Raw genomic sequence first — 109,552 nt, 5'->3', positions numbered from 1 at the left:
CCAATTTTGTTGATGTTGAGATTTTAAACCTTGTTATGGTTTTTGGCTTTCTTTAAAAGAAATGATTGGTCAAAGTTGAAGTGATGGCTTACTTTCTAAGTTTGAGAATCTAAATACGTAAGTGATTCAACGTAGATCTCACATAACTTCAAGTTTGATAGTAATTATCATCGCTTTTTTTTAGATCGATTACTCATTCCACAATTATTATGTACTAAAAAAATGTTCAATTTTTTAAAACTTTTCTTATAAGTTTTTTTAGTAACAATAAGTGTGAAAAGTGGATCGAATTTTTCATTTAAAAAAGAAAGTCATATCAATTATCGTTGAATTAAGCTCACTTTGACATTTCATTTATAAATAAACCGTAAAAAAATTATATGTAATGTGTAACAATTGATCCTTGCATTTGTTTAGTAATAAGATTTCTATACTTCATGATTATCATATACCTTGTTTCTAACCTATTTACTCTTTTTCTCAAAGAATTAAACTACGGTAAAAATGTAGATTCATAATTAAACGAAGGGAAACAAGAAGAAAAATGGTAGACAAGAGATAAAGACTAAATCTTAATTGCTATATTTAAGTCAATATGAAAGGCTCCTATCAAATGTAAACTTCAATGAAAGACACAATACATCATTGATAAGCTCTTTATATATCTATATATTTCAATCACAACTATGGGGTAATATATCTTTCAATTATTAGGTGTCTATCAACATAATAATTATGACATGAATTGTGGTTATTAATAAATTTCTATCATGAATAAGTACCCTACCGGCCTATGTTTCTATCATTCATTGTGATAAATTAATTCATTTATAACTAAGATATGAAATTTGTTTAGACCACTCTTAGTGCTTAAAATACATTTTTTAAAACATACAAAAACAATCTCTTTAATTATATTCCTATGTAAAACTTTTATAAAATTATAATGGCATCAGATGTGTAGATCAAATAATCTAAAGGGGTATGTAAACTATAAAATTAACAAAGTTAAAAAAAAAATAAAATTTTAGATTCTATTTACTAACTCTTTCGATTCTATCTAATAAATTACAATAATTGACACAAGTTTCTGGATTTTTCGATTGCAGATTTTATATAGTAATTGTTTTGTTAAATATATGAAGGGGAAAACAAATGTAAAAGAAATAAAACCAACTTTTTATGTGCAAATACACATAGAATTGTTATCAAGCAATAACTTATATATAAAAAACAATTAAACATTTAATGACATGTGATACAATAACGAAAAGAAGAAATGGATACTAAACTATGTATTAATGACATTTAATGATTAGTAGCAATATTATGCATTACGAACTATACATATACATGAAGTTACAATAAAATACATTACATGCATATTTGGTACAAACAAAAAATAAACTAACATATATTGTATTATTAACTACACTATATCACTTTTTCTAATGTATTTAATATATACACAATATTTTTTAACAAAAATAAAGAGTTGAAAAAAGAAAATCACCTTTATGGTAACGTGACCTCTTTCTTAATATTTATTTAACAATAATTGAAACCTTAATACAAAAACTTAAGCGAGGGACACAACCACACGACACGACGTAAAACAATGTACGATAGAATCAACATTTTATAAGAGGGTACAAATAATTTAAAGTATATTTTAGAATGAAAAAAAAATGTTTTTTCTTTATGAAAAAATATTCTAATTTTTAATGATGGAATATTAGAAAAGAAGAAACATAAAGTAGAGACAAGTAGGTACAATTTAAGAAATTAAAAAATGTCTGCTCTATGCATTGCACTCGACAAATATCCCATCTTCATGCTTTCAAAATAAACACTTGCAAAATTATATATACACAAAAATAACAAAGAAAATTATATATATAAAGTTCTACATATCTGTGACCTTTATTATTACATTTCACATGGTTTTTGTTATATTTCACCCCCAACCATTCTTCTCTTTTATCATTCAAATTGGACTTTTATATACTTGTATGTATTTCATAGGGCATCTTCATCTTGGTTCATTCCTACACCCTCTTGTCGTTACAAAAGATTTAATCGTTTAATTTTACTTTATTATATATGTTGTTATATACCGAAGTAAATAGTAAACGACTAACATTTAAATAAATCTTTGATAAATTAAAGTTTAATTTATCGATTAGATTATGGTGGTCGAATTGTTATAATGTCTTAAATATGTTATCTAATACTTTGAATAATAACTATACACCAAAATCTCAACTCTTTTATGTATGATATTGGATTTAGGGTTTAGAAGGATGTGATATATAAGCCCTTTAATTTTTTATTTATTTATTGAACTTAAATTCATTTTTTTTTCATATATATATTAGTGGTAGGTTTTTTTAATAAATTATTTTTTAGAAAAAAAGTAGTGGGATTTGCTGCACATCTAAGAAAACCCTAATATCTAAATCTACTAAAAATATATGTGTTGCATTTTTAATAAGAATATTCATTCCTTTAATATTAATATATATATGAAACATGTGAATCTACAACTAATTAGGTGTAGATTATTAAAAATTATTTTTCAATATAATCCAACAAGCTAAGGAAGAATATATTTTGTGAAAAAAAAAAGTGCTCTAATTATTGAAGAAATTATGAAGAAGAAAAGGAAGGAAATTGAGTTATTTCAATAAATGAATTGAACAAAAATCCGAAAAAGAAAAAGAAAAAGAAAAAGAAATCTCATATATTTTATTATTGTCTTAATATGTAATAATTTTTCACGTTTTTTCCTTTTGTTTCTATTTAGATTTAGTGGACAGTTTCCATAATATTAGTAATTTGATAGGGTAACCACTATATTGAAAATGACTATTAAATTTAACATAAATAATTAATAAGATTACAAGAAAATCAATTTCATTTACCATAAACTTTCATATTTTTTCTTTTATTAATCTTTTAAAACATTTAAATTTTAAAAAATTAAATTTGTTAATCTTTTCAAAATTGTAATATTTTAGTTGGATAATTTTAGCATTTTAATTAATCCCTATCTGACAAACATTATCAAATCAATTCCAAAAAGTCTTTATAGTTTATAAATAAACATAACTTAGTCTCTAATAAAATTTTCCATTATATGCATAAGAAACTCATTTTTAATTTTAATTTTCATGAAACTAAAATTGTCTTAAAATTAATAGGTTTAATTAAGGAAAAACTTTCACGAAAAGTTTAATATTAAAAATAGAAATGTTAAGTCTAAATACTAAAAATATAGTAAAGTAGAAGAAAATTATAGGAACTAAAAATAAAAGATTTCTTTATCACAAAATTTAACATGGAAATAGTAGTAATCAATATCTATAGGCTTTGATTGCAAATCAATTTGAAAAATAAGTCAATACAATAAACTGTTAAGATAGCTTAGCTTGATCTCCTCCATCCCCATAATTGTAGCATTCAAAAACTAAAAAATCAAAACAATAAATTTCTTTTTCTTTTTAAAATTATTTTTTCAATTCGAAAAATATGAATATAACGAAACAAAACTTTCAATTATAAAAAATAAATCCACATACAATGAATTTTATTTTCAATTATCAAACTAAGAAAAAAATTCTTTTCCCCATCCCAACCTAGTTTTAATTAAACAAAATCTTTGACTCAATATTATTTGTTATAAAAAAAAAATTATATATATATATATATATATATATATATATTATTTATTTATTTACTTATTGTATGTATGTATTGTTATATTATATTTTAGTATTCCAAAATTTCCAAACACCCAATCTGATGGCTGGATTGCTTTTGACTTTCGTTGCTTTAAAAAGGAAAATAAATTCAAATTCAAATTCAATTTAAATTTAAATTGAAGGTTTTTATTTTATTTTATTGGGATTTATTCAAATTGACGTTCGAGAAAAAAACGTATATTATCTTTGAAAAAATTAGATTAGATTTTTGGTTGACAAATACAACGTTATATATAAAAAATACAACCCAACCAAATTGGTTGTTTGTATTGTTTTCAAAAAAGAATTATTTTAAAAAATTGAGAGTTTTTTTTCACAAACAAATTATACCTTACATGGGGATAATAAAAATATTATTTTATTATCCATATTTTTAAAAAGAAAAGGAAATATTATGCTTAGGACAATTAGCTAACCACCCAAAAACGAAGAGGTCTTAGAAAATTGAACCCAAAACTTGTATTGCACAAATTGAAAGGAAAAATCTAAAGCACATGAAATTTGCCTATTGAGTATATTAATAAGAGACTCAACATGGTAATAATATTGGTCGCGTTAGAAATGACTACCAAAATGAATACCATACACCAAAATAATATAAAAGTATATTATCGAACAACAAAGTTGAAAATTTGAATCTACACGAGAAGGAATTATTCATTTAAAATGATTGTATTGAATAAATAAACTTGTGATAATTTAAAAAACATATCTCAAGTAAAAAATATTAAGAAAAGGATGTATGAGGCCATAACACAACATGGTGAGGTATTAATATATGCATGTATTTAAGATTTAAGAATATTCATTCCGGTTACGGATAGGTTTTGAAAGTCAAAAATACATAACATAATACAAATGAGAATAAAAGGCCAAAACTAAGCTTTAAAATTTTAATATAAAGTTCACTCATTCAACATAAAATATCTCAATTTTTTTTTCAACATTAATAAAAAGAAATATATATACATATTCACACAAATTCATTGTTTTTAGAAAAAAAGTTTTTTTTCAATTAAATTAATTAGGTCGTTAGAGATCTAACCGAAAGTATAATTGTAGGATTAGAAAATTATGTATTGACAAGAGAAAAAGAAAAATAAAAATTCTAATATATGCTTATTCTAATTAGTTCATATCTGAAAGAAAATAATTAATTAGCATGTGCTAAGGTTCGAAGTATATGAATAGTAAATATAAACCTATAATTTAATTAATACTAAGTTGAATTATTAATTGCGCCGTTATAATATGATTAGGCGAAAGTAGTTAATTAATTATGTGGTTAATTAAAGTGGGTTTTGGAAGTGAGTTTGATGAACTGAGTTTATAATAATTTTAAATTAAAGTTGAATTAGAATCTGAATCAATATATATACTGTTTGAAAAAGAATCTTTATTGAAATTTGGCCACCTCATACACTACAATGGATTTGCTGGTTTCAAGAGAGAGAGAAAAAAGAAGAACATTTAGGGAGAGAGAAAATTAAAGAAATTTGTAAACTTTTTTTTTTCCCTTTAGCATTTGGCATCATATGTGTAGTAGTAATATGATGATTGATTCACATAAACATCAACATCAATTATTTCTTCTCAATTCATTAAAAAAAATAGTTAATCATCAATTAAAGGTTTATTCCATTCTTTTTCATTAAATTTAAACCCTAAATTTTGAGGAAAGTATGAGTGGAAGGGTTCATATATGGGAACCACAAACTTAAGGAAGGAGTAGGGCCGAAAAGAAATGAATAAGTTTACATTATTTTGAAATGTGAGGTAGGTAATAATAAGAATTTGCACTTAAAAAAAATAAATTGCTTAACTTAGAAACATTTTCTCTCTACATTACTATATTAAAATTGAAAAATAATGATTAAAAAAATAAAAAAATAAAAGTAAAGTTTGGCAAAATGTCACCAAATCAAATATATTGTAATGTCCCATTTGATTTGAATGAGATGAGGAATTGATATCCCAATTTCTTTCAATAATTGACACTTTTTTCTTTCCTTTATCAAAAATCAATATCTCCAAATTTGCTATTCTTGGCCCCTCCTATTTATTCATTTTACTATTTTTGGCCCCGCATCTTTCTAAAATTCCACATTTACACCTTAATTAAATATTCATAATTTACACCACCATTTACAATAATAAAATTATAAATTATAATATTGATAATAATAATAATAATAATGTGCAAATATTCTTAAATTTCACCTTCGTCTTTCTTTGAATATTTTTTTTTTCCTTTCGGATTTTAACTTTTCAATTCGAAATTTGAAAAATTAGAAGAGAAAAAAAAGAAAATAATAATAAATTCAAAATTCAACCTCTGTGTAACGGAGACCGTTCCGTGAGAACGGGTTTAGGTAGCTTCGATTGCCGGAATGCTTTGATGGGACTCGGAAAATACCAGGTCTTAGCTTTCACCGGTGGCCGGACAATTCTCCCACCGGAATCCGCAACCGCAACCGATCTCGAGCGGATCATCAACTTCCGTCTCATAGCCTCTTCAACTTCCGCAACTTCCTTCGCTCTCCGTCTGAAATCAATTTCCACCGCGGCTTCCATTCTTCCACCGTCGTTCCTCTTCTTACTCTTCGACTTGAAAATCGACCAAAACGAGGACGTTCTAGCACTATTACCAGACGAGGAACAATCATCCCCAGAATCAGCAACAAATCGCGATCTTAGAAACGGAATCGCCGCGAGAGAGCGAGAACGACGGAAAGCCGGTTCACCGTCGATGAGATTGGAGAGACGGCCGACGGATCCGAGATCGGCAGAGGAGAAACGAGAGAAAGAAGAAGATGATGATGATGATGAAGAAGTGGTGGTAGTATTGGTTGTAGCGCAACAATTACAAGGGCGGACGTTGGCACAATCGGGACAGAGAGTGACGAGACGGTCACGGAGACAGAGAGGACAAATTCCGATCCTCCGCCGTTTAGAAGGGTGTTTTGGACATTTCCATAGATCATCTTCATCGCCATAGAACGCCATTCTTCTTTTGTGTGTGTGTGTTGTTAGTGAGAAAATTTCTTTCTTCCTTTCTTTGCAAAAACAAATGGCTATGCCTTTTTTTCACATAGCCTGAAACTTTATAAAGCTTCTACATGTTAGTGGGGACGTTTTAACTATGGTTACTTTTTAACTAACCCTCCTCCCTTTCCTTGGTTAACCGTTCCGCCTTCTTCTAATATTTCTCTCTTCCTTTCTCTTTCCATTTCAACTTCGCCCTTTTCATCTTTCTTGTTTCTAACTAAATTACTACTTAACCTTTTATTCCATAAACTAATTACTTCCTTTTTATTAATTAACCCTTCAATTGTTATTTAAACAAATATATTACTTCAAACTTTACCATTTAAGCTTTTCAAAAACTATATATAAAACACAAGTTATGTCAATATCACCCAATCAAGCTCGTTTCTTCTTAATCTATATTTATTATTTTACTGTAACGAGTTTGGATGGTCGAATGTACTCTTTTTTGTACCTACTTTGTCTTAGAAGGGAGTTTCTGGTTCTACTAGGTACGATCTTTTTAAATAATATGATATACAAACCTATAGATTGGGTTGTTCCCTATTTGGAAGAAGGATGTGACTTCTTAACAACAATCATTTCCATCTTCCCTTAATACTCTACACTCTTTGTGTTTTGCTATGAAGCTTGTGTCCTAAACATATATTTAAAAAAAAAAACGAGATTTTAATTACTTGGTTAGGTCGTAGTTTTATGGATTTCTTGTTCCCGTCAATTTAAACATGCTTAATTGAAATTATTTTAATACTATTTAACATAATCAAGTCGAACGAAATGTCATTTTTTCTTTTTCATTTTTGTACGTTTCTTAATTTTTAGCTTTTTGATTAAGTATTTAAACTCAAGCTTAAAAAACAAAACTAGAATTTGCAATTCATTAACAATTTTAGAAAATCTTAATTAACACACCATGTCATTATTTAATTAAGAAGAAACATTTTGAAATAAGAAATTATTCCACGAAAGAACTAAAATGTATTTTTTAAAAAAAATATATATATTTTTGGTTTCATTTGAGCAAAAGGAAGAAATAAAAAGATGTGATAATTCTAAAACAAATATAGACAAATTGATTAAAGTTGAAGTCTTAAAATAGTAATTGAATTTAATTTTTGATCATAGCCCTTTCCCCTATGCAATGTTTGCATCATTTACTTAAAAAGCTTTTAAATTTTTGTTTGCGTCCTTTTGTGATAAGTGTTTTAATGTTTGTTCATTTTTGGTCATTTAGAGTGATTGAAATGATAATAAGTTTCTAATATATATTCTCGTAAGTTTAAATTAAATTAAATTACCTTCAAATAAATTTTATGTTAAAAAAATTAATTAATGGTTTCTTTCACCCAAATGATTATAACTCATATTAATTTCTTCTTTTTAATTTTCAATAAACATAATTATCATTGTAAATTCTATATAATATGTGATTAGTTGGGAACAGCTAATTCAATTTATGCATTTCTATTTCAAAATTCCAAAATAATTAATCATTTAACTTATTCTTTTTTTTTTTTTTTTGTTATATTTTGGAAGTAATTTCATTTATTTGTATCCAAAACAAAATTTGAGAAGAGAATCTTAAGTGATGATAAAATTGGTAAGAAACTACGTCGTATGAGAGGGAAAAAGAAGATGAAAGTCGGAGAACTTAAAAATATTGAGCGTAAAAAGGGGATGGGACTCAGTTGTTGGGTCGTTGCATTCATTTACCAAACTTCCCTTATATCTCGGACCAATATTTATTTCTTTTCTTTGTTAATTAATTTCATTTTATCTTAAACCAATTTCTAATTACTAATTCTCCACTACCTATGTTTAATTTGTAGACATTATACGTGAATTATGGATTTTTTTGTGTTCATTAAAATTCCAAAACTTTGGTTTACTGTACTTCAAAAACAACCAAAAAAATACCTTGGAGTCCGAGGCCATGCTGGTTTAGCCTTGAAGGTCGAGTTTGAGGCAACTTCTTTTCCTTTTCAACACCCTCAATAATCAACCTTAAGTTCAGTTCAAACTTGTAATTTAGCCTAGATTAAATTAAAATAGAAGAAGAGCAGAAAATAAGATTAATATGAAGACATATAGTTAGAAAAATATGCTCTTCCTTTAAAGGTTAAATTTTATTAGTTTAACAATTGGAAAAAATTAGTATCTATCTATCTATGGTTGATTGAGAAAATTTGAAGAATAGTTAAAGATTTTGTAAGTATGTATGTGAGAAATAGTTGTTTTGGTGTCCATTTGTTCTAATTTAAGGGTGTATTTTAATTTATAAGAAAAAAGTATTCTCTAAGAAGTTAAAACTTAGTAATAAGAATAAGGAAAGAAAAAAAGCAAAATGGTGATGAAACGAACCATGAATGATTGAGTCGGATCGAAATTCTTCTATTGACATAATTTATTGTCAAACCCTTTCGTTTTCATTTATCCGTACGATTCCTTGAAGCAACGAATTAATGTGAAGACAATAAGAAAGAAACAAATCCAAGAGAAAAAGATTAAAAGAGAAGGAAAGAAAAGGGTAAGTTTTTGTTTGTTGGGATTGAAAATTTTTCAAAGTAAATCTACAAACATATAAAACCAAAAGTGTATCTGCAACAACTCATCATCATATCATCTCCTACTTTGATAATCAATATCTTAAAACAGACAACATTCTGATTTTCTACCTCATACACCTTTCCCTTCCATTTCTAGATCATAAATTACTGTTTTCTTAACTCTTTGTATAATGGGTGTAAAGAAACATTAGAATATTGGTTCGTACTTAGTGGGGATTTAACTTGAATTCATCCTCATGATGATTAGGGTTTGATATCGGTATTAAAAAGTACTGATTGGTAACATTCATAAATATTTATCCAAAAGTATCTTATACTTATTGAGGTATGTATGTCTCTATTAGAGATATTTTCATCAAAATGATAGAATAGAAATTGAGAAGACAATGATTGATGTGTGTGGACATTGAAAGGTATATAAACATGAGAGATCCTTTACAACATGTTTATGAAAATTGATAGAGCAAATATATATATACCCTAATGTTTGTGAGAAAATTAAAATTTCAGTTGAAATGAATGGTAAAAATAATAATGATTAATTTTTTACGTTGAAATTAAGTATTAATTTTTTTGTAGGGACTAAATTAGAAATAAAGCAATAGGTGTTTCTTTGGAAGTTTTAGTTTTAGTAAACTATTGAGACAAAGAAGAAGTCTTCAATGGGGGCCCAATACATACATATAAGATTCATATGTTATTAAGCCCAAAACTTCATTGGGTCCAAAATCTCTCTTTCCTCCGAAGGTTTTTGGAATTTGATTGAGATTGTGGTGAAAAAGAGAGAAGAAAAAAAGTATATTCAAAGAAAAAAAGTATATTCAAAGAACAATCTAATCTCTCTTTCTTATTTTTATGTTAATGCAAAAAAGTGTTAGGAAAGGCTTATTCCATTATCTCAAAACTCATTTTCATACAGATTTTTATTTCATTTTTCTAAACTAGAGGTGAAGTATGATCTAAAATTACTATTTTCCATGACATAACCGTTTCTTTCAATGTCTACCTCAATTAATGAATTTTTAGTTTTGTATATAATAAGACATTAAAATATTTGACATATACATTTTTTTCTTCACAAACCCTAGTAGACACATAACATATAATATTAAAACTTTTTTTTTATAACAATCGTGTAGATAGGAAGGATCGAACCATTCACACATCAAGAAGTGATATAGTATAACAATGAAAAGTTAGGGAAAAGAAGGAAGGAAGAAGAAGGGGAATTAAATAGGGTAATGGTTAGTTATAAATTTGTCCAAAACATAAAAGGAAATATCTCACATCTCACATTGTCACAATCCCATAGGATTTAAAAGAAGTGATTGTGGTTATGAAGTAAACTTAGAAGTACTTCTTTTGACAATGAAATTAGAGATTAGAAAAAAAAATGAAATTAAAATACACAAAAGTTTTGGTCTTTGGGACAACTTGTTTTGTCCTCTTGACCCTTCTAAAAGCCATTCTAATCCTCTCCTCACCCAACTTGCTTCTCCCCCACACATCCTTTTTGTCTTTTCTCTTAAATCCCCACTTTTTTTTTCCCTCTCATCATTATTATTATTATTTCATCCTAACTTCATAAATTTCAAATTAAATACCCGATAGCGTCACCTTTGCCTGTCATGAACACTTCTACGAGTAAAAATTGTCCTTACAAACCAATATGAGTCATTTTAACATGTTTGTCTTATGAGATCATCTAACATGAAATTCCTTCCTTCCAGCTAAACTGAGCATGCTTAGCTCTATAGTTCCTACGGTTGAGTTACAGAAGAAAAATGTGCACTTTGTTGGTATATATCAAGCTTTTTTTAATCTTTTCTTTTATGTCTCCTGCGGAATTTTTCTCATCTATATGTCATATTGATTCATTCGTAACTCTCTCGTAAACTCATGGTGTTACACTTTTAATTATTCGAATCAACTTTGAAGATATGAAAACACATATTATCATCTTTCAAAGTAGTTTACCATAAGATGAAAGTGATTATGTGTAAAAGTAATTTTAAAAAAGACAGAAACAAAATGACATGTTCTTAACTATTTGAATTACAAACATAAGAAATTACATGAAACCACAAAGAAAGAAAGAAGTTGTTTTGGAGTAGAATCTATTCATTATTTTATAAGATTTTAGTTTCATGAAAGTACTAAAAGTAAATTCATGTCACTTCACTTTCAAATTAATCACAATTTTGTTAGCCACTTTATTTTATTTTTCTTTTTTTAAAAGTAATTTTCATAATAATTCATATTGTTGATTATAAATAAGTGTTATATATATGTATATATATGTGAATGATTAAGAAGCATCTCATGTGTTGAGATGTTTATTTATAATTAATTAGATTTGACAAAAATATGTATTTTTTTTCTTCATTTTTGTTCATGGAAGATTCTTGCAATTTCAATCATCTTTAAATTAACTTAATTACCCTTTCTGCAAAATAAATAAATAAACTTAAATTTATTTTAATGATATTTGACTTTTGAAATTTTTTGCTTATAAAATATATTACTTCTACATATGAGTTTTTTTCTTTCTCCTTTTTCTACTTTTTCACTCTTACTTTCATTACACGAACTAAGTTTAATATATTTGAAGGAATTAATTTCTGTATTTAAATTAAAACTGTAATAAAATTGAAAAATTATAATACATGTTTAGTTCCTTTTTATCCCATCGATTAAATAATTGATATACTTTAACATATGGTATAATATAAAAATAAGAATAAAGATGGAAAGATTTGATCATAGGTAAAAAGATTGTAATCTTGAAAAAGTGAAACTAAATAAATAAAGTTTGATAACTTTAGAAATTGTACAATGTGGTTGGAACTTCTTGTCAACTTCAATTTTAACTTTTGATAGTGTGACAAGATAAGAGAAATTAGAAACACCAACCCAACCAATATTATCTCATCTCATATGTATATATATATATATGTGTGTGTGGACTTTGATTTGAAAAATGTGATAATGTTGCAAGAATGTGTGTTGGGACAATTTTATTTGTATCTTCTAATTATATTTTGTTTTATGCTTAGTTAAAAGATAATAATATTTGTTTTAATTAGATTATAATACATGTTTTTCATAAAGTTCATATTCACACACACGCAATCATTGCAATCTATCAGATTTAAGAAAATTTTAATTTGTATTGCGTTTGATTTTTATTTTACTATAAGTTGATAGAATATTAAACTTATCTTTATTTACGACGAGTGAGTGGACATTTTTTACTCTTTATCTTTTAGAATATAGAGAATTTGTTTAAAGTAGCAAAACTTTCAAAAGTATTTATAAATTTAATAAAAGTTTACTTTTAGAGATAGATAACTCAAATATTGACTGTAAATATTCTCAGGAGTTTTTTCTTTTTTTGTATTTAAAAACAACATTTTTAAAAATTACAAATTTTTAAAAGAAGAAAAAGCTAGTCTCTTTTAAGTATTATATCAACAACATATAAAAGTTTTATATGAAATTTACACTTTTGATTAATTGATATACAATGTGTTTCTTAATTAGACTTGTATTTAAACTTGTACATTAACTTAACAATACTCGTACTAACTAAAACGAAGATAATTGAACTGGCGTGGAGATTTTGGGAATATATAATAAAAAGGTGATGTGAGGATGAGGGGATGAGGGGATGAGGGGATGGGAGAAAGAAAGGGAGAAAAGGAAAATGGTGGAAGTGGTGGACCCAAACGAAAGGAAATGAGTGTGGAAAATGCAACAAAATGAAAGGAAACAAAGTGGGAGTTAGAGGTCAAGGCCGGTGTGCTATGGGCGTTGTCTTTCAATTCAAACCATTTCAACCCTTTCCCCCTTTGACTCACTCTCTCTTTTCCCCTCCCTTTTCTTTTAACTCTTTTCCTTTTCATCTTTCCTATCAAATTCCAATTCAATCTTTTACTAAATATTCATATCAATCTTTCATGTTTAACTGTAATCTTTTGAAACAAAACCCATAATCTACAATTAACATATTCTTTTCCAATAATTTACAATTTTTAATTCATATTCATCAACACAAGTAACTCTCTTCCATTCACTTCTACTATTTTCTTTCTTTATAAAAAAGAAAAAGGAAAAAAGGACTTAAGTCAATTCAATTTATGTTTCCCAACCAAAAAAAATTAAATAGTTTTTCTATTTTTCTAATAATAATAATAATAAAAAACCCTTTTCTATCTATATTCAAATTATAAAATTTTAGAAAAAATAGACCACAAACTAAATATTGCAATAAATACCTCAATAGGTCAAAATTGCACACTTCCCATGTAGATATTGACTTAGTGAACTCTTCTATAACACTTTCCTCATTACTTTATTTCATCAAACCAATATTTAGTTTAATTATATCATTTCCCTTTCCCTTTCCCTTTCTTTGTTTCTAAAATTTTTATTTTTCTTTCTCACAATTTATTTAATATATTTTCTTCTCAATCTTTGTTAAGAAATATTTATTTTCCTTAGTTTCCAAATTTATAATTAGTTTTTTTATCTATAATTTATAATTAGAATTTAGAATTTAATTACCACCGTTCGATAAAATTGTCAAAAATATATCTTTATAATAAGAATTATAATTGAAAAAAAAATTAGAGCTAAAATTTTCATTTTGTCAACTATTTTTTATTTTCGTTTTTAAACAATATTTTTAATAGTAAATAGTAAAACATTTTTCCAAATATTTTTTATATAAAAATAGTTTTTTTTATAATTTTTGCCTACTAATATATATATATATAGTGTGTGTGAAAACATATAGTATAATAAATTTGATAGGAAATAGGCATAATTATCCAAATAAAGAATTAAAAATTTCTTTTTCCTATCAACCAACTAATTTCAACATAAAAACACTTAGAGGTAATGAGTGTTAAGTGAATTATTTGTTTAGATATTTTTATTGAGAGTTTGCAAGTTGAAAGATACAATAGATAATGAATTTCAACATCCACATTACTACAATATATTCTTTTATTTTCTTTTTCCATTTTCTTCATTAAATACCCATTTCTAAAATTAATTAATTATTTAATATTTATGTGTGTGGTATATATTATTCATTACTATACCTTAAATATTAAGATAAAGAGAGAGAGAGAAAGACACCCATTGACTTTTCATACATTATATATATATGTATATAATTTAATATAGATATAATAATAGAGAGGGTTTTAAAAATAAATATTGCCTTCCCCACCTGAAAACAGAAAAATGGGTGAAATACTAAACCAAGGTTTGATCTTGTGTTTAATTAATTAGTCAACTCCAAAGGAAAACAAATTACTTTATAGAATATCTTTGGTTCTTTAAATACCCACAAGTTGCCTATTATTTTATGCTCTAATTACTATATGAATCTTTGTAATAATTCATGATCTCATCTCTTACTAATGTAAAGTATCAATACAAATTAAATTTCAAATTATTACTACCCCACTCCCTTACAAACCAACGGTAAGGAAATTATACATAACATACCTAAAATCTTCATCCTCAATCCCAATATTGAATTCTCATTCCTATCAATCAATAATTTGCTAAAAAATAATTGTAATTAAAATGTTTTATTTGAATCAATTAATAAAGTCTTTTACCTTTCATAATTTTTTTTCTACCATATAGTGAACAATATAAATTTATCGTCCTTTATGTCAATGTTGACATCAACATGACGACATCTATAAATGTTTATAGAAACTATGACATGTCTATGACAAATTAGCATAATGAATACAAGAACTAACAATATAGAAATAAATAAAGGAATAGATAAGCATTTTGAGTTAGTGTGAGATGCAATATAATTAAAAACAAAATATATATTTTTTTAATCCTTCGTTCCTTCGAACCGAATAAATAGAGTAATTTTTTTAAAAATAACAAAATATCATTGTCTATCAACTAAAAAAATATATAATAAATTTTAGCGTGACTCATGTAAAAGAGGGCAATAAAATATATAAATGCATAAATACATAACTCATTGCATGTTTCATCAATTCAAATTAAGTTATTAAAAAAGGTTCATAAATCATAAACCTTCAATAATGAAGTCCAAAGGATGATGCATTCTTTAAGCTTATCCATGATATATTTTTCTTAATAGAGAAAAAGATAACATTAAGGGTTTGTCTTGTAGTGACTTTTAATATGAAAAGATATTGTTCCTTGTGTCACAAATTAATTCACAAGATTAGGGAAGATAATGAAGCATTCAAATAATAATAATATAATTCCAATAATTAAAAAATTAGTTTAAATTAGAGGATTATGTTTTCCCCTAATTTAATAGAACAATGCCCAATTATTCCCTCCTATTTTATAACAATTAAATCAACAAATTTTCCCTATAAATTAAATACAATGATGTGATCTAATTATTGTTCCCTATTTTAGGGTTTGCCATTGAATCCATTCTCACAATAAGTTAGAAAAAAACCTCTTAACTTTGTGTCTTCTTCTTCTTTTTCCTTACCATCTATAACTACGTTGAAAAAGTCGATCATTCCGACCTATGATCTTTCATTTAAATAGAAAAGTGAATCTCTTTTGTCAACTTCAAAAAAAAAACTTAAATTAATAAGATAATTGTTAGTTGACCTCTAAAACTTTATAAAACGTTCAAGAATCTATTGAAATTCAAGTATTTTGTTAAATTTAACCAAAATAAATTTATTGTTTAATATATAGTTTTTTCTATATGCAAAAGTGAAATTACTTAAAAAAATAATTTTGAAAGATCAAACAACTCGAAGACAACATTTTAACTTTTACATATTAACAACACTAAATTTGACATTTTAAAACGCAACATATTATAGCAATTTTGTTATTTATTTCTCAATTGATCATGTGTCTAGAAAAATAAATTTATTTTGACGATTAAGTTTGATAAAATGTGAAATTTTTTGTTAAAGAAACAATAGTATAAATCTTAATTAAATTCAAAAAAATATATAATAATAACACTAAAATCATCAAAGCTTTAACTACAAAATGTGTATAAGAACTTTATTCTCTAGAAATCATGGTGATGAGAGAATTAGATTCATTTCCCAATACCCATTTAGAATACATTCCAATAATAGTGTGAGAATAGTGGAAATTATTATATTCAAAATTACAATAAAAGGTGGACACTAAAACTACTAATGTTTGCAATTTGATACAATTAAATAGAGGGATGAGCACTATAAATAATATATATATATATATAGTCTTCAAAATATTCATTCATCCACCACAAAATTAAACTATATATATGCACTAAGACTAATTAATATTTTATGATTAAATTGTGATTTAAAAGCAATACCATATAATAACAATTACACACTATATATTTGTTTTATTCTAAAATTTCTCTTTATATTATTTTGAATTTGAATATACAATTTTCAATTAAACCAAGCTTATTAAAACGTTTTGAATCCTCGATTAGTTAAATCATGTTAACTTGTAAAGCATATGCTAATTATATTATTCTTAGAATTCTTTTTTAGACTAAACAAATTTTGGTTGAAATTCAAAATTTTAAACAAAAATATTGTAATAAATTATAATCATTAGCATTAGCATGTAGATCATTAGCATTCTAAGACTATTTAATTAATCACAATAGTTACATATAAATTAAATCATATAAACTCAATTGGTCAATTATTGAAATGAGGAAAAAGAATTGCTAGGCTTGTCAATGGAATTTTGTATTTTTATTTTATTCCATTAGGCATTTGCTAAAATAAACAAAATCCAAACATGATATGAAATTTGTACCAACTTTATATAAATTTGCCCAAGCCTTTAGCCTACAACATATGTTATATATTTGGTTTAATTAGGTAGCTCAATTAAAGTTGTCATTCTTAAATTATTTTTATATTAAAAGTTTATGGTTAATTTTATTTTATAATATTTAATGCATTTTGTTTATATTGGTTCAACATTTTCTTATTAAAAGAAATTAGTTGTTCAAATACCTAAGTTGTAATTTATATTTTTTTTAGTAAAAGTATTTATGACTTAAGTCTTTGAGTTGTAAATTTGTTTAGTTCAAATAGTTTTAAGATTTAAAAAGATGTTCGTTTAGTTTTTATTTTATTATATGTATCTTTTATTTTGATTTAGTTTTAATTTCTTTATTTCAATAAATTTTAGATTTAGTCTCTACTGTTAGTTTGTTGTCGGTGTTTTTTTTTAAATTGTTTATCGGTGATATTTATTGATTTCATGCAAATTATTTTTAAATACAATCAAATAATCAAAATACTCATAAATATAACAAAATATCATCGTCTATCAATGATTGAAACTAGTAGACTCATATCATCTATCAATTATAGACATTAATAATTGTCTATTAGTTTCTATCACTATCTATCACATATAGACTATGATATTTTGTTATATTTGAAACTACTTTTAGCAATTTTGTCATTAAAAAAACTACCTCTTTTTAATTACAACGACGATAAAAAAGTAAATTTAAGATCTATTGAAAACATAAGTATTAAATTTGAACATTCCAAGCTATATAAACTAAAATTGAACAAACTCAAAGATAAGAAAACTCCTAATTTTAATAAGAAGAAGAACTTCATTGAAGAAATTAAACAAGATTACCCACCTATTCCAAGAGAGCATAGATAAACCAAACCACGGGTAAATGAGAAACCCTAACAACGTCAACAGAGTTGGAAGAAAAATGATCCACCAATTACTATGAAACATTGTAGAATTGGCTAAAGATGTGTGAATCCTATTTGTAGCATGCAAACACCAAACAAAAGACACTACCTGAGTCGACACAGTTAGGGCAACAATCTCCCCAACAAAACGTTCATATAAGTAATGGCACTAACAAAATCTAGACAATAGTCTTAACATATTTTGAGTTTGAACAATCCTAATACTTTAATCACGATCTTTTAAGTTATTTATAATAATAGTTTGATTACCTATTCGGTTTTTAATCACACTTAAACTTGAATTAGATGGAGAGTATAAATAGTAAAATTGAACAACCTACCAAATGTAAAAACTAAAATGCTATTTTAATATTTATTTTTAATGCAAAAGTCAAACCGTAAACCGTGAGGAGAAAAAGAAAAAAAAGAAGGCATAGTTAAATTTCATAGAAATTTTGTTTGCATTATCAAACAAAATTGTAAATTACCATGGAGGATGAATTTTAAAATAAAATAATATGTAAAGAATTATTTTTTTAAAAAAAGGGTTGATAGAGAGATGGTGTGCCCTAAGGCCCAAAAACAATGTGTTGGAAAAATAAAATATTATGATAAATCAGCATTATTAATTAATTTAAAAGGATGACAAAAGAATAGAGCATATTTTCTTTTTATTTAATTAAAATAAAGGGTGAAATTACGATTAAACCAAAGCAAAGGGGAAGACCGAAGACCTTGAAAACGAAAGCAAAGGCGTGAGGTTCCTTGAACCCAACGCATCACTTCTCAGCTTCCGCTTCGGACTTTGCTTCCGTATTTGCTTTGGATCTTCCTTCGTATGTCGACATTGTGCGGATAAGAACGACCTCTCTTCTCTCTCTCTCTCTTCTTTCTCTCTCTAACGCCATCTACCACTCTCTACAAGAACCCATTCTCTCCCTCATCGCCTCCACTCTTCTGAAACATTAATCTCTTTTCTCTCTCTCCTCTTTATTCTCTCTCTTCAACCAGCCAAATTACTCTCTCTGTCTCTCTTTCTGTTTCTTGTTTTGGATTGCTGTGATTAGACTGTGTTTTTTGTTTCTTGTTTTTGATTGATATTCAAACTGGCGATCGAAAACCACGATACTACTGTTCGTGAAATCAAGCCCAAGAGCAGAAGAATCATGGTATTGCGCTTTTCTACTCATTTTTCTTTTACTGTTTCACTTTCCCGCATTCTATTTTTGCTATTCTGGTATTGATTTTTCTTTGTTTTATATTCTGGGTTTTGTTTTTTTTGCGATTTTAATTTTGAATATTGCTTAATTTCAGACTTTCTCATCTGGCTTTTGAGTTTTTTGTGTTCAGTTTCCCGCATTCTGTTTTTCATTCACTGTTTCTCTATTTTTTTTCTCTGGGGTTGCTGATAACTTTGATTTTCTCATCAGGGTATTGGTATTGGTTTTTTTCTGTTTTCTCATTTGGGTTTTGGTTATTCATTTAATATTTCACTTGGTTATTGCCTATTTTGCTATTTTCTCATCTGGGTTTGCCTTATTGCTCCAGTTTTTCACTTGGCTATTGCTTATTTTGTGATTTTCTCATCTGGGTTTCCGTTTTCCTGATTTGACTTTCCGACATTCTCTGTTTCTTTCGTTTGGGTTTGGATTTAAGTTCGATTATCCCATCTGGGTATTCATTTTCTTCTGTTTTTTCATCTGTGTTTTGCTTGTTCTACCAATTTTTCACTTGGGTATTGCTTGTTTTTTTATTTATCATCTGGGTTTTGATTTTCTCCTTTGACTTTCCCACATTCTGTTTTTCCTTTTGGCCTTCGGCATGATTTTCCCCATCTGGGTATTGATTTTCTACTGTATTTTTCACTCGGATTTTGCTTTGTTTTTTAATCTCTCGATTGTTTTCATTTATTTTTTTTGACATTGCTCTTGATTTATTCTTTTTCTATAGGGTCCTGACGATGAAGACAATCGATGGCCGCCATGGCTAAAACCTCTACTAAGAGAAAGCTTCTTCGTTCAATGCAAACACCACATCGATTCTCACAAAAGCGAATGCAATATGTACTGTTTAGATTGTATGAACGGCGCTCTCTGTTCTCTTTGCCTCAACTTTCACAAAGACCATCGTGCTATTCAGGTCTTTAAAAAAATTCCCTTTCCCCTTTTCTTACTCGTCTAAATTCAAGCCCCTTTTCTTCTAATCAGAATTCCTTTTTATTCCTCACAGATTCGCAGGTCTTCTTACCATGATGTGATCAGAGTTTCTGAGATTCAAAAAGTTCTGGACATTTCTGGTGTCCAAACTTACATTATCAATAGCGCTAGAGTCGTGTTCTTGAACGAAAGACCTCAGCCTCGGCCCGGCAAAGGCGTTACCAATACTTGTGAAGTTTGTGAACGCAGTCTCCTCGATTCCTTCCGATTTTGCTCTCTTGGTTGCAAGGTACAATTCTGGAAAATTTAGAAGAAAACCCCATTTGAAATTCTCTTTCCTTTTCGTCTGTTTGGTTGCTGAGAAAATGGGTGGGAAAATGAAGGAAAATTCCAAATGGGAATTCGTGTCATCAATGTGTTTGATTGGTTGAAATTCAAACGAGTGGAATTGAACTTTTTATTTTTCTTCTTTTTCTTCCACTTGCTTTTCATAGAGTGGGTTCGTGGATTGTCACCATTAATAACAAGACTTTGAATTTCTTTTTCCTCTTACTCAACTTTCTCGGAAACTAAACAAGTCAGAGAAAAACAGAAGAAAAACAGAAAGATGTTATCTAACGCGTTCCCATTTGTCAATCCTCAACCGTTTTTAACTGTTAACTAATTTTAGATTGTTCAATTTCAATGCCACAGATCGTAGGAACCTCAAGGAGTTACCAGAAGAAGAGGGTTGCAATGGCTGCATCGGACTCGGAGGATTCTTATAGCAGCAGTAGCAACCATAGACGAAGCAAGAGCAACAACAGCAACAACAATAGCAATAAAATCCAAAGCTTTAGTCCTTCAACGCCACCCCCAACATCCGTCAACTACAGGACGGCGAAGCGGAGGAAGGGGATACCGCATCGAGCTCCAATGGGAGGTCTAGTTTTAGAATATTAGTACCTGCATTTTCACTTAAGTATATCATAAGGACCGCCCCCTCCCCTTGAAATGTAATGTAATTTCCACGTTGCTCCTTCCCCTCCTCCAATGCCTTGAGCTTTGTAAAAGAGGCCGGTGTTGGAGGTCTTACTTTTATTGGCTTTGTACATAGAAGAAGCATAGATGTGGGGTAAGCAAAACAATAATAAAATAATAATAATAGGGCAAATGTGAAAAATGTTGAACTTTAGAGGACTAAAAGGAAAAATAAGTTTGGTAGGTTTGAATAATTATATAAAAATAGGTTGGGGTTATAGTGAAAATTATACTAAGTTTTGGGTTGAAGTTGTAAATAGTGGCTTTTTTATGCTCCTTAGAAGTGGTGATGAAGATACAATGTAATGTACTCCTTCGAATAATGGAATTTGGAGAATGGTGTTTATATGTGAAATTAATATAATATTTATACATATATATATATGCTCTATTTATTATGTTTTTATTTTTTTATATCTTAACTATATCTTTTTAAATTGTAGTTTGATGTTTAAGATTTTACATTGAATATTGTGATTATAACTTGATATATGGTAATTAATTACAATCTTTATGATACTTCTGGTTCACAAACAAGAAATCTATGTAATGTCATATAATTAAGAGGATAATTATTAATCACTAATGGGTGATTAGATCAAAATTAGGAATTGATGGAAGTTTCTGATGGTTGAAAAATGATTAGTTTTGGTTTGAATTTTACAAATGTGATACTTTGACTTTTACAATGTTTGTTTTAATTGCTCCACCTAATATTTGAACAAGTCCATTTTTGTGATGCTCCTATCTATTATAATGTTAATATACAACACCAAATTTTGTAAAGTTTGAAAGAATGAAATAGATATTTCAAAGTACATCAAACTATGATCCAAACAAATAATTTTTTAAAGAAAAATTCATTAAAAATAACATATAGCAAAGAAGTCGGTTGTAATTTAAATTGAAAAAAAGAGAGGATGGGGGTTGAAGTTTGTAAAAAGGGAAAACGGGAGGGGGTGAAGTTGAAAAATTAAATTTCCGTTTAAGGAAGGGTTTGGGGTTTTGACTAAACCAACAATCCCAAGTGGCAAGTGGGAAGGGGTCCGCACGTGTGGTGGATGTGTAAAAGACACGTGGCGGCTCCACATTAGGTCTCTCTCCCCTTTAAACCTATGGATGGAATGATGATCGGATTCATACTTCCATTCCTTTCATATTCCCTTTTATTTATTTATTTTCCCAATTTAAACTTACTTTTTGTCCATAAAAAGATAAATAATTCCCACTTGCAATTTCCATTTCTTTTTTTCTTTCTACTAAATTATATATAAAATTATTAATCATCCTTGTTTAATCTTAAAAGAAGAAAAAAATTTAGTTCACTCGTGTTTCGTTCATCTTTTTGCATCTCATAAAATAAACGAAATAAGATTATTTAAAATTTTAAAGATTTCAATAAAATATTAAATAAATATTGAAATTTGACAAAGTTTACTAATGATTTGAAATGAAAATTGAAACCTAGGTTATTTTTCATAATTATCATATTTTATATTTTATTTTTACCTTCAAGTTTATATCTATTTTTTGTTTTTGATATTTATGAAAGTAATTAGAATTATTTTTTAAATAAATAGGTAAAGTATAGGTGAATGTTGTTTAGTCTTTTAGTCTCATTTTTAATAGTCAAAACAATTATTTTATTATGGAATAGGAAAATCAATTTTCTTTTGTATCTTTGTCACAAACAAGTTGTATCAACTTGACCAAACAAACACCATATTTCAAATCTAATTTATTTAATTCACTAAGATATGCAAATTCTTTTTATTTAATTTTGTATGATCTATTCAAGTTGGATTATCAATGTGTTTTGGCAAATGTTATGTAAAAAGAAAAATAGTGAATGAAATAAAATTTTCTCATTTAAATTATAATTTTATTATTTTAACCGGATCACATAATTTTTTTAAAAAAATACGAAGCTAACTTTGTTGAAAATGGAATCAAACTCTTACCTCGAATAGATAAGAGGATGTTTATTAGTATATAAGTGACGATAATTATCTCAATTGGTATTATGTCTTTTTGATGGTAACAATAGTTAAGTCATGAGGGTGAGTATTGAAAGTGGATAATATCATACTATTGCGAAAATATTAATTATAGAATCACTCGTGTCCTAACAAGTGATATCAAAGTTGGAACCCTAACTTTGCTATGTCAAGTAAAGATGTAAAAGTAGATATGTTGTGATTTGTGGTTGAACTCTGCCTATAAGAGTTAGACAGATGGATGAAGTCATTTATGTGACATTTTGTTCGAGTGACGAAAGATTGTTGAGAATGCAACTAAACTCTCACATCGATTAAATAAGAAGATGATCATAGGTTTATAAGTGAATACAACCATGATGATATATATTCAAAATGGACAATATCATACTATTATAGACAACTAAACATGATTTTTTTTCTCTCAATTTGAACGAGAACATGGGTCTTGAATTGTTCTAGAAAGAAATTGAGACAATTTACTTACTATATTTTGGAGGAGAATTCGTTTTAGACCTTTGAAATAGTTCGTTAATTTGGTCCTAAAATTTAAAATTTCTGTTGCTCTTTTTAATTTCAATTTTTTTCTTATATTAAAAGCTTTTAGCTTAAAGAAAGAAATGAGATGTTAGTAAATAATTTACCCAAAAAAAAAAAATTAATGCACTAACAAGTCAATACATCGATATCAAGATTTTAATTTTATAAAAATGTCAATATTGATAACGATATTTTAATTTTAATTTTATAAAATATTAATAAAATAATGAAACCAACGAGTTCTTAGACAATTATTTTAAATGATAAAACTGCTGAAAATATTTATAAATACAACAAATTGAACAATTTTCATTGTCAATTAATGTCGTTCATGATATTTTGTTATATTTTTAGATACATTGGATCATATTGCTTATATTTGCAAATAGTCTCGAAATATTTTTATATTTCGATGAATATTTTAGTTATTATTATAACTAAATGTATTATTTAAAAAATCATACCAAGAAAACTAAATTTTATCAACCACATTTTTATATAACTTTCTTTTTTCATCGTATATATATCTATTTAGTTATGTTCACTTTTGACTTACCTATACCATTTTCTAGGATTTAGAAATTTTGAATGTTTTATTTGTCAATCTTTCACTTTTATAGTTGTTGGAACTAAATTGTAGACTTCCTATCTTCTTTCCTAATTTAATTGAAATAAAACACATTTTAATGCAAATTAATTAAGATTGATCAATTTGATAATTACTTATTTTTCTCCCTAAAAATTAATAGTTTACAATATTGCTTTTAGGACCAAACTTCTTATGTAGCAATAATTATCATTTTAAGAAAATGATGAAATTATTGCCTCCATTCTTAAGTAAGTCTTTCTAAGACCAACTTACTCATCCATGGATCTATCATTTTACAAAACCGAACCAAAGTTTAATTGATTCGATATATATATTTTTTTTTGTTAGTTCAAACCCTTTTATCTTTTACTTGCTAGAAATAATAGAAAATTGTTTGTATAAAATAAATAAATTTTTGTCTTTTAATCTTATTATATGAAAATGTATTCATTTGAAACTAAGTATTTTAATATGGTAGTTTTATTGAAAAAATAAGTAGAAATAAATCATTATTATTATTACTATTATTTAATATATTTTATGAAAGATTTATTAAAAGTATATAAATTAAAATTAAACCACCTTTTAAACTATATAAATTAAAATAGTATTTTAACTTATAAAATTGGTTAATTATTCATGACAATTCTCTTCTATACATAACATAGAAAAATTTTAGGTGTTTTTCTTTTAATATACAATATATAGATATAGTAACATTATATAGTTTAAATTATACCTTTTAACCCTCCTTTAATTTGTCCTTTATTAAAAGATTTTGTGTTTTTTTGTCTTTCTCCCAATTTCAAACCCAAAATAAAATTTAATGTTGTAAAGTTGTAACAAAATTTCATTATTACTACTAATAATGGGACAAAACTTAATAGTAAAAAAATAAAAACAATAATAAAAGTACGAAGATACAATTTGACTTGAATTTTATTAATTTTTTTAAATATTTTCTTTAGGTTATATATTATAGGAGAGTTTTTAAAAAATAGTAAAAAAATTTGTGGTAATATAGAAATTGTAAAAATAACCAATTTTAAAGCAAATTACCATCTAATAGTACTAATTACTAGTCCTATTTTTTATATATTTTATATTTTAAAATTTTAATTAATTGGTGCCCTCTCAAGTCGAAACTCTATTTTTATAATTTGGAAATGAAGATTAGAGTAGAGAAGAAAATAATAAAGAATAATAAAGATGTCACATCTAGGATTTGATAAGTATGAAATCATAGAGACCACTCAAACGCCCTTCTAGTGGAGTAGATTTATATAAATAAAGCAACATCCATTTGTCTTCTGCCACGTGTCATCTCCAAGTCGGCATCCCCACAAAGAAGAAGAAGAAAAAAAGGAATAATTATTGCATCTAATAAGATATTTTTAAAATTCCACGTGATATTTGAGTGTCACACGCTACAAAGTTAATTATGATTATCTTTTCATTTTACACTTTAATTATATCACATCTTCACTAAACAAAAATTATACCTCCACCTTTTACCTCTCTTTTCTTCTTTCTTTTTTATATATAGAATAGTTTAGAGTTTTATATTTTAGATTATTAAAATAATGCTTCTGTATCGAAATCTTTATAAATATCATTTATTATCAAACTACGTAGATTAAAAACAAAATCGAAGTTGCTTTTCAAATGTAGGTGGGTATTTTCGAACAACACGTTGGACTTCAAAGAAGAAAGTAAATGGTTTCTCTTTATTTATATGCTTGAGTGAGCATATCAAGTATATTTGTGTACTATAAACCTCGACGTTAAAATTTGTTCCTCTATCGCACATATATATATATCAATAAAATCTATTACTATATATCTACCTAATTCCAATAGTTTTTTTTCTTAAATGTTACGTTAAAATTCTTACTTTTCAAATTTTATATGCGTGAGTAAGACGTGTTTTTTTCCTCCCTCATAGAATAAGTAAATATAAAGATACCTTAAGAATAGACACAATTTGCTCTCATTAATACTGTATGTAGCTTTAATAAATAATATTTTTTTCAATCTATTTTAATTAAGTTTTGTGTGTGCATGCATATGGGACATTTGCTAAGTTTGTTGCCACATTCATTCATTCAATATTTGCACTTAGAAGCATTTTTCTTTTAATTATTAAAAAGAATAAAACTGTTTATATGACAGTTTAAAAGTCTATGGTATTATTGGTTTTAGTTGGATGCCCATAATTCAACTTTGCATGCTACAAATGTCCTAATTTAATTAATTTCCATATATATCTTCTAAAATTCTACATATGAATATTAGTTGATGTTACCATTTCTAATATAAAAGCCCATGTTTATTTTCAAAAAAGAAACAATAACAATAACAATAATATTATTATAGATTCATATTTATTATCACCGTTGTGCTATTTTAAATGAATTTAAATATTTTATTGCATTTCATCGTTCATAAGAAAAATAAATGTTGAAATGGACACATAACTCTCTTGTCCTATTGTTATTATCTCTAAAATTAGTTTTATAATATTTCTAATATATATATTTATAAATTTTATAAATGTTGATAAAAAAAATACACCTAACAAAACAAAAATAGTATTAATTATCCAACCTGGCTAATTAATTATTCATAATCTAACCATTCAACCATTTTTAGAAAGTAAATACAAATTAATTTATCATCTAATGTGTCTCTTTACATTCACACAAATTTCAAACTATAATTAATATCTAAATCTACCTTGATTGAAATAAATTATAATCTTATTATTTTTTATTTTTTTTTCAAATTTAAATAATTACATTTTTTATCATACCACTGACTTTATATGGTTTACTTATCAATTAATTTTGAATTAGTTCACATTTGGTTTACCGTTAATTTTTCTATGATCGATTGGTATTTTTAATATCATTTTTTAAAACATATATGTTCATATATTGGTATTTGGTTACATACAAAATATTATTGAAAATAGATTAACTAAATTTTAAACTAAAATTAAAATAATATTTTAATCAAATATGTATAGTAAAATTGGTCATTCATCACAATCCTCCGTTTAAGAAACCAAAAAGTTCGTAACTAAGACTCATGTTTTTTTTAGTTTTAGTTTTTAAGAGTTATGATGGAAAATTTTAAAACTTCGAAAAGTCAAACTCCATTTTTAAAATCGCTATGTTTTCGTGTATATCACTATGTAGGCAAATAGTATAATTGTTGACGTCAAAATTCAAACAAGGAAAATATATCTAGCTTTTACGTGATACAAACAATGAATTTGTAAAAGTGGATTGACCTAGGATTTTTCAATATGATTGCAGAATCGCTTTAAAGTAATCATACAACTTACCATCCCCAGGGACGTGATGTCCTCTTTTCCATTTGGTTAAGATCAACCTCAACGTCCTTTATAAGCTCATTTTAGTCTTAGGGTGGTGTTTTGAGTTGAGGCATACATAGGACTCATGTCTCAGTTGTTTTGCTAAGCTCCCAGCTTTGACACCAAGCTACTTGAGATTTGACACGAATTAACCTCGTTTCATTTTGGGCTTAGGGTGCTAGCTAATTTTTAGTCGAGCTTCGTTATTTTCTCAATCTTGTTACCTCTATTCTTATTCTTCTATATCCATTATACCCTTCATTTGATCAAAATCACTCCTAACAAACTAAACCCTAAGAATGATCTTTTGGCTATATGTAATTAGCTTTAGAGCTTTCCTAAAATAACAAAAGCATGGTTTCTTTTTAGGATGAGTGGCATGAAAAAGCACTTTCCCTATAAGATGCTCAAAGAAAAAAAAAAGATGTTAGGCAGGTTGCATATATTTGAAAGAAGAATAAGACCTAAAATTGTAACTATATATATAATCTAATGTCATTTTCCCACACATATAACATAACTCCACATATACTTCTACACTTCATTCACCTTTGTACCCAACTAATTATTTTACCCAAATTCATCCATAATTTGATGTAGACTTCATTGTCTTTATATAATGCAGGTCATTTTCATAAAATTTTGTCATTTTACCCTTAAATAATAAATAAGTAAAAGTAATTTAAAACACCAAATTAAAAAACAAAATGGGGATGTGTCATGCTCTTTTATATATCTTTCTTTTAATTTTATATCATTCTATACTTAATTAAATATTAGTTTAGAGATAGATGATTATGCAAACTACTCTCATCAAATGTACATAAAGATTATTATAATTTTCAATATTTTTCATCTATCTTTTAGCAACTAATTAATTAATATACCCTAAAGTTTAGTTAAGATGAATAATAGATGGAACATATCAAAAATAAAAACATTCTTCTTCTGATGGGTTTTAATCTTCTTTTTCTTTTATCATATATATATATATATATATTAGTGGTTGAATGGATGCTTTCAAAAGATAGATTAGTTGCTTAATTTTTGTAACTAAATAGAATAAAGCTAAGTTGTTTATGCATATTCTTTTTTGGTGGTAGCTTAGTAGGAATACACAAAAAGAAATGAAAAAAATAAACCTTTTTGGGCAGGGAAAAGAGAGAGAGCTAGAGAGAGAGTTCCACTATCATTCTTTTATTTATTTTTATTTTTAAGGTCTCGAAAGAAAAAAAAAACTTTATATTATATTCTTAACTAAGGGCCTTTTATTTTCAAACCCATTTTGTTAAATGTCTTTTATTTCTGTATGCTAAATTTAATAATCAAATCACTAAATTGGGTTGTCACTCTAAAATGGAAAGTGGATCCTACCTTGGGGATATGGAAGGGAAAAAGAAAAGAGAAAAAAAGAGTAGCTTTTCCAATTATGTTTCTAAAATTTAATTGAAAGATGAATCAATAAAATTGCATGTCTTTTATTTATTTTCTTTTTCTACCATTTATGTCAAAGTTACAAAAATTAATTTTGTTTTCCTTTTATATCAATATATGTTATAATTTATATTGATTAAATGTAACTATAAAAAAGCTTAGCTCATCTTTACTTTTAAACTATATGGTTTCATTTTTTCAAAAAGATAAGTGATCGTCTCTCAACCGTTGTTTCAAAGAGATTTTATTACAAAATTTTCATGTTAAGAAAATTATTTTGAACAAAAGTTATGACTTGCAATCTCTATTTTTTCTTAAGAAAAATATAATCTTAACATTTTGTATGGAAAGAAATTAGATTAAAATGAAATTAAAGAAACTAATTACTCACAAATACATCCACATTAAATTTAAGGGTCCTTTTAAAAAATACAAAAATCTAATAATAATTTTTTTGAGAGTAAGAAGAGCTTTCTACGTATAAATGTTTTGAGAAAATCATATCAATTAGTGAATTATATATTGCATCGTACATAAATCATAAATTACTATTCTAAAGATCGATAATTTATTTTTCACTTTTTTGTCGTTGTTCAACTCATATTAAATGTAACATGAGTTACTTTTTTTCCTCTTCTAGACATAAATTCATATTAAGTTGATTTATTTTGTCAGAAAATAGTCAAAATAATTATTGAAGATATTATTTATTTGTTAATAATAACATGATCAAATGCTAGTGTTAACCTTACTGTTGTGAATCTTTTTTTTTTTTTTTTTATGTTCATTACATTTGAAGGAATCAAAAAATAAAATGTACAAAACCATTAAATAAATTAAAATTGAAAATATAGTGATCAAATAAATAAATTAAAAGTCCAAAATATAGGGATTAATAATTAAATTTTGGAGCCATCACGAACAAAAAAAAATTAAGACCTCAATTTAATATAATCATCCCAATGCTAATAGCTTAGTAGCTTTAATCATACTTTTTGGTGATTAATATTAGGCCATTAGGTTAAAACATTACCTTAATTTGCTAAAGATTGAGAGATAATTCCATTCCAAAATTTCTCTTTCTTTATATGTATTCATGAAAAAAGAAATATATACATATTTTCTCTTTTGTGTGATTGCCATAATTTGAAAAGCTACACACAAAAAATAGACCTAATCTATTTGATTTTGAGAAAAGAAATGTGAAGATATGAGACCAATTTTAATCATATACATATCTTCCTTTTAAAACAGAAACACAAATTAAATTTTCACTTTTTTTGACAAATGATAGTACAATTTATTGATTTCTTTTTTAAATGCTCTTTGCATCTCTTTTGTAAGATTTGTTCAATTTTTCTAAATTGTAATATTTCTCTTCTTCTCAATTTATTAATGGTGTGGAGTGAATTTAGGGGAAATCTTTTATAAAAAAAAATGTAATTTTCAATAAGCCACAAATATTTGTTGTTTTAAAGTAGCTTTTTTATGTAATGTAGGATATAAAAAAATTGGAAAATTTACTTTTTGTCTCTAAAATTTTTAAATTTGGATACTTCAATTTTTAAATTCAACTATTTTAAATGTTTTTCTTTTCATTAAATTTCGGTAATAATATAAAGCTGCAAAATATTTACTACCATTTCAAAAATGGAAAAAAGTATACTAATCCACCGTGAAAAATACCAAAAATGACATGTTCAATAGTTAACATATTCAACGATTAATTTGACAACTCTCATACGTAATATATTTGGCATACGATATTGGTAATTGGTAAGGATCGTTTAGAGTTGGCAACAATCCTTTTAGATTTTGCTACCAAATGTAAACTATTTTTTTTTTTTAAGATTCTTTGATTGCTACCAAAAGTAAATGGTTTTTATGATTGTTTAGATTTGACTGCCAAAAGTAAACTATTTTTTTCAAGATTCTTTGGTAGATAGATTTGGTCGTTTGGATTTGTGACCCGATCGTAGCCAAATCCATACGTATATTAAACCAAATTGAAAGGAAAAAGAAAATTTGCATAAAAGGAAAGAGGATTGAAAGGATGGATACACGTAAAATATTTTAACAAAAATGACCAGCTTCATGGAATGCTGTAAATATTTTGATGTTTTATTATATTTATAAAAATTAACCTAATATAAATGTAATTTAAAAAAAAATACTAAAATAAATATAAATAACAATATCAATTGAGTTATGCTCGAGTTGAATTTTCCTGTTATATGAAAAAGAATAGAAGGTAATTAAAAAGTTTATGATAAAATGTTATTGACAACTGGTCGGACATCCATGACAAGGAGACACATTCTATGGGCCATATGGGCTTTGGCCCAGTCCGACAATCTACTTTTTATGGGGCCCAATAATGATGGATTTGGATAAATATCATTCCTTTTTTCTCTCTCTCATTACTTTCAATATTTCCAATGTGTTTAATTTTTTTCTATAAAAGAAGAAAAATCCATTTTAGCACAAACCTATCTCAAAAATATCTCATAAATTAGATCAAATTGACTTCTCTTTTGCACATATCCCCCTATTTTAGTACCATATTCAAATAAAAATTTATTTTCTTTTGCCCCATTATGCAACACATAGGCAAATTGATTTTGTTTGTTCAACAAAAGAATAAAAATTAATTATGGATATTATTTTACAAAATTTATCTAATGTCAAGACTATCCTTCAAACTCATTAGAAATTAGTGGATGGATCATTGTAACTTGTAAGTGTAGAGAAGCAAACTATTCATAGGATTTTATTAAAGCAAACTTTTAAATTAGTGGATGGATCGTTGTAATTTGGTTGTTGTCTAACTTCAAATAAAATTAAGAAAATAATAATGTGACTTAATATTTGATAAACGTAGTTCTGGAAATTTTAGTCATTCTGAACTGGGCCCAATTCAAAATTTTAATGTAACCCCAAGCCCAAGTCATATATTTATGGGCTAAATTTGAGGCCGATTCAAAATTCTTTAGTTATCCCTAAGCCCAAGTCACACATGTTTACGGACTTTTAGTTTTGGGTGTAGAAGAGAAAAGACGACCGTCAACACAATTTCAAAATCAAAAGCATTGAATTTTAACGTCGGATTCCTATCCAGCTGAGAAATGCATTATAACTCCAAAATTAGCCTCCAAACCCAACTTGTATAACTTATTGAATAAGATATAAATTACTATTTTAAATATTGATGATTCAATTTAACAATTTTTTTTTTATAATCAAGAAATAATATATCTCATTTTCATTGATACTTTCACAAATCAAACGATCAATGTAAAGAAGTCAATATTAACAAAAACCCATCCTCGTTTCTAAAAAAATCAAAGGATTCAACATTAACGTGTCTATCGTAAACCTCAAAAGAAAGAAAGAAAGCAAACTAAATGAAATAAAGTAAAAGGTTAAGGGTTTGTGTGTGTGTTGATGTCTTGAGAGTGTTAGACATAACCTTGCTTGTGCCTTCGGAAAAGTTGCTCAGAATTGGCATTTTTCAAAGCAATGAAAGCCAACAAATACACAAAAATGAGACCCACAAATGAAACTAATAGAATTATGTCTGCATTTCTCCATTCTTCCTTTAGGTTTGCTAGTAGACCTGCTTTACATGAATCACATCCATAACATAGCTCCGTTTGCTCGTTGCTCCATTTCGAGCAATCCATACTCGCTCCGTTGCTAATTGGACTGATCCAGTACGTTGGGTTTACAAACGTGAAACCGCAATCTGTTGGTGGCTTGCAACACCCTGACTATTGAAAATATAAAGCATATGTTTGGAATGAACTTTAAAGTAGTTTGTGAAGTACAGAAGAAAGAAGTAATTTTTTAAGGTAAGCATGTGTTTGAAAGTGATTTTGAAATTGTTAAAATCAAATCAAAATCACTTTGAAACATGCTTTTTAGTCACGCAAAATAAATTTGATACTTGATTTTACACTTTTAATTGTGATATGCATAACATCAAAATTTAACTTTGAAATATTAAAATCAATCATTCCAAACATATCTTAATACTATTGATCATGAAGTAAAAAAGAATCTTAGGGAAAACTACTAACCTAAATTTTGTGGTAGATCTAAATTTTAATACAAAGGATTAAAAGGGGTTGCTTTCGTTTTCTTTTTTTCGACCGATTAGCTCAATCTTTCTTCCAACCTTTTTAACTATAATTTTCACATCTACTGGAGAAACGTTTAAATTCTTAATCAAAATCTAAAAATAAAAGCTATTTCTTTTAGATTTTTATACAACAAATTATTTGAATATTTTTCAAAATTTCAGTGCATTTTTTATAGATGTAGTGAGTGAAGAATTGTACCTGAAAAGGAGTGATGTGGGCATTGAAGAAATCTTGAGCAAATCTATAGTTTTGGTTCAACTCAGCACATGTAGTTGAAGAACTAAGGCAATTTCTAATTCTTTCCCATTTGTGAGAGCTTCTAACCCTTCTTTGGAGCCAAAGCGAGAACTCGTCAAGGTGATATTCCAAGTAAGCTCGGCTCGGTTCAGCGTGTCCAGATCCTCTCATCGTGACCGAAAACACAAAGATAATCAAGCTACCGAGTAGAATTATGAGAACAAGCATAGCAATAAGGTAGAACATTAGAAGCCACGAAACTCTCCAGAACGCTCCAATGAAACCTGCCAAAGCTACTAGAAAGATGACGATGCCAAGAATAATGACCGGCCATTGCAAAACCTGGACACAAGCATTGTCAGGTTCGGTTGCAAGCCAGATGCCTGCACCGATGACAGGAATCGAGAGAATCAAGGCAATGAAGTTGATGGCTGCAATGACATTGTTACTCAATGCCATGTTTTAAGAGGTTATTGTTTAAGTTGTTGGTGTGGTGAGAGAGAATTAGATTTATTGTGAAGGGAAGTTTTGTAGGGTTTTCATGTGGAAATGAAAGCCAAAGAAAGGAAGCAATCACAATGTCCTAAGCACTAACTTTAGTTATTTATTTAAAGAAGGTAAGAAAGAAAGAAAAAGAAAAGGGGAAACTTGTCCATATGGAAGGGGGAAAGAATATTGAATATGGGGAAAAAGTTGATACAATATGGAACCATTGTTAAGAGAATATAAACACAACATGTGTGTAAAAAGGCTTTAACAAATTATTAAAAGGATTAATCAAGCTTTGATGCTTTCACATTAATTTTTCTTTCTTTTTTTTTTTTTTTTTTTTTTTTTTTTATGTACTAAAGTTTTGCTTCTTCCAAGCTTCTTCCTTTTTCTTTTCTTTTTTATAAGAACAGTGTTTCAATTTCTTAATTTGTTTTAGTTGCTTCATCCATGAAATATGAAATGTATTTACACTCAAAAAAATCATTTTTAACTTTTAATGAGTCATAACCAACAAATTAGAAATTTAAAAGTGATTTTTTTAGTACAAATTGAAAGTGAAGGATTTGAACCTAAGACTTCAGGTACATACAAGTGCCGATTGAGTTAAACTTTTGTTGGCAAAATATAAAAATGATTATTTTAGATCAAATGTAAAGAAAAAATATGACAATTTTGACCCCATCTTCTGATAAATTTGTTTGATCTTAATTAAGAAACTTATAAGATGTATATGCTTACTCGGAATAAAAACTTTTAGAATATGTTTAATTTGCAAATTTAATAAACTCGCACTTAGATCTAGTGTTGAGAAGCCTAGATTGATTTACGGTTGATTCTGCTAAAGGATGTGTATGCAATGTAAAAAGTTTCGGGAACTAGATCTACAATGTAACTTAGTTTCATATATGAGCTATACATAACATATATATTTCGTATCAAATATAAATCAAACTTAGCTTCTTAACTTCAAGTTACATAAACGTAACGTAAGTACTCGACTTAAAACCCTCTTTTGTGGACACCGACGACATAAGATTTCCTCTATAGATCATTATAGATAAGTATGAAAACAAAGTAAGATGAAGAAGTTCAAAAATGCAATCTCATTTTCCATTAAATTGAACACATGTTCCATTTAGGTCAAGTCTCCTTTAGATGTAGGTCTCATCACCTACAGCATCATTTAAGTGCATTGCTTTTCATCTCGAAAGAAAAAGAAAAAAGAAAGAACAAAAGTGATTTGTCCGTAGATTAAAAAATTAAAATGTCATATTGTGATAATTGTTTTACTTTTTATTGTTGAAAATTTAGCTTGGTGTTCTTACGTGTTTCTCTATTTTCATTTTTAAAAAGTTAAGCTAATTTTCTTTGAAAAATTTAACATATTTTATTTCATTGTATAGATATAACACATTTCAGTGCATGTAATAATGTGTATCAAAGGTATACCAATAATTATACAAATAGCGTATCAAATAATATATACCAATAATGTATCAAAGATTCTGAGTGTCTCGAGCCATATTTTTTTTGACATTTCATAGATTTGATTTTTTCTCATTTTTGTGAAGATGATATGTTTGGAGTATGAACCTAATTTTTTCAAATCTCAAATTTTTATTGAAAGAAAAGTAGTTTGATTTTGAAATTTTTATAAGATTTTATGTATATTTGCAAGAAAAAAAAAGTATAAATTGATGGATTGTAGATAAAAAAGATTTAAAACAAAGAAAAAAAAAAGCTAAAATTATTAGCATATGATATCTTATTTTATATAATTTGAAAATTAGAAATAATATATATAAAAAGAACTAAAATATTTATTATTTAACATAATTTTTTTAAAAAAAGAAAACATATTTTCGTTACTTTATTTAATTTTGGTTAAAATATCCTTTTACGTATGGATTAAAAGAAAAAATGGAAAACATAAAATATCCATCGTCTTATCCACATTCTTCGACTTCGAAATCGCAACAATGGTGACGATCGAATCCCCACTTCCAATCATTTCTCCATACATTTCTTCTTCTTCCTCTTCTTCTGCCTCGAAATTATGCTTTAATAAACTTCCCTCCCCCATTAAGCTTCGAATTTCCTTCTCCTCCCCTCTCCTTTCCCTCAATCCCACAACCCCCATTTCCCCTACCTCTTTCAATTCATCGCGAAATCGCGGCGGCGGAGCCCGACTATGTTCTGCACTGCAAGAGGTCACTTTGGAGGAAGCTTCAGAGGAAAATCAGGATGTGAATCAGAAGAGGAAATTATATATCTTCAATTTACCTTGGTCTTTATCTGTTGTTGACATTAAGGAGCTCTTTGGACAATGCGGCACTGTCTCTGATGTTGAGGTTCTTCTTCTTCTTTTCTTCTTTCTTGTATATCAATTAGAAAATCTAAACGGTAATTTATACTTGTGTCAGCTACTAATTTTTCATTATTGAATCAAAATCATCCATGTTTTTTCAAATGCCTAACTATTAAAGTAGTTAACTCTTGTAGAGGCATAGACGATTATAAGTTTTATACATTATTGAAAGTTGAGATTTTAAATTTATACCACCCTTCACACCTAAACTTTAGGAGTATGAATTGAATGATGATCTAATGTATTTGTGTTGGAATGTGTGTTTGTACTTGTATAGATTATAAAGCAGAAAAATGGAAGAAGCAGGGGATTTGCCTTTGTGACTATGGCTTCACCAGATGAAGCTCAAGCTGCTATTCAGAAATTTGACTCTCAAGTAGGTTTTCTTCTACCTATTTCTGCTCACTTTCTGTTTGCTTATTTGTTCAAATGAATTTTTATTCTGTTCTATACTGGTATTCTACCAACTACATTCTTGATGTTCTGAAATTGTGCATTTTCAATTTCATTATCACTTTTAGTATGTATAAAACTACTTTGAGAGTCCTCAAAAGTTCTTTTCTTTTTGGATATTTGTAGGTTTTATAAGTCACTAGAGTTTGAACTCGTTCCTTTTACTTTCTTTTTTCACATGTTTCAATACTACTAAACCAATCTATTGTTATCCAAAAGCCCTTTTTGATCTTAGAGTTTATTGATGAGATTTATGTAGATGAGATTTATGTAGGGATGACTCAAATTTAGGTTTACTAATGTCCGATAACCTAAATTCTAAAAACAATGGAAATTAATATTTTGCTCAAGTCACAAAGCACTAGCCAACATTGAAATGCACATTCACGACCACGGGGCTTGCCCATTGCAAACTGATGCAACCGTGAACAAGTTCATGTTCGAGAATTACCAGACATGCATTTCAGTCATTCTGCTTTATGTCGGTTCTAAACATACATAAGAGAACTACTGCCTATTAAAACAGACATGTGTAGGTTCTTTTCATGGTAAGCATATAGTGTTAATATATTTGTGCAGGAAATATCAGGAAGAGTTATAAAGGTAGAGTTTGCAAAGAGATTGAAGAAACCTCCTCCACCAAAGCCTCCAGGTCCTCCTCCTGGAGAGACAGTGAATAAACTTTATGTATCAAATCTTGCATGGAAAGTGAGATCAAACAATCTCAGAGACTTCTTTTCTGAAAACTTTAACCCAATTGCAGCGAGGGTTGTCTTCGATAGTCCCGCTGGAAGATCTGCTGGTTATGGTTTTGTTTCTTTTGCTACTCGAGAGGAAGCTCAAACTGCACTTTCTTCTTTGGAGGGCAAGGTAATTTACTTCTTTACTTTCAATTTGATAACTATTTTGTTTTTAAAAATTAAGTCTATATAAACACACACTTCACCTCTAAAATTCTTGTTCCAGTAGTTTTCTCTTTCTAAAATGAAAACTTGAGATAATACTTCAAAACCCGAAAAATAACTCAAGTACTACGACAAATTTTCGCCCCTAATGCAAGTGGAATGTTCAATTTCTTTCCTTCCTAACAGATTTGAAATGCTTTACATTTTCCCTCTACAGGAATTGATGGGAAGACCCCTTCGCCTGAAATTCAGTGAAAGAAATGTCAATGAAGCAGAAACCCCAAAAGAAGACATTGTTGAAAGCCAACCTGAAGAATCATAGACCCACTCAGTTTCAACATCAGAATCATCCCTTGGTAGAAAACTCTGAACCAAGATTTTGCTTGAGAATTCCAACTGCCGCTTATGAGATTTGCTGGTGGTGTGATCTGTACATCTTTTACAGCTATTTTTGTAGTGTATTTGTAGTATCTTAACATTTTCTGTCATCTCAAGTTTTCTGAATCAAAGTCCTTATGGACTCTTTTGTTTTGTCTCAAAAAAGTTCATCTCTGTTCCAAAAAGTAGTTTACAAAATTGTCTGATGATACTTTGTTGTTTCAAACTTACATAGAAGAAACATGTCATACTATCACAATCTAACCTACCAAAACTTCAACCTAATGCCATTGAAATAGGCCAATCCCATTGCAATGGATAAAATAAATGCATAAACAAGTAAAATAAATAAAGCCGAGATGGATGATGTGGACAGGGTATCAACTGATAAGTTAACTAGTCCAGTGAGCAAGTTTGCCTGAAAGGAGAGAAAAAGGAGAATAAAAATTAAAAGGAAATGAGATGCATTTGCAAGACTGGTGAAAATACTAGAAGCGATGTTACCAGAAGAAATGCTGCCAATAAATTGCTGTTTAATGCTTCTTCAAGAGCTGAAGTTTCGTTCCCAGCGACATAACCAGAAAGCATTAATATTGCCAAAACCTGTAAATTAATATTGCTATATGTATCCTTTTTGTTTGTGTAAAAAGACTACAAGAGTTGCCATTTCGTAATCACAAACAAAAAATTTGAGGGTAATAACTGACTACCTAATGCACTGAATTCTCGAAAGTTTACTTTTTCCTTGATTTTTACACACAAGTTTCTATATGGCATAAAAGCTAAAAGGTAATAAAGAAGAAGAGGAAAGGTAGCTTAAGGGCGTATATGTCATTTACCCCAACAAAAATGGGCTAGTAAAGAAAAACAATGAACATGCAACAATAAATTTGTCTCTTTTAGCTAATTAAGGTAAGCGCCAAGGTCAAATGAATTCAATCTCCTTTCCTATACCATACCTAATAAAATGGATTTGGGGTTAGGCAAAATCTATGACCAAACAAAGTTCTTGTTTCAAAACGAGTTTTTTAGAGCTCCTTACAACTAACATTGATAATAAGAAATAACCAACTATATTTTAATCACTAACTAACATATCTTTCCACATCAATACCAGAATTACCTATAGCAGTGTCCATTTGGGGATAACGTGTCCCAAATTTTTCTCAGAATACAAAATTTTTCTATTAGTAAGAAAAATAAAAAGGAGGTCAAACCTGTAAATTTTGGGCCAGTACCAGAGTGACATATGCCAGGTTGCACTGCAAAAAGAGAATGGATTAACGCTTTATAAATGCCATCATAAATGTAAACAGGTGACTTAATAGAGATTTTTTTTTACCATTCTACGAGATACTCTCTCAACATAAGAATCCAGAAACAAGGTTGTCATCCTGACCCAGGCATTAAGATAAGTTTTATGAGTTTAGCTTCTGATCAAGCATTTTTTTCCACAAAAAGAAAAACCTTGCAGAGTTCAAGGTATTGAGTAATACCAAAAGAAAACAGCAAGAATCCAAACTATTATCCTTGCTCTTCTCTTGCTCTTTAGTGTAGCAGTTGAATTTTTTCCGAAGAATAGAGAGTTTCCCAACTGCACGCCAATAAGATAAATACTCCAATACCCTGCAAATGGAATGGATCAATGGCCGAATATAATGCGACAGCAAAGGATAAAAGTTTGTCCTATTCCAGGAAGAAAAGATGCACTCAAATTTACTTGATGCTCACCAAATATGCTAAAAAGTCCTTCCTTGTTTTGGCTGATTATATCAGAACCCCTCTGATTTGAAAGAAGATAAGTATTTAGCCCACCATATATCAACCAATACTGGTACCCTGGAGAACAAATTGCCTCATAAACTTTATCACAGATTGTGAAATTATGTGTGCCAATAAGATAAAAAGAGCCTGTTTAGGTTCACTAATATTTCAATTGCACTCAACAGTACCATTTTAAACACAATCCAAACTAGCCCATAATTGAATTATACCTACTAGAATTATTGAACCAAAAATTCCAGAATATTGTGGAGGAATATTAATGACAGTGGTAAGAATTGATACAGCAGAAAGTGTGAAAAAGAAATTCCAGTGCACTCCATATTCTCCTACATGAACCTACAAGCAGACCATCAAAAGATATGTTTCAAATAAAGTAATAATAATAATAAACTATGTGCATCATATGTCAACACAAAGTTTGTTTGCGGAGCAATAAATTTCATAGCTAACACATTTTGTGACCCCTTCACAACTAACATATTTCAATCGCATGGTGAAGGTGAAAGAAAAGGCCATAGTGAAATGGAAATAAATTAGCCAAATAAGATGTCCAGTTGCACAATATTAGCCTATGTCATGTGCTCCAATGATGTTGAATCGAGCATACCATGGTCTTCTAGTTACTATTCTGGAAATCTTTCCATAGTTTCAAAATATAGAAGCATAACTAATCAAATAAATTGTTCAATACATTTGACATTTATACATCAATGTCACAAAGAAACCAACAAACTTACCTGATAATCTACACCAGAAGTAGTTATCAGACGAATAAATCCTAGAACGAGAAGAGGAAAAACAGATTTTAATGCACCTTTCCATTGTCTGAAAAAAGAAAGAAAAACAACAAATTGTGAAATGGTTTTGCAGTTGAATTCCGCATAGTGCTAATCAAGTTACTGCAATAATTTAATATGAATTAAAGAACCAAAATAAGAAACTTGTTATAAAGAACACGTAAGTCAGTCAGACATGGGAGCTTAGATAATGTATAATGCATATAGTGGATGTTGAATAATACTAGGAAGCTTCTCCATATGGCCGTTCTTCCAAGTTCTAATTCACTTTATCTTGCATCCAAAATTAATCTAAACTGAATACCTTCAATGTAATGATTCAGTCAAAAAGTAATCGAGGATTCTTTCTTTTCTTTGTACATGCATGTCTTAGCATTATAAAAGGATTCATGTTTGACGTTTAATATTTGAGAAATTTATATTTTTCCAATCAGTGTTTCTAGATAGGGAACCATTTTCACTACCAGCACATTAAGCATTCTTTTACCTGTTAAAATCCGTAGGCCAACAGTCAGCATTTAATTATATTCATGCATTGCACGTCAACTTTTTGGTGATCGCCTCATACTAAATATTTCAAAGTTTTGTTAATATATTTTTTAGTTTTCTTTTTAGTTAGTATAATCACTCCAAAGTAGGAGGTTCATCAATAAGAATACAGGGTTAAGTTTCAAGCATATAACTGGATAGAGAACTCATAAAGCTCTTTCAAGAGTGATCTCCCCATGAATTAAAACTAAATACCCAGCAGGAAATGAAGATGTATATGCATACATATAAGATGGTAAGCAATTAATTACTCACGTGGATAAGACATTACGTGCCTGCCGAGAAACTAATGAATTTGCCAGCACAAATGAACCGACACCAAGATCCATCTGTAATATTCATGTTAATGAACATCAATTAAATGAGTATATCTATATACAATGAGTACTACCACTAATTAATAGAATAGGTATTCTTTATTGAAAAGGGTTAAAGAGATACATTAAACGATAAGTGGAAGAGTGATAGTAACAAGAACAAGAGCAAAAGTAAGATTAAATGGGTGGGGGCATGAAAGAATAAAGTGGCAATTAGATCGAGTAACCATACTCTTCAGTGCACTAGCAATTAGTTTGTAGAAGTAAAATTCCGCCACAAAGATTAGCAAATCCATACAACTTGAAAGATAAATAATGATATGATTATACAAAAAAAGTCTAGAAATATGAATTTTTAAGATAATAAAAATAAAACATAGGTTGCACATTGTAGATATCATAAAAGTTCTTACCAGACTTGTACCGTAAGTCTCTGTCTTAGCATATCTTCTAGGAAATATTCTGAAATCAACAGCTAATATACACAAGCATGTTGTGATCATCTGCAGTGACATTGTTAACCAAAGGAATACATTATATGATATGAGGACAAAGATAGCATATGAACAAAAGACGTGACACATAAACAATGGTTTAAGAAGCATACCACAACAACCCTAAAAGATGAAATATTTGCCCTTAGACTTTGGTTTCCTGCTTCCCATGTTGGAGAATGATTGAGCATTCTGTGTTGGGAGTAGAATGGCTTTTTGTCAGTGCGTGATGCAGAAGAGACTTGTTTGCCCAGCCGCAGCTCATGCAACATTTTATATACTATGAATTTACAATAAGAATTATTCCGCAGGAAAAAGTACAATATTTAATATGTACAGAAAATGTCTTACCCTTTGGCTGCAATCAATAATAATAACAGCAAGGTCAATAAAATCGCACATAAACATGACCAATCTGCTAGAACCTGTACATGAATAATTAAGGAAATGAAACCACCCGTCAATTAGTCCAGAAAACCAAATGAGCAAATTAAGTTAGTCTCAAACGAAAATAAATCAAATTTATCAAGATGGAACATCAATCATAACAAAACGAGACATTCATTGTAAAAGTGAAAAGGATAACAACTGGAAAATATAAAAGTGAAATAAAACATCTCTCTCATACGAACATATGCCTATTATACTAAATTTAGTCTCCCATTTTAAGTTACTTACCGTGAAAAACAAGAGAGTGGGAATCACAATAATAAGAAAATCTACAGCAATTGCAGCTAAGTACCGCTTCAAACTCTTTGTGCGTATAACTAGACCATCACTTTTCTTCAATGAAGCATTTGCAGCAGTATGATCTGCAAACAACGAGATTTAAGATTAACCACGTGATCAAGAATGGAAACAGAAGTCCGGAGACATTCATTTTATTATATTTCTAGAGGCTCTATCAACCTATTCGAGCCTTTACAAACAAGAGTGATAAGAAAGCAACAATATTAGATGATAATCACTCAGTTCAGACCCAACATTTTGATCACAGTGTCATCATAAGGCCAACCCATATCAAAACTTATCTCTCTCTCTATCTTCTCTCATTCAACCACGAAAGATAATGGGCAGAGGGAGGAATAAAAGAAACCGTCTTACACCGAAAATGTTCCAATGAAGTAAAAATCTAAAGCAAAGTAGAAGACACTCATGGCTGATTCATGGAGGGTGGTGGTGGCGGGAAGCATGAGCCCGTATTAGCTCAGGAGTGGAGAGTTAGAAAGTGCAACTCCCCTAACGCCAATCCAAAATTCAAATAAATTGGAACAAAAAGAAAAACCCATTAAGTGAGAAACATACCAACCACATTGGTGGAGCTGAATGAGTGCCGAAGAAGTACAAGAATCTACAAACTCAGAGAGAAGAACCCAAAAGTGAGAGAAGAACATCAAAATTAAATAAGACAGAAAGAAAAATGGAAGGGGATTACGGGTATAATAGCTGAAAGCGCTGCGATTTCGATCATAGAAGATCCAGTCAAGTTGCTAACAAATCTGAAGATGGAAAAAAAGAATAAGAAAGATTGAAATACAAAATTGAAGGAGGAAGAAACATCAAAGGAAATGGAATTACTCTTCTTTGAGAAGTTTATTGGGGTTGAGAGAATTTCGCACAGAAATATCCATAGCTCAGCACACCAAAACAACCAAAAACCAAATGTATTGTATTTCCCAATAGTTTATATATAATAATAATTTAGACTAATTTTATCGTGCAATAATTTTATTTGATCTTTTCAATTTTGTAATTGAGGGATACAAACTTAATCAAATTTTATTATATTTTGTAAATATTTTTAATCATTTAATTTTTTCAATAAATTTTTATTCCAAACTATCTATTTTTATTGAAAAAATAAAAAGTTCATTCTTCACATTTTTAAATAAAAAGGACTTTTACAAAATAAAACAAATAGCGAATTTTCACATAACTTTTTTAAAAAAATGAAAAAGTCTCGAAATAACAAAAATATCTCACAATTAATCAATCAAAAAAATAATCTTGTATATAGTCTAAATAATCTTATACTCAATTTAAACGATCACGTAACAATAATTTTGTAGAAAATCTAAACGATCTTATACCAAAACAAAATAATATATTAGTGATAGTGCTCAATTGTGGGATTGTGTTCAATCTCTATCTATTTAAGATAGACAACTAATCGTTTAGATATTGGTATATGATCGTTTAAATCTTGTATCAATATCATTTAGATCAAATCTTGTATAATATCATTTGGATGTTTCGAGAAATGAAGAAGAAAGAAGGAAATTGTGAGTAAGAAAATGAAGAAATTTATAAATATTTACGTAACACTCACAAGAAAAGAATGTGAATAAATTGGAAAATAATTTGTAGAAATTTGTTATCGGAAAAACAAAATTAATAATTACACGTAACCTTAAAATTAAATTTGATAAATGAGAGGAAGAAAGGCGGTGTGAATCCGAGACGGATTAGCCCTAGCCGGTAGCCAGCTCTCTAAATTTCATCATCATCATCTTCTTCTTCTTCTTCTTCTTCTTCTTCTTCTTCTTCTTCTTCTTCCTCAATCCATCCTCAAGAACTCTAATGGGGAACAACAAAATCACTGACCCCAAAAATCCCTCTGAAGAAACCCCCACTGTTGCTTCTACCTTCAGCGTTTTCGATACTCTCTTCGGTAGCGCCGGTGTTGAAAACCCCCCCGTTTCTATCTTCTCCACTGACAACCCTTTTCGTAGGAAAGCTTCAGATTCTGTTCCTCCTCCACCTGCTGAAATCAGTAGGAAGAAGGGCAAGGACAAAAGGGTTGGTATTGATTTGGATTCTACTGAAGGTGTTAAAACTTCGTCGGAGATTAAGAAATCTAAGAAGAAGGAGAAGAAGAAGTCTCTGGACCGCGAATTGGATAATGTAGATGATGATGGAGAAAGGGGTTTCGAATCGCAAGGGGGATTGAAGGATAGTAGTAAGAAGAAAGGTACTGTTTTGGGCTCTGAAACTTCAGAAAAGAGTCATGGTTTTGAAGGGAGTAAACTCGGTGAGAATGTTAAATTGATGAAAGAGAGGAAGAAGAGGAAGAGAGATGAACTTGAGAGAGAGTATGAAGCCAAAAAGTATGGTGTATCAGATGTAGCTGAAGATGAAGTAGAAGGTTCAGGGGGGAATGTTGTTGGGAAGAAGAGAAAAGCATTGGATGATCCTTCAGAGATGTTGGTTACAAAGGAAGGATTTGATGATGAAAGTAAGCTTTTGAGAACTGTGTTTGTTGGGAACTTGCCATTGAAAGTGAAGAAGAAAGCTTTAGCCAAGGAGTTTAGCCAATTTGGAGAGATAGATTCTGTTAGGATCCGGTCTGTACCAATTGACATTGCAAATGTAAGCATCTTTTCTTTTTCTTTATTTGCTCATTATATTGAATGTTCCAATCTCCAACATTAAGAATTTTGTACTCTTTCTATAATCAGAGCAAAAAACCAAGGAAGGGGGCAATCATTTCTAAGAAACTCAATGAAGCTGCGGACAGGTAATGCTTCTATATGATAATTTTGTTTAGAACTTAGACTGTTTGTGATGTAACCGTATACAACCAATGTTGTTCGATTGTTACTATATTGAATACATGCTCTTCACTTAATATCAAAATTAGGGGGTGTGTGTTATTTTGTGGGATATTTGGGAGTAAAGGAAAAACAGAGTGTTTAATGATGTGAAGAGGAACCTTGATGATTTTTGGTCCTTGGTCAGGTTCCATGTGTCCCTTTGGGTTTCAGTCTCGAGAACTTTTGGTAATTATCCTCTAGGTACCATATTACTTAGTTAGAAACCCTTTCTCCAAGAGGTTTTGAGAGCTGGTTTTTGTTGCTCTTGTATTCTTTCATTTTTTTCTCAATGAGAGCAGTTGTTTCTATATATATGTATATATCTATATTAGAGAGTGAGTGATAGAGTTCTTGGTTTTAGGATGATCAGGGTTAGTTCATTGTAGTCTTTTGCTACCTTAAGAGACCTTCATTTTAGGAAATGTTTACAGGAGATAATACCTGAATATGGTTGCTTTATTCTTATTAATACAATTTTTTATAGCATTCTTACTGATGTCGATATACTCTATGCAGTTCACATGCATACGTTGTTTTTAAAACAGAGGAATCAGCACAGGCTTCTTTGTCCCATAACATGGCTGTGGTATGATTTACTCCTTTCTTGTTACAATTTTGAAGTTGAAACTTCCATTTATTGATGATCATTACCTTTGTATTTTGAATTTAGTTTGCAGGAAATCATATACGAGTTGACAGAGCATGCCCACCCCATAAAAAGTTGAAAGTGGGAAATGGGCCAATCTATGATCCCAAGAGAACTGTTTTTGTGGGTAACCTTCCATTTGATGTAAAGGTAACCTTTTATCTCTCACTCAAGTTTTCTTCCCTTTTTCCTTGTGCAAAGTTATATCCTGTAAAGTTGGTTTAAGGTTTTATCCATCCATGCACTTTCAGGATGAAGAATTGTATCAATTATTTTGCGGAATTGACAATATGGGATCCAGTGTTGAGGCTGTTCGGGTCATTAGAGATCCCAAGGTGAACGTAGGGAAGGGCTTTGCGTATGTCTTCTTTAAAACAAGGGTATGATCAGATATTTTGACATTAATATTCATTCATTTATATAAATATTCTTCAGCATCAAGCAATCATGTCACTAGTTTCATAGTTTTGAACAGAGATCTTTAGCACTTTGGTGACCATGTCACTAGTAGATGAGATTGACGAGTCTATTGTTACGTTGAAAATGTCGATGATCTTTTAATTGATTAATCTTTCTCTCTATAATCGTATTAATTACTTTAGGTCTCGGCCGTTGCACTAATAACCGTGGGTTCTTAATAGAAATCTATTAACTTCTTTTTATTTACGTATCTACCCTTCTTGTTTCTGTTATTCTTAAAAGACAGCATGATTTACCATTGGTTTACATCTTTTATCTTGCAATATCTTACTGAGAATCATGGGTTGCTTGTATTTCCTTGATGTGCAGGAAGCAGCAAACTCTGTAGTTAATAATCAACTACTAGAGTTGCGTGGTCGGACGCTGAGGCTCTTTCATACCAAAACAAATCCAACATCCACTCCATTTAAGAAACGGAATAGACCACCTACAGAAGCTGATCGCACCCCAGCAAAGAAAAAGTATGTGGATTCAGGCTTAGGGACACCAGATAGCAGCAAGAGGGTAACACCAAAGGCAACCAATGTATCCTATCAGGGCTTGCGTGCGAGCAAAAGCGGTTCCCAGAAGAAGATCCATACTAAAGGCAGCAGTACGAAATGGCCGAAGTCACATTCAAACAGTAAAGAGAAGCCAATAGATCACAAGAAGAGAAGAGGACCAGAGAAGACAAGTGAAAGAAAGGGTAAGAGACCAGCAGTTGCCAACAGAAAGGCTGTGGCGATGGCAACGAAAAATGGCATTGCAACACCGAAACAGACCGGATTGAAGCGCAAGTCTGATAGCCGAAGTCCAGGGAGCTCTCACAGGAATAAGAGAGTCAAAAGGTTTAGATAGGAAACACTCGAGGAAACATAGATCATGTTGTGGAATGAACTGAATTCTTTAAATCTTCTCTGTATTATCTTATCTGGCTTATCAACTTAATTTTGAATCAAGGAAAAGTTAACACAAATCTTGTATTTGCATGCTTTTTTTCTTCTTTCCAAAAGGAAAATTGAAGCTCATAAAACTTTATTTTCATCTTGATTTGCTCACCTCCTACTCATCTTCTATATTTGCTGACCTTCTGAATTTTTCCCCTAATAATTTTCGAAGAAAAAGTGAACACTGTGTAAGATAATCATTAGAAAATTATGTAACGGAAAACTAAAAATGATGAAATGATTATCTATGCTGTCTAAAAGAACAAAAATAGTTGGCACTGTATTTTTTTTTTTCTCATCTTTGTTTTTGAAATTTATGTTTAAAAATAACGTTATTTTCATTTTCTAATTCACTATAAACCACACTTTTAATTACTCCTGTATCATATTTTACGCTTGTAAATTAGTTTTGAAAGATTGAAAACTCTTAAGTGGAGACTTGAGGGTAATGCCTCCATAATTTAATGTGTATTCATTTTATTTACGAGTTTGGACGTAGGATTTAGAAGGATGTGCTTATCCGAGAGACATTTCAAAATGTGTTATTTGATGCTTTTTGTCTTATAATAAATTCATCTCTCATTTTGTTTATGGACGTAGGTAGCACACCGTTGGTAAACCGATCTTTATTGTTAAGAACTTTTTGTGTTTTATTAACTTCATAACAACATAAATAATAACAAACGCATATTATAACAATAACAACCACATAACATGTCAACATGAACATAAGGTTAGATGTTCGATTTGTTATAGGGTTGTGATTATGCAAAATAGTTAAATGTGAAACCTTATCCTACAGATAGAAAAAAATAAATCAAATATTAAAATAATCAAAATGATTGTTTAAACTATTTCCTACAACTTTTTTGACAAATAATTCCTATATTGTTCTTACCAACCTTAGACTACTTTTTCCCTTTAGTTAATAACACCAATCTTATTTGTCAACATTATAAAACCTAAATATCAAACATTAAATATTTGGTTTCATTTAATTCAAAATTGAATTATAATAACTTAATTAGAATTTTATTTACATTCAAATTTATTGATTGGGCAAAAAGTACACCAAACATTACAACATTCCCCTTTTGTACCAAAAATTCAAAGATTGCATTTTGACCCTTTGCCAATTGTCACTTTCACTTTTCCTAAATTAAAATTTCCCAAAGTTTTTTAATTTAAATTATTTCAGCCATAGTTGACTGTTGTCATTGTTGCTTATGCAACTTTTGTGCTCCCTCAAAATCTGCCACGTGTCCTTAAGAATAAAAACTTTGGATCTGACTACCAACTTTTGAAATGATAATTGATTATTTATTAAATTAGACTCAAATTAGTATATCTGGTTGGTTTTAGGAGGTGAATATAAAATAAAATGATATTCTAAAATTTAAATTTGGCCTATCATGGCTTGAAATTTGTGTTTATTTGGTTTTTAATTTTCACAATTTTTACAATTCGTCAAATTATTTTACTCAGAGAAAACGTAAGTCGCCTTACAAGATTGAAACAAAATTGAAGCTTTGGAATTTCTATCCAACTATAGAATTAAAATTTAGGCCTAATGGATTAGTTTTCAAATTTTAAAATTATGAATGATATAGAAAATTGAAAGTTTATGACTTAATAAAATGAAACTTTAAGACCATGTAAACATATTTAAACTTTTACAAATTTTCAATTATCTATTTTTTTTTGTATATATAAAATGTTAAATTTGATGACATATTGCTCAAATATTATTTGGCTATCCACCAAATAAACCCAATTCTATCCAAATACAAGTTAGTCTTGTTTGTCAATATGGCTTAGGTGAATATGTTCAAGAGAGGAGAGTTGTTAGAAAAACAACTTTCAAATTCTTAGGTCTTGTACGTCGATACATCGTGTCAAGTACGAAAGGATATCACTTCCCTAGCATTAGAGCAATTGAGTATAATAAAGCTATGTCGCTAAAAGGAATCGAATAAGGTTTTTAGGAATCTAATTGCTTTCCTCTTTACATAGCAATTTACAATATATAAGGCCTCTCAAAGTTGTGAGTTTTCACTTCGTGTAAAGACAGTTAAACTATCAAATTCAATGTGTGGCTCGTCGTAGTTCTTTTAAAATGTCTCTTATTTTCGAGGTGGTTGTTTGATAGTTCTTAATGTTATCGTTATTTTAAAAGTTAATTTTTTTTTTGGGTAATAATTTGTAATTTAAGCATAGTATTAACTATTAATCATGATTAGCATATACTCGAAGTCGGTAATTTGTAATTTAAGCATAGTATTAACTATTAATGATGATTAGCATATACTCGAAGTCGGTTATTTTAACATTGCCTTTTTCATCATCTCCTTCCTCTAAGCCCTAGTTGAAGCTATATATACCCTCCCCTGCTCCATTTCAATCACTTCTACGCTTCACAAATTTTCATTTAACATTTCTTCTTCACTTCCTCCTTAATTCCTTCCACACCCAAACCCTAGATTTATAAGAAATTTCATACCTTTTCTGGGTTTTGATTCACGTTCTTTTCTATTGAATGTGAATCTTCATACCCCCACTTCTTCTCTTCTTGTTTTGATGAGCGTCGTGTTCTTTGTTTCTATTTCTTAAGTGTTTTTTGTTTGTTGGGTTTATCAATGGAAGGACGTAGATTTTGTATAGGTTATGCTTTGGCTCCCAAGAAACGTCATAGTTTCATTCAAGATTCGTTAGTGACTCTTGCGGCGTCTCGAGGGGTCGATCTTGTTCGAATTGACACTGACCGGCCTCTTCTTGATCAAGGCCCATTTGATTGTATTCTTCACAAGTTTTACGGCGAGGATTGGAGGAAGCAACTGATGGAATTCAGAGTTAAGAACCCTAATGCTTTCATTTTGGATTCACCCGATTCGATTGAGAGACTCCACAACCGGATTTCGATGCTTCAGGTTGTTTCCGAGTTGAAGATTGATAACCCTGATGAATCTTTTGGGATTCCTAAGCAGATTGTGATTTACGATAAGGAGACTTTGTTTGATCGCCAGGCTTGGGAGGGTTTGAAATTCCCTGTTATTGCTAAGCCATTAGTGGCTGATGGTAGTGCTAAATCTCACAAAATGGCTCTTGTATTCAACCATGATTGTTTGAATAAGCTTAAGCCTCCTATTGTCTTGCAGGAGTTTGTGAATCATGGGGGTGTTATCTTTAAGGTTTACGTTGTTGGGCAGTATGTGAAATGTGTGAAAAGGAAGTCTCTTCCTGACGAACCCGAAGCAAAACTGGGGAATGTAGATGGATTGTTGTCGTTTTCGCAGGTCTCAAATATGACCCCTCGTGAGAAAATTGATGATAAGCACTACATGATGCAGCTTGATGATACAGAGATGCCACCGTTGAGTTTTGTCACCGATATCGCAAGAGGGTTGCGACGCTCCATGAACTTGAATCTTTTCAACTTTGATGTGATTCGGGACTCGAAAATTGGGACTCGGTACCTTATAATTGACATTAACTACTTCCCTGGGTATGCCAAAATGCCAGGTTATGAGAAAGTTTTGACAGATTTCTTCTGTGATCTAGCACAGAAGAAAGAGGCATTGAACAATCCTGACAAGAAGAAGGATGTTGAAGACAAGATTGTTTTAGATTTGCAGAGTACTGATCAACAAACAAGAAAGATTGGTAATGATGAGATTGGTGGTGGGCAGTCAGTTGAAAGGGAAAAGAAAGGAACCCCTGTTCAAGATTGACCATTATTATGAAAGTTCTTCATAAGCCTGTTTGTGTTCTTGAATTTGCTCAAAATATCTGGGACGCTCTGCACTGAACTGAGTGAGTTCTACACCATTTCTTTTAGAGATAGCCATCATTTGTAGGTACAGAAATGAAAGAAAGGGGAAATTTTCCTTTCTTTCAATTAGTTTTTAACCTCATGACCAAATTACATTGTGTCCAGTGATATCATGTATATTCCATCCTTATGTTACCACTGGAAATAGTTCTCAATTACCCTAGTACTGATGAGATATATGGAGGTCAAATTGTATCTTGAGGCTTTATCTTTTCCTCTTTCTAGGATGTTTCTAGCTCATGGATTTTGAATCTTTTAGTGAATTCAATGATTTTTTTTCCAGAAAAATTTTATCATATCATCAGTGCTTTGTGTCTGGTGTGCTGTTGTAGTGGAAATGCATTGATCTTTAGGACAATGAGACACCATTTCCAAACTAATTGTAGAACCTGGTTTGAGATGATAACCTTATGTTCTGGATTCTGAATGACAAATTTCGACTTCTTTTATGATATACTGAGCATTTTGCTTCTGAGGCTGATTTTTTGGGAAGTTTAGAAATCAGGATGTCTTTTTTTCACTATGATTTCTTGCTCTAAAGATTTTCTTTTTGATCACGGTTTCTGTTTAGAACCAGAAATTTCATATGTTCCATGAGTATGCTGATTAGGAAGTGAGCTGCGATAGACAGAAGGAATCAATCTATAATAGTATAAGTTCTTTGATTTTCATTGGTTTAATTGGAAGGTTTAATTGCTTGGATGTTCTTCAAACAACTAACTGATGTGAGATTTGCCATTGTATTGTTTCCTTCAGTGGGAGGATTCTTGGCAATCTTATATGTGTATAATGGAAGGTTTTGTATTCTTTACCCAGATACGTTCTCGGCACGTTGTCGATCTTTTGAGTAACAATTGTAGGAAGGGAACTGTTGGGTTGGGTCAATTGATGATTATCATATACTTTGCATATTGTTTCCAATCAGATGAAAAGGACTTGGAGAATAAGAATAAATGCATAAGACCAATATCTTTATTTCTGTGGTTTTAAACCTGTTGCTGACAGAAATGGTTCGAATATTGTTTAGAAAATGTGAAAATGCTAAAATTCTTTAAGACTCGTTGGGAAGTCTTGTGATAAATGGTCGTTGGGTCCCTTGATTTAGGGTTTTGTATTTTTGGTTTCAATTATTATAAAAATAAAAAAAGTTCATAATTTCTTTTATTTTTTAAGAAAGCTTTAATGTTGTCATTTTAAATTTGTATTAAAATAATCTTAAATTTTGTTTTAACGATTGTGTAATTCAGTGCCACATAGTTTTTTAAATTCGATGATGGGTACATTTCAGGAAATTCCAAATTATAGAGTAAGATTGAATTTCTTGTAGAGTAGTTTTTGTGGGTTAAAATACCATTTTAGTTTCAATAATTTAATTTTAGCTCCTATATATTTAATGATTCAATTTAATTCTTTTAATTTTAATTAATCTTAAATTCAATTTCAAGTTAATATATTAATATCACTTAAACAGGCATATCATTGACAATTTTTCTTAATTTGATTAAATCACTATAGTAGAAAAACATAATATGTTGTCAAATTTGTAGTAAAAAATGATATGGATAACAAAAAGGGTTTTTAAGAATCAATAATAAACGAATAAGAGACTTTGAATAATCTACAATTTAACTTATTGAAAAGGGAATTACAATTGCATTTGACAATTCAAAGTACATAGGTCGGAATTGAACAAAATAGATGAATTAAAATGATACTTTAATTTTGTTTATTTTTATTTAAACCATGGAAGGTTTAGTGAACTATGAAAAATCTTCATTCCTTTCTTTGGTTGACAAATTATATTAGCTTGATTTTAACATACGGTTAAATTTGACAAGTTAATTTATCTTTTTTCTTTTTTTCGAATTCACTTTTTTTCGAATTCACTAAAGGGAGATTTCCTTAGAAAAGAAGATAATGACAAAAATGAATGTCCGATATCGACATAGAGAGTATTATATTTTATAACCAATATTGATATAAAAAAAACGTGTAAAAAAGAATTACATAAGATGGTCATTTGATCCCATCCATTTTGGTCTTAAGATTGATGTTTACAAGTAACTCGAATGTCAATAATCTAACAAATAGTGACTAAAATGTTTCCACAACCTAACAAGGTCGATATAATCGAAGGTCTATATGGATTAATCTTTTACGATTTAAAATTATCAAAACAGATCTTAATGTTGCGTGAAACCTACCCAATAAACTAATAAAATATATAGTAATAAAGAAAGGCAAATACAACTTGGTTACCATATTATAACAAAGGTAAGTTCAAGAAAGTCAACACAATCATAGTCCAAAATTACCATTTACTTTCTCCTAAGACATCGAAAACCGACGTGACAGAAATACCATTCGTTGGGGGTAGGTCTTGTCTGTCAGTTGGATTTTCTAACGAAGAACCAACCACCCAATAGTCAAATGTAAAAGCAAATTTAATGATCAGCTTTCAACATCGACCAACTGATAAATGACAAAATCACAGGAAGGCATCTGTTAAAAAGTTTGAATTGAGCTCCCTCTCTCATGAATCAAGCCCAACTCATAAGACTAGACTTATAACCAAAGAATTGAAACTAACCATTAGTTGTTGAGAATATAGCTCCATGGAAAAACTCGTTGGTCGAGTTGCAATAAACAAGAAAACATTACAGATTCAACACTCCACAAAAGTGAGATTTACCACTTCATATTGAAAAATCTATCTCAAACACAAAAACATATCCTTGTCAAAACTATTTGTTATGGCGTCAGAATTTTGACAACTTTTTTTCTATATGTTACATTTTAAAGCTCCATAAGAAAAATTCAGACGAGATTTATACTTATTTGTGTGGAACTCCGCTGTCAACTACATGAGACAACCAACGTAGTGAGCGCGGGGGTATATTCTTTGTAGCTGCGGCCATTGCACAAAGAATTGATCAGCCACGTATAACTTGTATAAAATTAATCCACTTAGTGATAATCTCTTCACTCTTGCAATGCTCTCCACATAAAAAATTGAAGACCATCTAATTCCTAGAACCTGCATTCAGATTCCACTCAGTGTTATCCTCTACAAACCATATGATCATGGAAATGAAAAGGCAAAAGAATGCATTTCAATGCACTATTGAACCTTGAATATGAATGCAATTAAGCATAATGGGATACAAGTACCAGGGCCATTGCATAGAATCTGCAACAAAACAAAACTGGTCAAAGAAAACACACACCACAATAGGTTCTCTAAAAGGAAAAGAGGTCATATAATTTTGGAGATCTATAGAAAGAATAAATACCACTTGAGGTCTAATTTTAATCATTAGCCAGAGTGCGTGCAATGTGGCAATTAAAGTTGTCCAAACAGAAGTGAAATACGATTGTCCTACTTCTCTACTTCTGTAGATCTGCATGAACTGTGCAATCTTGTCTACCTCAGCTTCATTCTGCAATAAGCGCCAATTCAAGAAAAAAATATAGCAGAACTTGTAAATTATATGAAATGAGAGAAAATGAAACAAAACATCCCGACATAAGTTAACGGTAATTGACATCACTTTTCTTAAGTTTTGGAGGTTTAAATATCTATAGCACATATTTGCTGTACTCAAAAGAGAGAGAGAAAGAAGTGATAACCATAATATTGCCGATGGCAACATCCATAGTATTCAGTTGACGTTTTGTGTTTTTTGTTTGATGACGATCTATAAGAGAATACAAGAAAAAAACATTGAATTGAAAGAAAAACAAAGAATTTTTAAAATTGCAGATCAACTGATTTATCTATCGTAGTTTCAGGTATGGTTTCCCGGAAGCTGAGAATAAGGGGAGATGGTAACTTATATAAAGAAAACAAACTAGCTCAAAGTGTTTCATAGTTGATGCTGTTTTCCCAGACCAAGTGTACGTACAATGCTGTCAGACTTTGAGCAGCCTAAGTTGAAGTTGAACTCAAGCAACAGAAGTCCAACTGAGTCCATTCAAGTTTGTGGACCCAATCTGCAAGAGAATTTACTTTGAATGGGCTATTACTGGTTATTTTGTATTCAACGTGTGCTTCTGACATGCAGTATTTTTCCCTAGTTGAGAAGATTTTGCCTCTGGGTCTAGTAGAAAATCCTTGTGTAAGCCACCGAAAGTCGTAAAAACTCCAAAATCACCTGAAGCTAACTTCGTAGCCATTATCATAAATCTTCTTAAACAAGCTGACTGATCCTTCAACTTAAGATTTCGAGGAACTGCTAGTCTAGAAACTTATTACCTAGCTAATAAATTCACACTCGTCCTATTCTACTTATTCTTTATTTCATAGCCACATATTCCTCTGGCCAAGGAGTGGTCCTAAATTAAACACAACTACCAAATATGCTTATTATTTTATTCGTGTAACTTGCTTTTAAGAGAAAAACACGTGGTTTGTGTGTGATTCATAGAATATCATCAATTCCTAGGTAGAGTGAACTCTACAGTCATTGAACAATTTTTTTCACCAGAATTTAAGTATAGTTCTCAAGGATCTATCTAACTCTTCCATCTGTTCATTTGTTAGTGATTGATAATATGATCTAGATTGAATTTGAAGCTAAGGTCCTACTATCCAGAATCCAAGTTATGGTTCTCAAGGATCAGTCAGTGTCTTCCATCTGTCCATTTTAGTGATTGATAATATGATCAAGATTGAAGTTCAGGTCCTACCTTCTTGGAACAAAGACAACACTTTTTGTGGAATTAATGAAAAGAGAAAGGTACAAACTTCTAAAGAAGTGAGAGAAAAAAAAAATGATTACAATGCATTAAAAAAAAACATAAAATGATCCCAAAGGAAATACGAGAGTATTACAATTCAAATTATTATCTTGTTGGTGAGAATCCGTCCAAACGATGAACACCAAAGTGATGCTTTGAGATGAGCTTACTCAGAACAGTCCGGCCACGAACAATATTTGTTGGAAAGGGCCATGAGAGACTTAGAATAGCACAATTTATTTTTCACTTACGCTTTCCATTTCTTATTACACTTACTTCATTGTTTTGTTGAATGCAACTTTGGTTTTAAGACTAGTGAATGGTCTTGATGTTTCTTTTTCTCCTTGAAGTTTAAAATGTGAGTTTCCTGTATTTTGATCGTTTTCAGATCCCAAGTAAAAAGGATTATTTCACAAAAAATTAGTTCAGTTCATTTCTACGTAAAGTTTAAATCCTATCAAGTCTTTGAAGTCTTTTAAGCATCCATGTAGTAGCAAAACTTTTTCTTTAACAAGATACAGAACTTTTAGTCGTTTTAGAAACAAGGTTGAGAATTCTCATTATCAACACCTAATGTATGTGCATTTTATCTCTTATCTCCTATCAGTGGTGGATTAAACTTTCGATCTTCATCTCAAGGAGATAATACTTTTATCCTCTGGTTAAAAACTAGATGATATGTTTATCCTTAAACAGGTAAATTCCCTCTGGCTTCGATCTATGTAAGTATGTTTCTAGAACAGTATCAAGCCTGTTCACACTCAAGACAGAACGAAATGAACAATGTGCAAAGCAAGAGCCAAACTTTTCTCTGTACTAGAGATAGGTTAAAACAGAGGTAAAACAAGGAATGAAGGAGGAGACAACTGTGCCATCTTATTTTGTCCTCGTATTCTTTCTTTATTATTTTTTAATTATATATATGTTAAGAAAATATTAATAATTTTTTTTAAAAGAAAATTAAGCTTTTAGAAGTTTCCCTCTAAATTGCTCCCATGGGTATCTAAGACTAAAATTATTCCTTATAAAAAAAATTGACTCCACCCATGGGTCTCGGTCACAAGCTTTATGTTTCTATCACATTGCTAAAATTTCAAGAATCATTTCCATTTTAGGGAACCGAGCTTCAGCCTCAATCAAGTTTCCACAACCCAAAACAACGCACGGACAAATATCCCTATGATCCTACCCAATACAGATTCTAGTTTATCATATGATTGGCAACCGAAACACCCTAGCCATACCATCCCCTCTCCTTTCCTCACTCAGACAAGAGAAGTTGGAAGACCTTGAAATCGTACCTTATCAGCCAGTTGGTTTTCATATGTACGAGCTTTTTGAAGACTCATGTTATCTGTAGCAGCAGCAATGTAGAATCTTGGAGAAAACAAGTCCTTCTGCAGCACAGACAACACATTGAGCATCTCCGCCGTGTGACCCCCTACATATCCACCAATCTCAGGACAATTACACAATTAAATCAACAAGTCAATAAAATGAATGGCTATCTGACCTGAGCCTAAAACAATGAGGGTACTGACAGGTCCCAGGCTTTTGTTTCGAAGAGGTCTACCACTCCAATATATAACGTAAAGAATACGGCTTAAAATCAAGCTAATACTGAGAATTACAGTAGCGATAGTAACACTAGAATCCATCAATAGAAGCAAACGCACAAATCCTGCCATAGAGAGAGAGACAGAGAAGATGATCAATAAAGTACAATAGAGATTAAAGAGGTTGTGCTCCCTTGGTTTTCTCCTATGCTATAATCTCACATAATCAATATTAGATTAAGAGTCTTCACGTAACCCCTCCAAACTTCAAAACAAATACAGAAAACATCAATACGACTCCTAGCACCTACTACTTGAAACACAAATAAAGTCAAAACTTATAGAAGAGAAGGGTCATGCAAAATCATTAATTCTACAAAGCATTTAAATTATTCAATGTCTAAGGACAACTCAAACCTCCAAACCAAGTTTAATAACTTCCAGATCAAACACAAGACATTTTTTTTTTTTTTTTGAAAAACATAAGGCATAATAGATAAAGAATGAAACTAGCCGTTTGTCCACAAACTAAAATAAACTATAATAAACAAGTCACCTAGTTTAATGGTATCTTTCGTCACACCTCATCTTCCTCATTATCAAAATGATAGAGGTCCTCGTGACCTCCAAAATCTATTGGAAGGGAGTTAGTACAAACGTTCTCAGTCAGTAGCTCCCGTATGAGGAGCCAACAAACAGTTTACAAGATACATCACAACAATGCTCCTCATATGCAATTTACTCATACACAACATCCATGGAAAACAAGTAACACATACAACATACACAAACTCATATATCTACGCACATCATGCTCACTGATCCTATAACTTGTTTTCTCTTAAAACACTACGGAGTTCATAAACTCTTACTAGCTCTTCGAGTCGCATCGACCTCTAACTATTTGTACCCTGGGCCTCAACACTTCCCTACAGAATTCAATGTTCAACCCTTGACCATTTTGACCTAAAAGCTCAAACTGTGCATTTCCCCTAGACCATGTTTACCCAGGGCGCACCTACGACTTAGAAACCTATTGGTCCTTCCCCAACTTCCTCACTACTTGCTTAGTTTCTTCTATAGACTCATCACATCGACCCTTGGTCATTTTTACCTAACGCCTCAATACTCCTTAAGCATGGTGGCATGTCACCGCTCGACCATTTTTACTCAATACCCTATTGATATTTACCTTACTTTCCTTTCTCATTAGCTCTAGGTCACCCAACTCTTTTCACTGATCAGGCTCACAATCTAAATCATGTTTTCTAGACATGTATTTATCCTAATAATCACATGAACATGCTCTTGACACAAAGACAATGCCTAACATCACAACATGCTTAAAAAAAACATCACTCAACATGCTTTAATCACATCAGACCACCTAAGCAATTTATAATGGCATTCAATTAACCATGTTTATCAAGCAAGTCACAGGAGCCATACAAATATACAACCAATAAGCAGACTCAACAAGTGAGAATTCCTTATTCTAATTGCTTCTAAATTAATCTGAAAGTTCCTGGATAAGAAAGATGTTTTCCAAATTTAGGCTCTAAACTAGAATACTTCAATCAAGAAAAGGATAAATAAGAGAGGATTACCAAATAATGGTATCCAAACACCTTAAACGATTTCAAGACTGATCAATCGACAAGTTTCCAAATATTAGAACCCAATTCACAGCACTTAAAACAAATCCAAAAGTGTCTCGAACGAACCGGTGCACTGATTCTCACCGAAAATGTTCGGTTATTCAGATCTGAGTACACAACCTGAGGTCGCTCAAAGTGTGAATTCGCCAAACTAAAGCAGAATGACTCGTTTGCGAGTGGTTGTCAACTAACACAAGGTGGTGTTCGCGCCGACGACAATCTGTCCGTTCGAGGATCCAGGTTGTAGCGTCGAGAGAATTGCACGCTGCTGCTTGGCTAGAACCGCCGGAGAATTCGACGTCGATCGTAAATGCACGCCGGAATCTCGTTGATGTCGCGCCCTTCGTTGGTTAGTCGCTGAAGTATTCTTTTCTTTTTTTTTAATTATGATCTCATAAATGTTATTTCTTTTTCAAAAATTTATATTCTATCTATTTAAATTTTAAATTAATAGTTGTATCTGTTTAAACAATTCAAAAATTAATCGTTGAATTTTATCAATTTAACTTTTAAAATAATTTTTATATAAATTGACTTTGTAATTTTATAGCAATATCAATTTAAATTTTTAATTATGATTTATTTAAATATACTTATAAAATTTCGAGTTTAAATTTTAAATTTTAATTTGACATAACAATTAATTTTAGATTTAAATTAATAAAATCTCTAAAAATTTAGATTTAAATTGATACAATAAATTTAAATCATTTAAATTGATACAATCAACCAAGTTTAGCTATTGATTTGAAATATATGTACATAAATTACATTTCATATATCTATCTAAAATCAATTTAAAATTAATATAAAGAGTGAATCGATATTTTTATTGTATAGTACAAAATTCACCAAACACAAACTTTAACAACATAGGTATAATATAGATAATATTTGTTATCTATATTATAACTAGATACAAGCACACATTTTGTAATTCTTAGGTAAAAGAACTTCATCATATAAGTTGAAAGGCATTAATTTCAAGCATTTGATTTAGGCCTGCTTGCCGAGTTCCCTTTAGGTTTTCCAAAAAAACTAGTATTAGGTTTTTCAAATTTTAACTAAAGAAATCAACTAAAAATTCACAAAATAATTCTTAACAAATTCAATATATCAATTATCTAAGATTTATTCAGACCTGATTCAAACAATGAAAATATGTTCGAGGCCAAGTTTTTCACCATCACGGGCCAAAATCGAAAAATCAACAAAATCTAGATTTGCATAATGGTAGATTATTTAGTGTCAATTAGACTATACTTCTGTAGTTGACAACTATCGAATTTCTAAGGAAAAATATGATAATTAGCCGTCTAACGAAAAATATGACTGATACAAGTTAAGTGTCAATTTTTATATCATTCCAAATTTACCGGGCATTTTCTCTCCTCTTTCTATTCTTTTAGACAAAAAGTTAACAAAAGTTTGTCTATGAGTAGTTTATTTTTAGAAGAACAATTTGGGATGGAGAATTCATGTAACCCAACGAATAACAATCAATATCTCGTTCAACAACAAGAAAAAGAACGAGGAAAAATCACTTTGATCCATAAAATTTACATCGACTCAACTGTCCAATTCCAAAACCAAGATATGAAACAAATGTCAAACCTTAGGGACTAAAAGATGTAATTTATCGTATTTCGTTCGGTTCATAAACAAAATGGGTGAGTAGAAACTGATGAAATGCATTACACAATTCCACCCAATATCAGTCAAAACTACATACATTAATGCAAGAACAGCAGAAATGTTTAGTTTTCTCCTAACTCAAATGGCCATGGACAGAAGAATTGCACCAATAGTAAAAACATCAAAATATTTGATCCTTTCATAGGCCCCTCAAACACCAAAAACAGAGACTTTTGAACACAGCTAACTTCATATACACAACAATAACAAAGGCCTTTTCAGGTTTTGAGGAGAGAATTGGGCAAGATTCCTACTTATTTACTCTCTGCAATTACCACTCTACGAGCCGTCGTCTGCGGAGCAGCTCTAGTGGCGTGCTCAGACGCGTGGGTAAGACCCTGTAACATTCTCAAGATTTCGTGTGTGTCTTCCAAGTAATACCTGGCCTTGCTCGGTTTCTGGCCAACGGTGCAACCGAACACTTCGGCACCTGGGGAAAGGCTGGCTTTTGCATTCATTATCACCTCGAACATGTCCTCATCTGACCTGTCGTCTCCAATGCACAGAACGAAATCGGGAAGCATTCCCTTCTCCTTCATTGTTTGCAAGAGATATTCTGCTACAATGCCCTTGTTTACACCCTGCCATTGTGTTACAAAAACCAGAAAAGAACCATCACGCCTAAGAAACAAATTTCTCATTCCATAGAATTCTACATCCATTAAACAATCTCATTCTCTCTTTTTTTTCCCGAACAACAACTTGCAGAATCAAACAATCCCGTCCCATAGCTCATCAATTTTGTATATTCTTCCCGTTTCATAATTGAATGCAAATGGTTTGAAATCTCAAAATAAGATCAGTCTCGTAGAAGATTTGATCTCAAACATTCTTTGGCCTACAACTCAAATTCTGAATATCAGCAAGTTTTTAATTGGATGATACATTTCCCAGTTACCTGACTTAACACGTTTGCTATCTCCTTTAACTTTTCATCATTTTGTGCTTTGATAAACAATAAAATTCAGGTGTTGCCATGGAACCCAATACATAAAAATTGTTAACCTCTCTTTCAGTTATGATATGAAATTGAAATTTTTATGATAAAAAGACTAACCTGAGGTTTGACTTCTACAATGTGTTGGCCACTCTTGACAGAAACGGGTTCATTGGCTAGAACACTTTCAAGGTGATCTAAAAGTTCCTTGGCCTGGCACGATCCGAAATCAGGATCCGCATAAAGATAGTTCCAAACAAGCGCACTCTCTTTTGTTTCAATTGTAGAGCCATCAGTTGTCTCAGTATACAATTGCATAACGGGTTCTGCAATCTGTTTCCAGTCAAAATCGGTCACAGCTACACATGTCTCCCAATCTGCATTTTGATTTGGCCTGAAACATATGTCATCAAAGTCACAAAACCTGATAAGATTGGATCAACCCGAAACTTTTACAAGTAACTCAATGAAAATTTACATTACAGCAGTTCAATAGCAAAGAAGATTCTCACTTTACACTCTTCCCACTTTGTGCAATATTATAAGGGCATATAAACAACATAGTAAAATCAAAGCACCATTGAGAATCTATAGTACAACAAATTGGAAGAAATAAGGATTAAGCGACAGCAATATTACCTAAGATAAAAACCATGTTCTGCAGCTAGTCCAAGCTTTTCGCATGGTGAAAACCATTCAGTCAAAGTTTTTCGGTCCTTCCCACTAACAAGGAACACAACATTTTTAGGATCTTTACACAAGTTGTTTAAGATTCCAAGGGCTTCTGAAGTTGGATTCATGCTAATTGATCCAGGAAGCGTCATGATACCATCATAATCTAACAAAATTGCTCGGTGGCCTGTTCTCTTATACACTGAAACAATATGATCAACTGAAAGCTTCCTAAAATCTGGATCCAGGGCAATAACCCGAAATCCTAAGCCAAAACCTATGCCCCAGCACCTCCTCATTGAATGGTCTCTACACGCCCTGCCCAGATCCTGCAGAAAGCTGCGTGCCCAATATGCCACATCATGTGTGCTAACATACCTATAATGCTTTTCATGTCGCAATTGCTTTTCTGCCTCGGGGATTACCAGTGCAGAATCCATTGCTTCGGTGACAGCTTCAATATTCCATGGGTTAACCCGAATAGCTCCACTGAGAGAAGGGGAACACCCAATAAACTCAGACAAGACTAACATGCTCTTCTTTGCAGTTGAAGGATTTAGCCCAAGAACATCGTCAAGCTTCTCATTGCCTTGTCGACATATAATATATTCGTAAGGTATAAGATTCATCCCATCTCTCACTGCAGTAACAAGGCAGCACTCAGCAATTGCGTAGTAAGCGATTCGCTCGTAAAACTGCAAGGGAGTGTTTATCAAAACAACAGGCTCGTATCCTGGCCTTCTGAATGTTGTGTTGATTCTATCCACTGTTGCAGTAGTTTCAGCCACAACCTCCTGTACATCTTTGCCTCTGCCTCTTGCAGGGTTCGCAATCTGTACTAACACAGCTTTACCCCATCTCTCAGGGTGTTGTCGGAGCAATTGTTCAAATGCCAAAAGTTTCAAGCTGATCCCCTTAAAAATGTCCATATCATCAACCCCAAGCAAAACAGTTTGACCCTTGAACCGGTCTTGCAGTTCTGCGACTTTAGATACAGTCTCAGGGAGATTCAAAACATTTTGGAGTTGGCCTATATGAATACCAACAGGAAGAATCTTAATACTCACGGTACGACCATAGTATTCAAGCCCGATGTAACCTCGCTTAGATTGGTAAGACAGACCAAGCATTCTGCTGCAGCAAGACAAAAAATGCCTAGCATAATCAAACGTATGGAAGCCAATAAGATCAGAGTTCAATAGTGCCCGAAGAAGTTCATCTCTAACGGGAAGTGTTCGATAAATCTCAGATGAAGGAAATGGACTGTGTAGGAAGAATCCAAGTTTCACTCTGTTAAACCTCTTCCTCAAAAATGTTGGCAAAACCATCAAATGGTAATCATGAACCCAAACAAAGTCATCATCAGGACTGATCACTTCCATAACTTTATCTGCAAATATCTTATTCACTGAAAGATACGCTTGCCAAAGAGACCGATCAAATCGGCCACCAAGATCCGGGGACAGAGGAAGCATATAGTGAAACAGTGGCCATAAATGTTGCTTGCAGAATCCATGATAAAATTTACTAAAAAGCTCCGGAGGAAGGAACGTCGGGACGCACTTGAATCGGTCCAAAAGAGTTTGTGCAACATCGTCTTGCTCCCTTGGATCAACCTCCTCTCTAAGACAACCAATATAAATCACTTCCACATCTTCTCCGAGCCCATCTTTAAGCTGTAAAAGAAGTGAATCCTCATCCATACTAAACTCCCAGTCTCCATTCTCGTCTCGATTCGCTCGAATAGGGAGCTGATTTCCAACAATGATCATCCGGTCTTGTGACACCGACGAAGGGGCATCCGAGCCAGTGCTGTTACAGCTATCATCATCAAGCTCAGACAAGACACCAGCCACAGTGGCCACTCTAGGAAGCCTCTTCCTCTCTCGGCCAAGGCCAAAAGTTGGGGAACAACCACCAGAAGCAAGCTCTAACAAGTTAGAATAAGACCTCGAAACCATAATAAGATCTCCTATAACACACCTCTCAAATAAACAGCAACAGCGACAAAAACTACAGAGACAAAAGATCAAGCTGCTTCAAACCTACACAACAAGCAGAACCAAAATAAGCCAACAGATTCAATCAAATATACACATCTCTCTTCCAGCTTTATAGACAACAAAGATCTAGTCTAACAAAAAAATATATATAAAAAATATCCAAAACAAAATTCCCGACATGATAAATGACTTCGAACTAATTTTGGAAACACCCCATCAGCTAAACCTGACCAAAGAAAAGCTAGCAATAATTGATTATTATTACCTCCAACCCGAAATCCGAAAATGGGTAGTTATAATTATGCAGTGAAATTGATCCAAGAGGCGAAACAAGTTCAAATGGGGCAAAAAATCACCTGACTGAGCTGAAACAGAACAGAAGAAAGAGAGATGAAAAAAACCCAGATGGTTGAATTTAGAGAGGGAGAAAGGGAAAGAAACTTTATAGTGGAGAAGAAGAGAAAACCCACCATTGAAAAGAGGGAGATTCCTTTGCTCTTCAACTCGTTTGATTTAGACGACAATGGGTTATGAAGAACTTTTTTTGGGTTTGCTTTTTTACCACTTTCAGAGCTCAACAATGGAAGATCTTCACTGTGAATTTCTTTTTTTCTTTTATTTTTTTGCTTTTCCTTTTTCTTTTCTTGTTTGTGTTGTTGCAGTGAAGAAGAATGAAGGATGATGGGTCTCGGTACAAAGAATTTGATTCCACATGTGGAGAGTGAGGTGATAGATTCTTATTTCTTACACGCGAGTGAGAGAGAGAGTGAGTAAAAAAAAATAATACACTTGGAAACCACAATTTCAGCTTCGGTCTTGCTCTATATTTTATTGCTTTTTCAACGCTTTCATTTCCATTCTTCCTTTTAGTCTTTCAAAGGTTTTCATATCAGTTCCATTGCAGATTTTCTTTCTAAAATTATATCAACTTTAAGCTTTAATTTTAAAAAGTATTTTTACAAAATTTCAAGTCTTCTTAGCTGCCGGTAATTATTCATGTCGAATCTAAATTGTGTTCTTGCCTGTCTGGACGAGTCTTTTATGTGTTTGACCTTTTATGCTTTTTCTTATATAGTTTCGATCTTTAAAATGATATGTGTGAAAGATATTTATATTGGTGTAATATTGAACTTACCCCACTTTGATGTTTAAGTTAGTGTATATAAAATATATAGTTCCGCTAAACATACATAAGTAAGATTATAGCTCTCATTTAGAGGCTTATATATTCTTTAACTTGAGAGGTCGATGTAATTTCACTTGTGATATCATTCCTTTAATACTTGTCTCCGGTTGCATGTAGTATTGATGGTGCTTAGGATTGCAGGAATCGAGGTTTGTTTAATTAACTTCAATGTAACATTGTTTCTTAACAGTGTCTATATATGGCTAGTATTTAATTTATACTTTACGAGGTGAACAATATAATTAATTTAAATAATCATTACTACTAGTTATTAAATATAAATATATCATTTCAACTCATTAAATTTTAATTAATACATTTGTGATTAATATTTTATATTATCAGCTATTTAATATAAATTTTCATTATTCTAACAAAAATGTGATAGAAAAATCTATTATATTAAACCGAAGAAAGCATTATTGGTTCACCATCTTCGACCCAACAAGAATGGATATGCCGAAGGAACTATGGTGGTTAGCCAATTTGTGAGTCACCCTCTTATAACTTAATTGAGACTTACAATATTTGATCTTGCACTAAAAGACGAACACTTTGGACGAACACTTTGAAGAGCGAAACCATAAACCCTAAACCAAAATATTGAAGAAAAAGAATATGAAATAAAAAAATTAACAACTTTTTTAATGCGTCCAGCTCCACTTAAACATTATTAAATACGAGGTTTTCAATCATTCTCAAGGTCACCAAGTATGCCATAACTTATCCTCCTTACGCTCATAAACAACTATGATCAATCATCTGCTCACAACCATCACACGTCTAAATCTATGAAATAACATTAATTATCTCATAATCTAAATGTGAACTATTACTTCTGATAAGTATAAGGTCTATATTACGTTGATGGATTTATATAGATATTTAAATAAATAGAAAATGATGTAAAAGTAAAATTTTGAAAGTTGTATTTATTAAAATTTTTAATTAATAATTGTACTATTTTTCTTTTAATTAAATCTAGACAACTAACTCGAATTTTAAAACAAAGTATGGTATAGTGATGTATGAAAATAGAATTATATAAGTTTAAAATTTGAATGAATACAATCATTAGTTTGATTTTTATTAACTAAATAAATTATTTTACTTTTTAAGCTTAAAAATCAATTCACTTTTTTAAGCTAACTAATGATTCGAGTAGTTGAGTAGTTCGTATTGAAAAAACAGGGTTAAATCTCAAAAATCCTTGTTGCTTTTTCGATGTTTCCTTACGTTAAACGAAACTACACCTTGTAAATATTGTGTACTCCATAAAATGTTATTGACATCTTTTGTAATTTTCAAAAGTCATGAGTACACTATTTGACTATTAAAATTTTAGTATTATTTGACACGAGATTGAAATTTAATATCTCACAACATATAAAATACAATTTTCAGATGTCCAATGAATTCATTGTTCTTTTTTTAAAAATAACTAATAGGTAATGAATTTATTAAACTCAAAATATTACTTTGTAATATACGTGATCTTTTACCTTGTTTAAACATAATTGTAACTACTTGAAGTGAGAAACAAAACAATATTTTCAGTCAAAATCAAACCCATATATAAACGATATAACTCAAAATGAATAATTATCCTAAGCAAAAAACACTATTTCATTGTTCAAATATATCTCTAGTGTTTTGGTTCACGTATGATTTATTAATGTCTCAACTCTCTCCATTACTTTTGTTTTTACAAAGAGGAGTCAAATTCAATATTAACCTCAATTAGGGTTTCTTAAATCAACAAATTTAGCACTTAAGATCTCCATCAAACCCAACATTCATTGGTGAACTAAAAGAAAACACAACAATGAATTGGTATTCTATCAGCGCGTGTTCTACACGCTCTAATGGAATATTAATATTGCAATCACTTAGGCAACAAAATTAAATTTTTATGTTTATCATCAATGCCCATGCTTGCTCTATTTGAATTCATTTAAACATATATTATATATATATAATGTTTGTTTTTCCTTATTTTAATTAGTTTAAAAATAACTTTTTCTTTTCTTTTAGTACTTGAAAATGGCAATTACTTACATGACATCATCCATTTTCTTAAACAATAGTTTTAGTGGGTTCTTGAAGTCATCATTATTTCAATGATGTCTTGTGCCATCTTAATCTATAATTTATTATATAATCTTGCTTCACAATGTTTGTGTTAAATAATTAAAGTTTATCCCAATTATTGGTTTTTTAATCTTACCTTCCCTTTCTTTTCATCCATTTATGGTACCTATGTAAAGTTAACTATTTGATAATAATATACAAAATTAAAGATCTTTCAACACTTTTAAAATGTTTGTTACATGAATAAAAATCGAGGTCTTGTCTAAACACCATCTATATGCTACTAATTTTTCTTAAAACTTTATAAAAAATAAATAAATCACTGTATTTTCTAAATTATAATTATACTATGAAAAAGATCATATATTCTTTGATATGTCTATTGCAATATAAAAAAAGTGCTATAAATATTTCATATGTTGACGTTTTCTTGGTTGAAAATGTGATTTGACTTTCTTTAGGCAATTTTGGAAAAAAGAAAAAGATTTTAAATATTCGTGTAAATGCGGTGAGTTACAGCCTCCAAATGGTCGCGTGAGATTAGAACCGTCAATGGATTAATCATTTGAGTTTCGTACGTATTTTAAATAGTGCGTTGGTTAAATTAGAAAGCCACGTGGCTAATGATGGGGGCGTAGGCTAGTACGACTCGGGTCCACGCAATCAACGATCAGCAAACATTTTTAAATGCCACGTTTCTCCACTACGACGCCATCTGTCTTCAACAGCATGCAATTTGTTTTCTTCGTTTTACTTCTTCAAAATTACCTTTTCACCCCTCGGTTTAGGGTTTAAATATAGTTTTTATACCCAATAATAATAATAATAACTAATACAATGATATCATTTGCTATGGTTGATAAATATTTTGTTAAGTTTTTTTCTATAATAAATAGTTTGTATTTTTGTTTATTATTTCTGAAAAACCCCTTCATTTTTTAATATAATTTAAAAAATATGACTATTTTATTCTATTCTATGATTATTTTTAAAATGTACATAAGGTAAAGATTAAAATATGAGTTAAAATAGTTAAAAGGATCATAATTGAGTTGATAAAAACTTTGAATTACTGATTTCGAGATCACATACTGTGGATTCCTACTCTACCTATTGTCATAAAAAATAAAAGAAACTCGTGTACCAACATTTAGAAAACACACGTATCAAAATTAACTTAGCAAAAACATTATTTAAACAAATACGTATAAAGAAAAAGAAAATATTCACGTAATATCACAGAGTTTTAAATTACATTACTAATAGAAGTTGATGACATTGATATATTTCTCAATATATTTTGCAAATATTTGTATTAATTTGGTAATTTAAATTATTGTTTATCGTTTTGTTTCATTATTTTCACTAAAAAAGAAAAAGGAAAAATATGAATCAAATAGTTCCAATAAACTGGAGCTCGAAGTTCAATGTGGATGGGCACGTGGGAGACCACCCAAAGGCTGTGAATTATTATTATTTTATCTTATTCAAGTCTATCAACATTATAGAAATTCGTGTTACATTAAATTATTAATGTTGCTTCTAATCTATGATTCAAAACGGTTTCCCCAAAAACCACAAACATATAATATTTCTCTACTACTTTTTAGCTTATATTCTTTATTTCACCTATTTTGTATTCATTTTCTTATATTATTTGTTAACCATCCTCATATTTTATAATAGTATACATTAGGCTACATTATTACTACTTTAATTAACCTGTTCTTAACAAAAAGTAAACACACACACATATATATATATATATATAGTTTTGGAGGTTATTTATGGAGATTCCAACAAAGAAAAAATTATTATTTTATTGATTGTATAGTAGGTGTTATATGATGTATAAGAACTCATTTGTAAGCTTATTCTCAAATAAGAGATGAATATTCATTTTGTAGATGGTGCAAAGATGATCTATTTATGGCAGTGTTTTAGTCTTTCAATACTTTAAAGGAAATGGAATTTTCTACTCTAAACGAAATGAACTTTTCTTGCCTGTGATTCTTGTGAACGATAAGGGCTCAATCGATCTCTTTATTACGAGTCTTTTAAATTAAAGTCTACTTCTTCTATTTGTAGAGTTATTTAGACTATGTATGGACTTGGACTTGGTTAGCTTGGCCAAATTTTCGAACTTTGATCAAGGGCTAACTTAGTTTTGAGTCTAATCACTACGTAATATAAACTTCTAGAAAACATCGTTGAAATGACACCCAAAGTAAACTATTTTAGATTTAAAAATTTATTGTAAAGGATAAAATTGTGGATAGATATTTTATCGACGTCTACGAAATTTTATATTTTATAAATATTTTAAATTATTATATTATATTTTAAAATGTTTCTTTAAATTTTAATAGATTTATACTAAGTTTCAAAATTAAACTTATGGTTGAAACTAATATTACTTTTTTTCTTTGTAAACAACAAATTTGGTACATTTTAACTCAATTCAACCATATAAAAAAATTATATGACTTTTTATTAAACACATACATACACATATATATACATAAGAATTTACTGCTGTGCTGATCTATTTTTTTAAAATTAGTTAAGCTTTTATTAATTTGAGTTAGTATTTAAATAAAATAATTACAAAATGGGTTTATTATTTTTATTTTGTATAGATGGAATTTGATCTATAGTCAAATGTCACTCAAACTTCCATTGATTTATAGTTGGCATATTTCAACTATATATTAAGAATAAATCAATGTATGGCCAATAGCTTATTGGAGAAAGAATAAGGTTGAAATTTGAACCTTTATGTGTGATTAGGTCAACCAATTTTCTTAAGCATATGTTTGATTGAATGACATCGAATCAAAAACTTTCTTTTACACACTTTTTCTATACATCTGAGTTTTTTTCACAATGAGCTACATTAATTTTTTTAACTCACAGCTTGATGCTACAACATTTTTTTTCACTGCTTCGTTGTAGTTACTCACATACATGTGAATAAGTCATAAACATAAATGTTTCTCAATTTGAGTCACATGCGTCTAAATATAGGCTAAGAGATCAAAATAAAAAAGGCTACACTATTATGTTGGTAACATGAACCATAAGAAAACACATTTATTGCTCTATATAGGTCCATGTGATATAATTGGATAATAACTAGAGGAGTACGAGCTATGTAATTTTACCAATAGTACATAGTTTAACTATATCTGGGTGTAAATATATTCGTTGAGGTTTAGCAAAATATTAGAAGTGCGTTTTGTCCTACACGTTAAAAAAGTTCAAGAAAGTGATGAACTCCAAACACTATAATATTATCTCATTAAGAATACTTTAAGCTCAAGTGTGCTAACTCTAGTTAAATTTTATTTTGAATTCTCGTTTAAGAGTGACATTAATGGGGTTTGAAGATTATAGTTTTGTAATTGAGACCTGAAAAAAATTATTTTATGTGATTATTGTAACAAATTTCTTTCTAGTAGGTTGTGGTTATTTTCGAAGTTTGGAAATTCTCTTGTATTTTTCTACGGTAGTGAAGTTTTTTCCTACATTATCATCAACTAAGACTAAGAGACTATAAGTTTAAATATCACGATCTTTATGTATATATATATTAATTCACCTACCATTTATATACATAATTAAGAAGTTCCCTCTTGTGGTGACATTGTTTTCCTTTTTGTCACTTCATATTGTGGTAAGCGTGTGATTTAATAATTGTGGTGTTCCCACTAATTAAATTAATACAAGTGATGGAAACATCATATCAACATTCAATATAAAATAAGTGTAACTATGTGGAGAGTGCTTTATGGTGCGTATGGGAATGATCAAAATAAAAAAGACACTGACTTATGAAGTTATGCGCTAAAACATCAGTTTACCATGAAATCTTTAACTAAAAATCAAAATCTCTAAATTATTATAACTAATTATCTTATTTAGGCATCTCACTTTAAAAATTCAAAAACTAAAACAAACACTTTTAAATATTTAGAAACCAAAATAGAATGAGATAATTTAAACCTTTTAAAAACATGTAGTAGAGTTAAAGCTTCTTACATCATACCACAAACAATAACATTCATGAGATTTATCTACTCCATTCCTAATTCAATCGATATATAAATAAACAGACCATTATGCTTGATTTTTTCTTTAAATTCTCACTAATGATAGAAACATCTCCTAGTTAGAGTATAACATAGAAAGTAATTTAAATTTTGTTCTTACCCTCAATAATTGATTATTAAAATATATGTAACCAAAGTTTGGAAATCTTGAAGAGCAAGAAAAAAGATATAAAGAAAATATGTTGGGCCCATGAATATGATGGATTTAAATTGATACATCAAATTAAACATTAAATAAAAACCCAACTCTTAATAAAGACAAAAGTGGCAACATCTTAAGTTCTAACATCAAATTGCAAGTTTCTATTAATGATGTAGGAATCTTGGTCCAACTTATCAATCAAATTAATTAAGAAAAAAAGAAAACCCAACTACCAAACCATTTGAATAGTAGGAGTATGTAAGAATTTTAATTTTTCTAAATAGTTATTTATTTAATTTGTTATCATTTATATTCTCTAAGACATTTTAAAATTGTAACGCATTTCTTTAATTCATTAATATGTGAGACAAATTTGACTTCTTAATTTAATACATTAGGTTTAGTAGGTCATAACAAAGCCCTTTAAAATAAAGCACTTTAAAATTAAGCAATGAAATAGTTTTAACTTTTAAGATTAGAAATTTTTTTTTTTAAAAAAAAAAAATTGACAAAGTGTTTAAATTATTTTCATGACTAAATTGATTACGTTTTTAAAAAATATGAATATTCGTCATTTTCAAAAAATAAAAATAAAAAGAAGAAAAATGTCCAGAAACATAGCTAATCATAATTGGGCTCAATTTGACAAAAATTGATCCGTGTTAGGCCCAATGTTTAGTTTCATCAGTGGGGTCTAATCTCAAAACTTAGGCCCATATTGATCGTGGGCCGAAAGCCCAATAATGGACGAAATACACTAAAGTACTAATTTATTTTGGTTTTTATGTAAAACAATTCCAATTGTTGGGTAGGGTGATTGCTCTAAGGAGTGTTTAGTGTTTAGTGATGAGTAGATGGATGAGTTTGTAACCTAATGTATTCAAAACTCATGTTTAAATAAATATTTTGGGCTCAGTGGTTATACAAAACTCATTTTATTTTGAACTATTTTCAATCAATTAATCATGAAGTATGATAATTTTTTGTTTTGTCTTCGATTACTCTGTGTTTTTTTTAACACTCTTCTAATTTAAGTAATTACGGTAACACTCTACTCCTCTGGTTATTTATTTACTTCTAGGAAACAAAAACGTATGCGTATATAATTTTGAGTATTAAGCATCGCCTCAAAATAAGAATGGATGGTCAAAACAATGACACGACGTCGTCGGAGGTCAACATTTTTCAAGACGGCGTCGTTTAATAGTTTGGATTTCCATTTAGGGCAAGTCGGTCAGCTTCGTCTTCGTTTCGGTGTCTAGTCCGTACGACCACTCTCATTTTCAGTCTCTCTGTAAAATCCTCCTTCAATCTCTCATCCGCCATTTCTTCTTCATTCTTCACCTCCAAAACCCTCATATTCTTCTCATTTCATCTTCAATTCGAACCCCTTTTACCTCCTGAACATGGGATTTCTCCGTTTCTCACATTTCCAAACCCTAATTTTCTGATTCTCTATTTTCTGTTTCAATTGTTTGTTATTTCTTTTTGTTCTTGTGTTTCTTGACCCTGAGATGGACGGGACTGCTAATGGCTGTGATTCTGGATTGGCTTCCGGGAGTGGAAACTCTCATCCGACGGTTCCGGCTCCTATTACTAATTCTAGCGCGCCTCCACCGTTTCTGAGTAAGACATATGATATGGTGGATGACCCGGCTACCGATGCGGTTGTGTCCTGGAGCCCTACCAATAATAGTTTTGTGGTTTGGAATCCGCCTGAGTTCGCTAGGGATCTTTTGCCCAAATACTTCAAGCATAATAACTTCTCCAGTTTCGTCAGGCAGCTCAACACTTATGTATGATATTCTGCTTACTTTTATTCCATATTTTGAAGTTTTATGTTGAATTAAGAATTATTTGATTTAGTTTGATCTTTGCAAATTGTTAGTGTTTGATGGAGTGCTAATGAGATTAAGATTGAAATTAATTATGGTTAATGGCCATCGGGTTGATGTTTCGTTAAAACGGTGGATGCTAGGAATCGATTGAATTCGTGGGATGGAATTGGTAGTCTGCGTTTTATGTTTTAGGTTGCTTTTTTTTAAGGTGCGTTTGTTTTGTCGTCTTGAATGTGTGGTCTTCTTTGTAAAATAATTTAATGTTTAGGGTGGGTGTTTTCTCTAGGGTTTTTGAGATGATTTTAGACTCTAGGTACATCAAGAGCTGTATATTAGAAGCATGGGCTTTTGGTAGAATTTGTGGGTTTGAGAATTCCGAGTGCTGGTGAATTCGCATAATATACTTGCATGTGTCAATGTAGGGGTCACTATTCTTGGGCAGTCCGTCATTCTTTTGATAGTTTTGTAATAGGCTTCATTGATTTGTTACTGTTGTGTGGATGACCGTTCCGCCCTTAGTTTTAGTACATGGGAAATACAGCAGTTGTCTTTGGTCATTTTTTTTCTAGAAATGGAAACAAGACTTCCATTGGAAACAATGAAAACAAGAAATGCATCAAAGGTAAGAGAAAATATTACAAATAGCTCAAACTTAATCATTCATGGAAAATAAGGCCAAGCAGAAGAACTCTAATTACTATGCACGGGCGGAAGTTTGCTTCTACCCATTGGGATAGTTTTTTTTGTAACACACTGGATGGGTTTTATCGTATATGTACTTTCATCCCATCGATGAAAGGATTATGTTTTCGATAAAGTTTTACTTCTATAGGGAATGGAGGCAGATCGACTCTTGTTCAATTTGTACCTTCTAATGTCCCATTGTAACAGTTATCTCTGATCAAATTACTTTCTAAGGTAGTTAGATGCTGAAACAGAATAGGGGAACGTTTCCATTGGGATGGACGAAGTAACCAATGGTAGTGGCAGAAATTGTGTTAGTTGGTATGAAGTTTTAAAAACAGGGGTCTTAGTAAAACTCGGCTTTTATTCCTTATGATGATAGTGAGCTAAATGGGGCTTATTTAAGGGGTGGAGTAAGTGGAGTATAATAACCTTATGAGTGTTTGAAGTTCTTGGATAGCTGTTGAGTGGTGGTTCAATCAAAATGTAGAAAATGCCAGTGAAGACAATCGTTCTCTCATCTCTTCTTTCCTCGGATGGTCACTTCAAGATGTTTCCTTAATAAAGATTTCGAAGTTCAAGGAGAGAGAGGGTGGATATGTTATTAAGAAGATATCCCTTCAACTCATATGTGGAAGAACGGACTGTCATCCCGACTGTTCATCTGTCTCTTATTGACTATCTTCGAAGCATCCCCTTGGAATCCTATGAGCAATTATTTTATGAAGATGGATTCCATTTTCTCTTTTATTTTCCTTTTGCTTCAAGTGTTTGGCTAGGAGTCTCCTTGGTTATCCAGTAATTTATTATTAATTTAACTTGATCTTTCAAACAAATTATTTGAAGAGTAGCAGAGCTCAGTTTTAGATTCTGTGCAGTAAAAATTCGCAAGAAAATGTAAATCACTCGAGGAATATGCGTTAAGCAAGGGTATGGGAGATTTGGATAGATAAAAGTTCTGTAAGAGTTTTGTAGCTACCATATTCTTTAAGGTCAACCTAAGATACAAAGGATGCTAGGAAGTGTAAGGTCAGCCTAAAGATACAAAGGATGATGGGGAGTCTATTCTTACTTTTCCTCACATTGGTACGAGTTCTATATTTACTATGTTTTTTCAACTTTAATTTTATTACTATATGTCTTCTTTTGCTCAGGCTAATTTGGTGGCCTTTTTAAAATTTCTCCTAAATATCAAGTGTAGAAGTTGACGCTCCAGTTCCTGTAGTGTAAATATATGTTCAGTTATCTGGTGATATTAAATGGGCTTTTCCTAGCATAATAGGGAATTTCATTTAAGGATGGAAAGTTTCTTAAATATTAGGTTCTTCTTCCACATGGTGAAATACTTAAGTTTTCTTTTTTAAAAATAAAGAAATAAAGGGAAACTGGATCTCATTGATAGCTACATTGGTCATGGTGCTACACTGCAACTACGAAAAGAAATGGAAAGATAACTCAAAGAAGAGGAAAGATAAAAAAAACACCAAATTCCAGCTCCTGACTAGGAATTTTGCAAGATTTTCCCTTGTCATCAACCAAGTCTCCTAGAAGAGAGCATGAGCCACGTTTTCCTTCTATAATTTCGTAGTTTGTTCTCTCAAATTGTATACCTCCTATAAGCAAACTTAAACTACCTCTTGGATCATTTCCCCATGAAGATGGAAGACCCTAAAAACGTTAAAAGTTCCACAGCAGATGGCGACGTTTCATTAATTTTGGTGCTTTATTTCTAAGTATGCTTACATAATAGACCAAGAGGAAACATTTTGCTGTGTTTGGCTTTCCAAATAAACCCATCAAGGGTAGTAGGAAGTGTAGCATCTCCCTCGATGAAATTGTAGAGCAACTTCACAGAGAAAGTATTAAATAAGAGCACTCATAGTTGCAGTTCCTTTCTGTGTAAATACGTGTCCAGTTATCTGTTTTCCTTTAATGTTCATTCTTTTTGCTTACCCACACGTTTCCAGTTTGATTCCTCCAATGTACTTGGTTGTTTATATTGTTTAACCAGGGATTCAGGAAAGTTGATCCAGACCGTTGGGAATTTGCTAACGAAGGCTTCTTAAGAGGTCAGAAACATCTGCTTAAGAGTATTACCCGGCGAAAACCTGTCCATGGGCAAAGTCAGCAACAACCACAGCAGTCTCACGGACAAAGTTCCTCAGTTGGAGCTTGTGTGGAAGTTGGTAAGTTTGGTTTGGAGGAAGAGGTTGAGAGGCTTAAAAGAGACAAAAATGTACTCATGCAGGAACTTGTGAGACTGAGGCAGCAGCAACAGACTACTGACAACCAGCTGCAAACTATGGTACAGCGTCTACAGGGGATGGAGCAGCGACAACAGCAGATGATGTCATTCCTTGCCAAGGCTGTGCAGAGCCCTGGCTTTTTGGCTCAGTTTGTGCAGCAGCAAAATGAAAGTACTAGACGCATAAGTGAGGCTAATAAAAAGCGAAGGCTAAAGCAGGATGGAATTGCCGAGTCTGATCATTCTCCTGTTCCAGATGGGCAAATTGTGAAGTATCAACCTCTCATGAATGAGGCAGCAAAAACAATGCTGAGGCAGATAATGAAAGTGGATACTTCACATTTGGAACCATCGAACCACAATACCGACAATTTTCTAATTCGTGATGGTTTGCAATCGCAGTGTGCAGCAATGGACAATGGGAACTCTTCCAGTTCTGTATCAGGCGTGACTCTTCAAGAGGTACCTCCAACCTCATCTTTTAATTCAGTTGCTTCTGGTGTTCCTCATGGCCCCTCAACAACCAAATCAGAAATCCAATCGTCACCTCAAGCTACAAATTCTGACAACATTTCAGCTTCTCCCTTTGCTCTTAACGCCGTGCGGGGTCCAGGGGCACGAGAAGCTTCTTCCTTATCAGTTTCTGAGACAGATGTAATAATGCCTGAGCTTTCCCATTTATCTGAAATGGTGTCTGAGAACATTCTTGATGTTCCTGAAGTGGATTATAGGGTGCCTGAGGCAGGAAATGGTGCATTTATAAGTCCGAATTTTTTGGATGCCAACGGAACTATTCCTATAGATATTGATAACATGTCCCCTGATGCTGACATCGATGCCTTGCTAGATAATTCCAACTTTTGGGATGATTTGCTTGTGCAAAGTCCATGTCAGGATGATGAGGTTGATTTTCTGGTTGGAGGAGGGTTACCAAAGACAAACGATATGCAACTGGCAGAAAATGCATGGGACAAATCTAAACATGTGGATAAACTTACAGAACAGATGGGCCTTCTCACTTCAGAAATTAAAAGGGTTTGAACTTGATCGTCAAATGTAAATTAGTTTCAAATGACCGATTAAGGTAAATTGGAAATGATGAATTCACTTTTAACTTCTGTATTCATAATAATAAGATCGTGCTCTTCAAATACCTCCTTTTTAGCTGCTTATTTCTACACATAGTCAGATGTCCATTCTTACAATATCCAACTTTTTCTTACCTTTATCCATATTTTAGCGATGGTTTCTCAACTTCCTTCTACAGGTTGCCCTTCAATGGTCGTGGAGAAAAGACTTTTGATGGATTAACACCCTCTTTCATATCTTTTGTCCACTTTACGAAGCTATTTGGCTAGAATATTGCGGTAAGGTCTGTAAATACTATAAGCAATGATGTTGACGGTTATCATATTGTCTTCAGATGAATTTTAGATTCTCTCAGCCTCTTGGATTGAAAGAGATGGAATTGAAAGTTATTGATATTACAGGGTTTTGTTACTTTGGAGGCAATAATATCAATTTCGGTTGGTGCCAATCCGTTTTAAGAGCTTTTCGAACAGGATGTTGATTCCCAGTTAATTGTTAGCATCGTACTAATGGTTGATTATAGCAAATGTTATTTTTAGTACATTTTGCCTTTGCATGTGTTCATTCACTTTGGATACCATGAAATATTGTTCAAGAGAGCGTTCTTATAATGATTGATGAGTCTTTTTACTAAAAATTCTAAAAGTCCTGCTAATTTGTTTAGTGTCGGACAAGCATTGCTAATTTGTTTAGTGTCGGACAAGCTTTCTGGAAAGTGCTTAGAAATTTTTGTTTTTGATCTTTTTGCTACGTCATGGTAGAGAAGTTGAGATCTTCACATATTGGGAAGATTTAAAGAAAACTATATATTTTTAATGTTCAAACTTAAATCTAAAATATGATAGATTTTGGACATTAATGCATGGTCACTTGATGTGTTTTCAGCAAATGTAGCAATTATACAGTGGTATGTTTGAAAATTAATAGGCCAATTACTAAAACTAGTAAACCAATCAAAATCAATTAAAAATATACTATATTTACAATTTTCAATAACTGTTTTTTTCTTCCTTTGCTTCTTGAGGAAGGAATTTGAACTCAAAATCTCCTATAAAAAAACAAACAGATAAGCTCGTGTTGACAATTTTCAATTATTATTAGTAAGCCCTTGAACTTACCTTTTAATTTGTTTACTTTCAAGCTAATATTTATTATGATATAATCGTTTTCATGTTAGAAAGATAACAATGTTTTTGGACAAAAACAGTCTTTTCTTTTTCTTTTTTTTTTTGCAAACGAAAATGCTAAAAGTTTTTTAGAGTATGTGAACTAAGATTTCGTTAAATAAATGTGAAGAGTAATTGCAATTCTGGTAATAGATAGCAATTTTAGAGTTATATATTTTTCAAAGAAAGAATTGCAACAAAGAATCTAATAAACTTTGAGAGGTGCGTCTACGCTTTGCTACATTCTATTTTTCGCATTAAGAAAAATTTGCAAATGCTTTCTAATTGAAATACTAACATTTTTAACCATCTAATGCTTAACCATCTAGCAATATTTTTATTTTAATGGACACGCAAAACCTATTAATGGCAATAGAACAATTAGAAACAAAGCTATGGAACAAATAAACCCACACACACATTCTTCATCCACCTTGGTTAAATAGACTAAATGAGGCTGATGATGGGTTTTTGTACCTTTGACTTTGATTATGAATTCATTTTTTTTCAAAGAAAAGAACATCCTGAAAAATCGAATGCCAAACCGATCTCAACCGTAGAGTGAGCAAGGGAGAGAGAGAAAGCTCGGTGTCTCTCCCTCACATTTTACTAGCCAAGATGGAAATGAGGTTAAAATGCTTTGTGTGCAACCGTATAGTAGAGAGGAGGAGAAGAAAAATAATTTTATCAATATAATTGAATAATTTAAAATAGGGAGAGAAAAAAATAAATAAAAAGAAGAAACAAGCACAGGTTGTACACACCCTTTCACACAAACAGAGGTTATAACATTTTCAAACGGAAGAGAGAAATGGTCGACCTGATAGAAGCGATGTGTATACTTCGAAGGCGGGTTCTCGACATAGTATACATAGAGCCCCTTCACAACCCCTTCCCTTTCCCTAGAAGGCAAGGATCTCAAGACACAATTGTAAAACTTTATCAAAAGAAACTAACAGGAGAGAGAATTGATGTTTGCTACAACAGCAGCAAGTTTCTTGAGTCAAGTCAATGCATACTTCTTTCTTTTTAAGCAACAACTATTATGATCACAATGAGGAGGATAATACCAAATATCACCAAAAGTAAGCAAGCCTGTCAATCAAATCAAAACCACAAAATTTTAGACAAGAGAATTCCCCTATGTTCGTTGTTTTTCTCTTCCTGTGATAAAAGTGAAACTAACTCAATCATGATTCAAAACTCCCCCTTCTTGATATTAAGGAGTTGATTATCATTTCGTTGGAAAGGTTTATGTTATGCTTATACTGTTGTAGGGTTCCTCTTGATTAAAGGGAAATTCTCTAACGTGATTGAGGTAGTTTCGAGTTGCACAGTGATATTAAAACCATGTTCCAAATGAAATGAGAAGAGAAGAAATTCAATATTCAATTCATGAGCATGAGATGGATGTTAGGTATGCAAGTTTTGCTTCGATAAATTAAACATAGCTTCAACCAACTTCTAAGAGCTCTAAATGTAATCGGAAGTGGTAATGGGTGTCACTCTCTTCTACCCTCCTATGAGTTTTTGCCCTCCTATCCTAATGCGAACATCAGAACTAAATGAAGACTTTGTACCGTCCGCTAATAGCCCAGGACTTGCAATACAGAGGCACTATAAAAAATAATAAGTATAATAAATTCCTGAAGAGTATAAGGAAACAGTAAGGACTCACCAGAGATGAATTCGATCTTTGTGTCTTTGAAGCTTTTACAAGCTGGGTTGTTCCCTGTGACGTTGCAGCATGTGCCCCCTCTATGTTGGATCCAATATCATCTACAACCGTGGTGATATATACATGAATAACTTGAGCTACACAAAGAATCTGCAACCTTACAAACTAAAGTAACTTACCAATCATGGCCCCCTGTTCATGAACTAGAACTGCAAGATCTTTAAAAATTTCATTCACTTCTCCAATTTGCTGCTGGATTTCATGAATGCCTTGCTCTCTTTCCTCAATTATTGCCTCATTGAAGGCTATTTCATTGTCCAACAGCAAGACCTCTTGCCTGCACACACCATATATCAGAATTAGAAGAAATTCGTGTACCTGGAAAATTGAAATCAAGTTGCTATGTAGGAAAGAGGGAGCAAATTTTAGATAAGTTGTATCTGGCATGGCAGAAAACATTATGCAGCACAGCACATCGCCAAATCCTAAGGAACCTAGGATTCACTATTTGTATTTGACAAGCAAGAAAAGGAAGCTAATAAAAAAAGAGAGTGGTGCCACGATAGTTTCACTCCCTTTTATTACTTGCTAAGAAGAAAAAGAAGCTAATAAGAAAAAAGAGTAGTGCCACGATAATTAGACTTCATTTTATCATTTGCTACTGGTGATTTATGCAGTACTTTGTTTTTTGCAACAAAGTAACACGGAGAAAAAACCCCTAATGGACAAGGGAAAATTAGCTCCTATAAGCAGTTCTTGGCACTATGTGCTTGTATGAAATCATGTTCTTGCATGCTGGGTCCAACTCCAACATCATTTCATCAGTACATAGTTAGAGTATTTGAAACCTATATTCAACAGCATAAACATTATACTTCCCGAAGTTCTTAATATCCCCCAACAAACAATCAGCTAGCAACAAAATGCAGAGAACAAACTGTTACCTCCTGGATTCCACAAGAAGGGCACGCTGTTCGAGATTCTTTTCTGAGCTTGCATCTGCCTCCCAAGCTGTGTAGCTGTATATAGGTTCCAACCAAAACCATAATGCACTTCAATGTTAATAATTATAATAAAGTATTCAAACCAAGGGAAATCAATATTCACAAGTAAATCTGTAATCAACAGATAACTTCGTGCAAATAACTTATAAGGAGCAACCCCACGTGTTTCTTTGGATGAATAGCTTACTCGTTTTCACATCCCTCCTCTTTTGATAAAATGAAATTACTCTTTCTTTATTCTCTTTTAAAGTACATGTTTATAATAAACCAGACATACCTAGAAGGTAGAACAGTTGGGGGAACAAAAGGTGAATATGCTGTTTCCCTCTCGGCTGCAAGTCGTTGAGCCTTCTGAAACTCTTTCAACACTGCTTGAAAATCTTTCGCAAGTTTAGCATCTGCAATTTTCTTGCTGGCCTGCAGAATTATTACATTTGAGAAAGTAGGAGAGGGATAAATTGTCAAGTTACTGATAGATATCTAATGCATTTCATGCCCTAACTCATATTTTCATACTCCGTCCTCATCAATTGGGGGTGGGGGATTCTGGATAGAGGAGTGTTAAGAAGAGTCTTACATTCACTTCAGCATGATGATCTATATCACTGGCTTGTTTAAGTTTAGCAGAGGTGTCTTTAACCAACTGTCCAATATGTAACCTCGTCTTGTGCCTGCAAGGGGGGGAGGACAAACAAAGGATTATTTTTTTTTTTATAGAGGAAACAAAATCAACACAGAAATTGAAGACAAATAAAATTATGATGCCTAAGATAATTGAAAGGCAAATCTAATTACTCAATAATGAGTAATAGTCATATAAAATCATATTTTATTTAAAAAAAAGTTATTTCCAACAGTTCTATGAAGTTAGAAGTTCATAATTATAAATCATTGCATGGACACAACCACCATCATTACAATTTTATAACAATGGCACACGAAAATAAAGAATGAAATTACCATGAGATCCTACGTATTTTGAAATTTCTTTATCTGCATTAAAAAATAAATATTGAAGGGAAAGATGGTTTTGTGTATGCTAGTGAACATATCACAATATCATATTAGAGAAAACAATGCTACAAACCATATAGAACCATACTTGTGTATATCATGTTAAAAGAGATAGAATGTTCGGAGTGAGGAGTCTAGCAGTTCCTTTTTTTTTTTTCTTTTTCTACAAGCCCTACTATTGCAAATTCCATTTATAGTTGTGCTGGCATGAAACTTGTAAAGCAACAATGAAGACAGTGATTAGTTCTTTTTTAAGTCCCTACAGCAACCGAGTGTGAGAAAACCTCTAAAGACCTTTCAAAGCCAAGTGGTATTTCCCCAAGAGTACACAAGAAGAAATCAAACAACTTCTTCCCTGGTTAAATTCTTAAGCAGAAAGCTAAGGTCTGAGGAGACTACTTCAAGGATGATTTGGCATAAAGAAACGAAAAAATATTCAAAGATATGTCCAATTGACCTTGGGGGCTAGAGAATTTGAGCCAATGCAGCTATAGCAATAATTAGGGTGGTTGAGATCGAGAGAAATAGTATGCCTTTTGTATGATGAAATACATAGCATTGAACAAAAATAACATTCATGATGTAGCTTTGAGACAGTTGTTCCTTATCTAATACCTACATCGTTATTCTCATCTCTTAACCCAAGAGGCTTCAAACCACTAGAAGAAACCTTCGTCAACATATGTACACACGCGTACATGAACCCATTAGACGAGGTCGTGGCCTAGCCTCATATGGTTTCTATTACCAAACGAGTGGACTGACAATATCTCAGATAGTTTCTGTTATCTTCCAATACTGCTCCCAACAAAACTGCAGAGAGACAAACACTTAGAGCTCTAGAAACTGGAACTGCATTGAAATGTAGGAATAGGATACCCTTCCCCCAAGGACAAGATGGCCCAGTCCAAACCATGTATATCTCCCATGCAGATCTTCTCGACGAACAGAAATTTCTCCTAGAGAATCCCTTCAGCAGAGGAAAAACAAACGCCGCGGATAACATACAAGACAAAACTATAAAGAAACGTAAAATTTGTACGGAAACAATCAACATGAAGCAAACCACATCATTGAACCCTCGTCAAAGAAAAAGAAGTTAAAAAATTTAACAAACAAATAAAAATTGACAAAATTCAATAATCCATTGAAAACGCGCATGGATGTCATCGACAAATCATACAATTCAGAAACCCTAACAACAGAAAACCAAAAAAAAAGAAACTCACAGCTTCTCGCGTAGCTCAGGCGTATCCTTTGGTGTACCTAAGGTATTAACAAGCCTTTGAAACGTAGCAACAGCAGTATTAATCTGAAATATACCGGAAGCAACAGCTTGCGTAGGATCTTGTTTGCCATTGATGAGGTCTCTCCTCGAAGAAGCAAAGGGGCGACCAGCCTCGATATCTTGAAAGCTCATGTCGCCGATATCCTAACCTTGTCTCCGAACAAATCGATTGAAAACAAAGCAAAATTCAAGAGAGAGAGAGAGAGAGAGAAAAAGAACAAAAGAGATTCTTCCCTGGAAAAGAGGATCGGGAAAGAAATGATGAAGGGGATCGTGTAGAGGAGGATCAGAGGAATCCTCAAATGGGGAAAAGTGGCGAATTAGGGCAATTCGAAGATTGGCCTTAGAGGGAATTCGCAATGAAAGAGGTAAAGGAATTCAACTTTTTAGAGAGAGGAAGAGGCCGACGATGGCGATGATGATGATGATGATGGAGGAGAGAGAAGTTGAATAATGATTTTCTTTTTTATCGAAGAGGTGGGAATGGGTTTTGTTATGATCTGTCGCGCCAACATGATGATGACCTGTACTTCTATACACGTGTGTGGCTCAGATTTGTCCGAAACCGAGAAGAAATCGCACATTTTATATTATTTCTTTTTGTTATTATAATCTTAGCTATTTAATAAAAAACTATATTATAATTCTTTACAATATAAACGTGAAGGATATATATATATTAGTTTCCGAAATTAACTTATGTCGTCCATAATTTACATAATTTTTCGATTCTTATTTATTGTATTAAAAATTTAAAAAAATCATCTAAAATATTAGAAGTTTATTTAAAGTTTTTTTTAAGATTAATTCGATAATTAAAAGAGTATGATAGATTGTTTGATTCTTCTTCTTCAATGGAGCTTATTCTTTACTCATCATCTTCTTCAATTAATTCTTACTCTTCTTATCCAGTACAAAGTTGCATTTCTTTTTAAAATGAGGAGAGAGAGAGAGCAAGGAGATTTTTTATCATAAAAAAGAGAATCAATATCGATGAAGAGGATACAAAGAGCAATAAGTGAGAAGAATTGTGATATCATATAAAGATGAATTAAGGAAGAAGAAGCAAGAAGCAATAGAAAAAATCCCGATTCCTATATCATATAAGTAATTTCATATGGTTTTGACGTAAGTAAAAGATAATATTTCATTTATTCTTAAAATCTTGAGTTAATTTTTATTTAGGTGTCAAGTAAACAAATCGTTACATACCAAAAAAATAAAAAGAACCATAAACATTTGAACGTAAATATGATTGATATTGGTAGAAGTTGTTTAAGGTTAAAAAAAGAATGAGTTGGTGAGTTGGTGGCAATCACCTCTCTTTCGTAATTTCTTCCAATAAAATTTTGAATCCCTTGGATTTACTTTCCTTATCTTTCATTTACTTTTTATTCAACTATATATTTTATGGTTAGTAAACATTGGATTCTACACAAACAATGATATGGGGTTTGGGGGGAGTATTTTGAATTCATTTCAATCATGTTTGTCTTACTAGTTTTAGACTTATATGACGATGCAACGATGTCAAGGTATCATAGGCCATAGCTATTTTTCATAATTTTTTGTTTTTCTTAATCTCTCGAGTCAACACATCGTGGTTGAATCTATTTGTTTGAAGGAGTTGAGTAAACGTCACATTTTTTCCATTTGCAACCAAGGCAATAGATCAATAGCAAAGTTCTTCCCTTTTATGCATTTCATACCCTAAGTTATTTATTGTTGCTTAATTAGTCTAATAATGCTTATAACAATAAACCAATTTGGTTATGGAATTTTCAAAATGTATTTTTTAGTGCCCATCTTTTAAAAACCAAATTTATAAAACTCTAAAAGTATTTTATGCTTCGTTTTTGAAAAATAATTATATAATATTTAAAATTTTAAAAAATAGTTTAGAGATGATATGAATTTTAGAAGCTACTCTCCTAATTGAAAATGATAGAATTATTTAAAATAAAAGTATGAAGCTATTTAAGTGGGTCCTTTAAAACTGTTTTTAGAAACTCATAGACCAAAAAGTTATATTTTGAAAACTCGAACACCAAATGAGTTTATTCTTATAAATTCATATACTAAAATTGTCTATTTTTAAAATTGAGTACCAAAAGAACCTAATCATCAAAATCTAGAGACCGAAAAATAATTTTCGCTATTAATAATTACAACAACAACCATAACTTATGTGTTACATTTGTAAGCTATATATATATATCCACACTAGCAATTTACTTTAAAATAGTAATGTGTTTACTAAGTCAGTTACTTAGGTCAATACATATAGTAATAACATTAATTTCATCCAACTTTAAATTCATGCCCGTTTTAGTTTGATAAATTCAATAATGATAACATAGGTTATAACCTTTTATTTTTGGCAACAATTTTATTAAATATCATTTAATCTTTTTATTTTTTTTTCAAATCTTAATTCTACCTCGTGTAGTTTGAACTATGTGGTCGACTCGAACATAAAACTCAATAATTAAACTATAAAAATACCCGTGATCATTTCAAAGGTTAGCAACTCAATTTGACCCTACAATTATAGAGCTCAAAACACGTTTGTCGTTGTAATCTCAAAAGATCTATTTTAGTCATTGTATTTTTTATTATTGTCTATTCATGTTCTTGCATTTGTCGACTTTGCAATATTTGATTAACGTGATATTACATTCAATAAAGGAGTTTTTGCAAAAGTAGCAAAAAAAAATATGATAAGAGAGTAAATGTCACAACATTTTCTAAATTTACAAAAATAGCAAATTTAAATGTGAGAACTCTCTTATAGTTCTATGATTACTGTCTGGTAGCCATCCGATAAGCATATGATTTTTGTCTGATATCACTAATTTTGACATATTCTCAATATACAAAAAAAAATTGGTGGTATGAACGGTTTTTTTCTAAATGTTTTTGTCATTTGATTCAATTTTTCTTTAATAAAACCGTAAAATATTGTCATAGCTTTGTATTTGAGTTTTTCGTATTGATGTTTATAGATATTACTACATTTAGAGAAGAAAAAAACGTCACTTGAAAAAGTATATACATGGAAACAAAATTATAATGAAAAAGAGAATTCACAAAATTAAGTTAAATATAAGAGAATCGTTAAAAGTGGCCAAGTTAACAAAACAAAATTATAGAATATAGTAAAACTTTAGATTTTATCATCGATAGACACTGTTAAACCTAACATATATATATATATATATCGATAGAAGTTTATCGATATCTATTCGTGTTTATTAGTGATAGAATCTAAATTTTGCTGAATTTTAAAATACCATTTAACTATTTAGTTTAAACGATAAAATTTATAAATTAAAAAAAAAAAACTTTTTAGCAACAAATTTACAACTTTAAAATAAGTTTAGCAACAAATATTCACATACACAAATAAGTGTTTTATATCGTTCTATTTGTTCGTCGTCGCTGAATATTTTATTTGTTATCCTAAAAGTATAAAAATATTTTAGAAAAAGAAAAGATTGGATACAAAATAGAATGTACACATAAAATAAACAGCAGAAAAAACGAGAGTAAGACAATTTGAATGATCCAAATCTCCTAAAAACAAAAAATTAAATGAGTTAAAAATAATAATTAAAATTGAATGAGTAGTCGGTTCATAGTTTGTATTATTCAAACCGACCTAATTTTATGATATGTGATAATATAAACTTAGCTATAAATAAAAAATAAATCAATTTAGACTCAAACATGATGAACTAAAAAAATCTATTTAAAGCTAAAAACAATATGTTTACATCTAAAAATTCTAACTTAATTCATAGCCTTCAAAAAGTGTTTAGACTTCTCTAAACGGTTTTAGTAACAATTTCGTTTTTTTATACCAAATTGTATTTTTTTAGAATCGACAAGTGAAATTATGATAATTAATTTCGTGTCACATCATATTTTCTAAATTTACAAATTTAGAAGTGATAATCCTTTAATAGTTCTATGAATACTGTCTGATAGTTATATGATAACCGTCTGATATCATTAATTTTATCATATTTGCAATATGCAAAAAATTAGTGTCATGAGCTGTTTTTTTCTAAATATTTTTATCATTTGATGCAATTTTCCATATAAAAAAAACAAGACTTTAAAAACTATATAGTTTTCAAACTCTAACCTAGGTTTTGAAAGTAAAGGTGTAATAGTTATAAAGATCTTATGGTTAAAATTATTAATTTTCTTCCAACTATAGTATGTAAATCTTCATGTTCGAGATACTTTTTTAGATAAACGTATGCATGATATTTAACATAAAACAACATTCACTTTAGTGAGAAAATAAAGAAAGAGATTGTTTGGAGTGAGGATTGTACAATACTATAATAACTATGTATCGTATTACTGTAAATATTATTTAAAAATCTTTAATTAGCTACTGTAAATATTATATAATACATTGTTTATTATTTGTTCTTAAATTAAAATAATCTACATCTCAAACATAAACTATTATAACTTAACTATAATAACTCACTCATCACTTCAAACATATTCTCTGTGTGATAGAGAAAATGAAGAAGGAAAATAAGAGAGTACCGAAGAAGATAGGAGCAGTTTTAGGTTATAAATTGGAGAAAGGTAATGGGAGAGGGAGAGATGATGAAATGGATACCAACGGTAAAGATATCGTTTAATTTACTTTTTAAAGGTGTAAGCTTTAATGCAACTTTTTGGTATTTAGAAGTATTTTTGTAATGAATCATTAACGGTTTATGTTTAAATAATAATTGATGGGTACTTTTGTAACATTAATTTTTTTTTTTTAAAAAATATTCTTTTAAAATAGGTTTAGAGATATTTTCGAAACAACTATTTCCGTCTAAAATTAACAACCAAAGTTTTTTTAACTATTCACGCAAGTGCAAGGATATTTTTAAAAACTTTTGAAAGTTTGAGAAACGTTTTACACCAATACAGAGTTCAAATGGATTTTTTTAGAATTTATATTAATAAGTATAGATGATCGTTTTTTTCTGTTGGATGTGAGAATCAAACCAAATTAACCTACATGAAATTATAATAGGGTCTAATTTTTCAATGAAAAATTCTCATGACACAAATAAATTGAAATTATTTACTAGACATAACAAAAATAAGTTAAATGGAGAAATATATTTTTGCAATTATGCTATAATTGAACTTTTTTTATTCTTTAGATTTGATTAGACATTAATAAGAATGGATTTGATATTTTTAAATTCTTAAAAAAGCTTACATTTTAAAATTTAATATATATATATTTATTTTTTAATGTAAACATTAAATATAAAATTACAACTCAAGAAAAGACTTGCAAAGGTTTAGATAAAATTTCACAGCTGAAATAGACAGAACCGTTAAATAGCCGCGTGGACCGTCACAGTTTCCGTCCAGAAGGCCGCCCCGTTATGGAAATTCCCACCGTCCCGTTAGCTCCGTTTCGAATCAACGCCGGATCTTTTACGCGGTTAATAGCGCGTGTAGTTCACGTTTATAGTACGAAATATATCGATACTATAAATATCCATCAAACCGGAGCCTTGTTTGTTCGTGCCACAGCGATTTTTCTCTCATCAGAGGCGACGAAGACTTGTCCGCACTGAGGGGGAAATCCTATATTCACAATCAATTTTTCCGTTCCTAATTTGTTTGGGTTTCAGTTTTCCGGGCGATCGTCGGTCGATTCCTTCCCCGTTCCGGCGATTTTATCTTCCTCATTTCCAGCGATGTCGGTTAGTACTTCCTCAATTTCCCTCTCTTTTCATCGTGTTTGAAGAAGATTGGGATTGTGGGTGTGGCAAATGGTTAGGGAAAATTTTCATTGGGTTAGATTTGGACCGGTATTCTTTAGTTTTTCATTGGGGTTATGGTGCAATGTGCGTGAAGAGATTAGATCTCTTGTGGTTTACTTTACCGTTTGACTTTCCTATTGGAGGGTTTTGTGTAATGTCAAGATTTTTCCCAATCAGTGTATCAAGAATAGAGATTGGTGTTTAAGCAAATGGGTCCATTTCTATGGTTCGATTAGTGAAATGTACTTTTGAGTTTGTGCGGCATTCATTCTAAATTAGGACCAGGAGCATCATTATCACGATTACAATTGCTGCTTGTTGATTTCCGTTGTTTCTTGGCTGCACCCCTGAAAGATTTCTTGATCGAAGTGCTTATTTTGTTCTGTATGCAGATTAAGACTGTCCAAGTCAGCAATGTCTCCCTGGGAGCGTCTGAACGAGATATCAAGGAGTTTTTTTCCTTTTCTGGTGACATTGAATATCTTGAAATGCAGAGGTATGTGTACTGATTTTAATTTCAGTTTATGATACATATTTTCTTCCTTCAATTTTAGGCTAACACTAGGTATTTGTTCTTGTGCAGTGAAACTGAACGGTCTCAAACTGCTTATGTAACATTTAAGGACGCGCAAGGGGCAGAGACTGCTGTTCTTTTGTCCGTAAGTTTGCTCTCTGGACAATGTCTCTACTTCATATTAAATATAAGTTTTATACCCGTTGGTATTTAAGGTTTAATTCTCAAAGATTCCATTATTAGTGAAGCTTTGTGTCAAATTTGAAACATGGTTTGCAATCTGGTTGTTCAATATTAGAAATGATAGTGTTCTTGGCTGTTGTTAGTTGGTCAAAGGGCATAACAAAGCCTTGTCCTTAAGGGAGGAGCTGATGCTTTAACCTCATTACTAGGAAGAGATCATTAAGGGCCATAATATCCCTTCTTCAATTTTCTTTAGTTTTACCTTACATCCATATCTTCTTCAATTTTCTTTAGTTTTGCCTTTCATCATTTCCACCTTCATAAAACTGCACTGATTTCAACTGATGAATGAATTATCAGAATGATTGTGCCAGCCCTAATATCTCTATTAGGTGAGTATTGTTGCCATTTTACAATCAAATAATGTATGATCGAGTGGGCATTTTGCCCCTCAATGAGTTAACTGATGTAAGGGATATGGCCTTTTGTTCAAACAGTAGGAGGTCAAATTTTGGTTTGATTTTTCATCTATTATTGGAGGGTTTAAGATATATTAGCTGGAAGTACATTCTGCATCAATCAGATTGCCCCTTTTCTCTTTCCTTGAGATGTATTTTATCTGATCATTTTTTTCGTACACATATAAACAGTTGTATATGTAACACATTAAATATCAAGAACGAGCAATACAAGTCACTTGAGCTAGTTAGATTAATGAAACTCAACTTCTTATCAGGGAGCAACTATAGTGGATCTTTCTGTCAACATTACTCTGTGTCCCGATTATGAGCTCCCTCCTGAAGCTACTGCACCACCTCCTGTAAGATTCTTGGAAGTATTATTTTTTGGCATGCTATGTTTGAACCTGTTTTGCACTTTATATGTTTTCTCTTAGTTGACGAGATCATCATCTTGATTGTTGTAGGCCCCTGGAACTAAGCCACCTGGTGCTGCTGAATCTGCCTTTCGGAAAGCAGAGGATGTGGTTAGCGGGATGCTAGCCAAGGGCTTTATCTTGGGCAAAGATGCACTCAACTCGGCTAAGGCATTTGATGAGAAACACCAGTTAACTTCCACGGCTTCTGCTAAAGTTGCTACATTTGATAAAAAAATTGGGTTCACCGAGAAAATTAGCGCTGGTACATCGTTGGTGAGCGACAAAGTTCGGGAAGTAGACCAGAAGTTTCAGGTTTCTGAGAAGACAAAATCTGCATTTGCAGTTGCAGAAGAAAAGGTTAGCAACGCTGGATCTGCCATTATGAAAAACCGATATGTAATGAGCGGGACTAGCTGGGTTGCTGATACTTTCAATAGGGTAGCCAAGGCAGCTGGAGAAGTTGGTCAGAAAACAAAAGAGAAAGTTGTGGTGACAGAAGAAGAACAGAAAAAGAAGACGGTTGAAGATTTTGCTAAGGTTCATCTCTCGGAATCCCCAAAAGCAGCATCGGCACCCCCTGAGGAGCCTCAACAACGTCCAAAACCCGAACCAGCTCAAGGTCTGATCCTCTGAATTGTTGTGATGTTTGTTGATATCTATGTGTCTGAAAGTTCTTGTAGCTGTAATGTGTACTTCCCCATCATCTCTGGCATGGTTATTATATGTTAGGGTGAAAATATAGAATAGATTTCTTCCTCAATTAGTGGTCAGACTTTATTGCATAAGATATCTTCATTTTTCATTATATAAAAACAGCAAAATTTTCCATGTTGAGAACAAATTCTGCTCTTTCTACAATGCTATATGTATCTATGCAGTTCTGGCTAGTCTTGCATTTCAGAGATTTATTTATTATGTGCTTTGAATGTTAGAGTATAAGGTTAGGTAAGTTGAATCTCCTTCAATCTCGATTTTAATAATGCATTGCCTCGAAAAAATATTTAAAATGTAGGACGACTTTACTTTTGTTAATCATAGCTTGTTTTTTTATTTTTACCTCGGGCCTTTTGTAAAGGTTTCAAAACTATAATCAGAGTAGATTTTTAAAATTGGTGTCACATATTGACTAAAAATCGGGATTAATGCACCATCACACTGTTCTAAGTCTCGGTTCCACCTTTATAGAAGATCTGATAATACAATTTTGTATATAAATGCATGAAGATATACTAATCGTAGGTTGATCAGTTTTAATGTTTATAACCTGAATATTGGTTATTATTGCATATTTAAAAATATATACTTTTGCTTTTTAGAACATCTGAAAAGGCTAGATGATAATACGAAAACAATTTTATGAATACTACTACTTATGAGTTTATTTGTTTTGATGTCCAAATCCATATTTTAAAAACCAATCTAAATTGTAAGAATTAAAGAATTCATTTTCAAAAGATAGATTTTGCTTTCCAAATCTGACTATAAGAATTGGGAGTATTTCTTTAGTAAAACAAAATTCATAGTAAGAAAAATACCGAGAAGGAAATGATCATACACTTAAATTATGAACCAAGGAAATGATTTAGGTTGTTTAATATAATAAAATTATAATTTATTTTGTTATATTTATAAAAAACAAAATTAATGGACAAAGTTATGACGTTGGCACAGACGCAAATATTTACTAATTAAATTAATAAAGGCAAAATATCAACGGCTGAGATTGATAAGGAGAAATGATCAGTGGCCAGAATAATTCTCCAACATCAATCGATGAGTTTAGCGGTAAAAAAATGGAGGACTTGGGGGAGACGAAAACAAGCGAAGAATCGGTTCTTCAAATGCCAAAGAACAGAGCAAATCGCAAGAAAGTTCGAGAGAGAGAAAAATGGTGCTGTGGGAAATCACTCTAGGAACCGCCTATTTCTTGGGTCTCAAGCGAACTTATCGTCTCGCCCTCAAGCTTCAACGTCGCATCATCAGCCCAAAGCTTCCCAAGATCCGTCAGTTTGTTCGCCGGTAATTTCATTTCCGATGATGAAATTGGAACTGAAAATGTGTTTTTATGTTGCGTAATTTTTTGATTTGGGTTTATTAGTTCGATACGAGATAACCCATGTTTTGGGTTTTGATTGATTTAGTTATTCTTCATGTTTGCATCAAAAAAATTGTTGAAAGAATCTTATTCTGTGTCATTAGCTTGAGAGAAGTGGAGAGGGTGACTTTAGGGCCGATTGAGATATGTAATTTGATTTCCCTTTTTGTTTTCTACTGGGTTCTTGGGCATTTTCACTTAGCAGGACAGAGGGGTTTTCTTCTTCCTCTCTATCGTTTTCATTCTCATTCTTATAATGATATTTCCCAGCATTTCTGTCGTCACTTTTATCTTCCAGCAATAGTTCATTCTTATGATGGTTGCACGCCAATATTTGTTTTTAGATCTTTTAGTTTTGGCATGAGCTGAAAATCCACCCGTTTTTGAAGCATGATTATGGCATTTGTCATGACTGTGATTATTGTTTGGAAGTTCATAATTATGAAGAACTGAAGTTTGTTCCAAAAATTCTAAAGCATGAAAGTAATTGTTCTAATGATTGCTGATAGGAACCTCAAGGGGGACACCTTAGCAGTAAGAACTTAGAAACCTTCTGAGGTCTAAAAGCCGAAAACCGTTCTTGTCTCTGATCTGGCTTTAAATGGCCAAAACCTCCCTGAGAATTAATTGGATGAACTATGAACATAATGCAAGAAATGCATGGTACGCCTGAACATTCCAATTATATTATAAATGAATAAGAATAAATGATTAGTAAAAGCCATGTTTATTGCCCTTTATGTTCGGCTAGAGAAAGAAAATCAAATCTCTCGTTTTCTTGTGTAACTTTCTTCTTGTAAATTTAGTATTAGATGGTAGATTGTCTTGTTGTGTTGGTTCAAAGGTGAATAGATAGACAACTCTTAACTTAGAACGGTTGCCACTCTCAATGTCCCGATTTCTTACTGACACAAGATTTTCCATATACACTAAATATGATATATTTCTTATTGATATGAGATTATCAATATTCATTAATTATGATATATTTCTTATTTTTACGATAGTTTCAATATCCATTAAATATGCTATGTTTCTTATTGATACCAATATTGTTATGTGAAATATTCTGCCTGTTGTGTTTTCTACTGCAGACGTACCCGTGATGTATTTGATGTAGCATTAAAAGTTCACCTGAACATACAGAAGAGAGACTTAGAAGTTGGTCGAAATCTTGGTAACTGGATTCTACGATTACTCGACCGATATAAACCATCAGCACAAATTCGTAAACAGGATGGTGAATCGATGGCAAACGCGAAAAAGCAGATTTCCAGTTCCTCCATTTTAAAAATGCCAGAGAGCTCCCAGACCTTGAAGAAGCCAAAATCTTCCAGACAATTATTTACCTCATCAACAAATATATGGCCTAAACAATTTCCTACAATTTCCATGATGATAAAGTCTTCAAACCCAGCCTCAAATATGATCCAGCATAGACATTTTGGAATTTTGACGCCCGCAGCACTGGGGCCGAAATATGTAAGAGGATGGCAAGGTGGGGTCATTAGGGATGATATAAGGCAATGGATGTTGCAAAACTAGAAACCAACTTGATTGTTCTCTCTACAAGATCTTAGGACATGGTGCCCAACTGAAAACTGAAGCTGTGGATAATTGAGTGTCTAGATTTGCTGTTCTGCTTCTTGACACTTGAAGCTTTGGCCGATAACTGGATCGCTTAGTTCATGTATAATGTCTTGATACAAAAAGAAAAATAATAGCATGAAACTAGAGAGTCGTTAGAGGTTGAATCAACTTAAGAAACATGTATGCTTTAAAAGTTGTGTACTTTTTGTCATCATTGAAAAATATAGAGAAGGATTTTTGGTTAAATTTTTTTATTCCCATAGTATGTCTATTCTCCAGAATTTGAGTCATCATATGTGCATGTTTTAGAGCTTCGAGAGGACTTATTTTTATTAAAAGAATACAATTCTATCCCTTCAAAGACAATTAAAATATCGATATTTTGAAACTCATTTCCTCGATCTTTCATGCATATCTAGGCCAAATTTGAAATGTCGATATTGATAAAAATATCACGGTCTTAATTTTAGAAAATGTAAATGTTAATATTTAAAAATATTAACTAAACATTTAATCCATTTCTTGAAAAGTTATAAAAACAAATAACACTAATAAATATTTTTCTTGTTTAATATTTTTTTTTATAATGTTTTGTCATTTTTTACAATAAAATTAAAATGATATTCCATTAAAATTAGAACAATAAGATAAAATAACAAGGACAGAAGCGTGATTTTGAAGGTCTAAGTCCAAAAATCTTTATTTTTCTCACATGGGTTAAAAATCAAATTTAGAATTCCAAGTTGGACCATTCTTCGGAAAAACCTTCCCAGAATTTTGCCTCATTCCTAAATCCTTCCAACGTTTTCAGCTTTGATTTTCGTAAATTGTTCGTTCCACCAATCTTTCAGAGTTCCGGCGACGACCAATCAGGTATGGACTCTACACCAAGCTATCGGTAACCGTGCAAAAGTTTCGACAGTCTTTGATCTTGGTTGTGATTTTTATTGCGCGATTTTTTTGATTCCATTGAAATATGAGCTCTATAATTATTGTTCTGTATGTATAGTAATTTATTCGAATTTATGAGATGGTATTGTGATTAGCTTGATCGATATTGGCTGCTTAAGAAGAATTGAACATTAGCTATCATATTCGTGAAAACTACAATAATGTGAGGATAAAGTACAAACCATTTGTTGGAAAATAAATTCAGGGGAAAAAATACTACAATGTTCAGGTAATGGTATGAAGATTGTTTGAGGTTGGATTGCTTCATGTCATTGTACTTACGCTATATGCATTTCTGGTTCTAGAATCTGTGCTTGTCTTTGAGACAAAGATGGTATTGACTGTTGGATACTTTTCCTTTATTATTTTGGCTAGATTTGATAGTCATTTGGTTTTTTGTTTTTTCAGCATTGGTCCTGTTTTCTTGCTATTTCTTTGCAATGATTTTCGTTATTCTTATGAAAATATTTAAATTCTTAACCAAATTTCAAAAGCAAAAACATTTTTGAAAGACCAGGTCCTTTATTATTTTGGAAACATTCATAAAGAGTATATAACGAAATGAAGGAACACACAAGTGGAATTGACAAGAACTTTGTAATCACGAACAAGTTTACGAAATGGTGACCAAAACCTAATATTCTAACCTAACCTTAAGTTTATAGTTCTACTTCGAAATTCCAATATCAAATTTTGAAGCAGTCTCTTTATATTTCTTACGTTTTGAAGTCTTCCTGAATACTAACTTGACAGTTCCAAAAGGACTGTTGCTACATTGCCCCTCAGTTCTAACCTTTTTTTAATAGGTTCCACTTCCGCCTCTTCTACCTTTTAAGGTTTTAAATTTGCCTTCTTCTTTGCAATATCCCCTTTCGAAGGCAGTAGTTCCTTCATTTTGCTCTTTCAGTTATAGAATTTTTCATATTTACAAAAATCAAAGCCCTCTTCATGTCTAAAACATAAAAATCGTTGCGGTGTATTTCTTTCAATACACTTGGGAATGGAACTGTAAGAATCAATGATAATCTAATCCGAACGTATGGTTCTGAATTGTTCACCTGGTGCTCCTCTTAGTTCATACAATAATGAACATTTTGATTGAAAACCCCACTTTAATTGAGAAAAATGTAACGATGCACAGGGGTAACATGAATCCTAGGCCGACCATGTCCATTCCTATTCTCCTAAATGAAAAAAAAAGGTGGAAAACAAAGAAGTTGAGTGATGTTAATGGAGGTGGATTTCTGGTTGATTATTTACATATACAGTCTATTAGCACCAGGATGCACATAGATCTATAATATCATTACGGATTATGTTGACCATAAATCGTTATCTTTCTTTGAAGGTCATAACAATCCCGCAATATATATTTACTAAAAGGGATAGCTCTATTAGCATCCATGCACAGAATCAAAATGAATTATGATTATTCATTCAACAATCTAGTTTATATGAGTGAGATAATGTATTCACTTGAATGATTTGACAAGATTAATCATCTACAAAAATGGGTGATTCTTCAGCTGCCCAACTTACCCTTAACCTATAGTAGGAGGGGCAGAAAGGGAATGGAGGGTAATCTGACACGAGTAAGGAGATGAAAGCAGGTAGTTGTTGTATGGCTAGAGTAGTGTCGGTGTTTCTCTGAATTGTGTGGCTAAGGCTTCGGGTTGGTGAGTGAAAGGTATCGAATCTTATTTACGAGAATGAGCAGTACAAACTCATTCCCTCGATACAATCTCTACATCAACTAAGAGCACGATCACAGGAGATCGTCTCCTCCTCAACCTCTCACTCTCTAGATGGTCTCCCCACTACTCCCCACTACTCCCCCTCCCCACCACCTCTCTTCTCTTAACAAACTATTTAAACTCTCAGTTACTCCTCACTTACTGTGGTCCTCATACATTAACATTCCCCTTTTTAGCCCTCGTATGGTACTGAAACACACTCGGGGGTCTAAAAGCGAGGTTCCCAGTTCTCTCGAAATAGTTGAAGAAGTTTGTTTGCTTTTTGGGTAGTTTCTTACAGTTTCGTTGCTTGTAATAGTTCGTTTTCCTACCATTATGAATACTTTTGTGTTGTTTAGCGTCATTGCTGGTTGTTGTTAGAGAGAGATTCCTAACAGGTGCATGGTATTCTCTAAATTAAGACTAGGTTTGGAACTTTGGAGTGTCTTTCTAAGTTCTAACATGCTAAAATTATACGTTGAGAAGTAATTTAATGTGCTTTGGTCGAGAAGTAACTTAAAGCATCTTTAAGAGTGTTGAACTAAATATCGAAATGATTTTTATGTTATTCACAGGAAATAATAGCCTCAAAATGGAGTTAGCAGACAAGACGGTTGGATTTTTGTTATCGCTAACGAGCTTGTCTATATTCACTTACTATACTTTCTGGGTTGTTATCCTGGTAAGTTCTTCTTCCATGTCTATAGATGCTCAACCCAAGTGTGATTCCATTTAGTGAACTTGATCATATTCATGATTTTTCTTTTTGAAAAGCTGATTATATTTCTGATTGATTAATATTATCTATTAGAGAAAAAGTATTCGTATAATTAAACATATCTTTAGACAAATTGCAAAAATCACTTTTTAATACGGTGATAGTTACAATTATATCATCGAACTTTCAATTGTAAAAGTTGAGCCCTCAAACTTATAGCGTTAAAATTGGACTTCATATAATAAAAATTGAACCCTTCAGCTTATACCATTATACAGTTGTTACAGTTCTACAATTATGTAAGTTTGAGTATACAATTTTATTACTTATATAAGTTTGAAAGCTCAACTTTTACAATTGTAAGTTTGAGAGTGTAATTCCAACACTACCATACCTATTCTACCATCATCCTATTTTTGAATTCTTGTAAGGGATATTTTCAAAAGTAGCAAAATATTGAAACTATTTACAAAATATAGCAAAATCTATTAAACTCTATATAGTCTATTTAAGTTTTTACTATATTTTATAAATAGTTTGAACGTAACAATTTCCTCTTGGTAATGTAATGATGAACAAAGTGAGTATTCTACAAATTTCCAAATTCACAAGGTGGTCCAAATTCACAAGGTGGAGTGAGAGTGTTAAGTATTGATATAATTGAATTGACCGTAACTCATTAGTTGCTTTAAGATTTTGGGTTGTTCGGTAATATAACATAACCAAATGTATTTTGTTTTGTTTAATGGCAGCCATTTGTAGATAGTGATCACTTCATCCACAACTATTTCTTACCACAGGAATACGCTATATTGATACCTGTATTTGCTGGTGTGGTACTTCTATGCTTATTAGGCATTTTTGTAGGAACTGTGATGCTCAAATCCAAAAAGAAGAAAGCATGAGTTTACTTTTTTTGGCAGTTCCTTTTTCTTTTTCTTTACTGTTTCAAAGCTCAGTAGCAAATCAAACCATCGACTTTTATGATGGTAACATATGACTTGTTCGCTAAGATTGTCTAGTGTGTCAAATGGTTGTTTGTTACCTTCTTAGCAAAGCTAGTTAGATTAAATATTATAATGTGGTTTAGTAGTTCTTAGCACAACTTCTTTTTTCTTTACCAAGTTTCTTCTTAGTTCTTACCAATATCTCCATGTTTTTCCAATGGATTTAATAGCACATTTTTAATAGGTAACAGTTGCAAATGTAACCGTGTTTTTAAAAAATGACAAATATAGCAAAATTTGTTTGAGTTTATCTATAGTTGATTGGCTATATTGTAAAAATTGGTTTATTATGATAGACCACAAGAGTCTATCAATAATAATGGTAGATTTTGTTATATTTGTAATTTTTTAATATGTTGCTATGCACTTCTATTATTATTTCTAAAAGAAAATTTACATAAAAAAATTTAGAAAAAAGCAATCTATTGTACTTTTTTTTTGCATATCGTAAATACTTAGATGATTATGTGACATGCATTCTATTATCCTAAATGCATTCTATTATCCTAAATTGTTTTGCTATTTTTGTAAATGTCTCTTTCTAAAATCGGTATTGATTGTAATTATCCCTTTGCTCTTAGAAACATTTAAATATTACATTTCTTTTAGAACTTTTCTACTTTTTTTTCTTTCAATTATAGGTTTATATTTTTATGTTAAAATGCTCGGCAATCTCTCTTTGAATTCTTTTTTTTTTCTGAGTATTCCTATTCGAATGGCTTAAAACTTAATACTTTTCTAGCTTAGAAAATGTGTAACCAATTCAATTCAAAATCTTAAATGTATGAGGGCAAAAGTCATGTTTTCCATCAAAATTTCCTTTTAATCTTATTTCCAAAAAAGATTTTTTTGTCAATGGAAGAGTTCACGAGTTAGAAAGTCAAACCAAACATAAAACATAAATCTCATAAACGAAACCATGATGAGTTGTCTCGTGAGATTAGTTGAGGTGTGCGGGAGTGGCTTCACTCATGGATATAAAAAAGTATAAAACATAAATATCAGATATACAAATTATTTAAATTGGATATGATATTCAAGTTATTTATCAACTAAAAGCATTACTTTTGCGCAATCTTAAACTACGCGATCATATTCAAGTTATTTCATTGACTAAAAAATGAAATTAAACAAGATCTCGATGGACAAAAGTTAAAACACGAAAGCATCAAACTACACACCATATCCAAAACTGGAATTGGAATTAAAATACTTCGCAAAAATCCCAGCAGTCTTTGGTTTGGACTTCCAACTTTATAAGCAAACAACCAAAATTTGAAACCCAACAACTTAAACTCGATCGTGTCTTTATCAAGCAGAGAAAAATAGGTATAGATTTGAAGACTAAATAGACATTCAAACTTAACCCCAAAAATACCATTTTCAGTTTCTTGACAAGATCTTTGTGTTGGTATATCATAATTTGCCATCCAGGTAACACCCCATTTGCTGTTTGTTTCCAGTCACTGCAAAACGATTTACAATCACACACCTTAGTTTCTCATGCTCAAATGGTTGCCAGAAGAAGTTTATATAACAACAATGTTGACATTTTTCAACTTGTGTTAATCAAATAAACCTTTGTTTCAATATATATTTCAAAAGTAATCTATGTAGTCAAGCATGCATCCGTAAATGACGACAGAGGTTAGTGATAAGAGGGATAACTAGACAGACCTATACTTTCTTTAACAAATCATAGAGGTGAACCCTTCAATCTACATATGATCATGTAACATCATTTAACAAAGAACAAAACAAACATGAATATTTGTGATTGTATAAGTGCATAGCGATGTTTCAAATAGTATAATCGAATTGGAGTAAATGTAGTGCTTGAAAGGGGCATGCTTTTGTCTATGGAGTGATGGGGGAAAAGAGAGAATGGGAAACCCTATGATGATCTTCCCCGAGATTGTCCATAACTCTTTGGTCGAGAGAATCTTAATGATCATCTTATTTCATTCACTAGAGAGAGAGATATGTGCACAAAAGTGATCTAAAGACAACAATGAACACTAAACTAAAGAAGAATTGTAAAAATCAAACAACAACAAAACAAAAACCTTTTACAATAGCAAAAAGAAAATACTACTAAACCCAAGACATTATTAGAGGTGTTTGGTCCACCAACTTCATAAGTCGGTGTTAAATAACTCAACTTCACTAACTTTAACTGTGTTCACTGTTGAATTTGACACATTTATTGAGAGATTCTCTCTTTCTCTCTCCATCCCTCCAATGTTTTATTCACTTCATACTAAACAACATACAACCTCAAAGTTTCCAACTCCAACAATATTAGCTTCATTAGAAGTCAAACTCAAAGCCTTGAACACTTCCAAGATGAGAAAGGGGTTTCAATAGAGAGTGACTTTTAGCCTGAAGTTTGAATCTTTTGAGTTTATATTCCCTACATTTTCTATTTTGATTATCAAGTTTATGTTGTATACATTTAATATGTAAAGAGTTCATGATTAATAAGTAAAGATATGGCTTTAAAAATCTAGTTTAGCATAATCTAACTTATGTATAACTCGCTAACATGAACAAATGTATACAGATATAGTACACAAAGCAAACATATGCATAGACTTTACAATCTCAATATTGTAAACAAAACCAATATGTGAACTAAAATTCCTACCATTCTCAATTGAAAGAAAAACTGCAGAAATTGTCCAATATAATGTGAGAAAGAGATAGAGAGAAAGATTGTTACCAGAAAAATCATCATGCCCAGGAATTATCAAATGCAGCAGAAGTAATTGCCTGAGAGAACTCTTGAAAATTGATTCTGCCATCGCCATCGGTATCGGCTTCCCTGATCATTCCGGTGAGTTCCTCCGCGGTGAGAGCATGGCCGAGTTTGGCCATCGAGTGAGCCAACTCGGCCGCAGTGATGAACCCATTCCCATCTCTATCGAACATTCTAAACAACTGCTTTAATTGCTCCTCCGTGTAAGGGCATTTAGCCGATACCAGCTCCGGCTCAACCAAAGCTACGAACTCTGAAAATTCAACTAATCCATTGCTGTTCGTATCTGCCTTCATTATCAAACTCTCAAGCTGATCCGGACTCGGCTTCAAACCAAGTGATCGTAAAAGCGATCCGAGTTCAAGTTGAGTCAAACTCCCGTCGTTGTTCCGATCAAACGACCGGAAGATTTCTCTCAACTCCGCAATTTGTTCGTCGTCTAACTTAATCGGTTGTTTGTTGCTCATGTTAATAAACAGAGCTCTAATTGCTTCAAAATTACTGTAAAACCTAAATCAACAATAATCTATCTCCAATTACAAATCTCTACCAAAACCCAAATAAGCAAAACCCACATTCCATTACCAAATCACCTCCAGCTCTTCTTCTTCAGTAGAATCCAAAATCAAATCCTTAAATTTTTCAATACTTTCCCCCCTTCGGATTCACCCAATCCACTCCACAAACAACAACAACACCAATACCTACAAAAACTCCAATCAATATTCTCCAAAACAAAAAAAAACAAAAAACAAATCGATCAAAACCAACTGAGAATTTTCTGAACAGCTTTTTGATCAGATCGAGATCGAGACCAAAATGATCCAAAACGTGCACCAATGTCGTCGTTCTTCCTCCTCGTTCGGTGGATCGACCGAATCACCCGTGAATATTCTAACTCACCCAAAAATCGGATCAATAAAGAATTTCCACAAGAACAACAAGAATCCAAAACGGAGGAAGTTTTCTATCGAATAAAATTTTCCGATTACTTCCAAAAACATTTTTAAAAAAAAAGTCAAATTTTCCTTTTCTTAATCTAATTTTTCTTTATCAAAATTTAATATAACTCTTTATTTAATAATAACAATAATAATTAAAAGATTAAATTTAAAATTATAAGTTTAATTTTGTTTGCATTTTCCTTCGCCGGAAAATTATTCCAAAATCCGATAGAAAAGGCGGGAATTTCGTGACAAATTCGCACGTCTTTTTTAAATGTCGACGTGTATTATTTTTCCGTTAGGAGTCTTTACTATCAACTACTTTTTGAATTCATTTAATTTTCTTCCCATCCTCTTTTCACCTAAAATCCTTACACCTTTTTTATTTACCCTTTCAACCTATAACTAAATCAAGTATGGACGTTAGTCTAATAGTGTCACCATTGAATCAACTATAGTTAATTTGATAGATGTTTAAGCTGACTTATTGTGAACGAGTGTAACAAATCTCTCATTGTCTTTTACTTGTTATGGCTTTTAGGTTAATCGATTTTGATTAGTCAATTCTATTTTTCGATCTATTGTGTTCATCCCTACGGGACTAAACTATGGTTGATTGAATTTTGTGGGATAAATGGTTATAAATTAAATTTTAAATTTTAAATTATTGCTTTTATGGAATACTTAGGAACATTTTTAAAAGCAACAAAATAAATTAAAATATTTATGAGCTATAGCAAAATTTTGGATTCTATTAAAAATAAAAAATTGATAGACTTCTATATATAACTATCAAAGTCACGAAAAGTTTTCGTTTGAAAATTTTGATATATGTTATAAATATTTATTGTTAATATTATTATTTCATGATAGTATATGAATTTGTGAGATGTTCAATTTGATTTTATTCAATATTTTTCTTAAAGATTTGAAATTGATAGGTGCTTTTTCTTTTCTTTTCAAGTCATGGGAACCGTTCAACATTAAATAATGTAAAATTGTTAACTTGATGAAATTGTTTTCAAGCCCTTTAGCTTATTATATTTACTTATTCAAAATGTTTATTATATTTGAATCTTCGATTAAAATTATGCAAATAAAATTACTACAACTTGTTTCAATTGGTTTAAAATATAAATACAGACGCTTCAATTTCATTTTTAAAAAAGCACTTGCATTGCATTGTTTTAGTCGAACACTTACATTGCTTACATTGCATATTCTAACTTTATGGTTAGATCAATTAAAATCCTAAACATTATCTTCCATATATATATACTTAATTAGAAGTTTTGTTATATTAGGAAAGAAAATTGAAAATCAAATAGGTATAGAATGAAAAATTAGTGAATGTAATTCAAAGCACAAAATTGATTCACTAATAAAAATTTACAATTTAATTCAATATATTTATTAGTTTTTAAAAAATTAATTAATACAATTACTAAAGTTTAGAGGTATAAAATGATATTTTCTCTAATTAAGAATATGTTTCTAGTATCATGACTAAGTTGCACACATCTTGTTTATTCTTACAAGACTTGTAAACCGTTTGTCCTCGCTACACTTAGTCGTAAAACAAATGGTAAAAGATAACCCTGATTAAGCTCTTTGTTATACATTTTGACCCTGAATTAGACCATTTTGATCAACCTAGGATGGTTAACCTAATTCGTTATTGAAGAAAAGGGAAACCATAGTAATAGGGTAGAATCATATATTTTGATGTAATAGAGTGGAAGAAGACCAGCAGCAGCCAAGTAGAAAAGTTGTTTAGCATTTTAGAAGAGAGTCGAACCTCCCGGAGTGTCGAACTGAGCTGTGTAATCCCGTTTCTTTCAAGCAATCGTAACATCGAGTTGGTTTTCTTTCTACGATGGCCATAGGCAGTCTTGACCAAAGTTCGGCATTTATAAAGACTCAGATAGACAAATGCAGGCATTGATCACATACACATTTATTCAGTATTTTCAATTTATCCCTCTCCTTTTTATTCCCCTTCACAAATTAGAAACTAGCAAGATACAAGACTAATTATGTAGATGCAAGATCAATATATTTTCTGTATCATACTCATCTACAAAATAGAAAGTGGCATTTCATGACTTGATATTAAAAAATATAAGCAATTACATGCCAAACTCGACGACAGAAAGTACCTGATTTTCACTGATCTAGTAGGGCGCTCCCTTCTTTAACAAGAACAAAAAGACCGCCATCGCCCCTCGATATTCGAAGATCTTCATCGAGGTATGTAATAAGTAGCCAGGACTTGTTACGATCACCTGGAATTGGTATCTTGAGTGGAGGCTGACCCGAAATGACCTGGAATAGACTTGCTACGGTTTGCTGTACCGGATCAAGAGTTTGTTGCACAGGGGATAAGTTAACTTTTTGTCCAAAAATATCAATATTTTCTGGAAGATCTAGCCTTGACTTTATCTCAGGAGGTTGCAGAATACCTTCTTTGAATTGAACCTGAACATAAATTCAAGGAGAACAAGGTCATAATCAACCCAAGAACTTACACGAAATCAAAATTCTACGTTCAAGTTCCATGTAAGACTTGGCAAGTGTATACTTATTGTATAAAGTTAAAAAATGTTTGAACCTGGCAAAAAAGAGATTGAACATGAATTTTAATTATTGCTATTTTTATAAATCCACACCCACCCTAAATCCTAGAGTCTAGAGACATCAAGAGTTTTCCTTATTGAGCTTACAATTCAAACATACGACTTTTGGTTAGATGTTACTTAGAGAATAAAGGCCTTAGCCAATAGGACAGCTCTTGGAGCATGACAATGCTCTTACTTCTTTAAGTTTTTTGGAAGAAGGATTTTCCATTTCTTATTCCTTTTATAGAATAACACTCTGAAATAACCATCTTGGATTCTCTTAGTGGTCCATAACAGTCATGGGTATAATAAAAGACTTGAGAGTAAACGGGTTCCATTCATGGGAGCCCCCTACCTAAAATTTAACGTCCTACAAGTTGCCTTAGCTCCAAATGTTGTAGGGTCAAAAGGCTGCCCTTTGAGATTAGTACAGATGCGTGTAATCTAGCCCGTATGCTCTCAAAAATGTCTGCTAGTTTTGAACATAATGAAATATGGTTCCGTCTCATGTTTTAGTGAATTTGTTATATTATTCATATAGGGGACAAATATTATAGGACTTTGTTGAACCACCAATTGACCCAAAAGTTTAGATGAAAATACAGAGGGAACACCTTTTAGTTTCTTTTCATTTCAAAAATGGAAGAAACACAAGGTAAGAAACATGCCTGTGCAATTAAGAACAGATATTAAAGACACGCGAAGAACATACATAATTCTGAAAAAGAGAGAAAATTTTGTGAAAAATAAAAGCACCTGTATCCTTGAAGGACTTCGAACTTCAAAAGCAGCAGATGCACTGAAAGAAAATGTAGTAAATGGGCTGGACAAAGTGGTGGAGTTCACAATGGTAAGCGTATTTGAGTCAATTTCTTGAGTAATCTTCTCCACTTTCACCAACGGCAATGCTCCTAATGCTAGAAGTGGCAGCAGCTCGGAGAATGCAGTATACCTAATCCATCACAAATCAAGCATGGGGTTGAGAAGCAACATTCAACAAGTCATTCAAATTTCAATGAACTCCATTAATTAGAAAGCAAGCACTCTCTCTCTCTCAATCTCAAATCTTAATATTCGCATCTGAAGCTAAGGACATACAGAATTCCTCTTCGAATATGCATACACTAAGCGCAAATCAAGAAATCAGATTATAGATGAAGAACGAGTTTAAAATTCCGTAACGAACTTACACTAGAATCCAGTTACCATCTAAAAGTCCAGAGGCCTCTACCGGCGCCGGAGTTGGATTCGCCGCCTCCAATTGGTTCACAATCTCCAAAATTTCAGCTCTTTCCTCCAACCCAGCCCTAAATCCAAACTCAGTCCCGTAAACCGTATCAACCAAACATCTCTTAAGCTCCAAAAGCTTATCACGATTATCCACATACTCCTCACTCTTTTCCTCAACCACAGAAGGTTTACCATTTCCTTCATCGCCACCCCACTCGTCATCTTCCTTCGGCGGATCGAAGTCCGAGAGTCTCGTCAACGTAGAGTCAGGTTCGGGTTCCGTTTCTTCGCCCCACTCATCGGTGATCTTCGGGCGAGAAGTGGTATCGTCTTCGTCGGTGGTAGATGGGTCATCGGAGAGAGAGGAGGTGAGGCGAAGGGAGGGGAATCTGAGAGCTCCAGATTCTTTGTGAGAGAGATTGAAGGAGAGAAATGATGGGCGGGAAATAGTGGGGAGAGAGGAGAAGAGTGGGAATTTAGGGTTTGTAGTGAAGAAGAGGGAACTCCGTGAAGAAGAAGAAGAAGAAGACAAGAGAGAAGCCATTCTTGTGAGCTTCAAAGTTCTGAGGTGTTCGAGTGAATCGCCATTTTTCTTTTTCTTTTTTCTAAATTAATCCACAGCCATAAATTTTAAAAATCAAAACTGTTTTTGTTTCAAAACACATTATCTATCTAATGATAACAATTTTATGGATGAAGAAAGTCTAATTTGTGCAACATTTAATATAATGTTGCAAAATTACCACTCGAGTTAAGCTTAACTTGAGAACACGTTAAATTTAGTTAACATAATGTATATTAGTTATATTACAATTGATTCCAATTCCTTTTAAGATTCCATTAACTTTTTACGATGTTATAGAAATATTGATGCTTTTTGTAAGAGAATGTCAAAGTTATTGACATCTAAGAATATTAAGTTCTCGGTTTAAAATGTCCATGGATATTTAGAAAAAAACACTTTAGAATCATTTTAGTAAATATCTTTTTATTTAAAATTATATCAAAAATTATAAATATAATCAAATATTAATGGTTTGTCTAACGAAATAAAATAAAAACTCATTAAAGTGAAATATTGCAAGTTCGCACTTAGTTTGTCCTTCCTTTTATATTTTTTTCAAACGGTTATTATGTTGTTTGATATCAAATATAAACGTTTACTAAATATATTAAGCGTCGCATGTCAATTAGTTAGACAATTTTAGTATTTTTCATCATACATCTATCAGTTTTCTTGTTTCCAAAATTGTTCTCCACCTACTTGGCGGGTTATATTTTTTAAAAGACTTAAAAGGAAAGGAATGTATACTAATAATTGTAAGCTTCTTTTCTATGTTAGAAAAATTATTAAAAGAAAACATTGGGCCTGCGGGAACGTTAAAGCCCAAACGTCAATTGGGCTTAAAGGACCAAATTCGAACATGCTTGCATTTTCCATCCATCAATAATCATAGCATTTTCAGTCCTAAGCAAAATTGATGAACTTACATTTTGTAAATAAAATCAACATTTTCATAAATAACCATGAAAAACCAAACATTTAAAGCTTTTGGGTTTTAAATTAATAAAAAAACTATAATGATACGATAATACTTTTATAATTATTGAATAAAATCACTCAAAAATTATTAGGAATAATTTTCAAAATATACGATTTAAAAATAATTGTTCACCAGGATTGTCTAGACTGAGTTTCTCAACCTCAAAAGGTAGAAGGTTGTGGTAGCCTTGATTCTCTTTATCTGATTGTACAATGTTTTCAAGTTGTTATGCATGTCTATTAATTATTTTTTATAGCTATAAAGAAACAATATTTTACTTTTTACAAAAAAAAAAATGAAAACAACCACTTTTGGATGTACAAAATTTATACATATTTGTAATAAAAATAAAATAAAATTTAGGCAGTAGATTACAAGAAGACAAGAAGTAAAAAATGTGGAGAATAACTTCTGAATTAAGTAAGGAAAAGGGACAAAGGAATGTGGTTTTGGTTTTAGTATTTGCCATTTTTAAATATATTCAAATTTCAACCAACCAATTTTTAAATAAATAACAAAAGTGGAACTGACAAAAGTACAACCCTCAAAGCCCACCAATGTTGGCCCAATAATT

At 31.1% G+C, this 109,552-nt stretch overlaps 16 protein-coding genes across 24 annotated transcripts; 8 read left to right on the top strand and 8 right to left on the bottom strand.

Moving 5' to 3' along the window:
- Nucleotides 1-5,677: 5,677 nt before the first annotated feature.
- On the bottom strand, nt 5,678-6,857 carry LOC101206077. Its single transcript, XM_004148694.3, has one exon. It carries the CDS (start codon nt 6,768-6,770, stop codon nt 6,093-6,095), a length of 678 nt encoding a protein of 225 aa, XP_004148742.1. The 5' UTR covers nt 6,771-6,857; the 3' UTR covers nt 5,678-6,092.
- Nucleotides 6,858-19,015: 12,158 nt separating this feature from the next.
- Nucleotides 19,016-21,664, top strand: LOC101210628 (hypothetical protein). The gene is made up of 4 exons (XM_004148713.3): nt 19,016-19,277; nt 20,059-20,247; nt 20,338-20,553; nt 20,958-21,664. Exons 1-4 carry the CDS (start codon nt 19,275-19,277, stop codon nt 21,204-21,206), a joined length of 657 nt encoding a protein of 218 aa, XP_004148761.2. The 5' UTR covers nt 19,016-19,274; the 3' UTR covers nt 21,207-21,664.
- A 10,784-nt stretch (nt 21,665-32,448) lies between these two features.
- Nucleotides 32,449-34,191, bottom strand: LOC101210867 (protein TORNADO 2). The gene is made up of 2 exons (XM_004148714.3): nt 33,564-34,191; nt 32,449-32,993 (listed from the first exon to the last, which is right to left on the bottom strand). The coding sequence occupies exons 1-2, from the start codon at nt 34,059-34,061 to the stop codon at nt 32,682-32,684; spliced, it is 810 nt and encodes a 269-aa protein (XP_004148762.1). The 5' UTR covers nt 34,062-34,191; the 3' UTR covers nt 32,449-32,681.
- Nucleotides 34,192-35,979: 1,788 nt separating this feature from the next.
- Nucleotides 35,980-38,386, top strand: LOC101211116 (29 kDa ribonucleoprotein A, chloroplastic). The gene is made up of 4 exons (XM_011652038.2): nt 35,980-36,445; nt 36,740-36,838; nt 37,495-37,785; nt 38,038-38,386. The coding sequence occupies exons 1-4, from the start codon at nt 36,074-36,076 to the stop codon at nt 38,140-38,142; spliced, it is 867 nt and encodes a 288-aa protein (XP_011650340.1). The 5' UTR covers nt 35,980-36,073; the 3' UTR covers nt 38,143-38,386.
- Nucleotides 38,349-43,808, bottom strand: LOC101206318 (uncharacterized protein At4g17910). Of its 2 annotated transcripts, none has more exons than XM_004148695.3 (16): nt 43,719-43,808; nt 43,576-43,639; nt 43,446-43,491; nt 42,819-42,952; nt 42,492-42,565; nt 42,254-42,332; nt 42,060-42,149; nt 41,585-41,658; nt 40,721-40,808; nt 40,193-40,319; nt 39,930-40,037; nt 39,695-39,824; nt 39,541-39,592; nt 39,416-39,460; nt 38,703-38,801; nt 38,349-38,616 (listed from the first exon to the last, which is right to left on the bottom strand). In XM_004148695.3, the coding sequence occupies exons 1-16, from the start codon at nt 43,769-43,771 to the stop codon at nt 38,464-38,466; spliced, it is 1,416 nt and encodes a 471-aa protein (XP_004148743.1). In that variant the 5' UTR covers nt 43,772-43,808; the 3' UTR covers nt 38,349-38,463. The 2 variants fall into 2 exon arrangements, with proteins under 2 accessions (XP_004148743.1, XP_031738655.1); XM_031882795.1 differs by having other exon boundaries at nt 38,703-38,749.
- Nucleotides 43,809-44,700: 892 nt separating this feature from the next.
- On the top strand, nt 44,701-47,814 carry LOC101206555 (uncharacterized). The gene is given in 6 exon segments (NM_001280609.1): nt 44,701-45,509; nt 45,599-45,657; nt 46,250-46,319; nt 46,404-46,529; nt 46,631-46,759; nt 47,169-47,814. Coding segments are annotated over 6 exon segments (1,701 nt in total). The 5' UTR covers nt 44,701-44,720; the 3' UTR covers nt 47,697-47,814.
- Nucleotides 47,815-50,134: 2,320 nt separating this feature from the next.
- On the top strand, nt 50,135-52,068 carry LOC101211366 (inositol-tetrakisphosphate 1-kinase 1). Its single transcript, XM_004148716.3, has one exon. The coding sequence runs from the start codon at nt 50,422-50,424 to the stop codon at nt 51,511-51,513; it is 1,092 nt and encodes a 363-aa protein (XP_004148764.1). The 5' UTR covers nt 50,135-50,421; the 3' UTR covers nt 51,514-52,068.
- Nucleotides 52,069-54,182: 2,114 nt separating this feature from the next.
- On the bottom strand, nt 54,183-59,963 carry LOC101206800 (UDP-N-acetylglucosamine transferase subunit ALG14 homolog). 4 transcript variants are annotated; one of them, XM_011652037.2, is made up of 6 exons: nt 59,518-59,963; nt 57,868-58,035; nt 57,656-57,795; nt 54,908-55,054; nt 54,745-54,804; nt 54,183-54,651 (listed from the first exon to the last, which is right to left on the bottom strand). In XM_011652037.2, exons 2-6 carry the CDS (start codon nt 58,010-58,012, stop codon nt 54,475-54,477), a joined length of 669 nt encoding a protein of 222 aa, XP_011650339.1. In that variant the 5' UTR covers nt 58,013-58,035; nt 59,518-59,963; the 3' UTR covers nt 54,183-54,474. The 4 variants fall into 4 exon arrangements, with proteins under 4 accessions (XP_011650339.1, XP_004148746.1, XP_004148745.1 ...); XM_004148698.3 differs by having other exon boundaries at nt 59,635-59,963; XM_004148697.3 differs by having other exon boundaries at nt 59,653-59,963.
- A 1,202-nt stretch (nt 59,964-61,165) lies between these two features.
- Nucleotides 61,166-65,681, bottom strand: LOC101207192 (alpha,alpha-trehalose-phosphate synthase [UDP-forming] 5). 4 transcript variants are annotated; one of them, XM_011652035.2, is made up of 5 exons: nt 65,346-65,668; nt 65,141-65,240; nt 62,840-64,917; nt 62,321-62,594; nt 61,166-61,844 (listed from the first exon to the last, which is right to left on the bottom strand). In XM_011652035.2, exons 3-5 carry the CDS (start codon nt 64,831-64,833, stop codon nt 61,518-61,520), a joined length of 2,595 nt encoding a protein of 864 aa, XP_011650337.1. In that variant the 5' UTR covers nt 64,834-64,917; nt 65,141-65,240; nt 65,346-65,668; the 3' UTR covers nt 61,166-61,517. The 4 variants fall into 4 exon arrangements, with proteins under 4 accessions (XP_011650337.1, XP_011650338.1, XP_004148747.1 ...); XM_011652036.2 differs by having other exon boundaries at nt 65,141-65,235; XM_004148699.3 differs by lacking the exon at nt 65,141-65,240 and having other exon boundaries at nt 65,346-65,669.
- A 7,933-nt stretch (nt 65,682-73,614) lies between these two features.
- LOC101207437 (heat stress transcription factor A-1d) lies at nt 73,615-78,818 on the top strand. Its single transcript, XM_004148700.3, has 3 exons — nt 73,615-74,202; nt 76,940-78,257; nt 78,441-78,818. The coding sequence occupies exons 1-2, from the start codon at nt 73,921-73,923 to the stop codon at nt 78,212-78,214; spliced, it is 1,557 nt and encodes a 518-aa protein (XP_004148748.1). The 5' UTR covers nt 73,615-73,920; the 3' UTR covers nt 78,215-78,257; nt 78,441-78,818.
- Nucleotides 78,819-80,110: 1,292 nt separating this feature from the next.
- On the bottom strand, nt 80,111-84,873 carry LOC101207682 (syntaxin-22). Its single transcript, XM_004148701.3, has 7 exons — nt 84,354-84,873; nt 82,688-82,781; nt 82,388-82,527; nt 82,051-82,125; nt 81,286-81,443; nt 81,107-81,207; nt 80,111-80,523 (listed from the first exon to the last, which is right to left on the bottom strand). Exons 1-7 carry the CDS (start codon nt 84,542-84,544, stop codon nt 80,458-80,460), a joined length of 825 nt encoding a protein of 274 aa, XP_004148749.1. The 5' UTR covers nt 84,545-84,873; the 3' UTR covers nt 80,111-80,457.
- Nucleotides 84,874-89,963: 5,090 nt separating this feature from the next.
- LOC101207930 (binding partner of ACD11 1) lies at nt 89,964-92,677 on the top strand. 2 transcript variants are annotated; one of them, XM_004148702.3, is made up of 5 exons: nt 89,964-90,156; nt 90,609-90,712; nt 90,800-90,875; nt 91,650-91,733; nt 91,839-92,677. In XM_004148702.3, exons 1-5 carry the CDS (start codon nt 90,151-90,153, stop codon nt 92,421-92,423), a joined length of 855 nt encoding a protein of 284 aa, XP_004148750.1. In that variant the 5' UTR covers nt 89,964-90,150; the 3' UTR covers nt 92,424-92,677. The 2 variants fall into 2 exon arrangements, with proteins under 2 accessions (XP_004148750.1, XP_011650336.1); XM_011652034.2 differs by lacking the exon at nt 89,964-90,156 and having other exon boundaries at nt 90,603-90,712.
- Nucleotides 92,678-93,553: 876 nt separating this feature from the next.
- LOC101208416 lies at nt 93,554-95,753 on the top strand. The gene is made up of 2 exons (XM_004148704.3): nt 93,554-93,809; nt 94,980-95,753. Exons 1-2 carry the CDS (start codon nt 93,679-93,681, stop codon nt 95,428-95,430), a joined length of 582 nt encoding a protein of 193 aa, XP_004148752.1. The 5' UTR covers nt 93,554-93,678; the 3' UTR covers nt 95,431-95,753.
- A 439-nt stretch (nt 95,754-96,192) lies between these two features.
- On the top strand, nt 96,193-100,001 carry LOC101208659 (dolichol-phosphate mannose synthase subunit 2). The gene is made up of 3 exons (XM_004148705.3): nt 96,193-96,348; nt 98,735-98,841; nt 99,630-100,001. The coding sequence occupies exons 2-3, from the start codon at nt 98,752-98,754 to the stop codon at nt 99,780-99,782; spliced, it is 243 nt and encodes an 80-aa protein (XP_004148753.1). The 5' UTR covers nt 96,193-96,348; nt 98,735-98,751; the 3' UTR covers nt 99,783-100,001.
- Nucleotides 100,002-100,949: 948 nt separating this feature from the next.
- On the bottom strand, nt 100,950-103,622 carry LOC101211614 (probable calcium-binding protein CML18). The gene is made up of 2 exons (XM_004148717.3): nt 102,607-103,622; nt 100,950-101,350 (listed from the first exon to the last, which is right to left on the bottom strand). Exon 1 carries the CDS (start codon nt 103,107-103,109, stop codon nt 102,618-102,620), a length of 492 nt encoding a protein of 163 aa, XP_004148765.1. The 5' UTR covers nt 103,110-103,622; the 3' UTR covers nt 100,950-101,350; nt 102,607-102,617.
- Nucleotides 103,623-105,511: 1,889 nt separating this feature from the next.
- Nucleotides 105,512-108,060, bottom strand: LOC101208171 (plastoglobulin-1, chloroplastic). Its single transcript, XM_004148703.3, has 3 exons — nt 107,395-108,060; nt 106,961-107,156; nt 105,512-106,064 (listed from the first exon to the last, which is right to left on the bottom strand). Exons 1-3 carry the CDS (start codon nt 107,976-107,978, stop codon nt 105,753-105,755), a joined length of 1,092 nt encoding a protein of 363 aa, XP_004148751.1. The 5' UTR covers nt 107,979-108,060; the 3' UTR covers nt 105,512-105,752.
- Between the last annotated feature and the right edge of the window lie 1,492 nt (nt 108,061-109,552).

The sequence above is a fragment of the Cucumis sativus genome, chromosome 3 (assembly GCF_000004075.3).
Source record: "Cucumis sativus cultivar 9930 chromosome 3, Cucumber_9930_V3, whole genome shotgun sequence".
In the NCBI taxonomy this organism is placed as follows: Eukaryota; Viridiplantae; Streptophyta; class Magnoliopsida; order Cucurbitales; family Cucurbitaceae; genus Cucumis; species Cucumis sativus.
Note: the sequence above shows the minus strand (reverse complement) of the source record. Positions and strands in the feature narration are given on the sequence as shown.

Excerpts from the sequence above, each read along its gene's own strand:
- LOC101206800 (XM_011652037.2), bottom strand. The coding sequence starts at position 58,012 with ATGGATTCTAGTGTTACTATCGCTACTGTAATTCTCAGTATTAGCTTG. Across the intron at positions 55,055-57,655 it reads AAAACCAACTGGCTGATAAG|AATGAAGCTGAGGTAGACAA; the intron begins GTACGATTTCAA and ends CGCTTATTGCAG. Across the intron at positions 54,805-54,907 it reads TTAAAATTAGACCTCAAGTG|ATTCTATGCAATGGCCCTGG; the intron begins GTATTTATTCTT and ends GTTTTGTTGCAG.
- LOC101206318 (XM_004148695.3), bottom strand. The coding sequence starts at position 43,771 with ATGGATATTTCTGTGCGAAATTCTCTCAACCCCAATAAACTTCTCAAA. Across the intron at positions 41,659-42,059 it reads AGACTTACGGTACAAGTCTG|ATGGATCTTGGTGTCGGTTC; the intron begins GTAAGAACTTTT and ends TGAATATTACAG. Across the intron at positions 39,825-39,929 it reads AGGACTTTTTAGCATATTTG|GGTATTGGAGTATTTATCTT; the intron begins GTGAGCATCAAG and ends TTCCATTTGCAG.
- LOC101211366 (XM_004148716.3), top strand. The coding sequence starts at position 50,422 with ATGGAAGGACGTAGATTTTGTATAGGTTATGCTTTGGCTCCCAAGAAA.
- LOC101211116 (XM_011652038.2), top strand. The coding sequence starts at position 36,074 with ATGGTGACGATCGAATCCCCACTTCCAATCATTTCTCCATACATTTCT. Across the intron at positions 36,446-36,739 it reads GCACTGTCTCTGATGTTGAG|ATTATAAAGCAGAAAAATGG; the intron begins GTTCTTCTTCTT and ends GTACTTGTATAG. Across the intron at positions 37,786-38,037 it reads TTTCTTCTTTGGAGGGCAAG|GAATTGATGGGAAGACCCCT; the intron begins GTAATTTACTTC and ends TTCCCTCTACAG.
- LOC101210867 (XM_004148714.3), bottom strand. The coding sequence starts at position 34,061 with ATGGCATTGAGTAACAATGTCATTGCAGCCATCAACTTCATTGCCTTG. Across the intron at positions 32,994-33,563 it reads CCCACATCACTCCTTTTCAG|TCAGGGTGTTGCAAGCCACC; the intron begins GTACAATTCTTC and ends TATTTTCAATAG.
- LOC101208416 (XM_004148704.3), top strand. The coding sequence starts at position 93,679 with ATGGTGCTGTGGGAAATCACTCTAGGAACCGCCTATTTCTTGGGTCTC. Across the intron at positions 93,810-94,979 it reads ATCCGTCAGTTTGTTCGCCG|ACGTACCCGTGATGTATTTG; the intron begins GTAATTTCATTT and ends TTTCTACTGCAG.
- LOC101206077 (XM_004148694.3), bottom strand. The coding sequence starts at position 6,770 with ATGGCGTTCTATGGCGATGAAGATGATCTATGGAAATGTCCAAAACAC.
- LOC101207437 (XM_004148700.3), top strand. The coding sequence starts at position 73,921 with ATGGACGGGACTGCTAATGGCTGTGATTCTGGATTGGCTTCCGGGAGT. Across the intron at positions 74,203-76,939 it reads TCAGGCAGCTCAACACTTAT|GGATTCAGGAAAGTTGATCC; the intron begins GTATGATATTCT and ends TTGTTTAACCAG.
- LOC101207930 (XM_004148702.3), top strand. Across the intron at positions 90,876-91,649 it reads AGACTGCTGTTCTTTTGTCC|GGAGCAACTATAGTGGATCT; the intron begins GTAAGTTTGCTC and ends ACTTCTTATCAG. Across the intron at positions 91,734-91,838 it reads AAGCTACTGCACCACCTCCT|GCCCCTGGAACTAAGCCACC; the intron begins GTAAGATTCTTG and ends TGATTGTTGTAG.
- LOC101208659 (XM_004148705.3), top strand. The coding sequence starts at position 98,752 with ATGGAGTTAGCAGACAAGACGGTTGGATTTTTGTTATCGCTAACGAGC. Across the intron at positions 98,842-99,629 it reads CTTTCTGGGTTGTTATCCTG|CCATTTGTAGATAGTGATCA; the intron begins GTAAGTTCTTCT and ends GTTTAATGGCAG.
- LOC101207682 (XM_004148701.3), bottom strand. The coding sequence starts at position 84,544 with ATGAGCTTTCAAGATATCGAGGCTGGTCGCCCCTTTGCTTCTTCGAGG. Across the intron at positions 82,126-82,387 it reads CCAACTGTTCTACCTTCTAG|CTACACAGCTTGGGAGGCAG; the intron begins GTATGTCTGGTT and ends ACCTATATACAG. Across the intron at positions 81,208-81,285 it reads TGAACAGGGGGCCATGATTG|ATGATATTGGATCCAACATA; the intron begins GTAAGTTACTTT and ends CCACGGTTGTAG.
- LOC101207192 (XM_004148699.3), bottom strand. The coding sequence starts at position 64,833 with ATGGTTTCGAGGTCTTATTCTAACTTGTTAGAGCTTGCTTCTGGTGGT. Across the intron at positions 62,595-62,839 it reads GAACATGGTTTTTATCTTAG|GCCAAATCAAAATGCAGATT; the intron begins GTAATATTGCTG and ends CATATGTTTCAG. Across the intron at positions 61,845-62,320 it reads TTGTAGAAGTCAAACCTCAG|GGTGTAAACAAGGGCATTGT; the intron begins GTTAGTCTTTTT and ends ACACAATGGCAG.
- LOC101211614 (XM_004148717.3), bottom strand. The coding sequence starts at position 103,109 with ATGAGCAACAAACAACCGATTAAGTTAGACGACGAACAAATTGCGGAG.
- LOC101208171 (XM_004148703.3), bottom strand. The coding sequence starts at position 107,978 with ATGGCTTCTCTCTTGTCTTCTTCTTCTTCTTCTTCACGGAGTTCCCTC. Across the intron at positions 107,157-107,394 it reads GATGGTAACTGGATTCTAGT|GTATACTGCATTCTCCGAGC; the intron begins GTAAGTTCGTTA and ends GTGATGGATTAG. Across the intron at positions 106,065-106,960 it reads GAAGTCCTTCAAGGATACAG|GTTCAATTCAAAGAAGGTAT; the intron begins GTGCTTTTATTT and ends ATTTATGTTCAG.
- LOC101210628 (XM_004148713.3), top strand. Across the intron at positions 20,248-20,337 it reads AAGACCATCGTGCTATTCAG|ATTCGCAGGTCTTCTTACCA; the intron begins GTCTTTAAAAAA and ends TATTCCTCACAG. Across the intron at positions 20,554-20,957 it reads TTTGCTCTCTTGGTTGCAAG|ATCGTAGGAACCTCAAGGAG; the intron begins GTACAATTCTGG and ends TCAATGCCACAG.